Source organism: Ammospiza nelsoni, chromosome 22 (assembly GCF_027579445.1).
Source record: "Ammospiza nelsoni isolate bAmmNel1 chromosome 22, bAmmNel1.pri, whole genome shotgun sequence".
NCBI lineage: Eukaryota > Metazoa > Chordata > Aves > Passeriformes > Passerellidae > Ammospiza > Ammospiza nelsoni.
In genome coordinates this window covers 4,753,083-4,891,366 of record NC_080654.1, presented here as the reverse complement: position 1 = coordinate 4,891,366, position 138,284 = coordinate 4,753,083, and the positions used below count along the sequence as shown (strand labels likewise).

General features: G+C 45.7%; 9 protein-coding genes across 18 annotated transcripts in view; 6 read left to right on the top strand and 3 right to left on the bottom strand.

The window, feature by feature from the left end:
- Positions 1–7,550, top strand: part of DISP3 (dispatched RND transporter family member 3) — a 23,891-nt gene extending 16,341 nt beyond the window's left edge. Inside the window, exons 14-20 of the mRNA XM_059487594.1 lie at positions 203–375; positions 1,498–1,624; positions 2,656–2,801; positions 3,717–3,876; positions 4,862–4,975; positions 6,113–6,279; positions 7,188–7,550. Of these exons, the coding sequence (XP_059343577.1) occupies positions 203–375; positions 1,498–1,624; positions 2,656–2,801; positions 3,717–3,876; positions 4,862–4,975; positions 6,113–6,279; positions 7,188–7,550 (1,250 nt within the window). The remainder of the gene's footprint in view (positions 1–202; positions 376–1,497; positions 1,625–2,655; positions 2,802–3,716; positions 3,877–4,861; positions 4,976–6,112; positions 6,280–7,187) is intronic.
- Positions 7,551–35,270: 27,720 nt separating this feature from the next.
- On the bottom strand, positions 35,271–41,735 carry FBXO2 (F-box protein 2). Of its 6 annotated transcripts, none has more exons than XM_059487351.1 (6): positions 41,593–41,735; positions 39,440–39,764; positions 38,055–38,181; positions 37,868–37,963; positions 36,653–36,788; positions 35,271–35,811 (listed from the first exon to the last, which is right to left on the bottom strand). In XM_059487351.1, exons 2-6 carry the CDS (start codon positions 39,681–39,683, stop codon positions 35,677–35,679), a joined length of 738 nt encoding a protein of 245 aa, XP_059343334.1. In that variant the 5' UTR covers positions 39,684–39,764; positions 41,593–41,735; the 3' UTR covers positions 35,271–35,676. The 6 variants fall into 6 exon arrangements, 4 of the variants coding, with proteins under 4 accessions (XP_059343334.1, XP_059343335.1, XP_059343333.1 ...); XM_059487352.1 differs by lacking the exon at positions 41,593–41,735 and adding an exon at positions 41,359–41,375 and having other exon boundaries at positions 39,440–39,708; XM_059487350.1 differs by lacking the exon at positions 41,593–41,735 and having other exon boundaries at positions 36,642–36,788; positions 39,440–39,985.
- Positions 41,736–42,742: 1,007 nt separating this feature from the next.
- LOC132082904 (F-box only protein 44-like) lies at positions 42,743–46,798 on the top strand. Its single transcript, XM_059487353.1, has 6 exons — positions 42,743–42,756; positions 42,873–43,186; positions 43,803–43,929; positions 44,617–44,712; positions 45,051–45,186; positions 45,939–46,798. The coding sequence occupies exons 1-6, from the start codon at positions 42,743–42,745 to the stop codon at positions 46,083–46,085; spliced, it is 834 nt and encodes a 277-aa protein (XP_059343336.1). The 3' UTR covers positions 46,086–46,798.
- A 414-nt stretch (positions 46,799–47,212) lies between these two features.
- On the bottom strand, positions 47,213–53,793 carry MAD2L2 (mitotic arrest deficient 2 like 2). 4 transcript variants are annotated; one of them, XM_059487354.1, is made up of 9 exons: positions 53,641–53,793; positions 51,348–51,399; positions 51,002–51,120; positions 50,407–50,478; positions 49,490–49,590; positions 49,280–49,374; positions 49,104–49,177; positions 47,994–48,086; positions 47,213–47,692 (listed from the first exon to the last, which is right to left on the bottom strand). In XM_059487354.1, exons 2-9 carry the CDS (start codon positions 51,385–51,387, stop codon positions 47,651–47,653), a joined length of 636 nt encoding a protein of 211 aa, XP_059343337.1. In that variant the 5' UTR covers positions 51,388–51,399; positions 53,641–53,793; the 3' UTR covers positions 47,213–47,650. The 4 variants fall into 4 exon arrangements, with proteins under 4 accessions (XP_059343337.1, XP_059343338.1, XP_059343340.1 ...); XM_059487355.1 differs by lacking the exon at positions 53,641–53,793 and adding an exon at positions 53,434–53,472; XM_059487357.1 differs by lacking the exon at positions 53,641–53,793 and adding an exon at positions 53,365–53,409.
- An 8,870-nt stretch (positions 53,794–62,663) lies between these two features.
- Positions 62,664–70,287, top strand: DRAXIN (dorsal inhibitory axon guidance protein). Its single transcript, XM_059487558.1, has 6 exons — positions 62,664–63,110; positions 64,418–64,605; positions 64,989–65,100; positions 65,434–65,523; positions 65,792–65,881; positions 69,319–70,287. The coding sequence occupies exons 1-6, from the start codon at positions 62,666–62,668 to the stop codon at positions 69,429–69,431; spliced, it is 1,038 nt and encodes a 345-aa protein (XP_059343541.1). The 5' UTR covers positions 62,664–62,665; the 3' UTR covers positions 69,432–70,287.
- Positions 70,288–77,483: 7,196 nt separating this feature from the next.
- On the top strand, positions 77,484–86,879 carry AGTRAP (angiotensin II receptor associated protein). The gene is made up of 5 exons (XM_059487673.1): positions 77,484–77,602; positions 82,894–82,928; positions 83,128–83,239; positions 83,912–84,110; positions 86,130–86,879. Exons 1-5 carry the CDS (start codon positions 77,576–77,578, stop codon positions 86,234–86,236), a joined length of 480 nt encoding a protein of 159 aa, XP_059343656.1. The 5' UTR covers positions 77,484–77,575; the 3' UTR covers positions 86,237–86,879.
- Positions 86,880–93,082: 6,203 nt separating this feature from the next.
- Positions 93,083–108,054, top strand: C22H1orf167 (chromosome 22 C1orf167 homolog). The gene is made up of 18 exons (XM_059487722.1): positions 93,083–93,514; positions 94,064–94,107; positions 94,687–94,903; positions 95,080–95,255; positions 97,222–97,403; positions 97,708–97,891; positions 98,060–98,282; positions 98,858–99,015; positions 99,173–99,269; positions 99,764–99,897; positions 100,410–100,618; positions 101,307–101,451; positions 103,645–103,909; positions 104,470–104,578; positions 105,199–105,406; positions 106,151–106,286; positions 107,017–107,127; positions 107,836–108,054. Exons 1-18 carry the CDS (start codon positions 93,083–93,085, stop codon positions 107,893–107,895), a joined length of 3,090 nt encoding a protein of 1,029 aa, XP_059343705.1. The 3' UTR covers positions 107,896–108,054.
- A 1,139-nt stretch (positions 108,055–109,193) lies between these two features.
- Positions 109,194–120,141, bottom strand: MTHFR (methylenetetrahydrofolate reductase). 2 transcript variants are annotated; one of them, XM_059487389.1, is made up of 12 exons: positions 120,018–120,141; positions 117,118–117,369; positions 115,856–116,094; positions 115,457–115,567; positions 115,095–115,288; positions 114,404–114,654; positions 113,891–114,025; positions 112,883–113,063; positions 112,332–112,514; positions 110,978–111,079; positions 110,640–110,759; positions 109,194–110,052 (listed from the first exon to the last, which is right to left on the bottom strand). In XM_059487389.1, exons 2-12 carry the CDS (start codon positions 117,357–117,359, stop codon positions 109,855–109,857), a joined length of 1,956 nt encoding a protein of 651 aa, XP_059343372.1. In that variant the 5' UTR covers positions 117,360–117,369; positions 120,018–120,141; the 3' UTR covers positions 109,194–109,854. The 2 variants fall into 2 exon arrangements, with proteins under 2 accessions (XP_059343372.1, XP_059343373.1); XM_059487390.1 differs by lacking the exon at positions 120,018–120,141 and adding an exon at positions 116,927–117,013 and having other exon boundaries at positions 117,104–117,177.
- A 198-nt stretch (positions 120,142–120,339) lies between these two features.
- On the top strand, positions 120,340–137,824 carry CLCN6 (chloride voltage-gated channel 6). The gene is made up of 23 exons (XM_059487388.1): positions 120,340–120,435; positions 121,191–121,250; positions 122,273–122,338; positions 122,838–122,903; positions 123,561–123,627; positions 124,014–124,120; positions 124,348–124,474; positions 125,039–125,106; positions 125,203–125,261; positions 125,884–126,016; positions 126,402–126,515; positions 126,761–126,927; positions 127,784–127,910; positions 128,271–128,397; positions 128,619–128,772; positions 128,867–129,026; positions 129,152–129,258; positions 129,896–130,082; positions 130,507–130,664; positions 131,414–131,570; positions 132,241–132,348; positions 132,722–132,847; positions 134,775–137,824. The coding sequence occupies exons 1-23, from the start codon at positions 120,358–120,360 to the stop codon at positions 134,853–134,855; spliced, it is 2,604 nt and encodes an 867-aa protein (XP_059343371.1). The 5' UTR covers positions 120,340–120,357; the 3' UTR covers positions 134,856–137,824.
- The last annotated feature ends 460 nt before the right edge of the window (positions 137,825–138,284 follow it).

Below are 138,284 nucleotides of genomic sequence, written 5' to 3'. Positions count from 1 at the left end.
TCAGTTTTTCTGTTTGTTATTTTGCCTTTTATTAAAACTTTTTTGTTTCCAACACTGCAGCAGAAGCCATCCTGCTGATTATTGTGCCTCGAAAGGTAGCTGAGCTATCTTAGTGTGTTATAGACCTCCTGCAGCTCATTAGACCTAGCTCGAAGAAGTTACTATAACAACTAACCAACCTTTACTCTCTATTTGACTACAGCGCCCAAAGCAAAGCTGTCAGCCACATCTGGATTTAACCCCTGCATGAACACAGGCTGTGGGAAGCCAGCAGTGAGGCCACTGGTGGACACTGGAGCCATGGTGTTTGTGGTGTTTGGGATCAGAGGCGTGAACCGCACCAGGCGCCAGGACAACCACGTCCTCGGAGACATGGTACTCGTGGTGGTGTGCTTGTGTGCCCCAAAATACACCCAAAATACATGAAGGGAGGAATGATGAACCTGACTCCATGTTCTCAGAAGGCTAATTTATTATTTTATGATACTATGTTATATTAAAGAATAGAGAAAGGATACTTACGCAATGCTAAAAAGATAATAATGAAAATTCGTGACTCTTTCCAGAGGTCCAATACAGCTTGGCCCTGGTTGGCCAATGAATAAAAACAACTCACAGCAGAATGCAATGAAACAATCACCTGTGGGTAAACAATCTCCAAACACATTCCGCATGTGAGTACAACACAGGAGAAGCAAATGAGATAAGAATTGTTTCCCTTTTTTCTGAGGCTTCCCTTCGCCCAGAATTTTTCTCCTGGGAAGCTGAGATTTTTTCAGAGAATGTGAACGCCACACTCATGGTCTGGCCATGCTGTTGGGGCTGGCAAGTGAGGGGCAGGCTCTCTGGATGGTGTTTAGTTAATACCCACAGCCCCCAGGGTGGTCCAGCAGTCTGGACAGATGGAAGGGCAGGGGTTGTAGCATTGGGATGAGCCAGTACAGTTCTGTTTTAGCAAATTGACAGAATAACAGAGATCAGGAAGTTCTTATTGAAAAAACACTTCAGACTTTTCAGAAAATCCCTCTGAGTGCAATATATAGCCTTCTAATTTTGAGTCTAAACCTGGCTTTCTTGAGGATTTTTGAAACAAACCCATCTTGAGCGCGGTATAAAATCTCACTACAGATTCAAGACTGAGGGAACAGATATTTTTCTATAATATATATATCTCGTTATGAAGTATTAACAAAAAATAAAAATCATTTACTCTAGGGAAAGCCACTAAATGTGACAGCTTATCTGTGAGATCTCATACCTTGACACATGACAGTCATTCCCTAGAAAAATTACGCTTAGCTTGGCTGCTGCACTTCAGCTTTCTGCTGTTCTTCCTGCTCTGTGGTTTGGGGGTGCTGTGCAGAACCAGCCTTTTCCTGTTCCCTCTGCAGGGGCAGTGAGAAATGCAGGCAGAGGGGCAGGCAGGAAGCTGCAGTGCCAGTTGCTGTGTGCATGTCTCACGTGTGGTGCTCTTGTCATTGTGTCTCCTTGTGAAAGGGCAGTGTTATCTACGATGACAGCTTTGACCTCTTCAAAGAGATTGGCAACCTGTGCCGCCTCTGCAAAGCCATTGCCAGCAACTCTGAGCTGGTGAAGCCCGGAGGGGCTCAGTGCCTGCCCTCGGGTAGGTTAGACAACTCCTCTGCAGCCCTGCCTGTGCTTGCTTGGGGTCCTCAGCAGCAAACAGAAAGGGTGACTGCTTCTTGCTGTCTCCTTTTCTTCCCAAGGCAGCTTGACCCTTCTAGAACGTGTCATTGGTTGTGCTTTTTGGGGCAGAAAGAAAGAATGATGGTCTCTTTAATGCCAAAGAGGCTGGGTATATTTTTTGGGAGTTAATCCAGAAAGATAAGAAAAGAATTGCATTTTTGCTTTCTAGTCATATTCTTTCTAGTTCTTTCTAGTCATAGTCTCCTTTTCTTCCCAAGGCAGCTTGACCCTTCTAGAACGTGTCATTGGTTGTGCTTTTTGGGGCAGAAAGAAAAAAATAAAGAAAGATGGTCTCTTTAATGCCAAAGACACTGGGTATATTTTTGGGGAGTTAATCCAGAAAGATAACAACAGAATTGCATTTTTGCTTTCTAGTCATGGGTGTTGTTTGAGATACAATCTTTTTACTCAGTAAATATCCTCTCAGTAGCTCCTGAATAGCAATGATCTCACACCTGATCTCATTGCAGTGAGGTTACTCACTGTCCCTGTGGCTTGGCACACCTGACCAGTGACCAGTGACCATCTCTCCCAACTTCAGAGGTCACAAGCTCGTGGAGCTGAGCCTGGGAACTGTATATTGGCTTCAGGCTAAAAGCCAACTTCATGCCTGGAGCAAATCCCTGCCAGGCCAGGCAGACAGCCCCTCAGCACCTGCTCTTTGTGCTGCTTCCTGACAGCTGGGGACAAACAGCAGTGACACTGTCCTGTCCCATGCTGGTGACAGTGTCCTTTCAAGCTACAGCAGCTGGGAGCTGTGATGCTGAGACCTCAAGGGTTTTGGCAAACCAGAGTGGCAAGGGGAAGCAGCTGTGCACAAATGGGTCCTGTGATTCTCTTGGGGCTCTCATTTTGGGTTGTTAGTTGGGGTTTTTTTTCATCTCTTTGCTCCAATGTGCTTCCTTTCCCCGTTCTGCCCTCCATCTCTTGCTCTTTCTCTCTCTCCAGGTTACAGCATCTCCTCCTTTCTGCAGATGTTGCACCCAGAGTGCAAGAATATCCCTGAGCCCAACCTGCTGCCAGGACAGCTCTCTCATGGGGCAGTGGGGGTGAAGGATGGCAAGGTGCAGTGGATCTCCATGGCCTTTGAGTCGGTGAGCACGTGGGAACATTGTCATTCTGCTGACAGCTTCATCTTGTGGCTTCTGGGGCTTTAGCTCTGCTCCTTCTGCACTGGCCACTTCCATTTGCAGACATCATTTTGTGTTTATTAGGATTGTTGCAGACAGATGCCTGCACTCACTCACAGGTTGGTAGAAGTGGCTGCTCACACCACAATTAGCTCAGGCAAAAAGCTGGTGGCAGGTTTGCCCAAATGCCACTGCCAGTCCCAAATACCCCAAATGCAACGTATGTGGGTAGTATTATGCTCTCTAAACATAGCAGGGCTGAGATTAAATGGGTTTGGTGGAAGGCTACACCGAGGCTGCTTGGGGTGAAGGCTGAGTAGAAGCTTAGGTGGAAGTAGGACATAAAGAAAGTTATGGGGTGAGAGCTGTAATTTGTTGAGTCGAAATCAGCTGTCTTGGTTAGACTAACTTTCAGTTATTCTGCTCACTCTAATCTGCCTTGGATTCATTTGTACACCAGCCCTAAGGTGGTGGAGGTTAAGTGTGGAGGTTCAGGTTAAGGTGGTGGTAGAGGATTGGTAGGGCCACTTCCATTTGCAGACATAATTTAGTGTTTGTTAGCATTTGTTGCAGACAGATGCCTGCACTCACTCACAGGTTGGTAGAAGTGGCTGCTCACACCACAATTAGCTCAGGCAAAAAGCTGGTGGCAGATTTGCCCAAATGCCACTGCTATTCCTGCCTGATGCTGCCATTGAGCTGGTTGTTCTGCCCTTCCCCTTGCCATGCATTATATTAAAGAATACTATACTAAAGAATATAGAAGGGATACTTACAGAATGCTGAAAAGATAATAATGAAAACTTGTGACTCTTTCCAGAGTCCCCACACAGCCTGCCCAAAGAGCAGGCCATGAGTGATGTGTTTATCTTGTTACAGACAACCTACAAGGGGAAATCATCCTTCCAGACATATGCTGACTATCTGAAGTGGGAGACATTCCTGCAGCAGCAGCTCCAGCTCTTCCCAGAGGGCTCTGCTCTCCGGCACGGCTTCCAGACCTGTGAGCACTGGAAGCAGATTTTCATGGAGATTATAGGCAAGTGACTGCCGTGTTTCTGTCCCTGGGGAACCCATGCTCTCTGACACATCCTCACAGCACACCCCATCCCATAGGGTGGGCATGGGTTATATCTGCACTCCTTTGCCATTGCCAGGCAAACTCCTAAAGCCTGAATGTGCATTGTCAAAATTAGGCAAAGCCCAAGGAAATGGGTTAGGGAAGGGACTCAGCCCTGCTGATTCAAAATCCAATCACTCTCGGAGTCTCTGTGGTCAGGATGACCCCGAGATGTGTCAGAGAGTCTCTTTTCCCAGCCCAGCAGCTGAAAAAGGAGTCAGGATTCTTCTGTTCTGGTTTTCAAGATGATTGTTTATTTTTTGCTTATCTATTCCATTCTTTCTCTGACCTGCTGAGATCTGTCTGGCAGGTCGGTTTGTAGCACACTGACCACACTTGGGGTGCTGTTGGCTTTTTATACTAAGAACTACGTGTACTTTATTTACAATAATTTTCCAATACCTATCCCCTATGTTAGACACTCTGTCTCTACTCTAAACCAATACAAAAGTGCCACCATCACAGCAGAAGATGGAGGACAAGAACAAGAAGGAGATGACACACCCAGATTCCTCCATCTTGCCTCCTGAACCCCCATTCTATAAACCCCAAAATTCTACATTTTCACCTGGTGATAAATTCACTATCATTCTATTCAAACTCTTGTGGCTTGTAACTCCTTGCACAAAGTTGGTAATTGTTTCCATAGGTTAAAATGGAAGGCACAGGGGTCTTGGGCTCTGTGCCAAGGTCTCTGAGCCCCCTGGCAGGGGCTTGAGCCATCCAGGGCAGCCAGAGGGATGTCCTGGGTTCCAACAAATCACCTTCTTTCCACTTTCATTCTCCCCCTCCTGTCTTCCCCAGTGTGAGTCCCTGCCTGCCTTGTTGCCAGCAGGAGCATGGTGCCTTTGCCATGGCAGCTGTCACCTTCCAGGATTCATATCAGCTGGCTGTTTCCTTCCAGGAGTGCAGAGTGCCCTCTATGGCCTTGTCCTCTCGCTGGTCATCTGTGTGGCTGCTGTGGCAGTGTTCACCACACACATCCTCCTCCTGCTGCCAGTGCTGCTCAGCATCCTAGGTAAAAACACCAGTTCCAATGTGTCAGGCTTTGTTGGGAAGGATGAAAGTTTGACAAGAAAGTCTCACAGATATGTGTGCTTGGCAGAAAGATTTTTGAATGTAGAATCTGAGAATGAAATAGAGATAGAAGCAAGTTTTTATATAGAAGAAAAGAATTGCTGAGCCAGTCTTACTGGATAACCAAGGAGGCAAAGGGTGTGTTAGTTAGAAGGGGTTTTTATGGCTTAGAGCAAAGGATAAACCCACCCCAAACAAGGAGATGTTTTTACCAAGCAGAAAGACAGCACAGGCAAACAAGTCAGCAAATGTTGCAAGTAGAAAAAAGATCTCAGAATTTTCCACTGCAAGAAAACTGAAAAACAACTTCTGGCTTAAACTGCAATGTACTAACTTTTAGTGACTGGAGAACAGTAACATGAATATGGTAATTACAGTAGTTATGATGGGCTATAGATAATAATTAAGGTATAGATTGGTTCTGCTGTATTAAGATGCTCAGCAAAGAAAAGTATATAATGCATTGTAACCAGAATTAAAGGGTCTCCAGGCCTGTCTGCAGCTGGAGCTGACAGCTGTGGGCACAGCTCTGTCACCCATGACCCTGGGCTGCTGTAACCTCGTGGATACAATAAACTGCATTTTGGAGAGCTGCCTGGAGTCCCACATCCCTCATTTCAGCTCTTAGAAGGTTTTCACTTTTCCTGAAAGGGATGGACTGTGGCAGAGCTGATTCTCTGGTGATTTGAAGTGAATTGCTTGTATTCTGGGTAAACCCTTTTGGCATTCCAGGGGCCGGTCCTAGAGAACAGACTGGTTAAGTGAACAGAACAGAACAAACTCCCAACCTCATAGGGAAAGTAGATTTGTGTGTCTAATTCCCTGTGTGTTTTATCTACACAATAGATAGGACTCTCTGTCTAAGCCAGCTGGGCTGTGATTGGCCATTAATTAGAAACAGCCACATGAGACCAATCACAGATGCACCTGTTGCATTCCACAGCAGCAGATAATCAATGTTTACATTTTGTTCCTGAGGCCTCTCAACTTCTCAGGAGGGAAATCCCTAAGGAAAGGATTGTTCATAAAAATTGTCTGTGACACCTGTACATTACCTAACATCACCTTTCTCCCACAGGGGTTGTGTGCCTGGTGGTGACCATCATGTACTGGTGTGGCTGGGAGATGGGAGCTGTGGAAGCCATCTCCCTCTCCATCCTCGTGGGCTCCTCTGTTGATTACTGTGTGCACCTGGTGGAGGGATACCTGCTGGCAGGGGAGAACCTGCCTCTCCAGCAGGCTGAGGTGAGCTCTGTTCCTCCTACAGCTTTGCATTCATTCTTCCTGTGCCTCCCTGGCACTCAGCTGTGATGCAGGACACATGACAGGCAAGGGTCAGAGTGCAGTGTGCAGCTATGGCCCCTCAGTTTGGGAAGGATGTTGAGATGCTTGAGCACGTCCAGAGGAGGCAACGAGGCTGGTGAGGGGCTGGGAACACAAACCCTGTGTTTGAAGGAGATGGGGGTGTTTAGCCTGGAGAAAAGGAGGCTTAGAGGCAACCTTATCACTCTCTACACCTTCCTGAAGGGAAGCTGCAGACAGGTGGGGTTGGTCTCTGACAGAACCAGAGGACACAGCCTCCAGCTACATCAGGGAAGGTACAGGTTGGATATTAGGAAAAAATATTTCGCTAAAAGAATAATAAAGTACTGGAATGCTCTTCCCAGGGAGGTGGTAGAATCACCATCTCTGGAAGTGTTTAAAAAAAGACTGGACATGGCACTTGGTGCTATAGTCTAATTGAAGTGTTAGGGCATAGGTTGGACTCGATGATCTAAGAGGTCTCTTCCAACCTCATTATTCTCTGATTCTGTGATTGTAACCCTATGGCTCTTTGCATAGCACTGCACTAAATGTCTGAGTACAGACAGTCTGAGTACAGACTCAAGCAGCTTCTTTGTCCTGGACTGGCATTCTATCAGCTAAGCCACCTCTCCAGGATTTAGAGGTCCCTTCCAACCTCATTATTCTGTGATTCTGTGACTCTAACCCAATGCTCTTTGCAAAGTACTACACTAAATGTCTGAGCTGCACTCAAACAGCCTCTTTGTCCTGGACTGGGATTCTATCAGCTAAACCACCCTCTCAAACCGTAATATATCAATGAACCAACCCCCTGTGCGTGTCACACTAACGCTGCTCTCCCTCCCCAGGACCCCACGGCGTGCCGGCAGTGGAGGACAATGGAAGCCGTGCGCCGCGTTGGGGTGGCCATCGTCTCCAGCGCCACCACCACGCTGATTGCCACCGTCCCGCTGTTCTTCTGCATCATTGCCCCCTTTGCCAAGTTTGGGAAGATCGTGGCCCTCAACACGGCGGTGTCCATCCTGTACACGCTGACTGTGAGCACGGCCCTGCTGAGCACCATGGCGCCCGGCACCTTCACGCGCAGCAGCACCTCCTGCCTCAAGGCTCTGCTGGCCGTGCTCCTGGCTGGCCTGCTGGCTCTCTGCATCTGCCTTGCCCTGCTCAAGAGTGGGTTTAAGATCCCCCTCCCCAACGGGACAGCCCTCTAGACCCGATGGGACAGCCCTGTATGACCCAATGGGATGGCCCTCTAGACGCCAGGCCGAGAGAGCCGCGTCGCTCCTTTTCGTTTTTTCTTTTCTTTTTAAAGAATATTTTTTGTAAGGAAAACAAAGAGGAAAAAAAAAAAAGAGTCCCTTTTTTCATGAAGTTTTTCAATTGCAGATGCACTTTATTTTCTAATGAGTTTTGCTCAAAACTTGTATTTATTTTAGGTAGTGATGGATGGGTGATGGAAAGTGAGGGCTGCCCAGGGAATACCTCAGCCCGTGAAGAGGAGAGGAGGAGGTTTCCTTCTCTCAGTTTTCTTTCTGCTTTCTTTTTTTTTCTTTTCTTTTAATTTATTTTTATCAAACAGGGCTTTCTGGACCCACAAGGCTAAAATGGGAGAATTTGGGAAGGTCTTTCAAAAATCCTTCCCTCTGTCCTTCCCCTCCCTTGTCCAGAGTCAGAATTGCAAGGATGACTCTTGGGTGATGTCCTGCTCCCACACCAAGCCTGTGCCTCCTTATCTGAGCCTCCAAAACCAGCAGTGAGCTGTTGGACAGGCCTGGGGACAACATTATCTGGATCCCTTTGCCAGGCCCTGTATCCATGCCAGACCAGCAGTGAACTTGCTGCACTTTTGAGCGTCACTTTTGGATCCAAACCAGAGCTGTTGGGTGGCACCACCTGCAGTGGCCCTGTTTTCATGGTGGTGGGATACAAAGCATTCCCCTTCCTGCTGGGGGGACTTTGTGCTGGGATCTCATGTGTCTACCAGCAGCCATCAGGAAGCAGATGGTGCCCTCAGCAGCCTGCTCTCCTCTCCCTCATCCCAGTAGTGAGGTCAAGGCATTTCAATGCCCAGTCCCGCCATGTCACCTCACCAGTCACTGATCTGCTCTTCCTGGTGGAGAGAAAAGAGAGCCCTGGGTTCCCTGCAGAGCTCTTTGGTCACAGCAGTCAGCTCTTGGCTGAGGACAAGGCAGAGCCCATTCCTGGTGGTGTGCACAGCATCCTCTGTGGCAGCTCACAGAAACCCTCCTCAGTGGAGACCCACGGGCACCAGAGCTGCAGCTGCTGTCTGCTCTGAGCAGATGGTTGGTATTAAACTGAAATGAAATCACAAACTGCTGCCATTAACAAGTGCGTTTTAAGCATCACTGGTTCTCTCGTATTTTTAAAATTGAAATAGCTAAGTGTGCATTAATGCACAGCACATCTGATGCTTGGCAGGAGGGGAGGGTCAGGCCCACTGGGAGATGCATTAGCCATTATTTACAAGGGTGCCTGCAGAATAATGTGGCCAGGAAGCAGCCTAACTCAATTTCTTTGCAGATTTCATGTCCTGGTGGCTTTGTGTTCTCTTTTTAAGATGAAACTTCCAGGAAGTCCAACCCCATTGCCAGCCAGTTTGTGGGGCCTGCACTGCTGAGAGACTGAGCTGCTTCTCCTTGGCTCAGGGCATCCCTGCTTTGATCCCTGCCAGTCTTACACCTTCACATTGTCATCCCTGTGAAACTGGGTCAAATACTTGTTTCTAAAGTAGGTTCCCCAAGGTGTCCCCAAGCTGGAGAGAGGAGTTCTTATTGTTTCCAGTTGGACTCCGGAGTAATCCTGCTACAGGCAGTGAGGGTAGTGAGAATGTGAGTAGAGCAGAATGTGAGTGTCCTGGTTTCTCCTTGATATCCCATGGAGCTTCTGAGTTACCCCTTTCTGCAAAGTGCAAAATGTTTTCTTGGTACCTACCTCTAATCTGCACCAGCTCCTTCATAATGAACCCTGTGCCCATGAGTAAATGGTTCTGTCTTGTAGTTGCTGGGAATGCCCCAACAAAGTCAGGAATGGTGCATCTGACTCCATGTTCTCAGAAGGCTAATTTACTATTTTATTATACTATATTATATTAAAGAATACTATACTAACTATACTAAAGAATACAGAAAGGATGCTTACAGAAGGCTAAAAGATAATAATGAAAACTCGTGACTCTTTCCAGAGTCCTGACACAGCTTGGCCCCAAGTGGCCAATGAGTCAAAACAACTCACACCAGAATCCAATGTAACACTCACCTCTGGGTAAACAATCTCCAAACACATTCCACATGTGAGCACAACACAGGAGAAGCAAATGAGATAAGAATTGTTTTCCTTTTCTCTGAGGCTTCTCACCTTCCCAGGAGAAAAAATCCTGGGTGAAGGAATTTTTCAGAGAATGTGAATGCCACAGTTCTGGAAATGATTTTTGGCTATCCTCAAGCTGTGCTGCTCTGATGGATGCTGTGCACAGTTTAGCCCCATCCTTGCTCTGTAAGCCATGCTGTTCCCTGTGTCTGTGCTCCAGATTTAACTCCTGGTGGTGCCCTGAGCTCTCCTAAGTGGCAGTGACTGGAGAGGGCAGGAGTGTTTGTGATATCCATGGAGCCCCATGCAGCTGTGTGGCTGTGCAGGTGCTGCAGGGGATGGCAAGGTGTCCCTAGCACTGTGGGCAAGGATTCTCTGGCTTGTAGCTTGACTTGAACTTAGCAAATACTTCAAACCTCTTTTGGGTGATTAAAGCTGATGGATGTTTCCAGGTCAGCAGACAACAGAGTAAGAGAGTGACTTCCCTTCGAGGAAGTTCCTCCTTCTATAAGTATTAAGAAACCTTTCAAGGCCTTTGAGAAAAAGCACAGATGTGCTTTGAATCCTGTGAAGTTGAAAGCCTGTGTAAGCCCCTGGTATCCTACGTCTGTTCTCACTATAAAGAGGCTCCATAAACGCCCCACCTGCAGTGTTAATCTGGACATGCCATGCTGGGAACATCCATTCATGCCATGCTGGGAACATCCATTCAGCCACTGTGGGGAAGCAAAGATTAATTTTAAAGTAGAGGGAAACTTTGAGTGTTTCTTGGGTCTGCTCTGGCAGTGTCTCTGATCTGCAGGCAAAAATAACAAAGAGTTCTTGGCACCTGGCAGGGTCCATCCTGTATTCTGAAGCAGGTGGGGAAAAGGACAAGCTGTCATTGTCTCTCCTCCTCTCCAGCCAGCCCAAGCCCCCTCTGTGCAGAGGAACTGGTGGGCTCTAGCAGGAGCAGGGCATCACCTTGGCTTTTGCTGCCCAGAGTGAGACTGGGAATGCCATGGCTGGAACGATTCAGATGGAGCAGGGCAGACCAAGATAAGTGCAAATGATTCACAAAGGCATGCTGAGGAGATTGTGCCCCTCCAGGAGGGAAACTGAGGCAAGGAGAGGAGCAGGAACTTACAGCAGAGGTAGCAGGATGGCAGAAGAGTCTTAGAGGATCCCAGGTGATTTATGCTGTAAGGACTCACTGAATGTTGTAACCTGAGACCCTGATTAAACACAGCCATGACATTTAAGATCTAACTAGACATTTGTCCCATCACTGCTTCACCCTGCTCAGCTCTGTGCTCAGCATGGCTGGTGCTTTCTCCTCATGCACTGGAGTGACAGAGGCTTAAAACTGGAGCCCAGCCTTCTGCAAAATACTTACAACATCCTGGTCTCCCCAGGCATCCGTGGAGACAGCAAATGAGTGGCAGATGTAGACATGTCCATGTAGGCAGTGTCAACTTTGTGATTGCAGAATACTCATAAATTATGGAGGTAAGGAAAGGGATGGCTTTATCTGAGCAATGTGGAGGCAGAGCTGACAGCCCTGCTGGGAATTGGTGCTCCAAGGCAGATGCTCACAGCAATAAAAAGCAATGTTTCACCTATTTGATGCTGTTCCAGGAGCAGATGTTCACCTTAAAAGATTCCTCCCACATCTTTGCCTATCTTCTCTCCCTGATGACTCCTCTGTCTCACAGACCATCTCCTGAGCCCTGTTGTCTTGCTAAACAAGGTTCAGCCTTCACCATGGTTTATGCCTAAGGTGCTCACAGAATCTGGATTGAAAGTGGCTGGAAAAGTGTTGAGAGTTTCCTTAGGCAGAGGAAGGCAGGGAGTTAAACAGCTTCTCACAGAGCTTTCAGCCTGCCCTTCTGGAAGGTTACAAAAGGCTTTTTGTTCAACCCCATGACACAAATATATCCTCCCACACTGTCCACCAAGGAAGCTGTGCAGACTGATTTGCAGCCAGGCAGGACAAATTCAGTGTCTTGGTTACTTCCAACACCACTCCTCACCCCTGACAGCGTGTAAGCCATAGTTTACAGATATTTCAGAGGCTTCTGCTAAGTATATAGCCCTGGGATAGTACCCAGGGTCCCAGAGCTGGGCATCTTTCAATACCTGTCTCCATCCTGAGGTTTTGGCTTTTTCTTCTCTGCTGCTCCTTTGGGCAATTGCTGAAGGGAGGTGGGGGCAGTGACCATGGCTGGAGGAAGAACAACAATCAGATTTGGAGGAAAAGAAAGGCTTGGAGGCAGAAGCAGAACAAATGGGAGGGAGGATGGTTCAAAATGGGAGGAAAGATGGTTCAAAGTACAAGGCTTGAGCACCCCATGGACAGCAGGAGGGAGGGCACTGCCATTCCACCACGTTGTGTGCAGACCTTAGAGTGTCAGTTCCCAGAGTTGATGTAGCACAATTCCTGATGTATGCGTGTCACTTTTGTAAGTTGTCTCCTACCCTCACTATTTTCAGTGTTCCCTGATTTTTTGGAGACTGTTGTAAATAAAAAGATTTTGACATTCGCACGTTTGGGTCCCTCGCTCATCACCACATCACTGTTGATGCTGACAACCAGAGTGCACTGACAGCATCTGTGTTGTGCCAGGAATGCAGAGGGGATGAGGCCACAGAACCAGTTCCTGAAGTGCACAGGATTGTCTGCTCCTGCTGCTGAAGTTGGGCCTCTTGAAGCCAACTTATCACATCCAGGAGAGCTTGGAAAAGGCCGTGCAGGAACCCACACAGGTCTGCAAGAGGGCTGACCAGAACAAGAGCTTTAGCCATGGTTTGTGGAAGATTTTCACTCCTCCATTCCATGCTGTGTATGAAGATTGCCCTGAGCTGACTCCACGGGGATGGGGCTCACCTGCAGCACCGCAGTTCCCACAGCACACAGTGTCTGCCATGAACTTCTGGTGCAGGTTTTGTCCCTCTGTGCTGTGCTGCGGCACCAAAGGCTTGTCCTGCACCTGCCAGGAGCCCGCTGAGCTGATGCAGCAGTGGAAGAGCCCCTCAGTCCCTCATCTGGGTGTGCTCACACTTGTGATGGTGCTCACAGGGGTCTCAGGATGAGGGGAGAGATGAGGATTTGACTCCATGTCTCAGAAGGCTTGATTTATTATTTTATGATATATATTATATTAAAACTATACTAAAAGAATAGAAGAAAGGATTTCATCAGAAAAAGAAAGAATGAATAACAAAGGTTTGTGGCTTGGACAGAGAGTCTGAGCCAGCTGGCTGTGACTGGCCATTAATTAGAAACAACCACATGAGACCAATCACAGATGCACCTGTTGGTAAGCAACTTCTAAACCACATTTCAATAGATAATTATTGTTTACATTTCTTTCCTCAGGCTTTTCAGCCTTCTCAGGAGAAAAATCCTGGCAAAGGGATTTTTTCATAAAATATCATAATAACAGTATACTTCACTAATTGTGAAATGATTCCTGCAGCTCTAGGTGTGTTACACCCTAGAGTTCCCAATTCTAGTGTTACACCAGCATTCCCCACTCACCGACAGGACAAGCTCATTGCAGGTGATGGTGGCACCATTGTGTGCCCTGTATCACTGTGAAGGTGGTAGCAGTTCTTTTCCATGAAGAGCAGCAGCCTCTCACTTTTCCAGCAATCCCCAAAAGCCAGCAGTGTGCCTTTCTCAGGCTCCTTCACAGCAATGCAATTACCATTGCATGGAAACCACGGCTGCCCATGCTTTAACAGCATTGCAAATTGCACTCATAAATCCAGAGTGCAGCTAATTGTTGTTTTATGGAGTAGACGTTCTTTTGGGGGGGAAAAAAATCTGTAAACACTCTGATGCCCTGCTGAGCAGAGGGCTATTTATCTTGGGTGAGCAATGGCCTTCCAGAGCAATGTAAGATTTTCAAGGGCACTCGCATTCCCCTGATGTGCTTCTGGGCAAGTGTGATCTGCAAAAGGTGGTTCTTTTTTTTTAAATTGGGATTCCACCTGCTGATAGAGTAATGTGCCTTGTGATTACAGCGTGATTGCTTTTCCTGGAGACTCATCTGGCCTGGCTGAGATCAGGGCTCCCCTGTGCCACCCACTGCCCTTGTGGAGGGGAAGGGTGCAGCTGCTTTGAAGGATTGCACTCAAAGTGGAAGTGACTGGCAGGGGACAGAGGTGCCCAGATCACTGCGCAGGGGTGCTGGGAAGGATGAAACTTTGACAAGGAAGTCTCACAGGTATGTATGGTTAGCAGAAAGATTTTTAAATGTAGAGTCTGAAAAAGGAATAGAGATGGAAGCAAGTTTTGATACAGAAGAAAAGAATTGCTGAGCCAGTCTCACTGGATAACCAAGGAGGCAAAGGGTGTGTTGGTTAGAAGGGGTTTTTATGGCTTAGAGCAAAGGATAAACCCACCCCAAACAAGGAGATGTTTTTACCAAGCAGAAAGACAGCACAGGCAAACAAGTCAGCAAATGTGGCAAGTAGAAAAAAGATCTCAGAATTTTCCACTGCAAGAAAACTGAAAAACAACTTCTGGCTTAAACTGCAATGTACTAACTTTTAGTGACTGGAGAACAGTAACATGAATATGGTAATTACAGCAGTTATGATGGGCTATAGATAATAGTTAAGGTATAGATTGGTTCTGCTGATTAAGATGCTCAGCAAAGCAAAGTCTATAATGCATTGTAACCAAAAGAAAAGTATATAATGCATTTGTAACCAAAACCAAAGGGTCTCTGGGCCTGCCTGCAGCTGGAGCTGACAGCTGTGGGCACAGCTCTGTCACCCACGACCCTGGAATGCTGTGACATCTTGGATACAATAACCTGCATTTTGTAGAGCTGCCTGGGGTCCCACATCCCTCATTTCAGTTCTTACACAGAGGAACTGAGATGCTGGGCAGGCTCTGCTTTGTTTACCAGGACGCTGCTGGGTGGCATTTGTCACCATTAGGAGGTGCCATGAGAAGGTTTCTGCTCCTCATCTCTCATGAGCCTGTCCTGAAGATTGATGGAGAGCCAGAAATGAGCTGCTCTGGACACTTGGCCCAGAGCCCTGATCTTCAGTGCCTCACCCTGCACGTGGGCAAATCTGTGGTGAAGCAGCTCCCCCATTTGCTTGGGGGTTGTTCCCACTGCTGGGATGACCCCGGGTCAGGTTTCAGCTCCTTACATGCAGACCCCAACACTTGTGGGTCAGCCAAAACCAGTTCCTGCGGTGACAGTCCCACTCTCTGCTCTGTCACAATACAACACAAAATGAACACTCAAACACTGAGATGTCCATGGCAAAGAATGGACAAAAAAAAAAAAAGCACATTTATTTCCCAACCTTGATATTCATAGAATTCCAAAAGTGATCATGGGTTGGAGGGTGAAATTGCCACCTCTCCAACCACACTGGTCAAACCAACAGCCCATCAGTTCTCTCCTCCTCCAGAAAGGAATGCAAAACAATCGTTATTTACAAGAAAAGTGCGTGAGGAAATCCATTACCAAAATGCAAACATCAGAAGGTTCAGAAGAACTTCAGAAGAGCAGGGTGACACTGCTCCCCTGTCCTGTGCCAGTTCTGCATGCAAATGTAGCCTTTTAAAAAGGCAAATTGCTGAGCCCTTCTCTCTGTTCCTAATTGGATCTTCTATACTCAACCATCTTCATCTGTGGAAATGTGAGTTTTCAGCCCTTTTTTCTTATGCTAGTTTACTGCATTTTAATTTTGGTTTCAGTGTGTACTGACTTGGCAGGATATACAATTTGCCAGGAGGGAGAGAGTGGTAGGCTTTATAAATAAAAACCCTGCATCTGTTCCATCTCTCTTCACACCCAGGGGCTGATTTTTGTTGCACCAGGACAAACCTGGAAAGCTTTTCACTAAAATTTGGGGTAGCAGCAGCGAGGTGTGGGTGTAGCAGAGATGAAAATGAGTGCATGTAAATTGTCGAGGCTGTAGATCTTGGGGCTCTAAGGAGCCAATGTTTTGTGTATTTTAACAACTGTTTCTGCTGAATGTGCAGAGTGTAAACCTGCAATATAATAGGTGGAAAGGTTGTTTGTGGTGCATCTGTTTGGACTGGGCTTTGCTTTGCTCCAGGAGGCTGTAAGGTGACTTTGGAAGATGATGCGCTAATGCAGAATCCAGCAAATAACAGCTTTTTAAAGGTTATTTGGTAAGATATCTCTAAAAATAACACTTTCACTGGTTAGACCTATTTAAGGAGATGTCCTTACACTGCACTGGGCCACTGTAATTACAAGTAATAACTGTGCTTTGAGCCTTGCAAATGCTCTTTATAATCAAAATGCTTTTGTCCCTTCCTTGTAGTGCTGAAGTGGAGCATGTAAGGACAGGGAAGTTTTTCCTTCCAGTGCACGCAGGCAGCACTGGGAGCTGTGCTGAAAATGCAATTTTTGCCCAAATCCAGCTCCAGAAAAGGACTTGGATGCTGAGAGGAGCTTTGGTGTACCTGCCAAGGCTGGCATATGTCTGGTGCTGCAGTGAGTGTTGCTGTACAGCTGCTCTAAGATCTGATGCCGTGCCAAGTGGGAATCAGACTCTAAGCACATAATCTGCTTTATCAGGCTCTGTCACCAGGGGGATTCCTATTGTAGCACCACTTGTTTAAAGGGGAGAGGTGAGCACAAGCATTTTAAATGTAAGGCTTGAGCCAGGATTTCATGTAAACAATGTGCCTTTTCCCTTCAGCTTGTTTGTAGTGCCCACTGGGCTGGCAGCCCTGGCAGGGCTTGTGAAAAATGCGGATTTTATTATTGGCTTTTCAGAAATATTATTAATGAAATAAATAAATTAAATTAAATAAATAAATTAAATAAAATTAATATTATATGTATTATGTTAGAAAGTGATGCTGTATTAATTTTCTTAAGTAGTGTGTTGAATATAGTTTTAGGTTATAACATAATGTTAAAATAGAAACTATGCTATGTGAGATTTTTTTTAAAGAAAGGACTCGCACAGAGATAGCAGCCACAGGACACCTAAATCTTTCAGAGAAAATGAATTTATTGCACCATTATCAGAAGAAAGGAACTTGGTGAGAGTACCTCATTCCTCTTTTAAAAAAAGTATCTCAGCATAATTTCTATTTTAACATTATGTTATATCCTAAAACTATATTTAACACACTACTTAAAAAAAATTAACACAGCATAACTTTCTAACATAACACATATAATATTCATTTTAATATTTGTGAAAAACCAATCATAAAATACACACTTTTCACAAGAAAACAAAGAAATTGACTCACTGAATCAAGTCCTTCCCCAGGCTGCACGGTTTTGGCTGAGAAAGGAGAGGTTGGCCCTGTATCCTTGGGGGGATGCTGGGGTTTTTAGAATTTTTAGGGAGCAGGGTGGCCAGCAGCAGATTGGGGAAGGAATCTTGGCTCACCAATGAAAATTTTGCTCAGAATAACAGCTGGGATCAGTGACAGCTCAAAAGACCAAGCTCAGAACTGCAGGTCAAGAAACAGCAGCTGACATTACCATGGAAGCCCTGATAACATAATCCTCTGATAATTCCCACATAATACCAGCAGCTGAGGGAAGGGGAGAGCTTGGAAACCTGGATTTGCATTTGGTGTGGACTGACAAGAGAGAGGACAGCGTGTGCCAGGGGCTGGGGCACACAAACGTGAAGGTCTCTGAGCACAGGAGGTGGCTTTGCTAGGGATGCACACCTTAATGATTGTTTAATTACTGCTGGGTGTAACTTTTTCCCCACTCCAGAGGGAGCAGTGGGGTTTGTGCTCCTGTTCATGGCCTGAACTAACACTGCAAATGCCTGCTGGGAGAGGAGGAATTCTCTTGGAAGCTGGGGAGCTCCTCACTTGAAGACCTTGCGATGAGAGGGCTGTGTGCTCAGGCATCGCAGCTTTTCAGAAGTGGGGGTTTGTTGGGGTCTTTAGCTGGTCACAGTGACCCTGAGATGTGTTAGAAAGTCTCTTTTCCCAGCCTGGCGCTTGAAGAAGGAGTCAGGGCTCTTCATTTCTCAGTCTCAAGGCTGTTTATTGCATCTTATCTGTAAAATTCTTTCTCCTGCCCTGCCGAGGTCCATCCAGCAGGACAGTTCCAGGCACTCTGCCTGCCCCAGGGTGGTGTTATGTCTTTATACTAAAAACTTCAATATTTACAATAACTTCCCAATACCTATCACCTAGGTTAGACAGTGACTCTAAACCAATCTGTCAGTGCCAACATCCCAGCAGAAGATGGAGGCCAAGAAGAAGAAGGAGAAAGGCTGGACATGCCCAGTTCCCTCCATCTTGCCCCCTGAACCCCCATACCAGAAACCTAAAATCTACTTTTCCACCCTGTGATAACTTCACTATCATTCTACTTAATTTGTCATGGCTTGTTGATCTTCATACAAGGTTGGTAATTTGCTCCACGGGTCATAATCAAACCCAGAGGTGTTTTGGTCTCTGAGCCCCCTGGCAGGGTTCCTGGCCATCCTGGACAGGCAGAGGGATGTGCTGGGTCCTGACAGGGAGTTTGTGCAGAGCGCTGAAAATAATGCAAAAAAGTACAGCTTGGCTCTTACTGGATGTGCTGTTCCTCTGCCCCCACTTAAGAAAATATTGCCCTCCAAATTCAATCCTGTAGCCCATTATTCATGAGGTCATTACTCTTTAATTTAATCACCAAATGTCAGCTGAATCCCATTTATTCTGCCAGCCCGCTGGAGATTTACCTATTTATTTTACATTTCAAATGAATTGCTCGTTATTTTGTCATTCTGGGATTCTATTCTGTAATTTATTTCGTGAGCCCTGACAAGTTGAAAATGAACCCTGGTTCTCCCTTGTCTTGCATATTAATTGTCAGGTCCGTGGCTCAAGTGTTTGCTTACAGGACCAAGGGACCTGACCCTATATCCAGGGAGGAAGGGGAGCCAGGATTTGTAACCCCATAGATGCTGCTGGTGATTTAGCTGTGAGAAAAAGGAAATGCTTTTTCTCTTTCCTCCCTACCACACTTCTTGGGCCAATGTCAAAGGACAAGTTATCCTGTGCAACTTGCCCCTGAAATACATCAGAGCAAATCAGAGGTGTGTGGGTGTGTGGCTGAAGTCCTTGGAGAAAACTGTAAAAATAAATGTTGGAGAGAAAACAAAATTTGGGGTTATTATAAATACCAGGACAAGTTGCCCTGTGCAACTCGCCCCTGAAATACATCACAGCAAATAAGAGATGTGTGGTGCCCCTTACGGTGTGTGGTTGAAGTCCTTAGAGAAAGCTGTAAAAATAAATGTTGGAGAGAAAACAAAATTTGGGGTTATTATAAATACCAATCCTCCTTTAATGAGGCTGGGGTGAAATGGTCCTCAGTGAGGGATAGTGCATACAGCAGCTATTTCTAGCTGCAGATTTTGTTCTTTGCTCTTGTTTTTGGCTGTTGGAGGTGCTGCAGAAGACAGAGCAGTGCTCTGTTCCAGCCTGGTCCTGTGGTGTCCCTTCTGGTCTGGTTTTCTCTAATAGATTCAGGAATCCTGTCCAGAACTGAGCTCACATATCAGCTCCTTGCAGACAAATTGTGCTTGTGTATTTGACATATATATCATGGTATATACCATGATTACTGTGTGCAATCTCAGCCCCATCCAGCCTCTCTCACTTCCCTTTTGCAGAATGCACAATGTTATGGAAAACTGATTTCTGTCAAGTTGTGCTTGTGTGTTTGACATATATATCATGGTATACACCAGGATTGCTGTGTACAATCTCAGCCCCATCAGCCTCTTTCGCTTTCCTTTTGCAGAATGCACAATGTTATGGAAAACCGATTTTCTGTCAGGATTAGTTCCTTATCTGCCAATTGAGTGATCTGTGCTTTTTTCCAGTTGCCCTCTAAGCTGCTGGGACCTAAGGGCCCTGCAATTCACCCTTGTTATTATCCAGGTCTTCTGTGCTGGAGAGGAGACTTGTTAAGGAAATTCACACAAGGCCAGACACTGGCAAGCGCCAGAAAGAGAAAGAGGAGGAATTGGGAGAATATGAAGAGGCACTTCAATCTTCAGGCTCATTTCTTGGTGGGATATAAACTGAGAACCATCTCAGCTTGATTTGAGCAAATAGCTGAGAAAAAAAAGTAAAAATCTTCATTTTATGGTTTCCCCGTCGCTGACACAAATCCCAAGCACCTCATTGATTTTCTGCTTTGCCCAGCCTGAGATCAGTGACATTGCTCCTGTTTGCTGGGCTGAGTTTGTTGTGAGAGCTGTATGATGTAAAAACCTGGTTGATTCTTCTTCTGGGATCTTCTTGGGCACAGCATTTTCCCACCCTGCTCAGCCTGGGCAATCATGGACATGTTTTGGAAGTCAGCATTTACAGGACTGGGAAAAGCTTTCTTGCATCTGCCTCACTGTCTTGGTGAAGTAAGCCAGTAATTCTGTATTGTATCTGCTGAGAAATGTCTCAAAGAAGGCAGGAATGATGAATCTGAATCCATGTTCTCAGAAGGCTAATTTATCATTTTATGATACTATATTATATTAAAGAATACTATATTAAAATATACTACAGAATACAGAAAGAATACTTACAGAATGCTAAAAATATAATAATGAAAAACTCGTGACTCTTTCCAGAGTCCCAACACAGCTTGGCCCTGATTGGCCAAAGAGTGAACACAACTCACAGCAGAATGCAATGGAACAATCACCTGTGGATAAACAATCTCCAAACACATTCCACATGTGAGCACAACACAGGAGAAGCAAATGAGCTAAGAATTGTTTTCCTTTTTCTCTGAGGCTTTGCAGCTTCCCAGGAGAAAATCCTGGGCGAAGGGATTTTTCAGAAAAGTGAAAGTTGCTAACAGTGGGTTGTTGCCAGCTCTTTCACAGGAACTCTTTCTTCTAAGCAGATGGAAAACCCATAACCCCCTCTGCTGGCAGTTATCTCCCACTGAAATATCATTTCAAGCAAATACAAAATTCATTCACATCATCAGTGCGAAATGAAAAGGCAAGGGGTTTCCTTGGTTTTCCCATTAATAATAAACCTGCCCTCCGAGACAGCCTTAAATAAATCTCCCTGTGTGAAGGGGGATCATTGCCTGCTCTGCATGATGAGCCATGCTGGCTCAGCACCATCCTGCCCTGTTGTTCCTGCTGCTGTAGGGTTGCTGCTACTCCCTCCTGTCACATTTGTATTTTCTGGAAAAATCCCTTCACCCAGGATTTTCCCCTGGGAAGCTGCGAAGCCTCAGAGAAAAAGGAAAACAATTCTTATCTCATTTGCTTCTCCTGTGTTGTGCTCATGTGGAATGTGTTTGGAGATTGTTTACCCACAGGTGATTGTTCCATTGCATTCTGCTGTGAGTTGTTTTCACTCTTTGGCCAATCAGGGCCAAGCTGTGTTGGGACTCTGGAAAGAGTCCCAAGTTTTCATTATTATCTTTTTAGCATTCTGTAAGTATCCTTTCTGTATTCTTTAGTATAGTTGACTACACTATGCTTAATTATAATACAGTATCATAAAGTAATAAATTAGCCTTCTGAGAACATGGAGTCAGATTGATAATTCCTTCCTTCATTGGGGCACCCCACAAATACATTTCCCTCCCTGGGGCTGGCACTATTTCAGCCCTGCTGCTGACATTGGGAGTTTTGTGTGGCTGGGCCAGGCAGATGGTGCAGATGAGACTTCTGAAATAAATTTTTTTGTTGTTGTTGTTTCAATGAATAAAGTTCTGCTGATTTAACTCAGGGGTCTGAGGGCTGTGGGTCAGATTAATTTGTGCATTAGCTGAGGGATCTGACAGAGGAGCACCTGCATGGGACAAGCTGCAGGACAGTAAAACATTTCTCATCCATCTCCTCTGCACTGTGAAGAGTTTGGGATTGCAATGTAGGGTTCTTTTGAGAGAAACTTCTGTATCTTTGAGTTTATTTAAAATAACTTATTCCTGAGTATTATTTTGAGTATGCTGTGGCAGTGAGAAGAAAGCATCTTCCAAGTTTGTAAACAAGACACTGTGGAAACTGGATAATATCCTGAGCTGGCACTGCTTGGCTGTAAAACACTCTACTCTGACATGGCCAGGATTGTGAAGGAGGATGATGCATGTTTATAGCCCAGTTGTGTTGCTGACCTAGTAACTAGGAGGTTTGTTTAGTGGGGGATTTTTTGTTGTTGTTAAAGGATGGAATTGGTCCAGTTTGGGCTGTACAAAGCAGCTTTTTTAAGCTGGTCCTTCTGTGTGAGTTGAAAAAGTGTTGAAATTAAAAGAAGCCTTAATAAGGAGGAGATCTTGGAGACTTTATCCTAATTGTATGGATGCCTTCTGCATTAAAGCATTACCATAATGAAAATGTGTGTCAAAGGCTTTGCTGGAAAAGCCATTAAAACAGATTAGTGCTTCTATCTGCACTATAAAAAGGTCTTTTTAGCAGGTCTGCCCATAATTCCAGCTGTCACCAAATGAGAGACCCCTGAAGTGCCCTGTGAGCAGCTATTAAAACTGGACAAGACTCAGCCACACCATCTTGCTTTGATTTCAGTCCAAAAAGCGCTTTGACCTTTGGGCTGTCATTGCTGCGGAACATCTGCCTGGAGGAATTAATGAACCCCCATTAGATGAGGATAATTGTCCCCTCCCGGAGCCAGCTGGGGAGGAGGGTGAGGGCAGCACGGTGGGGTTGCTGTCACAAGGGGCTGTCCCTGGTCCCCTGACCTGTCCCCACCTCCCTGAATGCAAATGGGAGCTGGTCAGACAAAGGATGGTGTGACCCAGAGCCTGAGGGGGGAAAGATCCAGCAAAGCTGGGGAGAAGGAGCTTGCAGAAATCCAAATTTAGTCAGGGACACTGCTAAAGATGGAATGAAAAATTCTGGGGCAATAACAATCAGAACACAATATTTTCACTGGAACAACTTTGATGTGTATCCACATCCCCACCTCTAACAAATCTGTGTTTTGTAAAAATAAAATTCTTACTTGTGATGGTGTTCACTGGGGTCTGAGGATGAGGGAAGAGACGAGGATCTGACTCCATGTTTCAGAAGGCTGATTTATTATTTTATGATATATATTACATTAAAACTATACTAAAAGAATAGAAGAAAGGATTTCATCAGAAGGCTGGCTAAGAATAGAATAGGAAAGAATGAATAACAAAGGTTTGTGGCTTGTACTCTCTGTCCGAGCCAGCTGACTGTGATTGGCCAATTATTACAAACAACCCCATGAGACCAATCACAGATGCACCTGTTGCATTCCACAGCAGCAGATAATCAATGTTTGCATTTTGTTCCTGAGGCCTCCAGCTTCTCAGGAGGAAAAATCCTAAGGAAAGGATTTTCCATAAAAGATGTCTGCGACAGAACACGATCTTTTCACTGGAACAACTTTGATGTCTATCCACATCCTCACCTCTAACAAATTTGTGTTTTGTAAAAATAAAATCCTTACTCACCTCTGAGGCTTTGGCTTAGGTGAAGTTACATTTTCACAGGAAAAATAGGATGAAGAGGAATATCTTGCCTTGTTGGCCATGGTTTCTCCCTCATCCCAAATGAAATAATGGGGATTTAAGGAGAGATGCACAGGGCTGAAGGAGTTGGGGAGTATCTGGGGGACTAGAGGTAGAATATATATATATATATATATATATACACATATATATGTGTGTGTGTGTGTGTGTGCATGTATATATATGTGTGTGTGTCTATGTATGGATATGTATATATATGTGTATTTTATATATATATATATATATATATTAGCATCAATGCATTTGAGTTTCTGTCCTAGTAACAATGCAGACACACCAGTCCCCAGATCCTTGTTTTGATCATTTTGAGCTGGGAATATAAAAGGGATGCTCTTCCATATTCAAGAGATGCATCTGGAGAAGGAACAAAAGGGGAGAGAAAGTGCCAGATCCTTTAACTTTGAGAAACTTATTTTAAGGAGGCAGGGTGAAGGAAATTAACAATTTTTAAAATACAAGAAAGAGAGAGAGGGCAGGAAAATCATAATTTTAACCTGTAACTGCCCTCTGTGTTCCTTTCCTTTGCTGAAAGCCTCAGGTTGTGGGTCAGATAAAGGTATTTGGGATTATGTCTGTCTCTCCATCCTTTAACAGAGGTTTATGTCATCTGAAAAATACACATTGCAGTCCCAAGCAGATAGCCATGGCTTTTGATGGGTGAGGAGGGACAACTGTGCATCTGTGAACTTGTGATAATGGTGGCTGCTCTAGCAGTGACAGTACATTTTTCTTCAGTGGTTTGGTTGTACATATAACTTATAGTCCAGTTTTCTCCATCCAGATTTGTTGGGGAATTCTGGTTTTGTTTATCAGTTTTTTAATGACAGTGTAGGAGGGTGAGTAGCCACATGCAGCTGTGGAAGTGGCCACTTGGCAATTTCAGGGTTTGCAAGGGGTCAGGTTGTTTTAGCAGAGATGCAAATTACTGTTCCTGTGTTGAATCCTGAAGCAGGTGGAATCCTTCCTCGAGAGAAAATGCCAGGAAAAGTCACATCATGGCTTTACTGTTACTGCAGAGCACTGAGCAGTGGCTGCAAAGTGCTGCTGCATTTTATCTTCTCCCATTTACAGCCAGTTGACTGACCTGCACTGTCCAGGAACAGCCGTGGGATTAAAGCTTAATTAGCTGGTGGCAAGGGGGGCAGAGACAGGTGTCTCCTCCAAGCATGGCTGAAAGGCCCTTTTATGTGCCTTATGAATTATGTTAAAATCAATGCTTATGATCTGTTTGTGCTCCTTGGCACTGCCTGGCATTCTATACTTTTCTTTTGGTTCCAATACATTATATACTTTTCTTTGCTGAGCATCTTCATACAGTAGAACCAATCTATACCTTAACTATTCTCTATAGCCCCTCATAACTACTATAATTACCATATTCTTGTTACTATTCTCCAATCACTAGAAGTTAGTACATTACATCAAAAGTTATTTTAAGCTAGAAGTTGTTTTTCAGTTTTCTTGCAGTGGAAAATTCTGAGACCTTCTTTCCACTTGCAGCATTTGCTGACTTGTTTGCCTGTGCTCTCTTGGCAGAAAGATTTTTGAATGTAGAGTCTGATGAAGGAATAGAGATGGAAGCAAGTTTTGATAAAGAAGAAAAGAGTTGCTGAGCCAGTCTTACTGGATAACCAAGGAGGCAAAGGGTGTGTTAGTTAGAAGGGGTTTTTATGGCTTAGAGCAAAGGACAAACCCACCTCAAACAAGATTTTTTTACCAAGCAGAAAGATTCCACAGGCAAACAAGCCTGCCAATGTGGCAAGTAGGAAGGTGAGTTATTCCTTAAGCTCTTTTAACTTACTACTGTGCATTGTATGTAGTTAAATCACTTTTATTATCGCTTTTGAAAGAAGCCAAGCAACTCAAAGAACATCCTGCCATTAATCCTAAAGAATACCCAGAGGATTTTTCCATTCTGCACCTGAGCTTGGATTTACATGATGGATTCATTACACCTCATTGAGGGAAGGATGGTGCATTTTTAAGCACACTTATAAATATGTATTCATCTGATAGACTGGAGGAACTAATCTGGGTTTGAGAAGGTCCACAGTGATGAATTTACAAGCTCTTCCCTAATTGCCTCTAAGGGATGGGGTATGGATGGAAGAAAGGAGGAGCAGCTGGAGCTCCAGGGATTTTGTGCACATTAGTGATGCTTCAGAACTCAGCAGCTCAGTGGAAGCACCCAGTTTTCAGAGAGTGTGGAAAAAAACAGCCAAAGCACAGGAAAATGGGAATCAGGCTGATAACTTGGCACAGAGGCAATCCACACACACACAAGGGGTACGAATAATCTGAGTTTCCAAGGCTGTTCTCTTCCTTTCCTCAGCATCTCTGAGCAATGCCACCTTCTCTTAGAAAAGACAGGAACAAAACCACAGCCTGCTAAACAAGCCACACAATTAGCAGAAATTTGCTGTACTTCTGGGTCTTCTTGTCCTCATTTGTTTTTATTAGAGATTCTGCTGCTGGTAGGTGACAGCAGACTGACCATCATGTGAGAAAGAGCAGTTATACCTAAAAATACTCCAAATTTCTCCCACCATTACCCCCTTTTTGAAGGGGAGGAGATTTTGGCTCAGAGATCAGACTGATCCCTTTCCTCCTTGGAGCACATCCCTCTATCTTCCCTTTCCTCCTTGGAGCATGCACCTCTATCTTCATCACCTGAAAGCAGCAGAAGTTGGGGAAATCCTCTGGACAAGGGGCAGCTGCACCTCTGGTGCACTTCATGCTCCCTGCACAGACCCTCAGGATCATGCATTTAAAAATTTCATGCATTTAAAAGTTTCTGCAGAAACTACATCGCCCTTCCATTTGGTTTATTCTTTACATTTCTGCACCTCAGTCAAACCCAGATTTTATTCCCTTCCTGATTTCCCTGAGATGCTGGAGTTTCTAATTAACCAGAAAGGCTTTTTATTCCTTAAAACTCTCCAGTTATGAATAATTATACTAGCTCATAGATGAAAATTGTCTCTCTGCTTAAATTCTGTAATTCTTTGGGGGAACATGGGGGCAAAAAGGCAAGCATGAAGCAGTGGCCCTTAGGTCATTTGCAACTTATTAATTTCAAGCAGGGCTCTTAGCTAGCTTATTAACACTGACTACACTGCAGTGGAATTTAATGGCCAGGATATTAATTACCTAGCAGGCTCTCACGTATAGAAAATGGTTTATTTTTATTTTATGTTACAAAGCAGCTGCACCGATGGGGATCATTCAGCACTCTCAGGTCTGGGCTGTGCTGAACAAGTCTGGTTCTATCCAGGGTGACATGGGGATGCTCTGAGCCCTCAGCCTGGCAGCTCCACCCTTCACAAACGAAGCTGGAAAGGGCATAAACCACATTTGATATGTCTGTGACAAAGCCCTTTGCCCCTGGAATAGTTCCTCTTGAGAGGAACAGTGGATTTGTCTTTACAAACCAGCTGTGGGTCAGCTGGTAGATAAAACCAGCACTGGGAGAAAAAAGAAACCATGGGAAGGACTCCACTGATTGATGAATGGAAAAAGATATTTGCTTTTACAAATAAACTTTGGGTTTGCTGATAAATGAAAATAATTACATTGAAAGATGAAAGAAACAATGGTGTCGCCCTGATTTTTTAAGATTTTCTAAGCCTTCTGATGTTGACATTCTTGTAGTGAACTTTCTCACACACTTCCTGTAAATAACTCATTGTTTTGCATTCCTTTATAGAGGAGAAGAAAGTTGATGGACTGTTGGTTTGTCCAGTGTCATTGGAGAGGTGGCACTGTCACCCTCCAATGCACTGTCACTCTTAGAAAACTATAAATGTTAGAGTCAGAAAATAAACTTCCCTTTTTCTTCACCTTCAGAACAGCAGTGTGCACTTGTGTTCTTTCGTGTCCTATAGCAACACAATGGGGAAGAAAAACCCCTGAATTCCATAAAAATTAAAAATGAAAAGGGAGGGTTATACATTACAGGGAAATCTTTGGGATCAGGCATTTTGGGAAGTCCAAACCTCTCAAGTACCTCAGAAATGGGGAAAGAGAGAAGGGAAATGTGTCTGGGAAATTGGGATAAAAAGGAGGGTGAGTCCTCCAAAAATTGGAGAGACCCCAGGGGATGCCCCATGGCCTCTCCCTTGATTGGAATAAAGCCAAAGGACTCCTCTGCCTCCTTTTTGGACACAAACCTCTGGTATTTGTGGGTTAATTTTCCTAACAAAACCAAACTCCATATTGCTGAACTTCAACAACTCTGCAATGCAGAACTTGCTGCACAGGGAAAAAGAGGTTTTGTTTTTATTATTATTTCCTACCTTTTTTTTCCCCTCTCTAACAAGAAATAACTCACTTTTCAGCTGTTGGAGAAGGGAGTAATTGATCTAGAGCTTTGCAGTTTGCCTTCCGGAATGGTTTTATTCTTGATGTAGGAATAAAATTCTGTTAGGTCAAATACACAGCAATAAATACAAGAAGCACATTAACTTTAATATATTGGATTATTCCACTTGCTGGTGACAGGGAAAAAAACAAGATTTAATTCCCCTGGCAATGCAGGCAAAGAAAATCACTTTCCCTGCCCATGTTTTTTCTGTTAAGCCATTTTTGTCTGTCAGTGCTGGCGCTGCAGGCTTTGGTGGGGTTTAATTTTACTTTTTTATTTTAACCTGGTGTGAAAGTAGGAAGTATTTTCTCCAAGTAGATTGTTCACAAATTCTCTCCATGTCTCTCATTCTAGCTGTTGCAGGCTCCTTCCCTAATGAGCTGTGTGGAGCTCTTAGCACTGTCAGAAAAAGGGGATTTTCAGTGTTTTACCTTCACTCTGCCATAGGAGTGGGGCAGTGTTGTTCTCCTTTTTCCAGGTGTGCTGGTGTTGGTTTCTCTTCCTACTTTGAAGCTTCTCAGCTAAAACCAGGATTTGTTTTTCCATGCCAATTATTTTTGTGAAATGCCACACCTGCTGCACCTTTCCTTGTGTCCCACACCCCATTGATGTCTTAGGGCTCCCATGCAGTGGTGAATGTACATTAATGACTCCCAAGTGATGCTCCTTGCAGTGCTGAAGCCTTTTCAATCCTCGTGCTGAGTCTTCCCTCGTTTTTCTGGGAGAGCAGTGATATTCAAAACTTTTCCCACAGTCCTTGCCTTTTCACGGATTTCTGGTTTATATTGGAAAAATGGCAGATGAGGAGAGGCAGGAGTTACTTCTCTGCTTGTCATCATGGCAGACAGGTGGAAGATGGTTCTGCTATGGAGCAGGCAAATAGCAGAAAGACTGCAGCAGGGATTTTGGGTGAGAGAGGAAACATTTCAGCATGGTGGAGGAGTGTGACAAAGGATTTGCAAGGGTAAAGCCTTTCTAGACAGAAAACTTTGAAAAAAGACTGGAAAAATCTGTGTCAGGAGAGATGTTCAGATGGAAAGGGATCTGAGTTAGACAGGAGGAGGGGACTTGGAGCAGGCAAGCTTGGGTTGTAGAGTTGGAAGTTTGTGTGCTGGTTCCAAAGCATCTCCTGTGTGCAAGTCAGCAGGAGAGGCTGGGGAAAAGCAAGGAGGGAATGTCTGTGGGAACCCAGAGCATCCCTCTGTCTGTCCAGGATGGCCAGGACCCCTGCCAGGGGGCTCAGAGACCCTGGCACAGAGCCCAGGATGCCTGTGGGTTTGATCATGACCCGTGGAGCAAATTACCAACCTTAGATGAAAATCTGCAAGCCACAACAGTTTAAGGAGAATATTAGTGCAGTTATCACAGGGTGCAAAAGTAGGTTTTAGGGTTTCTGGTATGGGGGTTCAGGAGGCAAGATGGAGGGAACTGGGCATGTCCAGCCTTTCTCCTTCTTCTTCTTGGCCTCCATCTTCTGCTGTGATGGTGGCACTGACAGATTGGTTTAGAGTAGGAGCTCACTGTCTAACATAGGTGATAGGTACTGGGAATTAATTGTAAATATTGTATGTGTAGTTTTTAGTATAAACACATAACACCACCCTGGGGGCAGGCAGAGTGCCTCAGTCTGTCCTGCTGGATGGACCTCAGCAGGGCAGGAGAAAGAATTTTATAGATAAGAAACGATAAACAACCTTGAGACCGAGAAATGAAGAGCTCTGACTCCTTCAAGTGCCAGGCTGGGAAAAGAGACCTTCCAGCTTTTCTTGGGGTCACTCTGAGCAGCTAGAGACCCCGACAAGTGTCTGTGTGGGTAACTGAGTCTTTGTGGTGTTTTCATCTGTCCAGGCAGAGTTACCAATAAACCAATCTCCTGCACCAGCACACAGACTCTGTCTGATTGTATTTGTCTGAGAGAAGAAAGACTCCACGATAATCCTGCTGACAATTAATTGGCTTTTGTTCAGCAAGAGTGAGCAAGATCTCATCTTAATCTGTTTCATTATTCCTCCTTGTATAGCACAGACAACACAAGATTAGGTTTAATTTTCAAGCAAAATGCAAAGTCATTACTCATATCTGGATCAGGATTTTATCTGCTTCATTTTGCAGTGCTTGGTGTGTCAATATTAACAAGAGGAGCTGCATTATGTGTGGTGAGGTAGAAATATCACTGCTTGACTTCAGGACCTTCTGCAAGGATTGCAAGGAGCAGAGCTCTGATACCATCCTTTCTCTACTCTCAGCTCTTCAAAAAAATCTTCATGCTCAGGGAAACCTGAAGAGAGATAGATATAGATATAGATGTAGATGTATATATATTAAATAGATATAGATATAGATTACATAGGTATAGATATAGATATCGATATAGAGGTATAGATATAGATTATATACATATAGATAGATATAGATATATAGATAGATATAGATAAGATTATATACATATATAGATATAGATTGCATAGGTATAGATATAGATAGATTAGATAGATTAGATACATATAAATAGATTAGATAGATATAGATATAGATATACTTTTATAGATAGATATAGATGTTATAGATTATATAGATATAGATATAGATTTATAGATATATAGATATATAGATATAGATATATAGATGTAGATGTAGATATATTTTATAGATACAGATATAGGTATAGATATAGGTATAGATATAGATTTATAGATAGATTTATAGATATAGATATAGGTGGATATGTATATAGATGTAGATTTATAGATATAGATATAGAGATAGATTTATAGATAGATATAGATATAGAGATAGATTTATAGATAGATATAGATAAAATTATATAGATATATAGATATGGATTGTATAGGTATAGATATAGATTTACAGATAGATATAGATATAGATATAGATATAGATATAGATATAGATATATAGATATATAGAGATATAGATAGATGTAGATGTAGATGTAGATGTAGATGTAGATATCCCACTGCATTTCAGTGCTTCTGAGCGTGGTACATCTGCAGTGTGCTCTGTGGGAGGAATGTCTCTGCCAAAGCTTTCTCCTCTCCCTCTCAGTGCCCAGCCAATGTCACCCTGTTCTTCTAAGCCTTCTGATATCTACATTTTTGTAATGGAGTTCTCACACACTTTTATGTAAATAATGATTGGTTTTGCATCCTTTTCTGGAGGAGGAGAAATTTGATGGACTGTTGGTTTGACCAGTGTCATTGGAGGGGTGGCAATTGTCACCATGATATTTTATGAAAAATCCCTTTGCCAGGATTTTTTCTCCTGGGAAGCTGGGAAGCTTCAGCTTCTCCCCGTTGTGCTACTTTGGAATGAGATTTGGAGAATTGTTTATCCTAACATGTGAATTTTTTTTACTTAATGACCAATCCCAGTCCAGCTGTGTCAGACTCTGAGTCAGTCACGAGTTTTTATTATTTATTCTTTTCTAGCCTTCTGTCTGAATCCTTTCTCTATAGTTTAGTATAGTTTTAATATAGAATAGAATAGAATAGAATAGAATAGAATAGAATAGAATAGAATAGAATAGAATAGAATAGAACAAAATAGAATAGAATAGAACAAAATAGAATAGAATAGAATAGAATAGAATAGAATAGAATAGAATAGAATAGAATAGAATAGAATAGAATAGAATAGAATAGAATAGAATAGAATAGAATAGAAATCAGCCTTCTGAGAATGTGGAGTCAAATTCTCATCTCCCACCTCGTCCTGGGCACCCCAACAACACACCAGGCAATTTCATCCTCCAATCCAAGGTCACTTTTGGAATTCTATGTATATCAAGGTCAAGAAATAAACTTCCCTTTTTTACCTTGGAGGTTCCAGCATGCGTGTTGTTCTATTTTGAGTCCTATTGCAACAAGCCCCTGCTCCTGCTGCAGTGAGATGTGTTTCCCCAGCATCCATCAGCCCAAAGAGAGCTCTTGTGGCTTTATTGCAGCCTCTCTGGGAGCACTGATTGCACTGTGCTTAATGGCTCTGCACAGATCCAGCTCCAGATGAGTTGCTCTGAGTGCCTGCAGGGGAGGTCAGCCAAGGGCATGGGTGATGGATCTGGGACTCCTGCCTGCCTGGGCAGGGCTGCAGAGCTCTGCATGCAGAGGGGATGGGAGAACCTGGGCATGGTGAGACACAGACAGCCCTGCAGCCCTGTTGTATTTGTGGGGTGCCCCAGTGAAAGGAGGAATGATGAATCTGACTCCATGCTCTCAGGAGGCTGATTTATTATTCTATGACACTATATTATATTAAAGAATACTATATTAAAGAATACTATATTAAAGAATACTATACTAAAGAATACAGAAAGGATACTTACAGAAGGCTAAAAGATAATAATGAAAACTCCTGACTCTTTCCAGAGTCCCAACACAGCTTGGCCCCGATTGGCCAATAAATCAAAATAATTCACAGCAGAATCCAATGGAACAATCATCTGTGGGTAAACAATATCCAAACACATTCCATATGAGCACAACACAGGAGAAGCAAATGAGATAAGAATTGTTTTCCTTTTCTCTGAGGCTTCTCAGCTTCCCAGGAGAAAAATCCTGGCAAAGGGATTTTTCAGAAAATATGACAGTGACAAGACTCTTGTGGACTGCATTAAGGTTAGAATATACTCTGCAAGGAAAGGCACATTACTAATTTGAGTGATACTTCAGTGCTCTAGGATAGTGTTGAGCAACTTGTGCTGTTTCCACTTGAATTTGAAAGGCCTTGGTTTATGTCCAGGCAGTTTTCACTGCTCAGATTACTCATTGCAGTTTAAAAGGCTGCCTGCATCCAATAGAGGTGTGTTGTGTCTGCTGCCCAAGAGGCAGCAATCCTTCCAAAATGTGTACAGGTGTCCTGCATGGCAGGGATAAGCATTAGGGTCTGTGCAGCAAAGGCTGCACTGCAAACCAGGCCAGCAGGCACTGCAAGAGAATGAGAAGAAAACATTCACACTAAGCTGCAGCCAGAAAAAACAAGGTGCAGGGCTCAGGAGCAGACCCAAAGGCAGCATCCAGAGCAGTGTGATTAATTACATCTCTTGTGTGTGGCTCGGCATGGAGAGAGCCAGCAGTGGCTCCTGCTGCAGCCTGAGTGCCCTCTGCTGTCACCACCCAGGGACCCAGCTTGAGGAGTGATTTGCAGAAGATTTCACAACTTTTGTGAAATTTGTAAAGCCGGTGTGCTTATTACAGCGCCGGACGCATTTAAAGGATTGGTCCCCTTAAATGACATGAATACCTCTGGGAACTCCAGATCCTTTTTAATCTTCCTCCCTAATCCATATGCATGCAATTTCACAATAGGTTCATACATATTCATTCTACTGATTTCATGTTATATTTGCCGCTAGTTTTTTTTTTTTAATCAGAAAGAACTCCTGGGTCATCCTGCTCTGTCTCCTGCAGCCTCTCTGTGTCTGTTTCAAATTTCAAGGGGCTCTCCCTTGTCACTATAGGACACGAAATAACAAAATGCTGCTCTTTTCAAGGTAAAAAAGGACTCTTTAATTTCTGACTCCAACATTTATAGATTTCCAAAAGTGACAGTGGATTGGAGGGTGACAGTGCCACCTCTCCAATGGCACTGGACAAACCAACAGTCCATCAAATTTCTCCTCCTCCAGAAAAGAATGCAAAACAATAAGTTGTCTGTGAACCTTTGCTTCACACACTGCTGTGTGAGGAGCTCAGCTCTCCGAGCAATCCTTGTGCTCACCAGGGTCTGTGAGACTTCCCAGCTGAACTCACTGTAGCTGTTCTCTCTGCAATTCCAAAGTGTGTCCCCAGTGTGGCATTCACATTCTCTGAAAAATCCCTTCAACCCAGGATTTTTCTCCTGGGAAGCTGAGAAGCCTCAGAGAAAAGGAAAACAATTCTTATCTCATTTGCTTCTCCTGTGTTGTGCTCACGTGTGGAATGTGTTTGGAGATTGTTTACCCACAGGTGATTGTTTCATTGGATTCTGCTGGGAGTCGTTTTCACTCTTTGGCCAATCAGTGGGGACTTTGGAAAGAGTCACAAGTTTTCATTATTACCTTTTTAGCATTCTGTAAGTATCCTTTCTGTATTCTATAAAAGCTGCACTAAAGGCTAAGGGTGGGTAAAGCAGCACTGCATGGCAGTGTGTGCAGGGGTAAGGGAAGGGAAAGAATTACATTCTGAACAGATTTTGGTGCCTCCTGGGTCAGAACTGATGTTGAACTCACAGCAGGGCTACTGACAAATGACCTGGGAGGTGTGCAGCAGGGCTGGGCTCTGCAGAAGCCTTCCTGTACCTTCAATGAATTCCCACTATGTTTGAAATGCACTTGTGCTTGCTGTTACACTGCCCACTAAATGCTTCCCATGGGTGCAGGGTGCTGGGAAACAGAGCACATTCCTCTTTCAGGGACACCATGGAATTACACACAATGACTCCTGCTTTAGGAGAGAACTGGCTGACATGCTCCACATAAACAGAAGATGGATACTTGAGCACAGGGGACAAATACCCAGACCAAAGAGGAAATCCACACAGAATTGAGTCACTTTATTGTGTTTGCCTGGACTCTGAGGTGTGTGTGGCACCCAGGAGCAGCTGTGCAGAAAGCCTGAGGATGCAGCATGCACAGGGTCCAGGTGGGAGCCTCTTCCTTTGCCTGCAGGCAGCAGCAGCCACTACTTGTGTAAAGGGCACTTAAATGGCAGCCCAGGGAGGGAAGGCAGACACATGGACACAAAAATATACTTTCTTTAGGCAACACCAGCTCTGTTAGGGGATGCTCTTCTGAGTGGAATAACTAGCAGTGTCACCCTGTTCTTCTAAGTTCTTCTAAGCCTTCTGACATTTACATTTTTGTAATGAACTTTCTCACACACTTTTCTGTAGATAATTATTGTTTTGCATTCTTTTCTGAAGGAGGAGAAATTTGATGCACTGTTGGTTTGCCCATTGTCATTAGAGAGGTGGCCCTGTCATCCTCCAATCCACTGTCACACTTTTGAAAATCTATAAATGTTGGAGTCAGAAATTAAACACCCTTCTTTTTACCCTGGAGATTCCAGTGTGCGCGTAGTTTTATTTTGTGTCTTATAGTGACCCTAGCAGGGACAGTCTTGGTTCAGGAAAGCTTAGGGGTCTGTTCAGGATGGGGCACACAGCCCTGAGGGTTGTCAAGAAGCTCAAGTGGGAGGCTGGAGTGCTGTCTTGTCAGCAAGCACAGGGCAGAGGCAGATGTGTTTTCTTGCAGACATGGCCAGCAGAGGTGAAACGAGGCCAAGAGCTGTCTCTGTCCTGCCAGCAGAGTCACACTAGATGACCAGGAAGGGCTAAATGAGTTTATTTTCATTTGTTTCTGGACCCTATTTCAAATTTTTTCTAACCCAGTACTCTAAATTGTTGTAATCTCTTTCTCTGTCCACCAGCAATTCCTCTCAGATGCCATGTCTCTGAGGGAGCCAAATGAAGCCCCAGGGCTGGACATCAGACTTGTTTCTCTTCCCAACACTTCCCTTGATAAAAAGATACTGGGAACAGTGTAAGAGAAAAGGATTCAACCTCTCTTGCTTTGCATTATCACTAAAAATTAAACTAACAGTATTGACAGCCAAGCTAGAGCCTCTCTGTGGTAAACAATGGTATCTTTTTATAAATGGAAGAAGCCAAGGTTCTCACTGCAGGTCATGGAAACAGCTGAGCACAGGGCTCTGGGTTTCCCTGGTATGTTTTGAGACACAGGGTATGTGGTTTTCTTTATTCTTTTCTTTCCACTCTAACTTCCAGAAAATATACTTAAGGAATCCCTTCAAGTTAAGGAGTGCCCAAGTCAGGGGAGCAGGTAGGAGAGATGACTCAGGCTGGGTGCTAGGCATTAGAGACTAACAGAGGAGCTCTGCAGGGTTTTTAGGTGATCTCCTGTCTGTCAGAGAACACCAGTGCAAGTGGTGAGGTGCATTCCCAAATTCATTCACATTATTGCACAGCCCTCTTGAGGTGGTGGCTCCTGGCACCTTGCACACACATTCCTGTGCAGGAAGGCCGAACGCTCTACAGCCAGCAGCAGCACCATGCAGAAACCATCCAAAGGCAGGGTGATGGATGCCCTGAGGGAGGTGAACTGCAGCATGCAGGTCCTGCTGAGCAGGGCTATGGCTCCAGGGTCACACTGCTGCCGGTGACGCGGGCGCCGTACCAGCCCTGCCAGAACAGCGTGTCCTGCCCGCCGTGCTCAAAGCGCACAAAGCGCACCCCGGGCCCGTAGCTGCAGAACGTGTGAGAGATCTGTGGGACAAGGGACAAAATGGTTGTTAGGAAGTGTCAGACCACCACAAACCGATCATTGTTCAGTGCACAGAGCCCTCAGCCCCACTGGGCACAGGCAGACCTGGGTAACAGTGGGGGTATTTACAGTGGGAGAAGCTTTGATCCCATTGCTCACTCCCAGTTGGACATTGTGTGTCCAGTTCTGGCCCCCCAGTTTAGGAAAGACATTGAGATGCTTGATCACATCCAGACTGGAGAGGTCTGGGAACACAAACCCTGTGAGGAACCACTGAGGGAGCTGGGGGTGCTCAGCCTGGAGAAAAGGAGACTCAGGGGTGACCTTGTCACTCTCTACAACTCCTGAAAGGTGCCTGTGCTCAGCTGGGGTGGGCTCTGTCTCCAGACAAAGACAGAACCAGAGGACACAGCCTCAAGCTGCTTCAATGGAAATTTAGGTTGGATGTTAGGAAAAAGTTTTTCATGGAAATAGCAGTAAAGTTCTGGAATGGCTGCCTGGGGAGGTGGTCGAGTCCCCATCCCTGGGTGTGTTTAACAAAGCCTGGATGGGGCACTGGATGCCAAGGTTTAGTTGAGGAGTCAGGGAACACGTTGGACTCAATGATCTTGAAGGTCTCTTCCAGTCTGGTGATTCTGTGACATCTCCTGCACCTTACACCTGCTAGTGGTGACTCAGCAAGTTCCCTGTAAAGCAACCTCCCTTTTCCTTTTCCAATCACAGGGTCATGGCTCCAGAGAACACATGACAGAGCCTTCTCCTCCCCTTGGAAAATTCTGCTTTAAAATATTCCTGATTCATGTAGGTGGGGTGCCACCTGCTGAGCCCATACCTGTAACTCACCTCAGTCCAGCTGCCATCATTTCCCTCTGGGATGGTGACAGTGTCACTTTTGTACTCAGCCAGCACATCCTCATTCTCAGAGAGCAGCTTCACACACAGCTCATAGAGGCAGCCAGCATCACTACGTCCTGCATACCTGCAGGGAGAGCCCAAGGTGTTGGCATTACCTGTAAGAGCTCTGCAAAGGCTCCACCACGCTCACCAGGTCACTGCAGCCTTGCTTTGAGATGGAAATCTGCAATGGTTCTGAGCCCAGCCCATCACCTCCCCTCACTGACCACAGGAACCTGAGCTTGGGAGTTCATGTGCTCCAACAGTTTAAAGCCTGTGGGAGCTGCCTCTGAGCCCCTGTCCCACATCCAGTGTCCTGGGAGCTGAGGTTTTATGGCCAGATATATATATTTATTTCTATTATTTTTATATAATTTATATTATATATATATTTATAAAATTTTACATATATAATATAGTTATGTATTTATGTATATTTATATTTTAATATTTTATATCTATTTTACATATAGTTTTATGTATTCTAATATATTTTTATATATTTATATATAAAATGTATTTTTTATTTTTAAGTATTTTAATATACTTTAATCTATTTTTAATAATTTTTCTATTTATAGATTTATATATACCATATATATTTATTTATATAATTATATATATAATTTATATATATTTATATAATTTTACATATATATAATATAGTTATATATTTATGTGTATTTATATTTTTATATTTTTATATCTATTTTATATACAGTTTTATATTTTTAATATAGTTTTATATCTATTTTATATATATATAAAATGTATTTTTTATATTTTAACTATTTTATATTTTTATAATTTTTATATTTATAGATTTATATATTTATTCATTTATATAATTTTATATATATAATTTATATATATTTATATAATTTTACATATATATAATATAGTTATATATTTATGTGTATTTATGTTTTCATATCTATTTTATACATAGTTTTATATTTTTTATGTATAGTTTTATATATATTTTATGCCTTTATATATAATTTTTTTTTTATATTTTTAAATATTTGTAATATTTTTTATCTCTTTTTTATATTTCTTATTTATAGATTTAGATGGATAGATGGATAGATAGTCTATGCCCTCCCTCTCTTCTTTATCTTTCTTAACCCTTTGCCTGTCCTCGGAGCCTTCCTCAATACTTACCAGTCTCTTACCATGATTTTAGGCTGGCTTGTATCCATCAGCTCTTCCCAGTAGCCCTCAGCCCTAAGGTCAATCACCTGAGCCTTTCGACACCACCTGAAACACAAAATGCCAATTGGGGTCACATTCCCTCCTGGGAAAACCAAAAATGCCCCCCTTCCTGAGGGAGAGAAGAAAGCAGCCTTACTCATAAGATGTGACAAAGTATTTATGGACTTCTTCACTAGGAAATTCTTTTCCAAAGTCCCCTGGGAGCTCTTCAATTTTCCAGCCGTCACCTCCGTTCTCTACCTCTCCCCAGTGCTCCAAGCCTTCTGCAAATGGCAGAAAAGAGACTTGGATGAGTCCTGTGGATGTGGGGAACCTGACCATCTCCCACTAGAACCTTCCTCTGGCTTGTGAAAGTTTGATATTAGACACAGCACTGATTTTATATGTAGACTATGGAGATGTTTGTTAAATAGAAGTTAGGCAAAAACATTTAGTTTGACTAATCACACCTAACTTTAACATGCCCAAAAAGTGGCTGTGTATGTGTGGGTCTGAGAAAGTACTCCAGGGAAAGAATTTAGGTATTCTGAATAGTGTCACAGCACACAAGGACTCTAGGGACAGATGCTGATTGCTTTGTTTCCAGGTTTTCTAAAGCACTAAGTGGTATTTTCTGAAGCAGTAAGACCTTAAACATCAGGGTTTTCAAAAGGGAAACCTGGATGCTGGAAAAGCTTGCAGAAGGCCACTTGTAAACAAAACAGGGAAGCTGTGTTGGTGCTGCTTTGGTCTGTGATGTGTGAAATTGTTGCTGCTTGGGTTGTGAGGCTTGGTTACTGCTGTTTATTGCCAAGCAGCTTATAGCTCTAGCAAGTTAAGGTCACAGATTGAGAATGATGGCACACGGGGTGTGTGCCCAGTCTCTAACCTGGGCTGAGGTGAGGAGGGAAAAAGCATGATTGGCCTGAGCTGCTCCAAGGAGAGAAGCCTGAAGGGCTTGGTGAGCTGAGGGCAGACTCACCCCTGAGCTGGGAAAGGCTTCATCTCTCCTGTCATGGCTTGGCAAGGAGCAATGGAGAAACAAACGCCACAGCCATTGCTGTGTTGGATGGTTTCTACAAAGGACATCTCTGTGTCTCAAACATGATTTAGATCCTTGCAGAGGTTAGATAAAGTGAATGTTATGTAAAAGCCCTTTGCAAAGGCTGATTGTCAAGGGGTTTTGTGCTCATTAAATGATTTGGCTGCACAGATTGAGTGACTTGACTCTTGGCAAGGAGAAAATTCTGCAACCTGACAGGAACTAAGATATATTTTCAAAGACTAGACACACACAATTCTCAGTGACTGGTCATCTCTCTGACACCTTGAAGCTAGTTGTGATGTCTCTCAAGGGCTGATTATCAAGGGCCTTTGTTCTCATTAAATGATTTGGCTGCACAGATTGAGTGACTTGACTCTTGGCAAGGAGAAAATTCTGCAACCTGACAGCAACCAAGATCTATTTTCAAAGACTAGATAAACACAATTCTCAGTGACTGGTCACCTCTCTGACACCTTGGAGCTTGTGATGTCCCTCACCTTCACCACATGGGTTCTTGATGAGATTCCTCCTTTTCTTACTGAGGAAGTAGAAGCTTTGCCAGTTCTCCACATCTGACTCTGCTCTGGTGAGGCCTTCCTGCTGACACTTCAGGATCCACAGGGCAGCTCCATCCACCAGGTTCCTCCACTGGCAGCAGACCAGGCGGCACACCAGCACCAGCTCCACGGCGGAGAGGGAGGCCAGGATCCGGACCAGGACTGCCTCAGGGAGGGACTCCATCCCTGGGGCAGCTGGGCACAGCTGTCTGAGACAGGGTGGAAAGCAAGGGTGAGGGTTTCCCACCCTCAGCAATGCCAGACACTGATGCAGTGGAAAAAAAGGGGAAATTAATATGTTATCTGTCACAGACATATTTTATAAAAAATCCTTTTGTTAAGATCTTTTCTCCTGAGAAGCTTCAGAGGAAAAGAAAAACAACAATTATCTGCTGCTGTGGGATGCAACAGGTGCATCTCTGATTGGTCCATGCTGGTTGTTTCTAATTAATGGCCAATAACAGTCAGCTGGCTCAGACTCTCTGAGAGTCACGAGCTTTTGTTGTTCATTCTTTTCTATTTTTAGCTAGCCTTCTGATGAAATCCTTTCTTTTATTCTTTAGTATAGTTTTAGTATATCCTTTTCTTTTAATATAATATATATCATCAAATAATAAATCAGCCTTCTGAAATATGGAATGAAGATTCTCATTTCTTCCCTCATCCTAGGACCTTTGTGAACACCACCACAGTTATCTGAAGGCAGGATTTTTGATTCCTAGCCTCAAGGTCTCCTGTTCCTCATTACATTAATAGCCTGAAGCAGATTACTATTTGTATATACTAAGTAAAAGCCCTGAATTAAATCTGCCCACAAAATGTATGTATTTGACCACTGAGTTTGTTCATTTTCCAGGCTGGACTCAGTCCTTCCAGAATCTCTGCTGCTACAAAAATCAGCTTCCTAGTAATGATTTCTTCTGCAGAGGAAGGCACATGGGTGCTTGTTCTGCCTTTAAGAACATCCCTGATAACAAATGCTGCAAAGCAGTACTCAAATATCAGTGTTAAGCTTCTTGCCAGCCACCTTTGCAGTGGTTCATTCCATATCTGACATTCTTTTCCCTCAGATTGCTGGCACTTAATCAGGAGCCTGTATAAAGTAAAGGTCTGAGCATAACTGAAAATAACTCAGCTGGTATTCTCTAATATTCCAATGTCTATGGCCTCATTATTGGAGGAATAAAGTCAGAAGTGTTTGCTCTAACTCCATGTGCTAATTCTGAACTCCAAGCAGCTCTCTGCTGCCCTGAGGCCCAGGTGCAGGTGCTGCAGGACTGTGGCAAGATGAGTGTGCAGATTCAGAGCCCATGGCATCTGTGAGGCATGCACTGTGACACTGCTTTGATGTCAGCTGAGTCCTGGTGCTGGGAAACGGCTGAGATTGCAGCAAACTGCATGGATGCTGCCAAACTCCTCAGGAATGACTCATTAAACCTGGGAGAGCACAAAGAACAGAGGTGAAATACCCTGGCATGCAGCTAAACAAAATACAGCAGTGCCGAACCTGGTAAGGAAGGGAAGAAACTGGAAGCCACTGCTGTAGCAGCATCCTACATCTAGACGTTCAGATGTGTCCTCTATCTGCACTGCACCCAGCAGGGGCAAACTGTAATTTAAAACTCCCGGACAGCATTAGTGATTTCTTATTCTCCCCACACTTCCAACCCTCAACCACAGTCCCGACGGCCAAAACGTAATTTTTTAGAAGCAGGCGGGAGGGATCATGCTGGTTTCATCTCGTACAGGAATTTCAGAAGCCCCTCCTGCTCCCTGCGTGCTGATAGAGCACTGTTAGCCAGGCTTCCTCCCGCACTCAGGAGAGAGACAGAGGTGCCTTTTCTTTCCTTTTTCCTTACCTTTCCTTTTCTTTTTCCTTTCCTTTTTCCTATCCTTTCCTTTTTTCTTTTTCCTTTCCTTTTTTATTTTCCTTTTCCACCCCAGCTAAGCACCCAAACCGGCAAGACTTTACATTACGGACACGCTCCGGGCAGCGCGCATCCCCTGATGGGTTCGGGGCACTCGCGTGTCCCTCCTCTTTCCCCAGCCCGGGAAACCCGCGGAGGCTCAGGGGGGACACCGAGCGCTCTTACCTGAGCCGAAGGGGCCGCTCCGAGCTGGGCTACACCGAGCACGGCTCACGGGGCTGGGGCGCCGGTCAGAGAGAACCGGGACTGGGCAGAGAGAATGGGACCGGTCAGAGAGAACCAGGACGCGGCCCCGCCCTGTTCTGCCCGGGTCTGGTCAGAGAGAACCGGGACCGGTTAGAGAGAACGGGGACCTCCCCCGCGGCCCCGCCCTGTTCCGCCCAAACGTGGTTCCGCCCCGCCCCAAGCCGGCGGCCCCGCCCCAAAGCGGCCCCGCCCTAAAGCAGCTCCGCCCTAAAGCAGCTCCGCCCTAAAGCAGCCCCGCCCCAAAGCAGCCCCGCCCCAAAGCAGCCTCGCCCTAAAGCAGCTCTGCCCTAAAGCAGCCCCGCCCCAAAGCAGCCCCGCCCCAAAGCGGCCCCGCCAAAGCAGCCCCGCCCCAAAGCAGCTCCGCCCCAAAGCGGCCCCGCCCTAAAGCAGCTCTGCCCTAAAGCAGCTCCGCCCTAAAGCAGCCCCGCCCCAAAGCAGCTCTGCCCCAAAGCAGCCCCGCCCCAAAGCAGCTCCGCCCTAAAGCAGCTCCGCCCTAAAGCAGCTCCGCCCTAAAGCGGCTCCGCCCCAAAGCAGCCCCGCCCTAAAGCAGCTCCGCCCTAAAGCAGCTCCGCCCTAAAGCAGCCCCGCCCCAAAGCAGCTCCGCCCTAAAGCAGCCCCGCCCCAAAGCAGCCCCGCCCCAAAGCAGCCCCGCCCCAAAGCGTCTCCGCCCCAAAGCAGCCCCGCTCCAAAGCAGCCCCGCCCCAAAGCAGCCCCGCCCCAAAGCAGCCCCGCCCCAAAGCGGCTCCGCCCCAAAGCGGCTCCGCCCCAAAGCAGCCCCGCCCCAAAGCGGCTCCGCCCCAAAGCAGCCCCGCTCCAAAGCAGCCCCGCCCCAAAGCAGCCCCGCCCCAAAGCAGCCCCGCTCCAAAGCAGCCCCGCCCCAAAGCAGCCCCGCCCCAAAGCGGCTCCGCCCCAAAGCAGCCCCGCTCCAAAGCAGCCCCGCCCCAAAGCAGTCCCGCCCCAAAGCGGCTCCGCCCTAAAGCAGCTCCGCCCTAAAGCAGCCCCTCCCAAACGCGGCCCCGCCCCGGCGGCCCCGCCCCCTGGCCCCGCACATCCGCGTCCGGAGGCGCCGATGGGCGGAGCCAGGTGGGACCGAGCACCGGGGAGCGGGCCCGTGGGTGGCGGCGGGAGCGGGCCGGGGGCCGGGCGGGCTCTCCGCGGTGCTGTTACTCACGAGAGGAAACTGCCTTCCCCTCCGGCAGCTCGGCCCGTCGCGCCGCGGATCTGCCCTCGCCCTCCCGCGGGCCGCGGCCTGCCATGACCAGCATCGGGGACCTGCCCGAGGACGTGCTGGTGGAGCTGCTGTCGCTGCTGCCCGCCCGGGAGCTGCTCCGCACCTGCCGCCTGGTGTGCTCGCAGTGGCGCTACGTGGTGGACCTGAACACGCTGTGGAAGCGCAAGTGCCAGCGCGACGGGTTTTATCGTCAGAGCTACGACAGGATCATCTCGGACTGGAAGATCTTCTATATGCTCTGCCACATGAAGAAAAACTTACTCAAAAACCCTCGTGCTGAAGGTTGGTTTCGTTATTTATAATAAAGGACTGAGAGTTTCTGAGCAGTCTAAATGAGTCATGCCTCAACTTCTGCTTCTGCTGTGGGACTGTCCAGCTATTGGGTGTAGCTCTGCTAGGTCAGATTTATAGCTCAGCTCCTGCAGTAAAACTGCTGTAGATAGATACATAGATATGTATTTACCAATACTTTGTGGTTTTAGCCAGAAAAATCTGAAGTCATAAGACCCCAGTACAACAGGCAGTGACAATTAATTTGCACTGCAAGTACAATGTGGTAGTGAAACGATCAGGGATTGGGATTAAACATTTGGGCAGCTGGAGAACTTTTGTGAGCAGACTTGACTAATATAACTACAGTATTCCTACTTTATTGCTGCTGCTGATTTTCTGATGAGGTCAGAAATCTGCTGCCTGCTGTCCTGGATGCTGACAGCCACAAAAAGGTAATGGCACCATAATGACAGGAGTCACTTACAGCTGTAGGAAAAATACAGTGAATTTGAAAACATCAAGTAGCTTTCAAGTATTCTCCTGTTGCTGATTCTAACAAAAGCTGAGATGCTGCTGTTAGCTGAAGTGAGGTCCTAACCCTCACCTTGGACACCTGTGTTTTTAGAGAACTTCCAGCACTGGACAATTGATGCCAATGAAGGAGATAAGTGGAAAATTGAGGATCTGCCTGGAGCTCATGGAAGTCATATGTCAGACCCCAGAGTACAAAAATACTTTGTCACTTCATATGGGTAAGAACTGGATTCCAGTAATGTGGAACTGGGAAACCTGCTTCCTCCCACCTGCCTGAAAAGGCACCATGGTTAGAAGGCTGGTGGCAGGTCCTGAACCTTAGATCACCTGTGGGAAAAGGAAAAAGCTTCATAAACCCTTTATACCAATTAATCTAAAGAGGTGGGTCCTGCTGAGAGATTTGATCACAGCAGGTGATAAATTTCTCTGCCTAGCAGGAACTTCCTGTAATTTTTATAGTTAGGATAATCCACATGGGATCCCTGCTTCTCCTCTCCCAAAGGTGGTAGAGAAAGATTGATGGAGAAACTCAGTCAACTGTACTTACATGACAAGGTCAAAGCTCTGTAAGCTTCAGGAGTGGTGGGTGTGTCACACAAACAACTTGTAATAAAAGCTGTCACCAGAGGAGGATCAACAGCTTTTACAAGCACTAGGCACTGGTTTCCTGTTACCAGTACATCAATACAGAGACTCCTCTTAATCCAGCTTGTAGGTAACTATTCTTTTTATCTTGGGGTGAAGCTAATTCAGTTCATTTTCTTGTCAGGTTATGGATAAAGCAGGGTTTAGCCAGGTCAGCTTTGTGGGCCTTCAGGATCTGGGTGGGTATTAAAGCTGTCGGGGAAAGGACAGCAAGAGAGAAGTGTTCTGTACAACTGGGAGTATTTCTATGTCTGTTTCAGGCCATGCTTCAAGTCTCAAATCATTACCCTGGATAAAGAAGGCTACTGGAATCAGCTGATGGATGAGATACGGCCTGAAATTACAGTCAAGGACTGGTGAGTGGAAGCCCTGAAAATTAGAATTTCTAGCATTGGTCTAGAGGTAAGCTAGGCTTCTGGAGCTTTTCATGCCATAAAATCAGTTCTTTATTCTTTGGGAGTTATTAAGTGAAGAAGAAGCTAAATCTAAATTTACTTAATGGACTACACGGTGGCAGTCCTGTGAAGGGTGGGATAGCTGTAACTTCCACAACTTCTCTATAGCTATGGGGATGACACTCCTTTACTCCTTTTCCTCTGCAGACAGGGATCCCCTTGGAGACTGCTTTTGACAAATAAAGGCCACTGAATGCTGTGTATACAGCCCTGCTCCTTGATTCCTCCTGCCCCTCCAGGTACGCTGCCAGGTTTGACTGCGGGTGCCGCTACGAGCTCACCGTGAGGCTGCTCTCCAAGGACTGGATCTGCCTGCAGGAATTCCATCCTGAGCCAGTGGTCATTGAGCAGTGGAGTGATGCCCAGTGGAGAGAGGTGAGCAGCAGCCAGGGTGGCTGGAGCTTTACTGCAGTCTTGTGACACTGGTGTGTTGCAAGTCTTACTTGGCCGAAAGTGCCAGTGGACTTTCTCTGCTCTTCAGCCTCCTCTGCTCTTGCTGTTGATGATGCTGAAGAAGCAGTGGTGTCCTGAATGAGACAGCTAATATTTTTAGGTGCCCAGCATTTTCTATAGAGTATCCTGTGGGCTTCTGTGTTGTTTTAATGCAGTCTTTTTATTGTTTCTTGGTTTTATGTAAGATTCTGTTGAAATAATTAAATAACAAGAGCAGATTTCAGGGCTTTTTTGATCAAAAAACTGCTATTTAAAAATAGCCAAGTATTGCAGACTTAACTTTACTTAAACTGTTACAGGTGTTTACCTGGCTTGATTTGCTGTACATTCTGCATTAGATGTTACTTAGAGATGCACTTAAAAATCAAGCTTAATGTTAGTGTTACAGTTTGACGCTGGCACAATGTCAGTGCTCTGAAATTAAGGTTTATCTTTTATAGATGGGATAGCTTAGTTAGCTTAGCACAGATAGGATTTTGGGGAGAAGACTGAGTGAGAAAAACTTCTTTCCTCCTCCTGCCACCCCCTCCTCCCCCAAAAAAACAGGGTTTCAATGAAAGCTATCTAGGCTCAAGAAGAGCTCACTCTAAGACTCGCACACTGTAGTTTTCTGAGCTTCTAGGTGAATGCTGATTTATTTAGGCAAATTAAGAGGAATTCTCTTTTCTGTGCAGATTTCCCACACCTTCCAGAATTACCCAGCAGGAGTTCGTCACATCTGGTTCCAGCACGGAGGCCAGGACACCCAGTACTGGGCAGGCTGGTATGGGGTGCGTGTGACAAACAGCAGCATCACCATTGGGCCCCCCAGCTCACTGTGAGGCACTCTGGAAGGGTTTGCTTTTACCTCAGGACTGGAACCAAGTGGCCTCAGGTGCACTGTCTGCCTGTTCTGTCTGGGTGTGTCCTAGCTTTGTCTTGCAGTTCATATTCACAGTAGAATTCAGCAGGCCCAGCCTTTTGGGAGGGTGTTCTGTCTTCATCTTCCATTCTCTTCTACCATGGATGCTACTCCAGTTACTGGTGCCCTTCCAGAGAAGAACTGGGACAATTAAATATGAGATCTATCTTTTCTAGTTAATACATTATTATGCTAACACACAGAGACTTAAAGACACTTTCATGTTTATGGAATATAGGAAAGATAAGGCTAAAATGCTTAATTTCAGATTATAAATGGTATCTACAAGGACTCTGCCACAGCTTGTCTTGTATGGTATTTTCTCTCCTGTTTCAGTGTTAAGATTTATGATCTGCATTAGACCTTTCATAGCATCAGGAAACTGTCACCCCTTGTCCCTAAGTGCTGTGTCACTGGTAGTGAATTCCTTACCCTTTCTCTAAGTGTGTATGATCAAAATGATCCAAAACAGTTGCTTGGTGTTTGAATAAACAGGTAGAGAAAGAGGAGGTAAGAAGTCCCTTCAGGCAGCTGCCTAACAACACAAGTGCCTTTTGATTGTGCTGGGCTTTTCCCACATCACCTTTGGTTTATACTGAGCAGTGTAACCCAATATAAAATGTTAAAGCAGTGCCCAGACTTATCTATAATGTTCCTACACTTGTTGCTTGGAGGAAGCAGGAGGTGCTGGACAGGCTAGCATACTAAATTCTCTGACAGACAAGCTCAGCTTGTTTCAACTGTGTCTCCCACCCTTATATACCCAGAGCTGATGTAAAGAACATGTTCCATCTCCTCTGACAGGTGTAGCATTTTAAGTGCTTTCCTTGCTTATTCTCAGGTGGAGTAGGATACTTGGCAGGTGTCCTTGCTGGACAGACAAATTCCACATTGCTAATGCCACCTCTGAGTGAGAGGGGAGAGACCAAGGTTGTACAGCCTTTCATAGGAACTGACAGAGTCCACATACAGGCCAGAAAAGAAAATAAAAATACTTCTTTGCTGAAGAAGGGAGACTGGTTTTGACAGAACTCAGCCCAGTTCAACTGGGGTAAAACTTGTTATTTATTGAAGACTGCTTGGGATGGTCACAGTGAACAGACACTACATAAGGCCTCACTCCCCCTTAGCACAAGTGTTGCTCTCGTGGACTGTGTGACAGCTCCTAGCTGTCTGTTACTGCCTGTGTGCAATGGAGCTGCCCTTTCCAGGTGAGAACTGGACTGGTAATAAAGCACTGACTCCCCAGGGATGCACTGTATCAACACCTGTGCTCTCACACAAGTCAGGATGGGAGCAGGCTCTGGCTCCCCATTCCAAGTCAGTTCTTTATACAGTGGTAAGAGCACTTGAAATAAAGAGGCAGCAGCTGCTCTACATTCACCCAGAAGGCCAGCTGAAGAGATGGTTATCAAGATACAGTTTGTGACAGATCTTACTCCACTGGAAGATCAGATGAAGCTTGAAGGCAAGGAAGATTTGAAATCAGGTGCCTTTGTGAGCTCGCTCTTCTACGTAGAGCTGCATCTGGAAAGAGAAATAAGGAACAGTCCTGTTGGTACACAGGTAGGTGAATGGGGAAAAAAAAGTCTGCAACAGGCTGAATAGTAAGTGCTCATACCTTCCCCCATAACCAAGTTTCCTATTTTACTATGAGGAGTCTTGCCCTGCTTTGATTACTGGCACAGACATCTGCAAGACTAAGCTACAGCTCAGCAGTATGTTTTAAAGTTGTTACACCACAGAAAACTGCAGAGCTGATGTCAGAGCACTCACAGTTCAGAACCACAGCAGGTTCAGCACCTCTTGGTCAGCATGCCCTGCTCACCTTTAAGATGTCAGATGTCATGGTTTTCAGGGGAATGAGCCGGGGGTCGTGCATGTGCACGTCCTGCTCGTCAGCGAGGATCCAGGGGAAATCCTGGGGGCAGGAACACAAGGAGGTGTCACTGGCAGAACCCAGCAGTGCTGGAAGGGGAGCTCCTCCTCAGCACTTAAGTTGAAAGAGGGACAAGAGTGGCTGAGGGAAGGAACAGGTAATTCAAACCTTCCCCAACAACAAAACTTAACATTTACACACTTGTCCCTGATGCTCAGCATAATTGTCTTCAGTTACAGCATCAAACTGTGAGGTGAACCCACTGCATTTACTGCAAAGGTGACATCTCACTTCTTTAAAAGATACACTCTCTGCTGTCCTGAGCTACCATGCCCACTTCATTGCACCATGATTTGACTGCAACTCCAGAATGCTTAGGGCATGGGTTTCCATCCTGCCCTGCAAGTCTAAAGGTGGGTCTACTACACCACAAGTTTCCATTACTAAGCAGTGCAGAACAGACTTTCATTTTGAAACAATTTTATACTTTGCTAGCTTTATTTGTTGTGCCTTAGGACAGCTAAAATAACTTGACTCAGGAAAAAAGTTTCCCTGTGTCTAAGCAAAGATTCTTTGAAAATAATCTTCCTTTAGAAAGTGTAAGATACCGTGTATTTGTGCCCCCAAACCTACTCATTACTTTAACCTTAGTCTTTCTTGCTCTTTATACAAAAGTGGATGGTGGGTGAGGGCTGCTTTTCCGCTTGATTTAATTAAAGCACTTATTCTACATGCCTGAGTATTTCTAAGTGTCTGAGCAAGCAGGGGACAGTGAGCATTGTTACAATCTATTTCAAGACTTGAAGCTGTATTGTTACAATCTATTTCAATTGAAGTTGTCTGCAGTGGTGGCTGTGTGTGGAAAATGTGTTGTCAGCTCACCAGCATTTACAATTTCACCTCATTTCAAGTACAGTTATGATGTGCCTCATGTGACACCAACCTACATGTTCAAAATATCTCTCAGCCTTAACCTTAAAGATGCCAAAAACTCTGCAGTGCCCAGTCTTTGCTGTGCAGCTTCTCACACACAATCAGGTGCCCAAGGATATCACTCACCTTTATCACCTGGATCTTTTCCATGTTGCGTGTGGCCGCCTCCCGTGTGTGAACCAGAACTGTGAAAGTGCAACCTAAAGGAAGTGTCAGGTTCCAGCTCAGGGCACAGCTCCCAGAGGATCAGCCAAGCCAAGCAATGCCAGGCATGAGGCTGTCTGCATCCAGGTGACATTTACCTGGGGGGTTGTTGTCCAGCACAGCATCACACACGCTGATTTTCAGGATGAAGGCACGCAGTAACTGCTCCACGTGGGACAGCAGGGACTCAGAACTGTGGAGGAAACAGAACTTGTTACTGGCATGCAGCAAAGGCCTGAAGTTGCTCCCAGAATGTCTCCCAGGGCTGGGTGTTGGATGCCAGGGGCAAACAGGAGTGGAAAGCTCACCTAATGGAAAGAAGAGGGGGCTGGGTGATCTCAAAGACAAATCTCTCCACGGGGTGGTGCTCTTTATCCAGAATTACAACCACGACTTTCTCCACATCGTTCTGCAAGAACCAAGACAGAAAAATCCCTCAATACGAGCTGTCTGCTGCCCACAGTGTGCTTTACATTCTTTGATGCAGTGGAGTACACTCAGTTGTTTGGGCTCAGCACAAGCCCTTATCCAAAACCTGACTTCAGATTATTCTTAGCAATCAGAAAAAAAAAAATGCTTTTGCCAAGCCATTTCTTGCTGGGTGTTAAGCTGCCAGCTTGTGGCTAAGGCTGAGGGAGATGAAGTGTGCTAAATTGTATGTTCCTCTAGGTCCTGTTTTGGAACAAAGGAGGAAATGCACAGCCTGATTGACAGTGATGGAGTTAAGACCATTGTCCAAACAGAGCAGCTTTGTACAACCCCAATTTAGAACAGACCTAATTCTATTTTCTGCATGTGCATTAAAATTTTCTGTAAGAGCAAGGCATACAAAACCTGCCAGCAGCCTCCTGGAATGTTTCATTGGTCACACTCTTCTCTCACAAAACCTGGAGTCCAGGCCTACCTTTGCTTCCTGATTCTCAGCAAAGCATTCAAACTGTTCTGCCACAACAGGTGCTTCAACTCAGATGGATTGTAAAGCAGAATGCTGGGTAATATAACTGGAAATATACAGACATGTGTCCTTGTGTGCTATATGAGACAAGGCAGGGTCTTGTCAGGAAAGTTATGATGTTTTTAGTTTTGTTAGGAGCTTTTATCAGCTAGTATATTGTGTACGGTAAATTTGTAAACAAATGTTGCAGTTAAGATAATATTTATGTTCTCTCACTTTCTATTAAATCCACTTGCAGTACTTTTGCCCAGGTCCCCAGTCTGAGCTCACCTTCTCCAGCAGAGGCTTCACACAGTGCAGCGTGTCCTGGATGTACTGGTTCAGCTCAGGGTGGCAGGACATCTGCAGCAAACACAGGAAGAGTCAGAGCTGTGTTGGACATGAGCCAGGACAATGCTAAAATGTAAGATTTAAACAGAAGCACCAGTGTGTACAAGGAACTCAAGTCATGCTCCAAATAGTGCTGGAAAATGCTGAGTTGCCCATTCAAAGCAGCAATTCTTTCAGGGAAGGGTTAACCAGCTGGGGCAGATCACTGCACCCATGCAGTTGTTGTGTATCTGGAATGGATACCCAGAACAGCTTGTTGGGAATAGCATATTCCAACCAGCCCTAATTCCTAGTGAACATCGTCCTGTTACCTCACTGCACAGAGCTGGGGCAGCCTTCACTACTGTTATCTACGACCTGCTTGTCCCATGAGCACTTTTTATATCCTCTCTTATGACAGAAACTAAGCTCTCCTCAAAAATAAATCCATTAAACAATCACTTTGCAAAGTGTAAGTTTTTTTGTGCTGAGTGTTGATTGATCCTTGCTATTTTGCTTGTCCACGTGGCTGTCAGCTTCCAGGAAAATCTCCTACCTGGACAGGTACATTGTATTTTTTCCTCTTCTGAAAGATCCCAATAGGGTAAACTTCTCTGACATACAAGATGAGGTGAACAGCCACTTCCAGGAATTCTGAAAGAACATCTGCAACAACTGAAAAACAGAAGTAAAGGATGCTGGAATAGGGTGTGGGAAAGTAGAGCAATACCAGAGACTCAGGGGACCTTTTTTACAGGTTATTTTTTTCTGCATAAATTTCATATGCCTCCTCTCAGCTGCAGAAAATTTAGGGACAGAGCAATCCTACAACACTCTCCCAAGCTCAGTACCCAAGAGGAGCCTCACAAGGACACCAGGTGCAGCTTGGTACAACACATTACCTTGCCCAAAGTTAAGGTCCTGCCGTGTGAGAGTGGTCATCTTCCCCAGACCCTGGAAATAAGCACAAAAGGAATGGTTATCCTCTGGCTCCTGTATTGTTCATCTAGTCAGATCATGGAGCTAAACCCTATAAACCCAGCACATCCTCAGGGATTACCAGCAGTGCACAAACCAGTGCTCCCAGCTCAGGATGAGAAATTATCCATAATTTAATTCCTGGGGTTTTCAGTCTCCCTTTCTGGCACACAGGAAAGTTCAGACAAATACTTTTTAGTAACACAAGAAACATTGTTCTTTTAAAGCTTCATAGTACTTGCCTTTTGTAAGCCCTATCTCTTACTGTAACACAAGTACTTCTTGGGGTTTTGGGTTTATTCTAACACCACCACCAACCATTTCTTGTCCAAGCTTGGGGCTACATCTTCTACTGACACACCATCAACAACTTCTGAGTTTCTCTCTCCAGTTCCAAGGAACCCAAACCCTGCAGAGCTGCATAATTAAGTCAACTTTGTGACACAGGATTATGGAATTCCTCAGGATAAGGATCATGGAGTTCAACTCCCTGCTCCTCACAGGACCACCAAAAACTAAACTAGGTGATTTAGAGCATCATCCAGCTGCTCCTTGAACTCTCACAGGCTTGGGCTGTGACTGCATCCCTTGGGCTGGGATTCTGAAATTTGTGAGCAACAAAGGGCAGCACATTATTGTGACAAACTGACAATCAAACAGCAGATGCTGAAGTTCAGCCTCCCAACAGCTTTCCCTGCATAGGAGCTGACTCCATGCCTTACATAATTTATGTCACATTGTGTACATAATTATCTATTAGAAACTTTATTTTGTTTAATTATTTTGTCTCTTCAAGCCAACAAATTGTAACCACTAACAGCAGCACCATTCATGAACTGCAGAGATCTTTAAATGCCTCTGGAGCACTCTGGCTCCACCAGTAACTCAAGTGTTCTACAAAGACTTTTGACAAAGCACAGATGTTCCAATAAGCTCTACAGACATTCATTTTCAAGCTGTTTCAGCTGCAATAAAATGTTTTCAGACCTACAAAGAATTGGTTCAACTTGCACAAAATAGGGAGCTACTTTCAGCCCCAGTTTTTAAAACAGAGTTATACCCCTATATACAAGGACTTGCTGGAATATTAGTGATCTGCTACACTAAATACAATTAAGATAGTTAAGAATCTCTCTGGCACCCCAGCCACAGTGGCTCTCAAATTAGTGCAAAAGATCTACAGAGTATCATAAACAATCTGTGTTTTTAGAGGTTCAGCCACAGGACACCTGAATCTTTCAGAGAAAGAGAATTTATTGCTCCCTTATCAGAAGAAACGAACTTCTTCCTGCCTCATTCAGCCCTGAAGATGCTGTCAGGATTCAAAGGAAGAAGCTGACCCTGCCCAGACAGAATCCTGTGTTTGAATGGAATTTCTGCATCATGGATGAGGTGTATGAATATGCAACAGGCTGTTGCTTTTAAGGGTTAATCCTCTGTTAACGTGGTTCCTTTTTTGGGCTTATTTTGCCCAGAAAAAGGTACCTGGACTGTCCATAACACTTTGTTCCTATTATCTCATATCATCCTAAATCCTAATTGTCCAACTTTTTACTACTCTACTTATATTACTATTTTTATACCCATTTTATTACTATTAAACTTTTAAAATTTTAAAAACAAGTGATTGGCGGTTTTCAAACCCTGCCAGCGGCAGGGCCACCCTCCATATCCCAGGCTGGTACCAACTCCATCCAACCTTGGACATTCCGGGGATGGGGAATATCATGTAAGTATAACCCAGCGCCCTCCCCGTGCCTATCACGGGAGCTCCGCACCAGCCCAGAGCAGCGCGCACAGGCCGACCCAGCAGCCCGGACGCTCCCGGGCCCGGGCTCCGGTCACTATCGCTGCCGAGCCCGGGCTCCCCTCACCCGAGCTCCCGTTACCGCCGAGCCCGAGCTCCCCTCACCCGGGCTCCCGTCACCGCCGCTCCCTCACCCACTCCGGTGTCTCAACCGCGCTAGCAGAAAGGAGGGCGGACGGAGACAGCGCCCCGGTCTCACCCACCGCACGGCACCGCCTTTCCTCAGCCTGGGAACCGAGCCTGGCAACCGCCCGTCCGCCGCTGCTCCCTCCCGAAACGGGGCTCCTCGCGCGGCTCCACTGCCGCCCAGCACCCCGCCTCAGCACGGCCACCTTCCCCCGCGTGTCCCCGTGTCCGCCCGGTGCTGCTCTCCGCCCCGCTGTCCCCCTCCCGCTGTTCCCGCTCCGTACCGGGCCCGCCGCCCCTCACGGCGCCCAGCGCGGGAAGCGGCGGCGGCAGCGCCTGCGGATGACGCCATGGCGGGGGCGGCAGCAGCGCCCCCCGGCGGGCGGGAGGAGCGGGCGCGGGCCGGTCCCGCTGCCCCGCGGGGTCCCGGCACCGCCACAGCTCCCCGGGCACGGCGGGGCCGGGGCTCGGTGCAGGGAGCAAGGCACGCTCAGCCACCAGCGGCTCTCCCTCCCCGGGACCTTAACGCGGGGAAAGCCCGCGGGAGAGCGCAGCCCGCCGCACCGCGCAGGTGAGCGGGGCTCACCGGCTCCCCGCCTCCCCGGGCTGCCACGCCTTTGTCTCCGGTCTTTGTCTGTCCCGTCCGTGCCCGGGGCAGGGAGCGCTGCTGCCACCAGCGCCCTGCGCTGTCGCACCCACCTCCTCCGTAGCACTCTGCCCCGGCATGGCCCGCACTCCTCCTGTGCCCCCCGCACGCCCAGAGCCCCTCCGCCCCTCGCAGCCCCACCTCCTCCCGCACCGTGCACCCCAGTCCCCCGGGATTCTCCATGTCCCCGATTCCTCTCCACATTCCCCCACTGCCTTCCCCCTGTCTCCTCCTCCTCTTCCTCCTCCTCCTCCTCCTCTCCTTTCGGGTTTGAACACCCCCTGCCCCCCGCAGACCTGCCTCCCCTCCGCCGCTCGCACAGCTCTGCCCTGCCCTGCCCTGCCCGCCAGGCTCTCCGGACCGGCACCTCCGGACAGGTAAGCAGCGCTGCCCGCGCCGGTGGATGCTCCGCCGAGCTGAATCCCCTCCGCTATCTCAGGGGCTGGGGAGGAGTGGGGAGCACCTTCCCACTTTCCGTGCGCCCCGGAGCAGACAAAGACACGGGGGCTGGCGGGGATGCCCGGTCCTGCCTCCGCCGGGATGCGCGGAGCTCCGGTTACGGCGGCATCGCTCCGCTCGGACAGCGCCGGGGCCGGGGCGCGGTGCCTTCGGCCGGACCTATTGTCATCCGTGCTGGGGAGCGCGCTCCGGACTTTGCGGGTTTTACCACACGGGTCGGCTCCGTGCCCGGTTGCCTCGCAGGGATGGGTGCGCGGTTCGGGCTCTGGGACACGCGTCCCACCGCCCCGCTGTGGGTCACTCCTGCCAGATTCCTCCCCACATCACTCTGGGAGGCAAAGTCTCCTCGGACAGAGGCACCGTCCCTCTTTCAGGGCTTGAGCCCCTCGCACACACCCCAAAGGAACGTCCCGGCTCCGAGCCAGCGATGCCGAGGGGAGATCCAAGCTTTTCCCACCGAGTCATTGTGTTTACAGAGCCCCCGCGTACCCGCGGCTTGCTGTCTGTTCTTCCTCTGTTGAGAAAAGTGAGGTCTCGTTTCTAAATTAAATCAACTTGGCATCAGTTAATGGCTTATTGCAACTAGTAATTAATCACGCAGAATTTAAGTGGCGCTTATCCAATTCGCACCTGAAGTTTTCTGTCAGCTGGAGGGTTTAGTGGAAGTGGTTTTGTATTGCCGTGTCCTCTCCCTTGAGGAAGGAGGCATTAATTCTATATACATGGTTCAAAGTGAGAATGTCATGCAAGGAGGGATGTTGAAAGGACAGGGATGTGTCTCTGTCTGTTTTGCCAGTCGAGACACTTCCCTGTCTCCCTCTCAGCAAAGATCAGGGCAAATCTGCCCCATTCTTCCCTCTAACACCAGCGAGTACTTTCCAGCTGGGTGAGCAGTGACCTCTCCTATTGATTGTGTCCCATTTGTCGCCTGGCATTGGGCACAAAACCGAACAGTCTTCTCTGCCATGCTGACAGCAAACAACCCTATCTTGGGTGTGAATCTGAGGCTCACTGCTGTTTTAGTCTCTTTATTGGGTAGAGCAGGCTGTGTTTGATGGCAGGTCGCCTGTGATGCTGTGATGAAGTCCCAGAGGGAAGCAGAGCAGAGGGTTCTGCATATTCATTCACGGGCCCCCCTTGCCCTTCAAGGCAGTGGCTTGCTGGGCTGACCAGTCCCTGGCAGATGTTGTGCTGGGAAGCTCTCAGGGCAGCAGACAGAGTGGCTCAGCTGTGCCTAGGGGCATGTATTGACTCGAAGGGGTCCAGTGTCAGCCAAAACCGGGGTGCTGGAGCTCAGCAGGGATTCGGGCAGCTCACAAGCCTGGGCTGCAGCACAGGGAGCTCCCTGGGCTGTGCTGTGAGAACAGATGAGTTCTGTGCTCACCAGGATAGCAGAGCACAGGCTGTCAGTGGAGATGATGGGTGAGGGGAGTCCCAGCTCCAGCCCTGCAACTAATGGTGAGTGAATCAAGTTTCAAGTGGTCACTGGATACAGGGAGAGGCTTTGTGAAGGCACAGGGGTAGCTACAGCTACTTCTTAATGCCTTGCAAGCCTGAACCCTTATTTATTTATCTATTTCCCTTACTAATACATGAACCCTACAAAGACAATGAATTCTGGGCTTTGTTGTAACATGTGTTTGTTTATAGCAATTTAGGAAAGGCAGCTCCTTACAATCCTTATGTCCTGTCTCTCCTGCCACTAATGCAATTGGTATGTTACTGAATTTGGCCCTTTCTATTCTGGAGTGCCAAAGTGAGAGAAAACAGCACAGGTAAAGGAACCAGGTGTTTCAAAGGGCAAAGTGGAGGGGGTGCTCAGGTAGCCTGAATATCTGCAGAGAGGAAATGTCTTGCATCACAGTCAGGAGGGACAAAGAAACTTTGGGGTCCAGTAAGTATGAAAGGCAAGATAGGGAGGAATGGTGATGATGGAAGCAAGAAACCTAAAAAGCAGGGCAGCTCTGAAAAGGAACACAAAAGGACTGAAGATCTGTGAGCAGGGAGCTGCTCTGTCATCCCAAGGATGTCTGGGACAACTGCAAAAACAATTCTTTACAAATTCTTTACAATTCTTGTGTGCAGGAGATGTTGGAAAGAATAAAAATCTTAGTACTTTTGTCCTGGAAATGAAAAGAGAAGGGCAAATATTACCTGCCTGCTTTGGGAGACCCCACAAAGCTGGGATTGAGCTTTTAGAAATGGGAAAGTCTCTTGGCAGATTGTCTGTGAACCTTCCCAGCGTTTGCCTCCAGAAAGAGAAAAACAGATGGAAAGAGACCCAGCAGGGAAGTCAAATCTCATTTATCTGCACAATGCCATCCTCATGGCTCCAGCCAGCTCTCTGCATGTCAGCCACCACAGAGCCCACCCCATCCATTCTGCTCCAGGCCTTCTCAAGCCCATCCATCACCCCATGGCTCCTCATTTGCAGGGAGCCTGGCACACAGAGCTGGGTTTATTGTCTGCCATCCCTGCCACACAGGCACACACACACAACACCCATGCAGATGCCCACACATTTTGTGTGTTGCTGCAGATTGGGGTTGTCTGGAGTCCAGGAAATCTTTACACATGTCTGCCAAAGTCTGAGCTTATCAGAGCCAAAAACAAATCTAGCCCAGCACACGTGCTTGGGTCCAGCTTGGTTCAGCCCTTGAGCATAATAAATGCATCAAAGATCTTGACAGTCTCTCAGTTCAAGGGTTTTGTTGCCCTTGGGTGTGACATGAAGAAATGTGCAAAGTTAAGGCTAGGACTGTCAGATGTCATGTTTTAAGCGAGACACGTGAATGGATGTAGATGATCTAATGTTCCTGTTTTGTCAAATCCAAACCGAATACACCAGGAACGTTTTCAGAGTCTATTTCAGAGCCAAGGTGACACAACTGTATTTATAGCAGAAAAACATGAGAGAATTTCCATGTACCTGCTCAATCCTTGCAGGATTATGAGCAGAGAGCAGAAAAACAGCAATTATATTAGTGAGTCCAGAGAAGACTTCCCACAGGGAAAATTATCCAAGATGCAACCCCCCACCCCCCCTCAATTTCACTTAGGGGGCTGTAAACATCCACTGATGTCTTAACCCAAAATGGATCAGAAATTGTGGCTGGAAAACAGCACTGTAACTCACTGCCCAGCCCTGAGTCCACACTCTGGGCAGCTCTTTGCTGTACTTGTGTTCATGTGAGAGGCAGATTTGCTGTCTGAGGTGCTTTGTAATCTCGAGGATCTAAAAGGCAGTGCAGGAAGAGGGGTGGAGCAATAAAGATGTAGGTCTGGTGTTGTGAAGAACCACAGGGGCAGCTTAACGTGGCAAATACTCCATCTATTTCCCTTACTAATATATGAACCCTAAGAAGACAATGAATTCTGGGCTTGTTGAAATTGTGTGTTTGTTTATAGCAATTTAGAAAAGGCAGCTCCTTACAAGGCCAGACTTCTTTCTGCCTGGTGTGTGTCTCAGGCAGAATTTCATCCTTTGCAGGCTGCATCAGCAGGGTGAGAACCTTGCTGTCATCAATGAGCCCAGGGCTAGCATGGAATTTTTTTGTGGACTGTGGTCCTGCTAGAAAAGAGGGTGAAGTTTATTTTGGTGTTCAACTTGTATGGCATTCACATTCTCTGAAAAAATCCCTTCACCCAGGGTTTTTCTCCTGGGAAGTTAAGAAGCCTCAGAGAAAAGGAAAACAATTCTTATCTCATTTGCTTCTCCTGTGTTTTGCTCCTTTGGAATGTGTTTGGAGATTGTTTACCCACAGGTGATTGTTTCATTGCATTCTGCTGTGAGTTATTTTCACTCTTTGGCCAATCAGGGCCAAGCTGTGTTGGGGCTCTGGAAAGAGTCCCAAGTTTTCATTATTATCTTTTTAGCCTTCTGTAAGTATCCATTCTGTATTCTTTAGTATAGTATAGTATAGCATAGTATAGTATAGTATAGTATAGTATAGTATAGTATAGTATAGTATAGTATAGTATAGTATAGTATAGTATAGTATAGTATAGTATACTAAAGGATGTATATACTATATTCTTCAATATAATAGAGTATCATAAAACAATAAATTAGCCTTCTGAGAACATAGAGCCAAATTCATCATTGCTGCCTTCATCTGAACATTCCCAGCAAATACAAAAAACCTGAGCACTGAGAACTAGGGATGCTGTTGTGTTATCTAGCTGTCTTTTGTAAGTGTGAATTCTACAGGGTAAGAAAAATGAAGGAGGTATGAAGAGTTTTCTGGAATTAAAGGTAGATCAGGACATGGAAACAAGTGGTTAGGAGAAGGCTGGGACTGCTTTGCCTCTAGCACAGCAGTGTTGTATTATCCCAAAACTTGTCCGTGCACAGGTTTGGTGTAGCAAACAGCTCAGATTTCCCTGACAACAGCATAGAACAGGTTGTCAGCTAATGCAGGTACATTATTAATGCAAGATTCCCAGTGACAGTACCACAGTGACATTAACCTGCCAGTGCAGAGATGAGGCAATCTGTGTTCCTACCTGCATTTTCACCCTGGCTTGTGCCAACAAGACAGCTGGGCTGCTTAAATAAACACCCCCTGTGCTTTGAAGCAGACTTTCTGTTTAAGTGCCCTGCAGCATTTAGCTGCCTCCCAGCTCCCACTGAAAATCAGAATGTGTCTGTCAGATTCCCCATCAAAGGGACACGTCTGTGAGAGTGAGATTGGAGACACCCTTGCGTTCTCTTTGCACTTGTTCTCTCCTCTTGGTATTTTGCCTACAGATGAAAAGGTAAGATGCTCTTTATAGCTCTTTGAGTTGTTCTGAGTGATGTCTTAATCCAGCTGGTTCTTAAAGAGAAAATCCTAGGAAAAAAAGCAAAGACCGCATGGTCTGGGGAAAAAAAGCAAATGGCCCCATGCAGAGCTGTGTGTTGGTATTTGTTCTAGCAGTTTGGAAGAAGATCTTAAAATTTTTAAAATAGATTTAGCTGTCAGTCTGGTTTTCCTTTGTTCTAGGTAGCTGCCAATAAAATAGCATTTCTAGTGTTATGCCTTTGCAAGTGTGCTTCCCAGTGCCTCCTAAATCAGTCCTCAAGGAACAGTTTATTGTCTTTTATGGCCAGTAGAAATACCTGCTTTTTGAAAACTGCATGAAAAGAAGGCCCCTGTGCTGCCTGCCTCTCTGCAGAACTGAAAACACATTCCCAGGCTATGAACAGCAGCAGAGAGGAATCCTGGAAAGGCAGGATTGGCTGGGGAGTGCATGAGCAGGGTTTATTCAATTAACAGGATGAAGGCATCCCTCTCTTAACTCCAGGATGCTGCTGTGATGGCAAAGTTTTCACTGACTCAAAATTCTCCATATCTGTCTCTCAGGCTGAAAGAAAAGGGGAAAGGAAGAGCCCAAGCTACTCCTAGTGTATCTTTTGTCAGGTCCACAAAAACTGGAGTCAGAATTGGCCTGAAAGAAAAAAAAATTACCTGGTGCCCTTCACAGGTTGCAGTGGCTGGTGTCATGGTTTGACACTGGCCAAACTCCAGGCACACACAAAAGTTGTTTGTTCACCCTCTTATGCTATAGTTGGGCAGAAGAGAGGGGAAAAAAATTAACAAATTTAATTGAGATTGAGATAAGGGCTGGCAGGAAAATACTCTAAGGGCAAAACAGGTTCAAATTTAAGGTATAAGTTAAATTTATTATTAACAGAGTCAGGGGAGGATAATGAGAAGTAAAAGAAACCTTTAAAACACCTTTTCCCCTCCCCAGCCCTTCCCTCTTTTCCCCAACAGCACAGGCAGACAGGGCAGGGGGGTTTTGGTCAGTTTATCACTCAAGGTCTTGTTCTGTTCACTCAGGGAGAGGAATCTCCTCTGCTCTGCCTTGGGTTCCCTCCTGCAGGCAAGAACCACCCCAGAACTGCTGTGGTGTGGGTCACTCATCCACAGGGTGCACTCCTCAAAGGACAGGCTGCTCTAGCTTGGGAGCAGGGCCCCAAACTCTCTGTCTCTATCTCTATATCTCTATATCTCTATCTCTATCTCTATCTCTATCTCTATCTCTATCTCTATCTCTATCTCTATCTCTATCTCTATCTCTGGAAGCAGGGGCCCTCTCTCTGTTTGGGTCTCCTGCTGGATCCCAGCTTTCTCTGCCATCCCCCCTCTCCACCATGAGCACTTTTCCCAGGGCTGTGAGTGGATCTCTGCGTGCCCCATGGATTTCATGCATCACAAGGACACAGTTTGTTTTACCAGGCTCATCACCACAGCTTGCAGAGGAATCTCTGCTCCGAATGCCTGGAGCACCTGTTGGGAAAATTAATCCACAAACACCAGAGGTTTATGTCCAAAAAGGAGGCAGAGGAGTCCCTTTCTGGCTTTATTCCAATAAAGGGAGAGGCCATGGGGCATTCCCCTGGGGTCTCTCCAATTTTTGGAGCACCCAGCCTCCTTTTCATCCCAATTTCCCAGCCACATTTCCCTTCTCTCTTTCCCCATTTCTGAGGTACTTGAGAGGTTCAGACTTCCCAAAATGCCTGATTCCAAAGATTTCCCTCTAATGTACAACCCTCCCTTTTAATTTTTAATTTTTATGGAATTCAGGGGTTCTTCTTCCCCATTGCTTCTTTCATCTTTCCATGTCTAATTTCATTTATCAGCAAACTGAAATTTTATTTGTAAAAGCAAATATCTTTTTCTATTCATCAACCAGTGGAATCCTTCCCATTTCTTTTACCTCCCAGTGCCAGTTTTATCTACCAGCAGCCCCACAGCTGGTTTGCAAAGACAATTCCATTATTCCTCTCCCACCTCCTTCCCTTCCCTTTGGCTCTGTTGGACATGGCGATGCTTCTAGCAGCTTCTTACCCCTGTGGCCCCCTCCCTGCTACCAAAAACCAGGCTGTGCCAAATCAACAGGCTGGCCAAGCAGCAAATCACCTGGAGGAGGGAGTATGAGCCCCTGTGATTAAGCAGCAAAGTGGTTCTTCTGGTGAACAGATGGAAAACAGGTGCAGCATGAAGACTGAGATGGGGTTGAGTGGAAAGCTGTGGCTGTAACTCTGTCAGAGTTCCTCAAACATTAGCACTGGCCTGGTTTTGTGGCAGCCAGAATCCCAGGGAACTCTGGTTTTAAGCATGTCTTCATGCTGTCTAGAGAGAGAGGGACAGTCTGGAAAAGCTGCACTAGAAATGCTGCAAATTCCTTCCCCCATTTTGTGGAAAAGGACAGGGGAGAATGACTGAATAACTTAATTAGAGAATGCTCTGACTTGCACAGAGCACGAAGCCACAACGTCCCAAAGCCATGTCTTGTGACACAAACAAAAGGATGAAAGAAGACCCTCAAAGACATGGCAGTGAAGCAGAATGAATGAGAACAGTCTGCAGCCACTGTGCTGGTGGACTCAGTGAAACTTGGTCTCGATGTTCTTGGGACTCAAATTCCCCTTCCAGTGACAGCCTTGCCTGGTGACCTGTGCAGGACCAAGGAAGGAGAGTGGGACAAGCTCAGGAAACCTCAGCCTGCCTTTGCCCTTTGGTGCTTTAGAACAGCATCCCCTGCTCTGCTGACAGCCTTTTTATTTCCCTGCCATGCCATGGGGTATCAGCACAAAATCTCCAGTGTTTTTTTCTTTCTTTGACCAATTTCCACCACCCTGAAGCTGCGTGCAAGCACGTGTGGAAGTCTCTTGTCTTGAGCTGCTCAGGGCTGTTAGTGGTCCTGCGTGGCCACCATCTGCCTCCAGTTCTGTTCATTTTGACATCTCCATTGCAAGAAAACCAGCTGTGAGGAGGGGCCGGTGCCCCCAGCCCAGGATGCCAGCCTGGCAGCTGGTATTGTGCCAGGCTTCCGAGCTGTGGGCAGCAGCCAGCCCCCCCAGCCCCTCAGATGGTGGCTGTGAATAGCAGGGTAGGGGGGCTGGTGGGGAATCAAAGGCAAGTGTCCTGCTGATTGATGACCTCATTTGCACATGAAACTGGGACCTCTCAGCCCTGCAGGCCCTGCACATGTGTCTCAGCTGCTCTAACCAGGGACAAGAGGAGATAAGCAAAGAGGGAATAACTTGCTTCCACCTCAGGACACCATAATGGTTTTTATCTAAGTGTCACCATAATGGTTTTTATCTAAGTGTCCTAGGACTGAATCTTGATGGTCTTTACAGTTCCTAAGTGTTGGTTGCTTTTTTTTACCCCCCTTTTTTTAATTGCAGGTGAGCCAGAGCACCCACGATTATGGAGACTTCTTCCACCTTCTCTTCTTTCCTTTTCCTGTGCGTGCTGCTTCTTTCAGACATCAGCCTTGCAATCTCCCTGAACCCTGGCACAAAGCTCAAAAATGCCCCAGGGAGCAACCACCACCTCCAAAACCAAGAGATGTGGCTGCAGCAGCCCAGAACTGGGCGCCACCACAGGCAAGGCTTGGCCAAGAAGGAGAAGATGCCTTCAAGAGGGCAGCTGGCTGGGGAAGAGAGCCTCAGGATGGGCAGTGGAGCTTCAGCTGTGGAAGAGCTGGGGGCAGAGGGACAGCCAGCAGCCCTGAAGCAGAATAAGGATGTTTTCCTGGGGTTCGAATCGTATCCTGAGAGGGAAAACCAGTCGCCAGGCTCTGAGAAAGGAAAGAAGCAGAACCGAGAGCATCGTCGGCACAGCCGCAGGGACAGGCTCAAACATCACCGAGGTATTGGAGCCCCAAGGGGAGCTGGTGGCACTGGGAATGAGCATCTCCAAGAGGAGGCAGCTGTGGGGGAGCCACATGTGTGTGTGCAGGGTGTGGAGTGTGTGTGTTTGCCTGCTCTGGGGGGAAATGTGCCAAACAAAAGAGGCGCAAGAAAAAAGGGGAACTGCAGAAGCAGAATTTAGTGCTGGCTGCAATTTTGTGAAAATGACCTAGTTTTTCTAACATGGGGAGCTCTGAGAGACCCTAAGACTTGAGGGACTGTTTTAGGGTGGTCTGTTTTGTTTTTATTTTCCTTTTTAGCAAGTGGTCCAAATTAGGAACAAATATGTCTGAGCCATGCTCAATCTCTCCATTGACTTCAAAACAATAATGAGAATTAGAAAAAACACAACCCCCTTATTTTGTTTTGAAGAGCAGTTTCTTCTCACCAGAGCTTGTACCCTTCTATGTTTATGCTGAACAACAACAACAACAACAAAAATTCAGATTTTGCATATGTGAAATTGCAGTGATAACTTTAAAATGTTGCTTGATTTTGACTGGGACTGCTTTCCTTTGCAGGTCAGGTTGCGGGTGGGTGTTTCTGTGGTAAACCTTGAGTTCTGTTAAAACGAGGCAATTTGTGTCAATCTACACTGTGTGACAAGCTGGGTGTCACGTCCTTGGGTTCCATCCTTCACTCCTCCCTGCCTCAGTAAGAAGAGCTCTATTGTTTTTTTCAGAGGGCTGACTAAACAGCTTGTGTTAGCAATATGAAAGAACATGCAACAAAACTGGTTTGAAGCAATATTTGCAGACTACAAACAGGGCTTATTTCTTGAGGTTAACTTAAGGTCTGTATTTAAATTAATACTTATGAAGAAGATGGACATATCTGTGAAGGTAATTTCAAGGTAGGTAAGTCCTGGCTTGAGCTACATTGAAATAACTCACTACTAAAATCAAATAAGAATGTATTCACAGGTATTTGCAATAGCTTAATCCATTGGTTTAAAAATGGTTAAACAGGTACATTTTGTACTTCTGAGACCACAAAAAAACATGTTTTTCTTCTTAAACAAGAGACATCTTGAGGGAGGTGTGATTTTGTATGTCTTAAGCTTGTAAAAATCAAGCTGCATATACTCTGGAGCTGATTTATCACTGTAACAGCTTATTACTCTGTTATACTGTGGTTAAAATAGCAGCTCAGGATCATGGAAGAGTGGTTGGCAACTGGATGAAACATGAATTCTTTTGATTCAAATTTGTCACTCAGAGAAAAGGGATGAGAAAGGTAATGCCACTGTACCTGTTGCCCTCTGCAGGGAAGACTGCTGGTGCTGGGCCAAGCTCCCTGTACAAGAAACCCAAAAGCTCTGAAGAACAGTTTCAAAATCTTCAGGCAGAGGAAGCTCCAAGTCTGACTCCCAGCCCACTGCTCACTGCTGCACTGGACACAGCTGTTTCCACAGAGGAGCCTCCTGTTCTTCCAGCCACCTCGCCACGGTCACAGGTAAGGAGACAGCTGGGAGCTGTTCTGTACCTCCAAGCCTTGCCTCTCCCTCAGCTATCCAGATCCACTGAGTTTCAAGGACCACAGAGACAGTAGAAGCACTTGACTGAAGTGCCAGCACGTCCCAGTGCATGTTGCTCACCTTTTGTTGTCACACAGAAGCAGTGGAAACTTCCCTCTTGCCCTCAGCCTCAACGAGGGAAAGGATTTTGCTTTTGAAAATGAGATGCCAGGAATCCCCAGTGGATAAGACAGGAGTGGAGGAGGGGAGAGGCAATAAAGACTTTTTAATGTAAAAGCACCATGAAAATTTGCAAAGACTTCAGTGTCTCTACAGAAGTGCAATCCATTGTCTATCTGGTTTATTTTTTTGTGGTTTGCAGGCTCGCCTCAGGCAAGATGGGGATGTGATGCCCACCTTGGATATGGCACTCTTTGACTGGACTGATTATGAGGATCTCAAACCAGAAATGTGGCCATCTGCTAAAAAGAAAGGTGCTAAACCTCCCTTCCTCTTTCCCAAAAGTCATCCTGTAAGACTTGTCTATGGTTGTATTCATAGATGTGCTGAAGAACAGGAGATCACAGAGGTGGGGGAAGAGAGAAGCAGCATAATGCTGATTGAGTTTTGTGTTTAGTTTCAGAATGCTTCTCATCTTGGATATTTGGAGGGCAGAATAAAAATTATAAATGGGGAGAGGAATAGACTATGAAGGTTTAGAGTTCAAACTCTAAATTTGAGGCTGTTTTTACCCTGGAAAAATATCTTCTCCAAAATGAAAACACTAGCGCAAAATTTTCTATCAGAATCTTTTTTTTTTTACACAGAAAAACGCCGCAGTAAGAGCCCCAACAGTGGAAATGAAACCACAACAGCTGAAGGAGAGCCATGTGATCACCACCTTGACTGCCCCCCAGGTCAGCATCAGCCTGGCAGAGCCATTTCTCCAAACGTGGGGTGTTTGAAATCCAGCTCAGGTTTTCAGACATGCATTCCAATCTCTACTAGTGATAGGAAGTGGTGTGCAAGGGAAGAGCAGAGGCTCTCTAGGTGTGTGGTGGGGACCAGATAATGTCTGTACAATGTCATGGGTGTTTATTTGTAAAATAAGGCTGTCATGGGTGTCAGTAGCCCTGCAGGTAAGGGCACACCTGAGCTGTGCTGACCCCTGCTCCTGTGTTGCAGGCTCTTGCTGTGACCTACGTGAACACCTCTGCAAGCCACACAATCGAGGCCTTAACAACAAGTGCTATGATGACTGTATGTGCACTGAAGGTGAGTGCAGCTCTTTGCTCCCTGTCTTGCTTTAAAAGACAGCTGTCTGCCAGGGAAGGCAGGAACCTCCCTTGGAATGGAAAATGTGAACCCCTTCCCTCCAAATTATTATAGCTTTGAAATTACAGGGCTTTCTGGCAAAGATATGAGGAAAGGAATAACAGTTCTTTAATATCTATCTATCTATCTATCTATCTATCTATCTATCTATCTATCTATCTATCTATCTATCTATCTTTTTATCTTTTTATCTTTATATCTATAGCTGTAGCAGGCACAGGGCCTGCAAGGCCTCCATGGAGTTCAGCAGCCTAAGACAGAAAATGCCAAGTCATGATGACTGGACCTAAGCCCCTTTTTCCACCTTTAGACCCTTGCTTATCTCTCTTAAGACTATAAGTTACTTTCCTTTTGACCCTTACTGTTGGACAATTTCTAAAACTCTTGTACTCTATATAAAGAGCTACTTTTGCCCAGCTTGGGAGAAGAGCTGTTCCTGAGACTTTCACAGAGGCTGCAAATAAATCCATCCCCATGGAACTTCACACAGACTTCTCCTCTGTCTCCTTGTGTCTGCCTAAGGCACTTAGCAAGCTAAAGAGCTGAAATCACAGAATGAGCTGATAATCACAGAGCTGAGCTTGCTAAGGTAGCCTGGAGCTGGGAATTGCCTGGGAGCCCAGGGAAGCTGTGCTGAACAAGGCTGTGGTGGTGTTCACAGGGGTCCCAGGACGAGGGAAGAGATGAGGATCTGACTCCATGTTTCAGAAGGTTGATTTATTATTTTATGATATACATTATATTAAAGGAAAATTATATATTAAAATTATACTAAAAGAATAGAGAAAGGATTCATCAGAAGGCTAGAAAGGGATAGAAAGGAATGATAAAATCTTGTGATTGACCAGAGAGCCCAAGACAGCTGGACTGTGATTGACCATTAATTAAAAACAACTACATGAGACCAATCAAAGATGCACCTGTTGCATTCCACAGCAGCAGATAATTATTGTTTACATTTCATTTCTGAGGCCTCTCAGCTTCTCAGGAGAAAAGATCCTAACAAAAGGATTTTTCATAAAACCTGTCTGTGACACAAGGCTGCACTATGTGGAGCAGCAATGGCCAGCTGGGGATACCCTTGTGCCTAACATGACTTCCACAAGTTAATTTCAACTGAGCTTGTAGCAATTTAGTAGATTTAGTAGAGTCTGGGACAGACTCAAGCTTCTGTTTCTCAAAACTATTTCTGAAGCATCCACATCAGCCTTTACCAGGCAGGTGCATTATGAAAGTGTTAAAAGGCACTCACTCTTCTAGTCTGAACATGTTCAGGATCAGCTCCAGGCACTGAGTCTTGCCTGCCAGAAAAACTGTTTGCCAAGCTTTGTGACCTGCATTAGGTACCTAGTGATTTGACCAGGCTGTTTGCCTACTTTTCACCCAGTTCAATGGGCAGCTTTCCTGGAGTTGCAATGTTAAATGATAGTCTTCACCCTGGGTGTGTTGTGTAACACCACAAGGTCCAAATCAGAGATGACATTCTGATAGATTAGCCTAGAAACAGAATTGTGTTTCTGCAATCCTTAATGAAGCTGCCCCAGGCCCTGCTTTGTCCTTAAGCTAGTTATCAGTTGATAGGAAATATGCATCCTGTGTAGCATAAAAAAGATCCCCAGAGAGTGGAGATCCAGGTAAGACAGACAAGAGGCTTAGATAAGAGTAGAGCTCTGATCTTGCATGCTCCCCTTTTAGGAGGCCAGTTTGCCCTGGGGTGATTGGTAATGAGGGGCACAAACCCAGCTTTTTAAGGAAGCTGGTCTCAATGTAGCCCAGGGACATAATTCCCAAGGACTGCTGTGTGACATCATCTGGATCTCCAGTGTACAACCAAGGAAAGTTTTGAGCTGTCTCATTACAAAAGCTAGAAATCCTCTGCTGCCTGCCCTAGAAGTGAAAAGAGCTGCAGTTTCTAGAATGATCAAATCAGCTCCTGGCAAGCCCAGTGACAAGATCCTGCACTACTGAAAAGCAGGGTTTTCATGAGAATTATTTCCCCAAAGGCTATCCACCCTGTTTGGCCCAACTAGTTACACATTCTGGTGTAACACAGTCAGACAAGAAACAGCATAAAATCAACCTCTTGGAGGCAGAAACCAAATAGTTACCACGACCAGAGGCTCACATTACCTTCCACTGCCATGGGAGAATATGTACTCATGGTTTTTACAAATAAATTCCTTTTTTCCCCTTCATACTCACCCATGCTATATTAGCTAGCTTCCTTCAGACCGTGCACATTGAGCATCTAAAACAGAGAAATTAAAGGAGATGAGCAGTGGGTTTTGGATCAGACCTCCCAGTAATAACACTTCAAAGCCTCTTCCCTTCTCTCTTGAAGCTTCAGAGAAATAAATAGCAAGGGGAGGTCCCTAGTCATTGCTGCTGCACATTAAGTCTGTAGTAATTTCCCAGTGGAGAGATTACTTAGACAGTAATGGGAAGTAATAGGAGGAAACCAAGCAGGGCTTCCATAAAATCACTGGAAACAATTGGAATAATTCATTGGCATTTCAAGAATCCAGGGAAACCTGACTGAACAATGAATCCCAAACCAGAACAGTGAGCCAAACAGAATGGCAGTGCCCAGAGAGCAATAGGCCTTGAATGTGAGGCATTTCTCTCCCACCCTATTTGACACAGCACCAGGACTGTCCCCAGTGCAGCAGTATCTGAGGCAGAGAAATAGTTGGTGTTACTGCTGTAGTGAGCCCTGGTCCCTCCTCACTTCTGCACATTGTGAAAAATGCCAATCACTTGGTTTTAGAATTTTAAAAGTGCAATAGTAATAAAATGGTTATAAAAATAGCAATATAATTAGAGTAATAAAAATTTGAACAATTGGGATTATGACAATACGAGACAATAAAAACAAAGAGTTACAGACAGTCTGGGTACCTCTTTCTGGGCAAAATAAGCCCAAAAAAGGACCCACACTAACAGAGGATTAACCCTTAAAAGCAACAGCCTGTTGCACATTCATACAGCTCATACATGATGCATAAATTCCATCAAACACAGGATTCTGTCTGGGCAGTGTCAGCTTCTTCCTCTGAATCCTGACGGGGTCTTCAGGGCTGAGCAAGGCAGGAAGAAGTTTGTTCTGATAAGGGAGCAATAAATTCTTTCTCTGAAAGATTTAGGTGTCCTGTGGCTGCTGTCTTGGTGGGAGTATCTCACCCCTGTCTTTAAAAAAAGTATCTTACATAGCATAGTTTCTATTTTAACATTTTGTTATAACCCAAAACTATATTTAACACACTACTTAAGAAAATTAACACAGCATAACTTTCTAACACAACACATATAACATTCACTTTAATATTTGCAAAAAGCCAGTGATAAATTACACATTTTTGACAACGTCTTTTCCATAGGGCTGCGCTGTTACGCCAAATTCCACCGGAACCGGAGAGTGACCCGGAGGAAGGGGCGCTGTGTGGAGCCCGACTCAGCCAACGGAGAGCAGGGATCTTTCATTAATGTTTAGGAGGGTGGGACTCCTGCCTGCATGGTCAGGAGCTGGGCTCAAACTCTTTATACCTAGCAGTGGGAATTAGGGGGAAAAGCTGAGCAAATGAGGGAAGCTGCAGGCTCTGAACGTGCCAGGTCCCAGCTAGACTGAAATTGGTGTTCATTATAAATACAGTGGCATCAGCCTTTTCCACAGCAGGACTGCACTCCCTGTCCCTCCCTTCAGCACATTCCTGCCACTGAATTGAGTCCCCCCCCTCCTAGTTAGTGAGCAATGATCATTACTCCCATTCTGATGGTCCTGGCAGGGAAAGGTTCTGCAGTTTCATCTTCTCTCAAGACAGGCAAGATGTGGAAGATCCTTCAGGGCCAAGGAGATATGAGCTTAAGCTTTACCCCTTAATTATTGCTTGGGAATAAAGGTAGACAGATCCTCCTTAAGGACTGGAAGTTCCTAGAGGAGAGGAAATTTGTAGCATCCAGGTGGAATCAAAGATGGGAGATTGATCAGCTGCCTGCCCAGGTGAGAGAGGGCCCTCTGGCAGACCTCTTGCTCTCTCCTTTTTTCACTGCTCCAGACATATTCCTTAGCTGTTCCACACTACCACTGCATCCTGGGACCAGTCATCTTTGGGACCATCCAATCCCGCTCCATCCCTCCCTTCTTGCTTTCAGAGAACCACCTGGTTTCTGCAAGGATGTGGCAACACATCCCAGCCTGTAGCTCTCACTCATTTTTCTATCCTGCCAGGTCTGTTATTTTTAATTACTATTTTTAGGAGCTTTCTGGGGAAGTGATAGTTTTCCTAGTGAGCCAAAAATAATTTTTTTGGTAACAAGAGATAGGGACAGGCTGTTCCATTGTAGTAAAACCTGTGACATGTTGCATGTGTGTTTCTGTGATATGTAAATAAAGATATGATGGATATCCTTTGTGCAACTCTTCTGCTTTTTGACTGCACCCAAGGATGTGGAGGAGGCAGAAAAGCCTATAGGGAAGTTGGTCAGCAGGTAACACTGATGACTTGAGGTAATCACACAGAACAATTGTGCCACTGGTAGAAAAATTTCTCCGCCCAAGGTTGCCTGTACTCTCACTCAAATTGGAGATAATTGTTTCTACCTAGTGTAGCCAGCCAGATGTTTTAAACTTCTTTATATTAATACCTAATTGCTGGCTTCAGTGGAGCAATAAAGGCTTTGTGTGTTAATTTGGAGTAGTGGTAGCTGGTAAAATGTTCTTTTTTACTGCTAACATCCCAATACCCTGACTTCTGCAGGGAGGCAGCTATGGAGCTTTTTATATCCCAGAGCCTGGAGATGGATAGCACTTTCTTTAGGAACAGAAATATTAATTGTGGTGCTGTGGGCAGAATCCTCTTTACACAGCTTCCCTAAACCCCCTATGTTCCATTTAGTTATTCAAAACTCCAATTTGCAATCTTGTTTATGCTACAGTGCCACTTTGCATTGTGTATTCACTCAAAGACTGTGAGAGTTACACTTTACATCTATAATTTGAGTGCCCACTCATAGCCACGGAGAAACGCTGTGAATGTCACAATGTCACTTCTGACCTGTGCACACCTGCTAAAGGAGGAATTTGTATGGGAGCACTTAGGCAAAACCTACCACAGAGCTGGATGCAGCTGTTTCAATTTCTGTTTACAGCATGACAGTCTCAGCACAAAAGAAATAAAGAAAGGTGATTTGCCTTCAGCTCGATGCCACAGCAGCAAGAATTCAGTTTATTAACCCAGGGAGAGCAATGCAGCCCCTCCTTCAGCCCAGATGTGAATAGTGGGTGGTGCTGCCTGAGCCATTGTCAGTGGAAGCATAAAGGGAAAAAAGGCTCCTAATTGATCACATTCAATTGCAGAGCTCTCAGCCTCTGGTCTGTGTGACACTGATGAGAACCACATGCACAGGCACTATCAAAACCAGGTTTGATATCACACTGCTTTTTAGTGTGGGAGCCAAGGTCTGGGGGGAACAGTGCAGCTGAAAGCAAGAAGGAAATTTTGCAGGGGTCTTTATCTTTGGTGATGAGGTATTCCTTGCCTCTTACACTGCAAATGGGATCCTTGTAGGATCATGGACAGTGTTTTAGGCAAGACTGTTGCATATCATGAAATACAAGCAAGTCTGAATTTTGTCAGAGCTTTTAGACTCTAAAAGGAGACTTAATCCTTCAGCCCTTGCTTTTTCAGCCTTCAGTCTGCTATTAACTCTGAATATAAAGAAAACATTATTCTTAATTGGTGGGATTAGTTAAGGTCAGTGAAAATTCAGTTAACTATTATCAGTCAAGTTTACTGATACAATTTACAGATTACTGGATTGATTGCTCACATTGGGTTTTCAGAAGAAGAGCCTGTGACCAAGTGTCATTGCTGCTGAGTCAAGCTGTGGTGTGGCAGAGGTGGAGCAGGGAGGGTGAGCAGTGGTACAGCACATGCTGCACAGCCACAGCAGTGTGAAAAGAATCAGCATGAAATATGGGTCAGCCAGATCAACTCCTGACCTCACAATTGCAGTGCAAAGGAAAGCTGTTGAGAAAATAACGTGCAAAGGTGTGGAATGCAAGAGCAGCCTGTGATATAAAACCCCAGGGCAGCATTTGCCCAAGCCCAACCCACTTGTGAGCTCAGCAAAGCTCTTAGTGCCACTCTGTGCTGTCTCACAGGCATGACAGCAGCTGCAGAGCATCACCATCATGGGTTACTTTTAGCAGCTTTCCCCTTTCTCCCCAGTATCTCATAGTCACAGTGCTGTCAGTAACAGTTTTGCCTTTGGGGGCATTAGGTCTGAACAAGAGAGAGACACAAATGTCAAGCAAGGCTTGATTTAGATGTTCTTCTCAACTGATTGTTTAAGAAACTCAAATTAAGAATTCACACAAGCTCAGCTTCTCTGCTGCCCCCAGAGAATTTAAGTCAGAGCTCTTGCAAGATTGTCTATTGTCTTGAAAGGACTTTGGACCAGCCCCAAACCAGCCAGAGCAGGACTCTGTGCAATAATTTCTAAAGTTAATCACAGAGCATGCATGCAAGAAAGGTGAGTGACACAGTCCCACCCAAAGTCCTGTTCTACAGCTACTGCTGTTAGTGGCCTCTGAGTCCAAGGGTTATGCATCACCTTAAACTGCTCTCCAAGGCTGAGAATGATTAAACATGGAAAAGAGAGAACAGCATGCTGATTTGACATAATCATTTCAGCAGCCGCCTGCTCTACAATGCTGTTGAATCTCAGGGATGTTGCTGGTAGTTGCCAAAATTATGACTGCAAGACAGGCAAGGAGTGGAAGCACAAATTAAAACACTTGGGAATCGTTCTGTCTCAGGTCTGTAATAGTCTGCATTCATTTTTGCTTGGAGGTGTTTTATTGAAACTCTTTCTCTTCCCTCCCTCCCTCCCCCAGTAATCACCTTGTTGTAAATCCACAGTGTGTGAAAGTGCTTCAATTTGAAACCCATGCTGCACCAAATTGTTCACATCCATGCCAGTCATTCTCTGCTACATGAAGCCTGGAAAAAACATTGCTTTCATATTTTTTATCAAAAGAACCCGAGGGCTGTTGTTTTCTTGGAATGTTCTGAGTGAGCATATGCACTCCATAAAACCACTTCTGGTGTGTCAGTTCATTTTCTGGAGTGCCAGTGAACCTTGAAGAGTGGTCTGTTAATGATATCTCAAAGCTTTAGTTAGATTTTAGAAAATCAGAGGAGCAGCTCGTTGCTGCTGAGATGGGAAGGATTTCCAAGTGCATTTGTCAGGACACCACATTAATGTGACCCTCTCCACTCCCCAGATCACCTTGCCAGTGAAATTGCAGTGAAATTGCAGGAGGAGGCTTTCCATCAGCATTACAAAGTGCCTTCAGTTTCCCCTCCAATCCAGATAATGATTCTGTTTGCTGATTTCCCACTGGGATTTAAAAGGGAGTTTGTAGAGCCAGGCAACTTCTATATGCCCTTCCTCACTGCTTATTCAGAAAGGCTCTGTGGCTGATATATATAAATTTGTGCTGAGGTGGTGCCTTCACTGCTCTCAGCTCCATAGCCAGGGGCAAAACTCAGAGACACTGGTGTCAGCTGCAGCCTTCAGTTGTCTTCAGACTGAACCCCTAGAGAGGGGAAGGAGGGCAGAACTATGAGGGGGGAGCTTGTGTGCACCTCCAAGGACCAGCAGGAGCAATTGTATTAACCCTGTGGAATTACCCCTATGGAATTGCTATCATAGGGTACAGTGTCCTGAAAATGCCAAGGAAAGCATTTGTGCCTTATTAGCCTCACTTTTATGCTATCAGGAGGGGATCCAGGCTTTTACTCAGTCTGCACAAGGCAAACCAATAGATTTTTTAAAACACCAGATTTTGCATAAAGCAGCTAATTGCTGGGTATTGGTTGCAGTGAGCTGAACTCACTTGGAGCAGTCTTCTAGTCACAAAAATCTCTGTATCCAGTCTCCTGGGTAACCTGCTTCTCCCTGCAGGCCTTCTTTAACTTGCTGCTTATCTTCCTCACCATGTTGTGTTGCTTTATCAAACCTGGGGAAGGGAAGAGACACAGTGGGTTACACAGAGAGGCAATTTACAAGGTACACCAGCACAAAGTAGAAATAAAAAACAAGCAACCCCCAGATCAGACAGGTGTGAGAGACATATAAATGCATAATGTCAGTCATAGCTCTCATTGTTTCATATCCATGAGATAATTCCTAAGTCCCTTGAGCCCATGACAAGCAAGCCCAGGATATAATAAGCAGGGATGAATTAGCTGCCTGATACATTGATGAACAAAATGAAATAAAGTGCTTTTATTGTACAAGGGGAAATGCTTTGCATTAAACAGAGGATACATCAATTCAAATTATGGCTCATGCTGCATAAATGATAATGAGACTGTCTCAGGCTGAGTGAGAATGCTGAAGGGACCAGAGACACCCACATTGTCACTATAGGACACAAAATAAAATGACATGGACAAACAAGGTAAAAAAGAGAGAAGTTTAATTTCTGACTCCAACATTTATAGATTTCCAAAAGTGACAGTGGGTTGGAGGGTGACAGTGTCACCTCTCCAATGACACTGGACAAACCAACAGCCCATCAAATTTCTCCTCCTCCAGAAAAGAATGCAAAACAATGAGTTATTTACATGAAGTGCGTGAGAAAGTTCATTACAATAATATAAACATCAGAAGGCTTAGAAAATCTGAAAATAAACAGGGTGACACCCACATGATGCTGCATCCTAACAGTGCTTATCATTCACCTGGGATAATGGGATTTATCTTGATAACAAACAGCTCTCCTTTGATAGATTCCTGTCTTGGCAGAAGGGCATCCTAGTGCACTTCACACACAGCTCTGAGCCAGCAATATGGCTGTTCAGTCTCTCTGTCTTTCCCCCCATCCCAAGTGTCCTATATCTGTGTTATTTACATTGAAATCCAGTCATTCCTTGACTGTGGTATTATGTGGGTCCCCAGGATGAAGGAGGAATTGAGAATCTGACTCCATGTTCTTAGAAGACTAATTTATTATTTTATGATCTTATATTAAAGAATACTATACTAAAACTATACTAAAAATAAAGAAAGGATATTTACAGAAGGCTACAAAGAATGATAATGAAAACTCTGCTTCCAGAGTCCTGACACAGCTGGACCATGATTGGTCATTAAGTTCAAACAATTCACATGAAACTAATGGAACAACCACCTGTTGGATAAACAATCTCCAAACACATTCCAAAGCAGCAAAACACAGGAGAAGCAATCGGATAATTATTATTTTCATTTTTCTCTGAGGCTTCTCAGCTTCCCAGCAGAAGAATCTTGGGCAAAGGGATTTTTCAGAAAATATGACAGTGACACTTGACATTACTGGAACCACAAGCATTGATCTCATTTGATACCACGACTTCTGTAGATAAAGACAGAACTTCCCTGCAAGACACAATAATGGAGGTGAAGGCACAGCTCATGTGTCATGTGGCAATAGATGAGTTATATTTCAATCTTTCATTTGAAAGTGACATATTCAGAGATTCCTGAGGGAACTTCACAGCCTTTTTGGGTTTTTTTACTGTTGTTCTGAGCTATGCAGCCAGTCAGTTTTATTTTGATGCTTCCTAGCATTTTCTAGGTAATTTCATTTTGGCATTTAATGCTTTGCCTTGGGAAATCTTGAAGTGTGCTGCTGTAAGCAGTCAATAGCACTCAGGGCACGGTCAAGGACAGGCTGGATTGCACTACATTTGTGGCTTGTTTGAGAATGTCTGACAGCAAGTTCAGCACTGCACAATTCTCACTGCTTGAACTGGAAATGAGGCTGAGGGGTGACTCATGCATTTCCACATCCAACTTCTGCAATGAACCTCTGACCCAGCTACTTTCTTAGAGGCCCCATCTTTTCTCTAAGAGGGAATAATGACAAGAAAGGAACTAACCTTGTAAGACATTGCAGCCTTACACTGCAGACAGCACGCATTAGGCAAGGATGGGAGGGTTTGAGAAATGTCATCCTGACCTCTGGGTTCTGCTGTTTCATTTGCTAGACCTGCAGAGAAGGCTGCTGGTATGAACTGGACAGGAAATGGTTATAGCTGAACTGTGTGGGGTTGAATTGGTCACTTATCAACTTCCCTAGCTCTGAAATGAAAACAGGTCTCTTTCGGAATAAGAAATGAAGAACTTGTTATTTGTACCAGGTTTTTAGGCAAAGGGTTCAGTCATCTTGTTCTAGGGAAAAATCCAGGGCCAAAGGAAGCAACTAAGTACCTGCCAGCCATGTTAGCTACCTGGTTCAACCCCTGAGACTGACCTTAACTGGACTTAGCTGTTGAGTGACATAGCTGAGCACAGTTAGCACCTTAAAATAACCTTTTTATTGGTGTCTATCAACAGTTTCTTTGTCACTCCTTACACTTTGGCCACACCACTGACATATGCACAAAAATTCTCTTCCTGCAGAAAGCTGTTAAGTCCTTTGCACACATTAGCTTACCCAGACACTGATTACAATCAAAGTATAATGTCCAACCTTGTCTCACTGCATTGCATGTGCAAACAGATGGAAGAGTTTGGCTGGGTTTTTGGAGCCAACAAACTGATCTGTGCACACTTTGGCTGGGTGTTTGCAGCCAAGAAACTGATATATGCATATTTTTAACTTAATGGTGGCTTTTGAAACAAAATCACAGGATTGTTAGGGTTGGAAGGGGCCTCTGGAGATCATCTAGTCCAGGTCCCTGCCACTGGGTCATCTGGAGCAGGTGACACAGGAACGTGTCCAGCTGTGTTTCAGTTGTGTTTGGAATGTCTCCAGAGAGACTCCATGCCCTTCTAGGGCAGCCTGTCCCAGTGCTCGGCCACCCTCAACGTAAAGAAGTTCTTTCTCATGTTTAGCTGGAACTTCTGGTGTTTTAGTTTATGCCCACCATCCTGTGACTGGGTACCACAGAGAAGAGTCTGGCACTATCCTCATGGCACCCACCTTCGAGGCATTAATGAGATTAGAAGCTGTGAGGTTCACATCAGTCAGGCAGAGCAGCCGGGCTGCCTCCTCTGCTGGAGCACCTCTAACCAGCTGCAACTCAGCGAACCCCAGCAAGGGTCCCCTGTGTAGCCACATTTCTCTTCACAGAGAAAAGCAAGGCACAATTCTTCCCAAGAAAATTTCTGGGTTCCACATTCTCTGAACCTCAGAGAAAGGAAAAACAATTCTTATCATTTGCTGTGCCTGTGCTTGTGCCAAAGTAGAACGCAATATGGAGCTTGTTTACCCAAAGTGCCGGTGTTCTGTTTCCTTGGCCTGTCAGGGGGTGTGTGTGTCGGGACTGTCGGCTGACAGTCACGAGATTGAGTGCAGTGGAGTGCTTGGCAGATTCAGTTTAGATGTAATGTAATACAGTATAAAATAATATAGTATAATAAAGTAATTAATTAGCCTTCTGATAAGATGGAGTCAGATGCATCATTCTCCCCTCATGGGGGGTTCCATACAAATTCCATACCCCGGTGCGCCCCAGAGCCGCCGCGCACCGCCCGCCGTGTCCGGGCCGGGGCCGGGCGGGGCCGGGGGCGGTGTCCCGGCTCCTCCCGCCCTTCTCCGTCCCCGAGCCCGGCCCTGCCGGCGGTCCCGGGGCTGCTGCCATGGAGCTACCGGCCGTCAGCCTCAAGGTAGGGGCTTCCCCTGCCCCGGGGCTCGGGAGCGGGGCCGGGGGAGCGGGAGGGCGGCTGGGGGCGGCTGCGGCGGGCTGAGCCCCCCGGGCGCTCGATCGGATCGGATCGGCCCTCCCTGTACCCTGCTCCTCTCGCATGTTCTCCGGCCGAGTGCCTGCTCCAGATCCTGGCTGAGGCCCTGCTGGAGCTGTAGAGCCCTCCGAAGGGGAAAAACCGAGCCCTCTGAGGAGGAAAACCAGAGCCCTCTGAGGAGGAAAACCGGAGCCCTCTGAGGGGGAAAAACCGGAGCCCTCCGAGGAGGAAAACCAGAGCCCTGCGAGGGGGAAAACGGAGCCCTCTGAGGAGGAAAACCAGAGCCCTCTGAGGGGGAAAACCGGAGCCCTCTGAGGGGGAAGAACTGAAGTTTCTGCTTTTTTTTATCACGTGGGCAAAGGCTGCAGAAGTTCTGAAGGCCATGAATCTGAGTCAGGGGGAGGTTTAGGTTGGCTGTCAGGAAAATGTTTTCTCCACAGGGTGATCAGACAGCATCGAGCCTGTCTGAGTTCAAGGAGCATTTAGACAATGCTGTCAAGCAGAGGCTGGAATTCTTGGGGTGTCCTGTGCAGGGCCTGGAGTTGGTAACCCTGATGGGTCCCTTCCAACTCAGTGTATTCTATGATTCTTGATTAAACCTACCAGGTGATGACTCCAAAGTTTGCCCCTACTTCAGGGATATTGCTGAAGTCATTAACTAGTGTCCATGGAGGTTTCTGGATCAGCTGACTAGAGCTAAGCCAAGATAAACACTGCACAAGATCCTGAGGAGACAAAGCTTTTGCTTGTCAGGCAAAGTGTCTTAGAAAAATAAGCCCACTTACTTGAGGCTTATCATCTCATACATAACTGCAATTGCTTCTCTGCTGGGTAGGGCAGGCTCCACCTCTGGGCACTTTGGAAATTTCGGTGAATATCTGATAGCCACAGAAAGGAAATATAAGAGACCTAAACAGTAACATAGCATTTTTCACTTTTGGAAGAAGCACTTCTTGCTTCTGGCCAGTGGATGTTAAAATCACACTGTTAGCTTTTGATGTTGTTTGATTCAGATGTCTTCTGTGCTACCAGACATGTGACATTTTCCTCTATTTTTTTTTGTCTTTCACATTTTCAGAGCCCTGAGATTTCTAGGTGTTTGTGTCCTTTCCCAGCTTCACTGCTTTGTGATTTTATTTAATACAGCTTGGTTTGGATGCTTTCTTTGGTTAAAGGTTTCCCTAGTGACTGAAAGCATCACAGATCACATCAGGGCTTTTTTTGCTGATTTGTTAAGCTGTGAGCAGTGGCCTTGGACCAGGCTGCCTATGGGTTGGATGGGAGAATAGTATTATCTCAGCTTTATTATTAATTCAGCTTTGTACAGGACAGCTTTCATGTGGCTGTATTAAAGAAAAGATTGGTGTTCATATAATGATGAATACCCCTCTTACTAGTTCACCAAGAAAAGCAACTTCCCTCATTAGAGGCAAGTAAGCAAATGGATTTTTCAAGGCCCAGCTTGTGGATGGATTATATTACATTCTGGAAACTAGCTGATACTTTGCTCTGACAAGTTTGGACTGCTGTGTGATTCCCAGGGCACTAGGAAGATTAAAAGATCTTGCTTTGTTTTTTAACTTGATTTGATTATTTTTTCCCATGCTAAAACAACAGTGAAAACTAAAGACATTTAATTTAAAAGTTTGCCAACACGAAATACGTGTTCTGCCATGGGAAATGGAGATAGGTGAGCTGAAAACCACAGACTTTTCAATGAATGAGTCACAAAGACTACAAAACTAAAATGTTGCCTTTCTTCCTTGTTTCAGACAACCATTCCCCAATCTCTTGCTAGATAAGTGTGAGCTTGTCCTGGGCAAACTGTTTTCAGCATTAAGAAATTCCTTGTTGTCAAGTCTGCCACTTCTGCTCTGAGCTGCAAAGACAGGAATTGGGAGTTAATAGTTGTACCTACACTTTATTCTGTTCCTGAGTTAGGGCCTGACTCCCTGTAAAATACCACAAAAGTGGGGAAGATTCTTACTCAGAAGGGGCCTGGAAATATCACACACTGCTACTATTCATTGGCATGATCTGCTTACTGGTTCTGTGAGACTGTAAAGATGAGCCTTGTGATAGAAGTGGTTCCAAGAAAGCTGCATGACTGAGCTGTGTTTGTGCCAGAATGTAGCAGTACCTTAGCCTTGGGGTAGCTCTGAGCTCCTTGCAGAGCTGTAAAATTAAGGTGGCAGGCTTTGCCCTGCAGTGGGTGGGGAATGCTCATTGAACAGGTTCTATGGCTCAGTTCTAACAGCCATGCCCGGCAAAACACGGGGGAAGCAGCACAGCCATGCTTTGCCATGACAGCTTGACACCAGTGATTATTGAAATAATCATGCAGAGCCTCGAAATGCAACGTTTGACTTTGATCAAGCCTGGACAATGCCCTACCATTCATGTGCCTGGAAACATACATTTTGTGCTTAGGCATTTTTAAATGCTCAGTCACAGAAGCAAGGAATAATAGAGATGTCTGCAAGGCATGTGATTAAACCTCCTACTCAAAGCAAGGCAAACTGCAAAGTTAGATCAAATAGCTCAAGTCAAAAATCAGCTGAGTTTTAAAATAAGAACAGAGCCATGTCAGCCCCATTGGACAGCCTGTCCCACTGCTTAAGCACTCTCATTATTATCACTCTGTTGTAATAATGAGGAGCATCCTCACAGGTGGCCACTCAGATACTTATTTTGGTTTTGTGTGTTCTCTGGTGAATGTCACTCACAGAGTAGGTGAGCTCACTGGAAAATAGAAATTTAGATACAACAAGAAAATAATTGTAATTTAGAACTGTTTCATATTTAACTTGGTCAAAATGCAATCTTGTGCTGAAGCATGTTTAAAGGAGTTCCTGTTCCAAAGAGTTTCCCATCTAATGAGACCCTGGCAGACCTAGGCTCTTTTTATGCTTGGCAATTAGTTCCATCTCATGCTGGGATTTGCAGAGGAGGTGGGAATTCTCCTGAGTTCTCCCCAGTTTCCAATGGGGTGCTTTTAATTACACAGCCATCCCTTTTCCCAGAAGAGATGGAGACAAAGGACCCACCTTTCTTATTTTCTGCTCTCACCACTAGTTCATCAATAACTTTGGAGTTATTTTCTCAAAAGAAGAAATGTATGTCTGTCTTAGCTACAGACTTAAGTCCTTGGATAGATGGAAACATTTTAAATTCTTCTGCTGTTTTATCAGGAGACTGCCTGCAAATTAACTAATCTCAAATAGTAATTTGTAGTTTTTCATTAACACTATATTTTCTATGTTAAAGCATACCAACACCACCAGCCAATTCCATACTGTGCTGAAGAACTGTCAGGTAAATTGGACTAATAACTAAAAAGGGAATATCTTGGTTTTATTTCAGCAGTCATTCACAGTATCAGCCCTTTATGCTGATGATTAAACATACTTCATAATTTAGTAACTGCAGTATTGATCTAGACAGCTTTAAAAAAACCCACCCTGCCTAATCATGTTAACTGGTGAGCTTTGAGGGGTCTTGAGGGTATGTAACATGCAATTAAATACTACCTAATTAAGAATTTTCCTGATGTTGTGATAGTCTCTTGAGTAAATGCTATTTGCATGTCTCCATTCTCATACCCAGGAATATCTTGTATTTTACTGATTAGCAGTTTTTCCAGTGTGTCTGTGGTACAATTTGGGAGAAGGGGAAGCACAAGGGGTGCTGAAGCATTTTGTAAGCTTTCATGAACAAGTAAAGAAATTAATCAGTAAAAATCTGTCTAAGCAGTGTTGGAAGTTACAGCAAAGTCTGTGAGTGCTCAGCAGCTGTGATGGGGCAGTGCAGTGAAGGAAGAGCAGGAAATCATTTGCATTGTGGTGTCCTGGCAGAGCAGTGTGAGCCCAGCAGCTGGGCCACCCCTGTGCTGTCCTGACTGTGCTGCACTTATGTCACAGCTTCACAGCTTCACTCTCTTCTCCAGCAACTAGTTTTGTTTTCAGTTAGAGCACAGAGAGATGTTAGATCTTAAATTTTTGTTGTTTCGCAATGCTCCTATCTGCATACAGCTTTCCTATGTCCACTGAGTAACTTAGGCTTTTGTTGTGTACTCATTTCCCAATTTTCTTTTTTTTTCCTTTGGTGGCAGGGAGTGTGCTTGAGAGGGGTTTTGGTAATGTGGGTTTGGTTTTTTTAATACCAAGGGCAGCAGAAATGCCAATTTGAAGCCTTTCTCTCAGCTAAGAAAAAATGAAAGTGCACCTGTATCCCATGGATCCTCTGATATGTCCAGGCTTCAGCCTCTCTTTGGTGAGGCTGTTAATAGAGCCTGTCTTCCAAATTCCTGCTTTCACAAATGTTTAGAGAGCAAATATGAGTGATCTCCCTTTGCTGGAGTGACCAGCAGGCTGTAGATGGAGAAAAAGCCTGAAGTGATATATTTTTGTTCCTATTTTTTCTCTGAATAAACATGTAGGGTATGTTTCCTTGGTTACAAAAATGGCAAGTGGTGGTGAAGAGAATCCTTGTAGCACTTATTACAGTATGATCCCTTTTTTCTTGGATTTGTTCCATTACATACAAGGACCAGGATCATTAAGGACACCTGCAAAGTACAGAATTTGTGACAGCATTACCTTACTGCTGCTCAGGGCACTGTTGGCAGTGGGACCTTGTGGCTTCAGTGGGAGAGAAAAGCTGTGTGCTCTGGCAGGATCAGGTTCCCAGAGTGCTGGAAGAAGCCTTCAGGTCTGTTTATACTGCAGTGAGATTGAACAGACTGGAAGGAGGTAAAAGAAGGATTTGCTGAGGACTGGAGGGAAATTCTTGGAGCTGCAGGCATGGCTGTCTATGGGTCTTTTGGTGATGGGATGCCAGACTGGTCATGTATAAACTGTGCTAGCACAGTGTTAATCAGATTGCCTGGCTTTCTGTGCAAACCCTTCTGGAGTTCCAAAATTAATAACCCATTTGGAAAAGGCTAAGTGGTCCCTGAATCAGATGTTGACAGAGATGACAAGAAGAGTGAATGACTGCACTGTAGCACCACAGGACATACTCAGCAACAGATGTGCAGAAAAATAGCTTTGTCTTCACTGTCCCAATTGCTTCACCATCTTTCTGCACTGGTTCATGGGTCCAAGCCACTCTTGCACCCATCCCTTGGGAACAAGATGGTGCCATTTCATGTTGATCCTCCCAGATTTCTCCCAACATGCTAACCTGTCTTCCTGTTTGTTGTTCTTTTTTCATAGGCTATCATTCTGGTACATTGGCTGCTCACAGTGTGGTGAGTGATTAGTGTCTGGCCTGGGGGAGAAGAGGGTATTCCTTCCAACCGGGAATGGCATATTCCCTGGGAATCAGCAATCCCTGTTTGCAAGAAAATCCTAAATCTGAGTGAGGTGTTTGTATGGGAACAGGGAAGAATCCAAACTGTTGCAGGCTTATTGTGAATGTGAGCTGGATTTTTTTGTCTCATTTGGCAGGGGATGCATGAATTACATGTTGCCTGTCTCCTATGCCTGGGGAAATTTCAGTGTCCTTGCAGTGGGGATCTGGGCCATTGTGCAGCGAGATTCCCTTGATGCCATAACGATGGTGAGTGTAAAAGTGCTGCTGGAAGAGGGTGGAGGGCAGAGTCCTTGAGCTGGTGATGATTTTCAGCTGTTCCCAATACAGAAGCTCCCTGTTTGGGTGGGTTTGTTTTTTTTTTTTTTTAAGAGTTCATAAATCTATGAACTCTGTAAACCATGATGAGAAGCATTCACTGTCAATTATTTTTCTTTTCAGAGATGAGACATACTTGATTCTTCCTTTTTTTTCATAACCTGCTGTTGTGACTTGTAATGCTAGATGAGGACTCACAGTGTTTAATATGCTTCAGTTGGAGGGGCTCTGTAAAACCCTTTTCTGAGCATTGAATAGATTGGCATACAAAAATAAACAATTCTAGAGAGAAGATATTGTATCATGATATATAAGATATATATATAATCATATATCTCATGATTATATAACAATATCAATTCTAGAGAGAAGATATTGTATCATAATATATTATGAGAAGATATCTGAGAGGAGAAGGCATGAAATACAAGATCATTCACCTAGGAGTATGTGTCTGCCTGGGGCAGTACCAAGAGTGCTGTGTGACACTGGGGTGAAGGATGATTGTGCAACACAGATCTTGCAGGAAGCAGATACTGGCTGTTACTGTCGGTGGTTAAACCCTTGCTCTGTTCGTGTCCCATTCTCTGTCCTTGTTTCCAGTTCTTGACTGGCCTGCTGCTCACAGTCCTCACAGACATCATTCACATCTCTATCTTCTACCCTTCCCACGACTACCTCAGTGATGCCAAGCGGTTCAGTGTGGGCATGGCCATCTTCAGCCTCCTCCTCAAACCCCTGTCCTGCTACCTGGTGTATCGGATGTATCGGGAGCGTGGAGGAGAGTACACCTTGAACATAGGTAGGAGCTGCTTCTGCTTCCATGTCAGTGTGGGCCCCCTCCTCAGGGCTGCCTGGCCCTCTCAGCCTGAGCTCTGTGCAACTGGATTCTGCCCTCACTCCAGGCAGACAGTGCTTGCTCTGTCTTGCTCATGTTTGTCATCCCATTTTGTCCTTCTGGTGTGTCTTTGGACTTAAATTTATGTTCTTCCTCTCTTCCCTTGCAGAACTGAAGATTTTGACATTTTGCCCACAATGGTGTTGAGAGTCTTTTCCTCTCTTCCTCCTCCTGCATTTGTGTGTTTGTTGGAAACTCTTGGGTGTCCTTTCTTTGTCAACCCTTTTTTTTTCCTTCTGGGGGAAAGCAGAGGTAGTATTTCTTCTGGCTGGATTATGAACAAGAGGGAAATAAAGCTGGATTTCTAACTCCATGTGGGCCTCACATGTCCTATTTACCTTGATTGCTTTGGACTTTGTTCCTCACATGGAAAATGGCACTAATGTGCACACATTTACCTGATGTGGGTTAGCTTGGAGACATTTAATTTTTCCCCTGGTTGTATTTGAAAATGATAATGTGGAAGATTTGTCAGAGAGGATGGGCTATGGTTAAATGTTCTGAGTCTTGGTCAGCTTTGCCAAGCATTCCTGGTAGTAATTCATGCCTGGGCAGCTGCCAGGGATTGATTGTTTGCCAGGGATTGTTGTTTGAATTCATGCTGGCAAAACCTGCAGCCTGTCACAGTTCTGTTTGTCATCCTGAGAAGTTTGTGCCAGACAAAAGGTGGTGTACCTGCATTACAGTGTCTGGAAGCTTTGGTGGTAGCAAAGATCACACCCCTGTGAAAAGAGGGGGAAACCTGCAGGGGAGGAGAAGCCATGGAAAGAAACCATGAGTGATATTTGCACTTCTCTGCTAGTGGAGTGTGGATGTCATCTCTGCCAGCTACCTGTGAAAATGTAGATGGATATGTCTTATGTCTCCTGGGTCAGGAGGCATGTGAGTCACCTGCAGTGCCTTTTTTGTGTCAGTTTTTATTAGCTGCTCACTGTGCTTGTCATAGGGATTCAATATGTGTATACAAAGTATTGGAATCGTTGAGGAGTTCATCTCTGCTTGGGATTTGGCAGCACTTTTCAACCACACTATGCCAAACTGAGTCTCCTCTCAGGCACAGGTGGGAATTAAGACACTTTGTAGTTTCATATCCTCTCCTGAACTGTCTTTCTTACAAGATTTTCAGTACTGTGTGTTGCTTTGTGGTGAATGTGCTTAACAAATTTCCTCTTATTTTCCTGCTATCTGGCATTTTCTTTTGAACCCACCAGTGTTGAAATTTTCCTGGCCATTTCTGTCCTGTTTTCCTTCTACATTACGTCCCTTTTTGTTGCCTGGAAGCATCCTTGCTGCTTAGAACAAACCTCTCATAGTCCGGTGGCTGTCTGTGATTCAGGTTGCCTTCTCCCCATGGCAAATGCCCATAGATTAAGATCTGTCCATGGATATTCTCTGCCTCCTCTTTCCCTGCTCATCCCCTGGACAGTAACATGAATTTTGCACAGGTAAATTGTTCATGGTGGAGTTAGAAGCACTGTTGGACTCAAATTTGAGGTAATTTGACCACAATTGAGCATAGCTGCATTGTTGGGAAGAGTGGTTCAGGGATGTAGCATTCCTTTAAATCTGTGCTGTCAGCTAGCCACAGCTCCAGCAGCTTCTGGCTCTATTCATTTTTCCCTGAGGTCTCATACACTTAATCTTGCTGAAATGCACTGTTACAGGAACCTGTTGTGCTGCTATGGGGTGTTGTGGGTTTTGCTTTCCACACATCCATGTGGCTGCTAAGAGAGCTGTTCTCAAGGAAAGAACAGGCATGTTGGAAGGATGACTTTTCTTACCTCCTGTTCAGTGAGGATCACAGACCACAGGTGCTGGGGGAGCTGGTAAAATGTGTGCTCCTGAGCTGTTTGTTTCTCCTAGAGCATTCAGTTCTTGTGCTTTTGCCTTTGTGCCAAGCTTGTTCTCTTCCATCTCTTTCAGGTGTCAGCAGTGCAGGCCGGGACAGCAGCAGCTACGAGCCCATTGATCAGCCAGAGGCTCCTCCACAGTGGCCTTCCTCAAGCAAGGCAGCCCAGCCACCCTACTGAGCACCCTGCAGCCAGCACTGACACTGCCCTTGCCCAGCCAGGCCTTCCTCTTCCCACTGAGCAGCACCTGCTACTGGGAAAATAAGAGAAGAGCTGATATTTCTTTTGCCTGCCTAAAGGTTGGGTGGTGCAGTAAGTCCAGAAGATCTTGGAGGTGTCATGTTAAGCACTGTGTAATCCCAATACTCTCTTCCCTCCCCCTAAATCCTCTGTACATGTGATGGATGCACCTCCTACAGTCTTCCACTGTGCTTCCTCTTCTTTATAAGAGAACCACTCAAAGCACTCCTGGACAAGCAATCTTTAAAAGGCTCATGGACTGCCCTAAAGCAACACAGTTTAGCCTGATTTTATGCAATATATTTCCAGGAAACACCTGGGAGTTCCCAAGAGCTGTTTTTGATGGCATTATTTAACTTCTTGTGCTCCCAGGATCTGGTATTGGGTTTTATTAACTGATGCTTTTATGCAAGTTGAATGTCCTTCAGGATACTTAAAGTGACTGTTGAATGTAGATTACAGATCCTTTGTGCCTTGAATTGTCCTTTTGCCTTCAGCTGATTGTCTTAACAGAAGTTGAAATGTTACATTTTTCTAAGAAAACTATAAAATGAACGCAGTTTTCCTGTGTTAGAAAAAGTTACACTGGTCACTTATGTCTCATTTGAAAATGTAGCTTTTCCTGAGGGCTTGGGACTGTAGCCAGGCAATCTGGGAGGGTCATTATAGGGGAAGGTCTACAGGGCTCTGATGGCTTTTAGCCTAAGCTTTACTCTAAGAAGTAAAAAATTCTGCATATAATTTTGTGGGTGGGAAGATGAGCAAGTAAAATGATTGAGGAAAGATGGACTTACACTGTAGATGATCTGTCCTGCTGTGGCTTTCAGGTAAGATTCTAAAAAAAGAAAACCAAACAAACAAAACCCCAGAAGCACTCAAACAACCACATTTCAACAGGATTCATTTACAGAAGAAAATTAGTATGTTTGTCAGAATTCTAGTGTTAGGAAGATAGGTATTTTTCTGAAGAAGTTCATTGTCAAATTTTATATCTGTTATATTACAACTGCATTTCTCCTGACAAGACCTTCTCCTTTGTTGATGCTTCAGTAAACGAGACCCCTGCTGACTTTGCTGTAAGCTCCAGAAACGTGCCATTTTGTATTTTTAAAACCAAGCAGTTTTCACCCAATTTCCTTCACTTCAAACATAAGCAGATGCTTCTGCTCCTCTGCTGCACAAGCACTACATTGATCTCTTGGTGTACCTGAACCAAGCACATGGTAAATGCCATAAAAGTGTTGTACATTCTTTTTTCAGACTTTACATATAATAGGGGACAAGACTAGGAATTGGTCTGTTCTTGTGATTAGATGGCAAAGAAGGAAAGAGTAGGCAGAAATTGTTGCGGCTTGTGGAGTTCCAGAGCCTTTATGTGAATGGGTTTTTTCATCTCTTTAGAACTGTACAATGACAGCACTGAATAAGACATTTAAATGCCTTTTTTACCTAGATCCATGGACCAAAGGCAAAATCACTGCTTTTAATACTGTGGGGTTTGGGTGTTGGCACAATCAGTTATATCTAGGGAGGCCTTCCCAGATGTTATACATTGGAAATTCCCATCTAGCTGACCTGCCATGCATTTTTCTGTGGGAAATTTGGTACATTTGGGAGCTCCAAGAAGCAGAGCAAGGCACGAGTAACACTGATCTTACAGTGCCTCGAGGATACCTGTTTTGGGCAGTAAATCAGAGGTGATGATAAAAACAAACCCCTCACGAGTAACACTGATCTTACAGTGCCTCAAGGATACCTATTTTGGGCAGTAAATCAGAGGTGATGATAAAAACAGACCCCTCTCCTGGCTGAGGAGGAAGAGAGTGTTTGTATCTGGTTCAGGAGGGCGTGAGGGGATTCACGGGACTGCTGTGCCAGAGCATGGCCTTGCTGCCTCTCAGGGGGTCTCAGTGAGATCTCCTCACCCACACAGCTGCGATGCTCCATTCAGCTGGTTTCGCTTTGTTGTTTTAAACCCTCAGGTCCTGCTGTGCCCGGCATTTTGGCGGTGAGCAGGCAGCTCCCATCATTAAGCCTAGCCCGCCAAAGGCAGGTGCCTCCCTCAGCGCTGGCGGGTTCGGGTGGGGAAGGAGGGAGAAGAGGAAGCCATGGCGGTGTCCTGAGGCACTGCCCGGGACAGGCACGGCTCCCGCAGGTGCTTCTCTCAGCGCTGGCGGGTTCGGGGTCCGCTGTCCTGAAGCCCTGCCCGGGACAGGCACGGCTCCCGCCCGGCATGAGCCCCCCTCTCCCCGGCCGGGCCCCGGCTTTAATTAGCCATGGCCAAGAGCGGCTTTCCCCGGCCATCTGTAGCCCCGGTGACCGACCTAATCGGGGGGATAAGCTGCTTATGGAGCCGCAGCTGCAGCGGGCGCTGAGGGGGCCGAGGGTGGCTGTGGCCGCGAAGGAGGTGCCGGCTCAGACGCTCAGTGGGGTCGGTCCCCGGGGCCCAGCAGTGCTGCCGGTGCCTCTCGGAGTGGGTAAGTGGAGCCTCGGCTGTGGGTGAGGAATTTCTAACTCCCATTACTGCCTCTTGGGTGCTTGGATGGCAGCGCTGCGGAGGGAGGACTACCCGTGTGTGTGCTTGTTTGTTGCGGTGTGATGTCATGGTTTGCTTCAGATACCCCGGGTTTCTCCCTGAAGATTCTTTCCCCAGGTGCATCCATCACCTCTCCTTCTCCCTCCCTTGCCCCCTGTCAATCCTGTCATTCCAGAAGGGAATCGAGTGATTGGCAGAATTCAAAAGATGCCCTCTACCCCTAGAGAGACATTAAGCTATCCAGGTGTCCTTTGTCCCTTCAGACCTCCTCCATGTACCTGGTTGGTGGCTCCCTACCCTTCCCTGCCCCTCTCCCCAGGGTTAAAGGAGCAGCAACCACGGGCTCAGGGAGTTCTGTTGGAGCTGGTGCTGCATTCAGAGGCCTGTGGGCCAGAATAAAGCTCTGGATCCAAACCCTCCATCAGAACCGACTCCTTTCCTTCACCATCGCCTCAAAGCTTCTCCACCAGAGGTAAACCTGAGGAGCAGACCCTGTCATGGGGAAAAGCTCCATCCCGCAGCCATTGGAGCTCCTTGCATGCCTGGAATTGCCTCCAAGCACCCAGCTGCAGCACCCAGCTGGCGAAAGGTGTCTCTGGGGTGAAACACCACACATCCAGCAGCCAAAGGTGTCTCTGGGGTGAAACACCACACATCCAGCCAGCTGAAGGTGTCTCTGGGGTGAAACACCACACATCCAGCAGCCAAAGGTGTCTCTGGGGTGAAACACCACAGTTGCCGCTTTTTGGTTCAGACAAGCTCAGGCACATCCCATCTGGCTGTATTGGTAATATTCCAATACTTGTTGGTCTCACAGGCATCATGTGGCAGCAGCGATGTTTGGTTTGGTTTGTAATGCTGAGAAGTGTTTGGAAAAAACCTGCTTTCTAAGGCAGCTAAAGTGTGAGCTCAGAGTAATCACGGGCCCTTACTTGGAATATGAAATGGATCAGTCTTGATCTGCAGGGATCGGGAATAAGCGCTGTGTGTGCAGTGCAAATGTGTTTATTAAGGGTCTGGCATTGTTACTGTATTGCTGAAATGGTATTTGCTTAAAAGAGCTTGATTTACTTTTCATTAACTGTGCTATTTATTTTGTTTTGCCTGTAACAACAGAAATAACTTGACCATCTTTATTTTTTGCTTAATTGAATTTGTTTTAGGTTTTAATGTGTTAGTGTGTATGTTGTAAGCCTGCATTAAATGTTTTAGTTGGAATCATAAAAACTAACATAAAATCCATTGGTCATGGATTTTGCAGTTCATAAAATGTGCAGTTTGCCTTGAGTATCTTTTGGCCTCAGAAGAAGTTTTAAAAAAGATCTTGATAAGATCTTGTTGTGACTGAGATTAACCCTACTGCTTTAAAGTTGTTATGTTAAAGATCTGAGTAGCAATATCAGAAGGCAGACAAATGTGATTTTGAAAGGATACTATTTCTTCCAGATCTCAATGACACTGAAATTGGGAATGAGTGAGGTGAAGGACACCACCTGAAATAACCATGGTGATGTGGTGAGAACCTGGTGCCTAGCACAAAAAATTGAAATGAAGAGCTAAAAAAAAAATCACAAGTTATCAAGAAAATAGATTATTATCAAGAAAATAGATTATGTCCAGATTCTTGAGCATAAGGTAGTCCAGAGCCAGGTTTTGGGTGTTCACAGAGCAAAATAACACTGAAAAACGTGGTGGATTTATGTCCTTTTGCAATTTAAATCCTTTGTAACACCTTTTTGTGATACACTGCTTGTTGATTGGATATTTCTGGGATGCACTGAGTGCTTCTGTGGAACACCAGTGCATTTTGTGGTTATACTTCATGCAGTGATAGGCACCCCAAGGAAGGCAGCTGTGCTTTGTCTGTTCACTCTGTAGTTGCCAACTTCAACTGGTCTGGAGGAAATAATGGGATCTTTCCGTGGTGGCACCCTCGGTGATGGATGAAAGGCAGTAACAGCAGTTCCCAGCGATAATTGCAGCACTGCCTGACTGTCTCCTGCTGCTTTAGAAACTGTGTTTGCTCCCCAGATTGTGGTGATTACTGAAGGAGTTTGCATGTGAGAGGGAAAAATGAGCTGTTACAAACAGGGGCAACTGAGCCTCCAATGTTCCTTCAGAAGAGAATGAGATAAACACAGCTTAGAAACAGTGCAATTTGGCAGGAGGCTTTCTGGGATTAGAGTGTGTTTGAAAAAGACAATGGGCATTGATTTCGTTGCTGTCTCTTCTGAGATTGACTAGGGGGCTTTAAGATGATAGAGATGTGTGTGTCTTTACAGAATACCATTTTCATTTTTAAAAAGAGAGGTGGAAAAGAATGGTGGTTAGAATGACAGTGATTGACAACTTGCTTTTAAAATCTGAGGGAATGGAACCACAGTCCTCTCAAATTGCACTTGCCTGTTAGCAGCAACTTAAGAATCCATTTTCAGCATGAATGTTATATGTATAACCATCAGACTTAGTGGCTAGACTGCACAGTAGGTCTCCCAGCTATGCTGTAAATCTTCCAGATTAGGGGACAGTGTGGATTTTATGAATATGTAAAACATGGTTTCATCCTTTAGTGTAGGCAAAAAGAAATAAGTCTGTGTAGCCTTGAGCTTGGGGTAATTCAGCCTTGCTAGTAACAGACTCCTTCTGGTGTATAATGCTGGAAGTCTTTGTTTTCCAGGTTTTTTGTGGAGAACTGAATCTGTCCTTTTCATTCATTCGTGCTCTGCCAGATACGATTGTCTGCTGAAAAACAGGAAGAGAGCAGTGTCCATAACACTTTGAGGACTGAGGCTGGTGGATCAGAGACAAGAAATTCACAAGGAAAGTACCCAAAGGCTTTGGCAAACTAGGCAAGATGACATAGGAAATACTCACAGTCCTTTGCTTATATTTCTTCTTGTTTTTCTTCAGAGCACAGAAACATTGAGAAGAACGTGAATTTCAGTCTGTATTTGGGCACTAGAGGTCGAGTAGACATTTCTCATCCCTGGCCTGAGTCAGATGGGAGGAGATGCCGGTCTGAAGACAGACTAATCTCTCCTGCCCTTCTCAGCCCTTCCTGGACACTGCCAGCCAGTTCTGCAGCTCCTGCTTGCTGCAGCAGCATAATCTGTGCTCCAGGCTGCAGCAGCACAGCTCTAAGTGTGTAGTTCATAGTCCTCATCTTGCTTTGTCAGTCCTCCCTGCTTTGCATCTCCCCCAGAGGCACTTTCACCTTGAGCCTTGTGTTTTGGGAGGGAGAAGGAGTGAGAGTATTGACTTTTCAGGAAGCCAAGGCAGCTGGTAGCTGCTCCATACCCACTGTTCACCATCACTATTCAGAAAGAAGGAACAAGAATTGTGACTCTCTGGTGGAAAGCCAACAGCATCAGCCTTCTGCTGCTTCCTGTATGAATCCTGTGAGCCCTTTAGTGGCCAATGCACATTTGTCATCTCATGCTGCAGATTCCCCTCTTAGGCATGAATTAGTGGTGGGTCCTTCTTTATGGAGCTCAGGTGAAAGTGTGAACACTTGTCACAGTTCAGCCCTGACCCTGGGGAATCTTGATGTATCTAATCTGGAGTCTTTTCAGTCTCTTTTGGAATCCTCACAGATTCCTGCTAGCTTGTGCTGTTCAGTCCAGAGGCTGGAGCAAGAAAGTGCTTTGATGGGGATTCGGGGTTCCCTCCCTCTGGAGTCTGAGTCTTCTCCAGTCCTTGGCCATTCCTGCTTTGCTCCTGATGATTTAGGTCCCAGTATCCTGACCATGGGAGAGCAGCTAGCTGCAGTAAGAACCAGTGCTGCTCAGGCAAGATTGAAATGGAGTGTCCCATTTGCTAAAGACTGGAGCCTTAGTGCAGTGAGAAGAGACTTCAGTGCTGCTGAGCCTCTCTCTGGCTCTTACAGATACAGATACATTGGCTCTAACACATGGAGAACCAAAATTTCAGGTGGTATTCAACCACAAACCCTTGCTTCTGGAGGGGGCTCTGGCAGGCTAGTGGGTACAGAAGCAGATTCCTCCTTCAATTGCTCCCCTTTGTTCAGATGCCAGTCCCTGGTAAAGCCATCTCTGGAGACTGGTAGTCTTTATGCTCACAAAAAAAGTCATTCTCTTGGAAAGGTTGTTAAAGGAGAACAGACATCTTATGGGGGGTCTCCATGTGCTGAGTCTTGGAAGAAAAACCTTTCAGCCAGTCTGGATCCAGAGGGTCTGCAGGTGTTACTGGAGACAGATTTGGGGGGAGCTCAGAGGAATGTTTGTGTAGCCATGTGTGGGACTCCTACAGAAGTGTGTGTGAGCATCACTTCTCATCCTGGAGATAAAGAGTTTAGACCAGGCCAGCAGCTTAGTGCTAAATCTGTAGAAGTCAACAACTCTGATGTTAAGTGCAGCAAAGAGTCAGAAGAGGTGTCTCACTCCAGATCACCAGCAGGCAGAAGAACAGCTGCAGTGGGCAGCAGCCAGTCCAATCCTTTGGGAACACCAGCTGAAGAAGGCTTTAATGAACATTCTGATGTAGATTGTGTGAACATGAGCAGAGAAGGAAGGAGAAACAAATACTCCTGCCAAAGCAGCCGGTGGAATTTGGAAGCTGATGGGCCTCTTGAGCAGCCTGAAGAATGTTCTGTAGAAAGGAATGCCAAAGAACCATGGTGCTGTGAAGAAGGGAGCCAGACACAGAGAACTGTGCCCAGAGAGGTGAGGGTGTGGTCACTGTGAAGCATCTCTGTCCACAGGTATTACTTGTGCTTGTTTCTGCTGCTTGCTAGAGGTGCAGAGTTGAGGTACAAGTGATGGGGATGCTTGTCCTATCATTTTTTCTTGTCACTGAATAGCCACAATCTCATCTCTTACAGTCCTTCTTCATCCCAACATATGCATCTTTCCATCTCACATGTTTCTTCTTAAAGACCAGCTTGTCAACCTGGTTCTTTTGGGAATGTAAACACCTGTTTATATTCCCTGATCTGCATGCTGAAGGAAAGCATTAAACTGGATTTTACTCTGTGCATTGTTGCAGGGCCCTGAGATTTCAGGCTTTTTGTACCTTTTTATGTCTGAAGTACATAAGAATATTCACAGAGCAATGGTGTGGGAGCAGTGTCCAAGGCATCCCACATAATACATGATCTTGAGGCAGTCCTGCTCTGGTCTCCATCCAAAATGATGTGTGCCACAAAGACAGATTCTTCAATAGAGTGGAGCAGTGTGAATAATTGTGAATTACTGTCTCTTGTCTGTTTGCAGATCTCAGAGAGCAGCTTCTGGTCATTGAAGGTGAATGAGCAAAGGTAAAAGGACTCTGTGTTTAAGTGTGAGTGTGCTGGTAGTTAACTGAGGAGCACTTCTGGAAACTGGTTAAGGAGCCATGTCCCTAGGAACATTTGGGATTGGGACTTAGCCTACATTAATCTACTGTGGTTGGCTGAGGGGCTGCATCCACTTCTTTTCAAAGGGTTGTCATTTAGAATGCAGCATGACCTGAAATATAATTTCTGTATCTTTTCAATGCTGTCTTCTAAATTCAGCCTTAGTTGTTGCTTGAAATGAGGAAGTGTTGGTATCATCAGTGCTACTTTTCAATGCAGCAAATTCTGATGTGCTCCCTACACAATTAGAGAAGATCAAGAGCTAGACTTATCCATGAGATGGAATTCAAATTTGTGGATAAGACATGAATGAGGTTGCTACCTGTTTAGCAACAGTGATTCCTTAATTTGGTGTGAGATTGCATGTTTTCCATTCTTTAGAGGGAATTATTTGAAATAACCTCTTTACAACTCGATGGCTGAACTCTGATTGCCACCTCCTGGCTGGTTTGACTTTCCTTTCTGTGTAACAGGAACTCACCTCTGTTTTTCATTTTTAAGTTTCTGGCACTTGTGTGACAAACAAATCCTAGCAAGGTGTTTCCAAGCCTGGAGGAGATACATCCTTTGGAAGAGGGCAGCCACACAGCTCCACAGACACCAGCTGCTTCAGAAGGGCTTTGGTGCTCTGCAGGGGATTGTGCACCAAAGGAGGACACAATTGGAGGTGGCCCAGCAGAGACATGCTTCAGCTGTGCTAGCTGCCAGCTTCCAGAGGGTGAGCACTGCCTGGGGATGGTGGTGCCATGAACTTTTTGCTGTGCAGTCAGAGAAGGCACAGATCCTGTTTGGATAGGGAGGAGGAAGGGGTACCCTGTGTGAAATTCTGTGATGGAGACCCTGGGACCAATACTCTGTCTGCAGTTTGTTCTGATCATGTGGTTTCTTCTTCAGTGGAAGGAAGCTATGGCAAAACAGAGCCAGAAGAAAGCTCTGCAGCCTGAGCCTTACTCCTACACCCAAAGTCCATCAGCAGGGATTTTTGGAGTAGGAAGATTGGCCACTATGACAACCCCAGCTCAGCATCAGCTTCCAGCAGGATACTCAAAGGAAATGGAGCAGGCTCATAGGTAAGCAGAGAGTATTCTCTTTCTGTTTTCTTGGACAAAGGAAGGGTTACAAACACAGGGCAATTTTTTTCTCAAATGATGGCAGACTTGTTTCCGTGTCCTTGGATGTATTGCTGTGGATAAACTGCAAGAATCAGCAGTTTAATGTTAAAAACTAAACAGTCCTATTTCAGAGCTTCTGTGTACCGGTGTTTGCAGTCTGAGTGTCTGACAGAAATACTCCTGTACTAATTCTTTGCTTCAGCTATCCCCTGCATATGTGATACAGGAGTAAATGAGGTTGGAGTGAGGCAATGCTACAGTCTCTAGCAGTAGTTTGGCAGAAGAGGTGTCAAAAGAAAAGCCTTTTGTTGAGGCTTCTAATTCTGAAGGCAAAAGAACAAGTTGAGACAAAAAGAGAGAGGATAGCCCTGGATTCTGTTCTGTCAGTGCCTCTTTGGACAGCTGGATGTTAAGGATGTTTGTGGCTCTTTCAGGATGGAGGGAGAGCTGTGGACACAGCTTCGTCGCAGGCAGAGAGGAGATGAGTTCTGCTGGGGAGTTGAAGCAATCAGAGACATGAGGAGGCTGGCTGGTAAGCACACATTCCACAGCCTTGGACAGCTTGGAGGTGTTCACTGTTTCTCCAGTTCTTGTGCTTTGTGTCTGGTTGTTGCTTTGAGCTCTTTCAGAATGTGATTCTGCAAGTATGTTGTATTTGTGGGGTTTAGATGATGGAAGGAACGATGAATCTGACTCCATGTTCTCAGAAGGCTAATTTATTATTTTATGATACTATATTATATAAAAGAATACTATACTAAACTATACTAAAGAATACAGAAAGGATAGAGACAGAAGGTTAAAAGAATGAAAACTCGTGACTCCTTCCAGAGTCCTGACACAGCTTGGCTATGATTTGCCATTAAGTCAAAACAATTTACAGCAGAAACCAATGAAAAAATCACCTGTTGGATAAAGAATCTCCAAACCCATTCCAAAGCAGCAAAACACAGGAGAAGCAAATCAGATAATTATTGTTTTCCTTTTTCTCTGAGACTTCTCAGCTTCCCAGGAGCAAAATCCTGGGCAAGGGGATTTTTCAGAAAATATAACAGTGGCACAAGTAGCTGGGACCAGTATGTGTGATGGTGGAGGATGGCCACTCACCATGCCATACAAATTTTGCCTCATTCCTTGTATGAATTCAGCTGCAGCATGTGTTGCTCCAGCAATGTGAGCTGCCTTCCTTAAGTGTCCTTCCTCTGGCAGCTTGGATTTAAGCCAGGGAGTGTTTGCTGTGTGACACGAAGTTGTTTGAAGTTCTTCTGCTGTTTCTCTTCCTGTCAATCTCTTCCTGCCCTGTGACACAGCAGCTTTCAGACTGTGGCGCCTGCAGAAGGAGTTGCTGAGCAAAGAGGAAGCCAGGCTTTTGGAAGCCCGTGCTCTGCTGGAGAAGAAGAAGCTACAAAACATTTTCTGGATGTGGCATTCCCAAAGCTTGGAAATGAAAAAGATTCTAACACTGACAACTCAAATCCAAAGAAATTTGGTCTCCTGGTGAGTTGGTGAGATCTGGTTTTCATGTGAAAAATCTGTTGTTTGTGAAAGTCCATGGAATAACAGAGCCAACCCAACAGTAATATTTGTTCCATCTTAAAGTCATCTATCCTTTTGTTTCAGGATTTAATAAAGATGAAAGTCGGGGTAGAAACATAAAAAGAAACTGCTGTGGCCAGAGATGTTAGACTTGCCTCCCGTGCACTGCCAAAACATTTTTGTCCTGACTTTTGATGTTCTCAAGGACCAAACCAAAGAGCAGCCACTGTGCTGCTGTGCTCTAAGCATGACAGTGGCTATTTACTGAAATAAACAAAAAAAAGCTCAGGGGTCAGCTTGTGTCTGTCTTTCCTGAACTAAACCTAGTCTCAAGAAGACACATAATCTTGTTTAAGTGTTTTTCAGCATTTGCCTTTGGCATTCTCAGGTGCTTCAGTACATGGAAGGAGACTGCTGAGCAGAAGGCACTTGACAGGTGCAACCTGGCCCATCTCAGAGCAGTATCACTGAGGAAGCACTTCCAGCAGTGGGTTGGGATGCTGCAGGTCAGAGGAGGTGATAAGCAGGCAGTGCTGAACCTCTTCCTCCTGCAGTGGAGGCAACATTATGGTGAGCAGCTTGGGGGCTGTGCAGAATCCAAACTTTAAAGGTGTTTAAGCTCCTTCCTCCTCTTGTACACTGAAAACAGCCTGAAAACTCCGGGGCTCAGATGATACAGGGTGTGAGCAAACCAGGGTGGGCAGAGGACTGGTTCTGGGTGTGTCAGTGAAGCTACCAGGGAGGTTTGTTGCTCTGCATCATAAACCAAACATAAACTCTTAAACCTTGCTGAAAAGAAGCAATTTGAGGGTTGGGCTGGGCTGAGTTGGAATGCCTTGAGACAATCTCTTGTTCCTTTATGTAACTGGTTAAGGAGCAGTTGTGAGCTCAGCAACTGACAAGAATGTGACAAAGAGGCATGAATGTCAGATATGGACGGGAGAGAAACAGTTTCTGGAGAAAACAGTCTATTCTTTTGATGACTTCTGCCAAAAACTGAAGCTGCAGAGAGTATATCTGCTGTGGAAAACAAGGCTGTGTGAGCATCACAAGGCTGAGTGAGTGCAGAACCACCAGTCCCTGGAGCCCTGCCCACAGTAGTGTCCACTTGATTTTCTGAACCTTTTGCCAGAGCCCCTTTTACCCTGTCTATTGTCCATCATGTCTGTGCTAGTCACCCCCTCTGGTGTTCTTTCACTTCACTGTCTCAGTATCTTCTGTCTCAGTTCTTTCTCTCAGGCTTTGGAGCAGTGTAAACTCAGAAAAGCTCTGAAATTATGGCACCAAAAGTATCTCATGCTGAAGACAATTGAACAAAATTCTAAGCACTTGCACAGAGCTGTCTATGAGGAACCTCTTGCCATGCTGTTTTCTGAGGACCTCTCAACATCATCTGGCTTTGACAGCAGTGCACCAGCTACTCTGACCTCTCAAAGCTCATTGGAAAAGGTGAGAAGGTCTTGGTACACCTAAACTGCTCTGAGGTATTAAATTGCTGGGATGATTCAGGGGAAATTTCTGCTTCAACATGGTATTGTCATCAGCAAACTGTGCTTAAAATTTAGTGCTGAATCTGTGGGGTCTTCAAGCTGAAATGAAATCTAAAGGTAAAGTCAATGCTCTCTGTGCCTTTTCTGGTTCATCAATTAGAGATGTGGGAAGCTGAGCTAGTGAGTTTCCCTTGTACAGTTGTTTCTGTTTGTGGCTGCAGTGTGGAAGGGATGAGATATAAAGAGCTTCCTCACTGGGACAGTGCACATGCTCATTTCCCCTTTTCTCAATATAGAAATACATGTATTTCTGGATTCAGTATGGAAATTATTAGTATAGAAATAACTTTCCCACAACTTACATGTTTGCTCTCCAGAGTGTCATGGCTAGCCTAGAATTCCTTTGGATGCATTTTGGATTTGCCTGAATCCTTGATAAGAAAAGGAATAAATGCCATGGTCAGAGCTGTTAGCTGGGTTCTTCCACTGTGAGGACACTCACCTCACAGCATGTTCCTCCCTTCATACCTGCAGGAATGCAGTCTAAGTGACAGCAGCCAGCATGGCTTCTCCTCCCCTGTGGCTGCTGAGGATGTCACACCTGTGTCATGTCACAGTTCTTTCCTTCAATTCCACCAGTGCACAGAGCTGCCAGCTGAGCTGTGCCTGCAGAGCTCCTTCCCTGCATCTGGGTGAGTTGGAGACTGGTTTTTTGGGATGCTGGTAGGAGTAACCCTTGTTTGAACAGGCTGAATTCCTTCCTTCTGGATAATCCCTCATGTCATGTCACACCATCCTTCCAGGGGATCTTCTTTTTTTCCTTCCTCACCCAACACTTTTGTCTTGCAGAAGAAATTGGTTTGTGGGAAATCAGTTCCAGTCTTCAGTGCTGCAGAGTCCAGATAATAATTCCCAGCCTCTCTCCAGTTACTCTGCATGGGAAGAGGTAAGGCTAGAAAGTGTGTAAAATGTAAATATACGAGTGTTTTTGCATATTCAAATTTAGCAAAGAACCTTTGGGTTTCAATATCAGCATATGGAAGGTCTCACTGCTATTTTGTTCTCTCTCAAACAGAAGATTTGGGAGATTGAGGCTTTTCTCAGGGTAACTCTTCCCTCCCAGCTGAGTGGAAGTAGGGCAGGTGTCATGGAGTTAGAAAGGATGTGTTAGACCCTCATGTCTGGCTGCTCATGTGGGGCATGTCAGGGATTTAAAAAGGATGTGTTAGACCCTCATGTCTGGCTGCTCATGTGGGGCATGTCAGGGGTTTAAAAAGGATGTGTTAGACCCTCGTGTCTGGCTGTTCATGTGGGGTGGATGGGTGAGGGATGGAGCTGGGGAATCACACAAGTGACAGTGGCAGGGAGACACAGCTGAGCTGTGTGGAGTAACTGATATAACGGCAGTTCAAGGCCCTTTTTTGCCTTTCTGGATTACAGGATTACACCTCTGACAACTCAGTGAGGCAGCAAGCAGAGCAGCACTGCCTGCAGAGGTGCTTCATGGTCTGGTCAGCTCAAACTCAACACCATGTCAAGGCCCAGCAGCACTGCAGGCGTGTTCAGCTGTCTCGGTAGGGATCATGCTTTCCAGAAGTTTCCTAAAGCTCTCTGTTTTGAAAGCTTTACATTTGCTTTAATTTAAAAAAAAAGGAAAAAATTCTTCTTCTAGCTATTTTATTTTGTCTTCAGTGGGAATTTTGCAGTCCATTATTTTGGGGTTTTTCCAGCTTCAAAATGACTATGTAGGAACACAGTAATTTCTGGTTTGATGGAATGCCTCACAAATTAGAGGAAGCCCAGCTCTGCTGATAACAAGTCCTGGTAACTTCCTATCCACTGAACTGGCCTTGCTCTCTACTGATTCCAAAGCTGAGGAGCACAACAGGCTTGGCACAGCCAGGGCAGAAACAGTTTGTCCTGTCCATCATTTCCCCTGATGTTTAATGGTGAAAGGATATTTACAGGTCAGATGTGTTTCCAAAACTCCCTCGTGTGTATGTTTGTTGTTAAATTTTCCATTACAAAGGTGTGTATCTCTGTGAGATGTTCCTACAATCAGTGCAGCAACCTTTGTCCTTCTCAGAGCCTTTCTCAGCTGGCACCACTGGGTCATGGAAAATAAGAACCAAGAAGCAGCAGCAGCCCTAAAACATGGAGTTTATTGTGTCCAGATGGCTTTCAGCCTGTGGAGAAGGAGACTGGCCCAGAAAGTGGAAGCTGACCGGAGATTCAGGTGTCATGCTCACCAGATGACTGCTGATGCTCTGTGGCATTGGCACTCCTGCTGGCAAAGTGAGTGACCCCATCCCACTGCCTCACTTGACTCTAGAGAAGAGAGCAGCTCTGGGAATAGTTGGGATGGAGAAAGTCACACTTTTGGCTGGAATTCTGTGCCCTGCTCCTCTGGAAAAGCACATACCAGGAGTTAGTAGGTGCATTGTCACTGCATTCTGTCAGTAGGACGTGACCTACTGTTCTGTTGTGCTTTATATTAAGGAAGATGCTCCTTTGACACTCCTACCTGCACAAAAGGGTGTTCAAGCAGTGTATTTTAGCAGCTGGGGAGTTAAATGGGCTTCCATGCAGCATTCCAAGTTTGAACATGTCTCCTCAGACCAAGCAGTCAGGTTGGGAACAGGGTGTATCTTAACAATCCTGATCCCTCAAGGAATTCCATATGCTCTAAGTACTTGCCCTGTGCCAGGGAAGAAAAACTCCCAATTTTTAATGGAAAACTGCCTTGCAGATAAGAGTGGAAGTAATCTATGCTCTCTTGCAGGGAAAATTTGAAAGAAGGTCTGACTGCCTTGCAGACAAAAAACTACAAGGTGAATTGAAAAGTCTCTTTAGCTGCTAAAGAGAGGACAGGAAATCTTAGCGAGTTTGGTCCCATTTGGTGTTTGCAGGAGATGTATTTTTGCTCTTATTTCTCTGGAGAAGCAGTCCCTGGGCTCACTCAGGAAGGTGTGCTCTCTCACAGGGAAGCGTGCTCTGAGAGAACTGCAGCAGCAATGGGCCTGGCACAGCTGCCAGGAGAAGAAGAGGCTGGTCCTGCACGCATGGAATTACCAAACAAGGAAGCAGAAATATGCTGTTTTGTTCTGGGAACGTTTCCTCCTGCACAGGTTTGTTTCTTGCTCTTTGAGAACATTTCCAAGGGAAGCTCTGCATGAAGAGCAATTTATGTAGTGGTATCCACTTATGTAGTAGTATCCAATTTATGTAGTATTATCCTGCCTTTGAAAGTGTGGATAGCTCATGTATAAATGGAGCTTCTGTAGCAGCACTTCTCTGAGAATGTCTCTATTAAGGGGTCTCTTACCTAAAGCCTCACAGCCCACCTCATTTTTCCCATTCAAAAATTATTTTCCTTCCAGAACTTGTATTCAGTCTTAGTTATGCAGGGTGGTATTTGTGCACTAAGCAAGGGAGAGATGCAAACAAATTTGTGCAGTTTAAACTTTGAAAGCCTTATTTGCACCTCAGTATTTGCTGAAAGGAATAGTGGGCAGAGAGCGTGCAGAGATCTGATGTTTACAAAGTTAGTCTTTTAGGATTCTGACACAGTGGGTTGATTTTATTTTAATGTGAAAAATTGAGATTGATTTGTTCCTGCAGCAAAGCAGTGTAAAGCTTGTGGAGGGAGAACCATGATATTCAACTCATCTTGGTGTTATTACAATATAGGTGAAGCTGTAGTCTATCTTTGAGTCTTATGTTATGTTGACAGATCCCAAAACCACAAGAATTTAAAATTTTTCTCTCTTAACTGTGTTCAGTGGTCTTCTTATTTGAAACAGTTTTGTTTGTAGTTTATGTTGTATGAGGCCAGAGCCTGCCTGAAGTGCAGAGAAGTGTCCAGCTGTAGTAAACCAGGAAATAATTCAGGAGGATAAGAATGAATAAGATTATTTATGCCAAGGGTTCATTTTAAGGTATGAGAAGTGCAAGTTTGGCCCTATAAGTTTTTCTTTTGAATTGCAGGTTCAGACTGAGAGGACACAAAGATCTGCAGAGGAAAGGGCAACTAAAATCCCACTAAAACTTTGGTGGCTGTGATGTTTAGACCCTGCACTTACCCCTCCTAATTGCATTTTCCTCTGCAAATCTATCTGTGTGGCTCCCTCATGGGAATTGTTTTTAGGATAAGCCCTTAATGTTGCTCCTTCCTGTTGAGTGTGTCTCCACCATTAATCTTTTCCTTCTGAGTCTCCTTTGATGAGAGTGCTTCTAATTTCTCACTTGGATGAGCTCTCTCTTTTGAGGGGGCATTTTTTGTGCTGGGATAACCTGGAACAGCTTCTCTTGATCTTCCAGAAAGCCTTCCAGGCACAGAATATTCACCCCTCTGCCCTATGGTGCAATGGGGTGATTTTATAATGAAGGTCCAAATGGAACAAGGAACCAAAAAGATAAACCAGAATTAAAAGCAGATTGCATTCTCTGCTTGCAGAGGAAGACTGGCCTCCTGTGCATCAGCCTGTGAGATACAGAGATTTTTGTGGGTGCAGATTTACAGTGCTGATTATAGTAACTCCTGAAGTTGTTGATTTTTTGGAATAAAATTGTTTTTGCAAAGATTCTAGTTGTACATCCCACATGCACAGGGCTTTAGTTTGTGACAGCCAAGAAACAAAATTTGAATCTTGACAGCAAGTGGCTGTCATAAATGCTGCAAGCAGGCTTCAGGAATCTGCTGGGTTCCATGCTGAAGGAAATTTTAACAGTTTTACTCTCATCCTATAATGGAAAAATGAAAAAGCCTTCATCCATCACCATCTTTCTGGTCAGCTGGTAACACAGAGATAGACTGAAGACTGGCTAATTAATTTTTATTTTTTTTAGTGTGTGTGGGGGACCAAGTATGTGCACTGGCAAGGCAGCCTTGGAAAGGAATTTGTTTTGTAGGCAAAGAAAAAGCACAGTATAAGTTTGGATTCAGTTTGCAGAGGCCTTTGAATAGGAGGAAATGCTAAAATGGCCAGAGGGAAGCAGAGTCTCTTGAGTAGGTGACAGGCAACAGTGCTGGGAACTTGAAGTAAAATGAGGGCAGGTTTTCAGCAGGAAGATATTTGAAGAGTGTGAACTTGCAGCTCCCAGAGATGAGGCACTGGAAAAGCACATAGCATAGAGGTCAATGCATAAATCTTGATTACAGCAGTAACAGGAACAGGCTTTTTTCTTGTTGAATGCTCTTTGGCTTGCTTTGGCCATGTATGTGGGATACTGCAGGGCAGGTGACAGGGTGAAATTTGGTCTGAGATGGAATTGTTACTTTAGGCATCTGCTTCCTTTCTGTGCTTGGAACTGTTTTTCAGGTGCCTTGTCACTTGGGCCCAGGCCACTGCATGTCACCTAAGGCAGCGTGAAGCCCTCTCTTATTTTAAAAGAGTCAGAGAGCACCAACTGCTGGTTGGGAGCTTTATTAAGTGGAGGGACAAACTCTGGAGAGCTGAACAGGTGCCAGGAGGGAGAAAGCACAAGTGGCAGGAGCTCTCTCCAGGTAAAGCCTGTCACCGCTGGCGAGTGGCTGCGAGAGGACAGCGAGCCCTGCGCCTGGGATCTGTGACCACTGTCAAACAAGTAAGAGAAGATAAAGCTCCCTAAGTATGGGAAGATAAAGGTCCCTAAGAGACAGCTATTATTAACTTAGTGAGTCATGAGGCACTGAGGTAGTGTGACAAGGCTTGCATAAAAACCTGGTTTGATTTGTGGTGACTGCTTAGTCCCTGCTGTGAGATTCTTCACTGACTGTGCACACAACTTCATCACCATAATCTGGCACTGATTGCAGCAACCATATGGAGCACAGCAATAAGGAAAGGGGACATTTTGACCAGAGAGATGAGAGCACTCCTTCCTCTCTGCTCAAAGATAAGATGGGATAATCACTGTCCCTGCAGAGCAGAGTGAGTTGCCAGAGATACAGCTTTTTTCAAAAGACTCACAGCTAGCAAACTACAAAGAAGTCCATTGATTTGGAAGGGCTGAGTCAGTCCTGCTGGGATCTCATCTGTGCAGTTTCCAGCCTGGGGTCTAGCACATTAAGGTGCCTGCAGAGCTGTGAGCCTGTCTCTGGGCTGTGTGAGTGCTGTGTGCATTGTGTTTACTCTTGGCTGCAGCTGTGTTATTTCTCTTTGCAGGCCTGCAACTACTGGACCAGAGCAGCTGCCTTTTCCCAGTGCTTACGGCAGCGCAGCACCCTCATAGGTGTCAGGAAAAGCAGAAAGATGGCTCTCTCTTGGCCCACCAGTAAGATTCTCCCTCCTCTCTTCCTTTCACAGACCCATGTGGGGAGTGTGAGGGAAAGGGGATTGGTGTTTACCAGCTTAATGACTGGGATTCTGTGACCATGTTCACAGGGGTCCGAGGATGAGGGAAGAGATGAGGATCTCACTCCATGTTTCAGAAGGCTTGATTTATTATTTTATTACATATATTATATTAAAACTATACTAAAAGAATAGAAGAAAGGATTTCATCAGAAGGCTAGATAAGAATAGGAAAAGAAAGAATGATAACAAAGGCTTGTGGCTCAGACTCTCTGTCCGAGCCAGCTGTGATTGGCCATTAATTAGAAACAACCCCATCAGACCAATCACAGATGCACCTGCTGCATTCCACATCAGCAGATAAGCAATGTTTATATTTTGTGCCTGAGGCTTCTCAGCTTCTCAGGAGAAAAAATCCTAAGGAAGGATTTTTCAGAAAATATCATGGCTACAGGATTCCTCTGTGGAGCAGGAGCTCATAGCAATCAAACTCAGTTGATTTCTTCTGTGTTCAGGAGTTGAAGGACTAAGGGCTCATGGCAGCTCTGATGTCTCCCTCTCCAAGGTTAGCCCCTGTGTGATTCCTCTTTTGTTTCCTAGAAAGCAGAAGAGGCAGAGAACAAGATTCAGCACCAACTGGACATTTTCCCAGTGCCATTCAGCGCTGGCTGGTGATCTACAGGAGCCAAAACAGGGCTGAGAGGTTGCTGGAGAGACCTGATGTGGTAGAACCCTCTCATGCTCATGCAAGGATCCAGGAGAACACAGCAGGGGTGGACTTGGAAGAGTGGGCTAAGAAGTGGCTTGGGTAAGTGGAGTGCAGGGCTCTGGGCTTCCTCTTGCTGATACTGAGACAAACTTTAAGGAATTAGGGATTTTAGAGGAGATGAGGTTTTAGTTAGAGATAATCAAAATAAATGGGTAGGCCTTGATGAAGTTGAGAGTTAGTAGTTAACTAATAATTGATTGCTTGTCAACATAATGTTTGGTTAGCTGGGTTTATAATGAAGAATATAGAAACTGATAAATAGCTTTTAGGGACATCAGACAATTGTGGCCTCCTCTGCTCTGAAACCAATTGAAGATGGGAATGGGAGTTCTACCAAGGTTTCATTTGTCATATTTGCATTGAAAAGGTAGAAAGGTCAGAACGAAGGAAGACTTCATTTACTTCCTCATTTTGGGACCCCTCCCCATGAAAGGGACCACCGACCCATTTCAAGGAACAAACTATGCATGGTTAATAGTGTTTGAACTAATTACCATACGAAGCAGGGAATGAGATGTACCAAAGTTATGAATATGCATTTGTATTTTGAGTGTTCAATACTTGTATAGATAAAAGGACTCTGTAATCACCTGTAAATTGAGATGTGTATTTGGGAGCTATCCCACAATAAACACACACTTTCTAACTTTAAACTGTTAGAGAGTCTTTGTCACAGTTGGATATCGGTACTAGATCAATATCCATATTTTTAATAAATCAATACCATCAGGGAAGGGCTCCCCAGTATGGCTGGTAAAGCTGATTTGCTTCTTTTGCCTGCAGGAGGAGATACCTGAAGAAGTGGCATCACACAGTGGTACTGCACCGGTGCCAGCACGACAGGAAACTGCTCTGCCTGGCAAGGGGGTGGCACCAGTGGAGGGAAGCCAGCAGGGTGGTGATGCTGGCTCAGGTGCTGGTGAGTGTCTGGTGCCACTGGGGTGGCAGTGATGGGTGTTGCTGGGCAAGCCTGCTCTGCCTGTAGCCTCCCATACATCCTGGGAGATGAGACCTGGGGGTTTAACAAATACCAGTAGGCAACAAAAATCCTGGTTTACTGCTGTGGCTGGTTTTTCCATTGTTCTTTTTGGAATGTCAGCTTGACAGACTGGCATATCCACAGATTTAGTTGTGCTTTGCCCTTACAGATGGGAAGCTGAAACAGGACTTGTCTAGATTGAATGTAGACTGTGCAAAACTTCACAGCAGTTATTATGATCTTTGTCCTCATCTGTGCTCCTGATACATCCCACTGGTGCCCACAGTTTATGAAGAGCTGTCATTTGGCATTTCCCCTTCTGTTCATAGCCATGTTCTGCCAGGTTCCTGGGCATTAGCTGTGTGAGCTGTGCTCTGGCCTGCCCAGGTAACAGGATGATGCCTGTGTAGTGTGAGCAAATCCATAGTCACACTAACTGGGGCACAATGGTGCATTGTCCTCTCCCCAGGGTTACTGGAACTTACCCACATTGTGCTGGAGAGAGCAGCTCAGCAAGAGTTCTGTTATTAGTCCTCTCTGTTTGTTACCAGTGCAAAGTCTTTTAAGAGGGACTCAGGAAAGCAGCTGGAGCAAGGTGGGACTGGAGGGAAGTGAGGTCATTTGCCTGCCAGAGCCCAGTTAATCTGTGTGCTGCCTCTTTTCCTGGCAGCACCAGCAGCAGCTGATGGAAAAGGCCTGGAGGGTGTGGAGACAAAGATACTTGCAAAGCTGTGTGGTGCAGAATCTTCTGGAGCAGGAAGCCAGGAGCCTCCTGTCTCAGGTAAGCATTTATGCCTTCTTCAATTCAGTGGACCTCAGTGATACAAAAAGCACCCCAAAGGGACAACTGGTGTTCCTTCCCTGTGTCTCTCTCCCTGCACAATGCACTTGCTTGGGGAGAAGTTGAATACATCAGGGAATTGGACTAGCCAGTAAAAAAGCTTCCAGCTTTACATGGGTTCATCTATGGGTGTTTTTCAAAGCTTTGTGTCAGGAGTCAATTTCCCTGACATGTGCCCCCCTCCCTGCTGTTATTAGTGGTGTTAATCCCCTAATCCCCTGCCTCTTGAGACCCCACTCAGGGAGGAAAGAGGCTCCACATTGGTGCAGGAGGACTGTGCTGACTTGCACCCAGGGGCAAGCAAATCACTATGAATTTATGAATTTGAGCGAGCAGGCAAAGCCTTAGAACTCATATCCAGTTGCTCCTCTGCCTGCATCCCAAAGATTCATGCAGGATTAGGGCCTCCTTTAAGGAGACAGGAGCAGGTACTGAAATTAGAGGGCATTGGTCTTTCTTCTGTCACATTGATTTGTACTCTGCACGCCCCATATTGGCTCCAGGAGAGACAGGGAAGGGTTTTGAGTGAAGGGTAAGGCAGCTGGCAGAGCCATTGCTAGGAAAGCTGTGTTTCGGGGTTTCTGTAAGAATGGCTGCAGCCCCTCAAGGGTGACCCGAGTGTTTGATTTGTACACTTTGCTCTTTCAGGCCTTTGGGAGGTGGTGGCAGCTCACAGCATTCCAGTGTAAGGACAAAGGATCCCGCTGAATGCAGGGGCCTGCCTGCAGCTGCTGCTCCATTCAGGACACGTGGAGGATCCAGCTCCTGTCACAACAAAGAGGTGGTCCTGTGCTGCCAAAAAAGAACTCTCTGTTCTTACAATAAAAGCAGTGCTGCCAGCCAGAAGGATGACAGCCAAAGAACAACCAGGATTGTACCTAGTGAAAGGTCCTCTTTAAAGGACTTGTATCTTACCTCCTTAGCAACACAAACAGAGAAGTTACTTACAGTTGTGAGGTTGCATTCTCTTCTTCTCAGGACCATGCTGTTGCTGGAGTTCTGATTAAAGAGCAAAAAAACCTTCTAGGCTTTCCTTTTACTCAGTGTTTTTTCCCTGTTCAGGAGCTTGGTGTCAAGGGGGGAATATGCAAATACAGCCTTAGAGACGAGCAGGAGTTTGTGAGTGCTGAATCCTTTTGATTTCAAAGTCTGGCTTGGGTAGGTGCAAACACAGCTCTTTATTTTTAGATTTGGCTTTCCCCCTGGAGGTGGGGGGCAGATTTCCACATGGCTCCCACCTCCTCCCCCTGTCTAGGTCCATCAGCTCTTCATTAAGCCTTTCAGTGGGTGGCCAACCTCCTGACTGCTTCCTGCTGCTTCATTTCTGTGCTGAATGGGCAAGGTATGAAGAAACCTGCTGGGAACAGCTGAGCACCAAAAGCTTTGCCGAGGCCAGACAGGCGTGTCTGATCCCCAGCCTTCCCATTACTTGCCTCTATGATTGATGCCTTGTAATTACCCTGGATATATGAGCCTGCTCTCAGACAGCTGTAACAAGAGGGTCTGAACAATCTGGAAAAGGCTTTTCTTCCTTGCTTGTTTGAAAGAGATGCTCACAGCATGGCAGGGATCTTGAAATCCCACTGGGAACTGCTCCAAGGTAGTTTTCCTAGCCCGTGGCAGCTTTGCAGGATTGTTAAGTACACAAAGCAGCCGCAGTAGCTTCCCCAACCCCTTATTCCAACGCCTTGGGGCCTGAGGCTGTTAAGAGGCATTAGGTCAGGAAAGATAAGCTTAGCTCAGGAAAGATAAACTATCTTTTCCTGAAAAGAATACCTGAGTTTGCAGGATTGAGCTCAATAGTGTAGCTGGTTACTTTTGGTAAATTCGAGGATTTACACTTTCTCCACTCTCCCATGGAACTTGGGCCATACCAAGGACATGCACTGAAAGTGAAGGCAGAACTGCCCTAGAAACAATTGATTTTCTTAAAGCTTTCCCTTTTGCCAGGTGATTAATTAGCAAACAACATGAGTCTCTGCTATAGAACATGGCCTAATAAAAGATACATTTGTATGCATGTATTTTATTGTATGTAATCTAGGAAATAGTATGATTCCTACTTAGTCTTATCCAAATGGAAATTCCCATAGTCCTATTAAAAAGAAAACAGGAAATACAATACAAAGAGAAAAGTTAGGAAGAAAATTGAACCTTCTTCTGGAGTGAGTGCAAAAGTGCCTGATGATCAACTGTGAAATATATTTTAAGAGTGCAATATAAAAGCAATTTGACCTTCTTTTCCAGGCTTTTAACTGTTGATATAATCCCCTTGCACAGGTACAGCTGACAGGAGTGTTTCTGTTCCCCTGCCAGCATTTCTGGCACAGGAAAGTTACCAGAGGGGAAAGTTACCAGAATCTGGTGTTCTTCAGTTACTGTAATTAGCTTAACCATGATTAGCAGCTCTTCATCCTGCAGACCCCAGCCTTTGGGCTTAGTCTGGAGCCTCGGCTCAGAGGTTCAGGCAGTTCTGGCTTTCTGGCTAGTGTTTAGTGAGAATGGCTCAGGCAGCCTTTGTGTGGGAACAGAGGAGCACAAAGTGTGGGTAGATGAGAGCACCACCCTGCTCACGGTGTGGGAGTGTGTTCATTGTCACACAGGAGCTGCTGCATTCCCCGAAGTCAGTGGATGGAAGGAGGAAGTAAGAGATTAGGAGAAGAATTTTCACTGCTGAGTTGGAGAGTTCAACAGCTCAAAGGTATCCTCCACGACCTGCCAGAGGCAGTTTTCTAGTGGGAAGTCATTGTCCACCAGGTTGACCAAGTAATAATTGTCATGGATGTACTGGATGATCATGCGGGAGGGAGATTCCTCTTCATAGAGCTTGGCCCACTGCTCGATCCACAGTGCAAAGGCCTCATCCTGCCACAGGAACAACAAACGTGGGCAGCTGTGAGACATCTTCATGTTACTTAATTTAGGTACACATCACTGGCCAGACTGTGGCTTGTTTCTTCACAGTAAAAATGCTCAGAGCTGAGCAAGGAGCTTTTGCTTTCCAGTCAGGAGCAAGTGCTCAGAGCTGAGACACACTGCAGTACAATGGATGGCTCAGTGCTGCCCCTGTATGTGCAAGAGGGGAGGAAGAGCCACTGGCCACTTTCTTTTCCAGTTTGGTAACTGCTGATAGAATCCCCTTGCATAGGCACAGCTGACAGGAGAGTTTCTGTTCCCCTGCCAGCATTTCTGGCACAGGAAAATTACCAGAGGGGAAAATTATCAGAATTTACAGTACAGTAACAGTAGCAGCTCTCAGTCCCCGTTTATTGGGTGCTTTGTGTCTGGCAGCAGCTCTTGCTGGAGCTGAGGGAGCAGGAGGAGCAAGACCTCAGCAAGCCAATATAGCAACAGCCCTCAACTGGAGGGAGGAGTGCCAGAAACTAAAACTAAATCAGACACTGAATTTCCAGGGCATCACAGCAATGTATGCAACAGAAGGCAGGACTCACCTTCCAGGAGAGGAAGCTCACAGGATCCACTACAGTGGGCTGGATGATCTCCCTGCCTGGGAAGATGCCCCAGGTGACAGCATTGGGTTGCAGATCTGGAGCATTGGTGATATTCTCACCCTGACAAAGGAAGGAAAACCTTTCTGAAGCAACTGCTGGAGAAGGGACTGAGTTAGTTGGAAAAAGTGTATTTACCCTCTCCTTGTTTAGGGACCAGCTGCTGCACACCACAGCTGAAGTGCTTTACTTTCCCTTCACCAGCCTCATGTCTGAGTATTTGGTATTTGTGTCTCACCCAGGGTGGTGAAAGGAAAGTGTCCTGTGAACAGTGGCCTTACCTTGACATTGACAATATGGTAGTTCACTCTCAACTCGTACTTCCTCAGCACTTTGAGCAGTGCCCTGACAATTTCACTGGAGGTGAAGAACTCTAGGTATGCCTGCAGGGAGGGATGGAGAAAGGGGAAGAGAATCAGAACCTTAAATCACAACAGAACTGGACACACACAGGTAAACAATGACATTTGTAGAGTCTGGGGATGTATGTTCATCCCCAGAAACACATACTGATTTACTCTTGCTTGAGCCTCTACAGTAAGTGAATAGGGGAAAAATAACTGGGGAGAGCAGAGGGAACAGCCCAGAACAGTGCACTGAAGAAAGCTACATGCTGCCTGTTTTGCATCCAGGTAAGTCCAGGAGCAGGAACAAACTCCAGTGTTACCACAACTGCTGCATGAGGAAGCTTGGAAGAAGCCTGAGCTTAATCTTCATTTTCCAGCAGTGTCTGGCTAAGGCAGCCCAGCCTGGTGAGAGCAGAACTCTGGGGTCTCAGCTGGCCTCTCCCAAGCACCACCACTCCCTGTCCTCATCTTTTGTTCCCAATTCTCCCTGTGTGCTTATATAACCAAAGTCTGTGCTTGGCTGCTCCCAACAACTGCATCCCCTCCCCCCATTTCCTGGCAATTGCGGGAGATGATGGATTTCCCTCACCTCAGGGGAATTTCTTCCTTTGAAAACATAAATGCATTTGCCATCTGCTGGTCTCTGGTTTTACTGGTTTGCATCCCTTTTGAACAAGGATGCTTTGTCTTCCATTTGGAGCTACTTGCCTGGCATTTACCTTGATGGGATATTCCTGTCACAGCCCTTCTAGGGCCTGAAATGCCTGACAGGGGGAGGCAGGCATGACTGCAGGCCAGGGAAGAACATGACCAGTCTAAACAGCACAGTGCATGGGCTGGGGGCAACTCTGGAGACCTCTGACATACAGAAGGACAGAGGAAATTTTTAAATATCTATTTATCACCATAAGATGCTGGGTGGTAGAGATACTACCTCATTGATTCCCATTGTGTGAAAAATCTGGGTGCTTTGTGCATCACTGCATCAGATGCAGGGGGCAGGCACATATGTATATATATAAAATGTCACAGCCTGCTCTAGAAATAAGTTACCAATCATTACTTGCTAAGAATAAAACCATGAAACTCTACAGATGTTCTACAGAAGTGGGGGGAAATAGCCATAGAAATGGCATTATGGCTTTTAAGACACCAAAGGAGTTTGCCTTATCTCACCAAGAATGCAATAAGGTGCAGAAAGATTATGTGGATGTAAGGATGGGAGCTCCCAGCCTAACAGAGACCAAAGCAGTGAAACTCTTTTGCCTAGCCCAGAGAAATACAGTACCTTTTGGAAAACATAACCTCCACTGGGCCCCCAGCCCACAATGGGGTCTGTGGATGGTTTGCCATTGATGTTTGGCTGGGAGTTGATGGTCAGGATTCCTCGTCTGTTGACCTTCTCCAGCTGGTCCTTCAGGAGGTTGGTTTCAGTAGCAAGAGGGTCGTCATTCCAAGGCATACACGTGACCTGCCACGAGGAGAAAGGATGGTTCACAATGGATGTAACAACCCTTGGATTTCCATCTGGGTGTTGAGGTAACTCAGCAGTGCCTTAACAGTCTCAAACACGGCTGCTTCAGGAGAGAACTCCCAGGTTTGGTTCAAGGTTAGGATATGCACAACTCTAAGAATGCTGAACTCAATCAATACTGGTCCTGTATACTCTTTTATGCTGAGCTTTAGCTCTGGCTGCTGGACCCCCTTCAACCACTGTACCAGGAAATCCTTTTGGATAGAGAAGTGCTAATTCTTTAGAAAAACAATGTGGCACCAAGAACAAGAGGAAATATGCATTATTGTTTGTGGCCCACTGACCATCCCTTCCTGGCCTCTCACCTTGTACCCATTCTTGTTGGGTTCTCCAGTGATGTAACATGTGAACACCTCAAAGACACTTTCCTCACTAGTCAGTTCTTCTCCCCACATCTTCAGAAGCTCCTCACGGGGAGACTTGCTCTTCAGATAGAAAAGGTAATAGTCCTTCAGTTCCCCAAAAGCTGGAGAGGAGGAGTTACCCCTGGAAGGGAAGAGGACCTGAAGTTACTGAGGAAAATGAGCTGGTTTGGTGATGCAGGAAGAGAGCCAAGCAGCAAGAGAAGTACACAACAAAACCCACCTTGACACAAAAAGTCCCAAAATCTTGGTGCTATTCATCTCACCTCACTCAAATCCAAGCAACAGGGGACCACTTGGTAAAGCTACCTCAGGTGTGCCCAGGACATCAGGGGCTTTCCTACCACAGTTCTGCCTTACTGCACCTTGTGGAAACCCAGGGCACTGGGAATATTTCTGTGTCTGCTCTGGGGTGACTGACTCTGACCCTCATTCATGGAGAAAGTTTCATAAACTCCAGACTGGACTACAATCCACTAGGGTGTGAAATAGATTATAGAGAGTAGTGTAGGTCTATCACTTGGTGAGAAATTGAGGTTTTGGGATTTTTAGTGTGTTGTGGGTGGCAGCAAGATGGAGGGCACAGGGTGTTGTCCTGGGTTTCTTCTCCATGCTTCTTCTTCTTCCTTCTCCATGGGTTTGGGTGGCATTTTGTAATTGGCAGAAAAGTCCCCATTGCAGCTCTTTGGGATCAGTTATTGGGTGAAAAGGGAAAATAATCCAGGTGTCAGCTCTTAATTGGACAGTTTAGTCTGAAAAGCCCTTGTACCAACAGATCGTTGGCCATTTTGTGCCTTCTAATGAAAAGCTGCCCAACTCACAGCAGTGAGACTGTTTTACTGATAAGAAATAATAAACACCTGAGTGTGAACATGAACTGCTGTCTCAGTGCCTTCAGTCCAGACCCAGAGAAACCCACAACTGGGACCTCCAGAGCAGGTGCCAGCTTACCATCGGCCATTGGGGAAGTCATCCCACTCCTGGGTTCTGTAGATGTAGCTCTTTGGCCTGGAGGCCCAGAAGATTGGCCTGACATCCTCCACTCTCCTCTTGGGGTGAGCACTGACTGCCCAGGGCAGAGGCCGCCTGCAGGGGATGAGCAGATGTTAACACAGCTCCTCTGCTGACTATATGAAAAATATATACTAAAACTATACTAAAGAAAGAGAAAGGAGACATCAGAAGCTTCAACAAGAATAATAATAAAAACCCATGACAGACTCAGAGTCCAGCACAGCTGGCTGTGATTGGCCGTTAATTAAAAACAATTCACATGGAACCAATCAAAGATGCACCTGCTGGTAAGCAACCTCCAAACAATCAGATAATTACTGTTTACATTTCTTTTCTAAGGCTTCTCAGAAGAAAAATCCTGGTGAAGGGATTTTGTACCTTCAGTAGACGGGAGGGATGGACAGACGGACAGACAAGTGGAACTAACAGAATCCAAGGCATTCTGCTCACCTGGGGTCCTCATTCCATATGCCCAGGCGCTTCAGCACCTCGGTGGTGGCCACCTCACGGTTGAGGGTGTAGAAGTGGAGCCCGTGCACCATCCCACTGTCCAGCAGCTCCCGGCACATGGACACTGCCAGCTCCACCCCGTAGTTCCTGATAGCTGCATCGTTGTCCTTGATGGGCTCAATCACATCCTTGATTTCCTGGGGCACTTCCAGCTTGGAGAGCTTCACCAGCTGGCGCAGGGAGTGGTAGCCCTGGATGAGAATGCAGATTATCATTTTTCCAAGAGCCTTTTTTGCCATCCCACTAACAGAGGTACTTCTTGATTTTTGTGGCAGGAGATTTAGAACTGGGGCTTCTGGAATCAACTCCCAGGCCTCATCTCTAGGATGGTAACACAGTCACTTTAGGTATTTGTCCCCACACTCTTGCCTGAGCCCAGATACTCAGGACTTGCAGGCCATTATCCTTTACATCCCTTTTTGCCATATGGGCACAACAAACCTTTTCAGCTTGTTATTAGCAGCCCAAGAGTTTAATTTGGCCTACCACCAACACATTTATTACATTCAGCAGTCTCTCTTCCCTAAAATTTTGTGGAGGACATTTACAGACCTCTCTCAGGCCCCAACCTACAAATACCTAACATCCTAAATCCTTATTCCCTCCCTAAATCCAAATTACTGGATTTCACCTGTATAGGGAAGATGCCAGGAATAATGGGGCAGGTAATGCCAATGGCTTGACAATCCTTCATGAACTTGAGAAAGGTTTCTGGTCGGAAGAAAAGCTGTGTAATGATGAAATCTGCTCCTGCATAGACTTTCTCCTTCAGGTGCCTCAGGTCTGCCTCATAGCTCTCTGCTTCAGGATGACCCTTGGGGTAGCCTTTGGAGAGAAGGGAGAAAAAAAAAAGAAAAATGGTGGTCAGGACAACATGCAGAAATTAGGAAGTATCCAATCTGATTGTACTGTCACAGCTCAGGTCCAGGGAGGGACTGCTGAGCTGATTTCCCTGTCTCAGACCCTGCACAGTCTGCAATAGAAGGCATTTACCTGCCACACAGATGTCGAAGTAATCATCAAATTCATTGCGAATGTGCTTAACCAGATCAACAGCGTAGTTGAAACCATCCACTTCTTCCTCCCATTCCTCACCAGCAGGATCTGAAAAGAGAACAAATCCACAGGTCTGTTTGCTGAACTCAGATCTGGTAGTTCTGTAAAAATCTGGTACCAAAAGGAAGACAGGTGAACTCCCAAATCTGCAGTTTTACCTATGGACTGGTTTTGTCTGCCCTCGAGCTGGAGGCACTGCTAACAAAGGGCTCAGGTAAAACAGTCTCAGCATTTAATTCCTGCAGAAGGAGCCCCCAAATATTTTTTTGGTTTTACTCTGGAATTGGACACAGCAGCACAACCTCTGCACTAACATCCCAGGACAGAAGGATTCACCTCCACGCAGGGCCATGATGTTCTTCAGCCCGAGCCTCTTGGCCTTCTGCAGGTGCCCTGTGATGTCATCCTTGCTCTGGTTGCAGCAGGTCATGTGCAGGATGGTCTCCAGGCCACAGTAGTTCACTGCAGTGTAAGCAATAATCATGGAAGAGGTCTCCTTGTCAGATCCTGGGTCCCCTGCAGGGTGCCACGTCACATCAATGAAGAGGGGACCACCTGCTCCCATGTGGTCAAACCTGTGGGGTTTAAAGCTGAGTTAGCCTACAGCAGACAGCCAAATCCCCTCCCTGTGCCTTGAGTATCCTGCTCACTAGAATGCCAGCAGCAGGCAGAGAGAGCTTGGATGATAGCAACAGGATAGACCACTAAAGTGTTGCACCAAGAGTTTAGCAAGTGGCTGATGTAAATAAGGAAAGCCATCCTTACAATTTCATAGAAGAGGCAATGGAGGTGTTCTCTGTACAACAGACTCTCTCCCTGCATGCTCTGATAGACTGACACAGCTTCTGACAGACAGCAATGCAAGTCCCTTTCCTTTTGAGACAGAAGACTATGCTGCAGCCCCCTCTGTTGCCAGCTTGAACTGTAGAGGCCACAGGGCTTCCCCAACTTGTCTCTCGCCTGCCCCAAGGTGCAACAGGCCCTTCTGTTCAACATATGGCAATTATAAAAAGAATTATGAAATACTCTTTTCTCCACCAGGTACATCCATGGTGGCTCCTGGGGCTCCAGAATAACTCCTAGCTCTGCTGTGACCTATCAGCTTTCATTTAGCACACAGATGTGGATACCTGTGTCAGAGGCTAAAACTGTAACACAGAGGCACAAACCATGGTGGCTGGATGAATATTGAAAGGAAATGGGAATGTGTTTCAGAGATTTTGGAACTCTGTCCATCAAGACAGAGTTCCAAAATCTCTGAAACAGATTTCTGCTTTTACTAGGTCCTTTTCTGCCCCAGCACTGTGGTTCAGACCCAGAACGTGACATTGGGCTTACTCCATCTTCCCAGGGCATGGGAGTGGGGAAACAACCTGGCCCCTCAGCAATCCCACCGTGACACTTAACTCTTCAGGGCCTCCAAGGAAGACACGTTACTTGGTGTCCATTACCCTCCTCAGCAGGAAAGCACAGCCCCACTACCTGCTTCGTCACCTGGAAGGGGAGACAGAGCATGGAGCAGAGCCTGCCTCTGTTAGTCAGCTACTTCCCTGCCCTCCACCACAGGCACCTCCCCTCTCGTACCCTGCAGCACTCGCCTGGAGATGAGATTGACGGCAGCATTGGCCGTGCGTGGAGGGAAGAACTCGAGGGAGAACCACTTGTCGCCCGCGTCCTGCCGGCGGCGCATCTTGTCCCGCAGCCGCTCGTGCCGCTCGGCGTCCAGCACGGGCGTGGAGCAGCGCGAGCTGTCCTTGGAGCTCTCGCTGCCGCTGGAGCTGCCGCCATCCGACCTGGAGCTGGAGCTGCCGCTGCAGCTCTGCTGGGTCTCATTAACCATGGTGGGAGCTCTGCAGAAGGGAGCACAAAGAGGATGGTCGGTACGTGGGTGTCTGCACTGCTGGGGTGAGCAGCAGGAGACTGAAGAAGCCGAGACCCAACATCCACCACCTTTCACTGTAAGCCGTAGTGGGAAATCTGGTGAAAACACAGGAAAAAGCATGTTTAGATAGTGCTGATAGTGATTGTAGCCTTGGGCTGGGCATGCATAGGAATGTGCTCCCTGTTGAAGGAGTGACAAAACTCTCCTTTGTCCCCTTAAAGAGGAAATAAGCCCAGAAGTTTCTCTCCTCAATCAGAAAAGACACCTCATAGACCTGGGGGACTTCACCTCAAACTTAAGGATAGCCAGCTGGACAGGAGCCAAAAGTTCCACCTGAGCAATTTACTAGAAAAAGAAGAGAAAGAAACAAATGGCTTTTGTGAGGTGTTTTACCAGGAGCAAGAACCTCTTGCACCTGTCTCAAGTTTTTCTCTGTCAAGAGTTTGTTACTTTGCCTTTTATTAAACCTTTATGTTTCCAACACTACCACAGAAGCCATCCTGCTGATTTTATGCCTTCTAAGGCAGCTGAGCTATCTTGGGTGTGAAACAGATCTCCAAGAGCTTATGAGACCTGCCTTGAGGAGACCCCTATTTCAGGCATGCCGGCAGATATTTTTTATTGTCTACTGCAGCTGCTTCTTGGACTGTTTCCATCCTGTTTGTGCCCAAAAGGCAGCACTGCTTTACATGTAGGTAGGAAAGTCAGTGCTAATGGGGCAGGTACTCAAGACTGCACAAACTATTGCTGTGTCAGAAACAAAGCACAGAATCCCTTCTGAACAGGCCATCCCCACAAACTGTCCTTTGCTTTCTTTGCTGGTTTCACACCTGCATTTCCAAGCATTAGCCTTCTCCACAGACAACTGTCCCCTATGCCAGTCCCACTGCCCACACTCAACTCTTCACCAGACACGCTGTTCCCTTTGTCAACAATTGTGGCTGCTTGGAAACAAGGCCAGCAGGGACCATCCTCATCTCCCTGTCTTGCAACAAGATCAGCTGTGCTTGCTTGGTGTTACAGAAAGCAAAACAGCACTGCAAGTCAGTGGTACAAGTAGGTTTAGGATCCCCAACTCCACTCAGCTCTGCAAAATGTCCCATCCTGTGCCTTTAAAATGAGGTAGGGATTACAGTTATGGAAGAGCTACCACAATATTTGGATCTGTGTTATTTGCTTTAGTACCTGCCAAAACTTAAAATTCTCACTGGGAAGCAGCATGTTGTCCAAGTATGACACAACTTTGGAGAGTGTTTTGGGGGAAGCAGTTGCGTGAACCATCACACTCTCAGTCCTTATCATCAGGTCTGTGGGTTTAGTTCAGCCAAGAAGACTTTGAACTCATCTTCTACTGTTTACACCGGAGCTGCCAATCAAGCAAAACCCTTTGAGAGAAAGTCTGCTTTTATCACCTGAGGAACCTGTCCAGCTGGCAGCAGATGTGAGAAAGAAGCGCAGGCTTTCTGTTCCAAGCTCTCTTGTGTACCAACACAGCAGCTGCAGTAAAAATCAACACCACAGACCTACTGACAAGTGAAGCAAACCCAACTGGGTGCACAGTCACAGCCCTGACGAGGCTCAGAGGACTCTGAGCATGCATTAATCTGGGAGAATTATCCCCAAGCACACATTAGTGATCGAGCTAGCAGCTCACAATCACATGCTGTCAGCTCCCAACATCGCATTTCCAGCAAGCATGGCACAGCCCTGCAGGCAAATCAAAGGAGCTTTGTTTTCCGATTTGAGATTTTAACACCCATCACATGGAAAAAGGGTTCAGGTCTCTATAAAATGAGATTGGCTGTTGAGCAAAGCTCCTTATCTTACTAGCAATAACAAATCATGAAGACATGACAAAGGCTCACTTAGATTGTCTACAGGCAACAGCTTCCTTACCATGATATGCATCACAGATTTGCTGGCAGATACTTCTAGTTATTGCTAAGAGAAAAAAAATAAGCCTAAACAACAAGAACAGCAGCAAAGCAAGACAATTTTTAACACCTGTCAACACCCCTGCTCCTGTCTTTGTCACACTGCAGAGCTCAAAGATCCGTGGCTCAGCACACTTCTGATGCTCACCACGGATGCACCTACTGTGTTTTTATGATGTTGGTATTCCAACTCCTTCCAGCCCTGAGCTGAAACCAACACACAGAGCATGGAATCTGTGTTCCAACTCCTTCCAGCCCTGAGCTGACACCGACACACAGAGTGTGCAGTCTGCATTCCCCTAAGCTCAGTTTTACCCTCCAGACTGAACTCGGCTGCAGCAGATGCATTTTTCTCACAGGTGCACGGCGCTGCTCCAGGGCCACGGCATCAGGCTGAGGCCAGGCGGGCACCCGGGGCTGCATCCACCGCCCGAACAGCTGAGGGGCCACGGGACAGCCAAGGCGGAAAGGCCGGAGGGAGCCCGGCAGCCGGGGAAAGAGGCGAGGAGCAGCACATGCGATCCCGAGTGCTGGGGAAGGGGCCGGAGCCAGGCAGGTCACTGCAGCCCGATCGCCCCTTCACCTCAGCTCACCCCGCCAGCAGCACGGCCCGGCCGGAGCAGCCAGCAGTTAGATGGGCAGTGGGGCAGCGATGGAACCCCCGCTCCCGGGCCCCGCTCACCTGCGGCCGCTGTCGGGCGCTGCCCGCGCCGCTCGCCCGCCGCACTTTAAAGGCGGCCGCGGCCGGGCGCGTCACGTGTGGGCCCGCGGCTGCCCTCACCCGACATGGCGCCGCGGGCCGGGGCGGGGCTGAGGGCCGGACGGGGCCTGGGGGTGCGGCCAGAGCGGCCCGACGGGGCGGGAGCGGCGGGGCTGAGGGAGGGAACGCTGTCGGCAAGGGACGGGGCGCGGCCGTGCGCAGGCGAGGCCGATCGGGGCTGAGGGGAGCGGCCATGCTGAGCGGGCGGGGCCGGCGCGCCGGGTGACGCGCGGGGCGGGCGGGGCGCGGTCGGCGGCGGAAGATGGCGCGGTGCGGGTGCGGGGCCGGGCTGTGCTGCTGCTGCTGCGGCGAGCGGGAGAGCCGCACCCCCGAGGAGCTGGTACGGCCGCCGTCCCGCCCTGCCCTGCCCCAGCTGCTCCCCGATTCCCCCCCCGGACCCGTGCGTGCTGGCGGAGCCCCATCACCCCCGGTCTCGGCCCGGCCCCGCCCGGCTTGGGCAGCGCCTGGGGGTGGGCGGGCAGGCGGGGAGCGGTGCTGGAGTGCGGGCCCCACGCCTCAGGGCCCGGTGTCGCCAGCTCAGGGTGCTGCTCCTGGGCCAGTCTCTGATCCGATTCTCGTCCCGGTGCCACAGCCCATTCCCGCCCGTTCTGCTGCCGGGCCTGGTGCTTCCCCGCCTGTGCCGGAGCCCCGCGCTGTCCGCTTCCCTACCCGACCCCGCATTCTTTGTCTGGGCCTCGCGTCCCAGCGCCTGGAGCCGCTGCCCCTCGCAGCCCTAACGGGGAGTGGTCCTGGCAGCGCTCTCTCTGTCTCTGGCACTGCAGAGTGCTCTCTGCAAAATTGTTGCCCTGTGCTCCCCTGTACCCCGTTGCTGTGAATGAAACGGGATGTGGGTTAGAACTTTACTCCCGGGAGCTCCTGTATAGAAATAATGTGTGTTTGGCTGAGGGACAAGCTGTAAGGTAAGACCCTTTAGCGTTACCACAATGTAAGTGGTGGTTTGGTAATCCACACTCTCAATTTATAAGCAGCAATGGTATAGGGATTCTGCAGTTTGGCTTTGCTACCAGTGTTCATGAACAGCTGTGGGTGCATTCGTTCCCTTCATGATTTTCATTTCCTGCATTTGTTTTGCAGACGATCCTAGGAGAAACTCGTGAAGAGGAGGATGAGATCCTTCCACGCAAAGACTATGAGGTGGGGAATTTACTAATCTGATATTAATGTGATAAGAGCTGCAGACAGGTTTTGATCTGTTTGAGTTTGTAATGGGGTAGATGCTCAGTATGGATCATTTGGTTGCATTGGCATCAGCAGAAATACTGAGAATTGCTGTGCTTGCAAAGATCTGTTCCTCATCTTTGTATGTTTCTGGGATAAAGCTCTGTGAGTAGGTTGAATATTTGCTCTCAAGTCAGACTCTTGCTGAGAAAACTCATTTTCAGAGCCGGGTGCATTTTCCCACGTCTTCAGTGTGAGATTTATAGGCTCTGGTGGCCTTGTTTTCTGGTGACTATAGAAAGTATCTGTAGATACATAGTCACAGTTGCCTTTCTGCTGTCTGTGTTGTCATGCTGGCTCACAGCAGATCTTCCCATACATCAGATTCTGCTGCTTACAGGAGGCTTTTGCTTTTTGCATCACTGTCTGGTGGCCCTGAAGTATTTAGAACAGCTGCTGTCAGTATGGGTGTCACCAGCCCAGCCTGTTACAGCTTGGCCTGAAAAGGTGAAGATGTGCATAGAACTAGTGGAGCTTTGTGAATGTGAGTGTGAAACTTCTTGCTGTGATAAACTGAAGAATTTATATGGTTCATCTGCACAGGAGTTCCTAGCTAGTGTTCTTGTTCCAGTGAGAGGGTGAATATAAAGATCCAGTGTTATCCCCTGCACTGTCAAAGTGGAGACACATAAAGAAGTCAAAAATTGTACAATGTGACTTCTCCAATATAAAGATGTATAAATCAGTTGTACTTCTGTTTGTTTCACTGTCTCTCTCAGCTTGAGCAGTGAAATTGTTCTTTCTCTTTGTGATTTTCAGGGTCTGACTGATCTAAATATTTAAATTGTTTCCAGGAGTATTTTCTCCTCCTGTTGTTTGCAGAATCTACTGTGGGGGTAGCAATGACTTCTGTAGTATTTAATAAGGTCTTCTAGACATAATTTTTTTTCACAACCTGTTGCAGCTGATTCTCCTGAATTGACCTTTTTGCATTTCAGAGCTTGGATTATGATCGCTGTATCAATGACCCGTACTTGGAAATTTTGGAAAGCATGGACAACAAGGTAGGACCTTGTTCTTTTATAAGCTAAAACTGTGGAAATTGTCCAGAGCAACTGTGGATTGGAAGTGTTCAAAAGCTTTTTGTATGTGGCATTGACCAGCCTGGAAGGAGAAGGTGTGCCTGTCCATGGCAGGGGGGTGGAATGAGATGAGCTTTAAAGTCCCTTCCAACCCAGATCAGCAGGAAATTTGATGGGTTTTTTCCTTATTTATGACTGAAATTCTACATGTTCTCCTGGTTTCTCTATTGCAGAAAAAAAAAAAAAAAAAAAAAAAGGAGATTATAGCTCCCAGCATCTCTTGTGATCCTCAGTTTTAAAGTGAGCAAGATGTTGAGTCTTTCAGTTCCTTATTTTCAATTTGCTGTTGTCACAACACAATCTTCTGTTCGTTTATCCCTCTGGCTGTTGAGCTGTGGAGCCTAAACCCACCTTCCAGAAAATCCCTGTTTCTGTGTTGCTTTTATTTTACTTTTTTTTTTTTAATCCTCTTTCCAAACAGAAAGCCCAGAGATATGAAGCAGTGAAGTGGGTGCTGGTTTTTGCTATTGGAGTCTGTACAGGACTGGTAAGTATCATGCTGTTTGGGAAATGAGGAAAATTCAGGAGACTAAGCAGGAATCATTTAGAAGCCAATGGCTAAGGAGTAAAATTAAGAGGAACCATTCTCTTTCATGGTGACTAGAATTTAGTAGATGGAATTGTCTTCTGGGAACTATAGCATGTTGTTATTGGCTGTTTTTCAGGAAGCCTTTTTTTTCTTTCACAACTTGCTGGGTTTTCTTTGTAAAGTAGTCTGGCAAATCCTTTAATTCTGCATGCAGGAAAACTTTTCCAAAGCAAACAACTTAGTAAAAAAGGATGACAGTTAATGGCTGAAATGTGAAAATCAGCTCAGCTGACTGTATACCTCAATTAAATACCAGTTTTCTTCTGTAGCCTTAAGTATGTTGAGGGTGTTAAAAATGGTGCCAGATTAGTACTTTAATGGGAAATAATCAGGTGCAGAAGTGAATCTCTTCAGGAATAATGCTAGGATGGCTCTGTCCCAGTGAGAGAGAGGGAAGAAATCTGAGTTTTCAAAGCTGCTTTACTCTAAATTATGCCTTTGTCTTCTTCATTTTCTCTTCTCCCCTGTGTACATATTTCTGGTAGGACTAACTAGAGGGTGGTCTTAATTTGTATGTAGAAATTACTGATGGAGATTCTGTCTTCTTTTTCCCAGGTGGGCCTCTTTGTAGATTTCTTCGTGAGACTCTTTACCCAGCTCAAGTTTCAGGTGGTACAAAGCTGTATCTTTTGCCTTGGACCTTGCTAGACTCAAGTGACCTTTTCCTTTCTGTTCCCATGTTTTGCTCAGAACAGCTGAACTTTCACAATTTTGCCATTGGGCATGTTGTTCATAATTAGGCAAGTTTTCAACTTGCTTATGTAATTCAGCCCTTGAAACCAAGAAGCGTTTCCAGTGTCGGGTACATAAGCAGAGACTGAAAGAATGAGTAGTTTCCCTTCTTCCTAATTCAGTGCTGAGCTTTGAAAACGAAGCCTGGCTTCCTGACAGGATTAGGCTGGATTAGGAAGCGCAGGCTTGGTTTTTGAGGCCAGTGGGAGGCTCAGGTATTACCAAGTGGTTGTGTGTTGGTGTGGGGAATGTTGTTTTCCTTGACCATCCCTGCAGCGGTGGAGGAGTGCACTGAGAAAGGCTGCCTTGCCCTGTCCTTGTTGGAGCTGCTGGGGTTCAACCTGACCTTTGTTTTCCTTGCCAGTCTTCTGGTCCTGATCCAAGTAAGCCTTTGGTCCATTGCTGCTCCTTACACAACCTTCCTTTCCTCTCACACATGTCCTTGATATGAAATATCCTTGCTAGAAACATTTTCTGCCCCAAAGCATCAAATTACCTTCACAGTTCTATTTCATTTAGCTAAGCAGGGTCTCTTGGTCCCTTGCTCGCTGATAAAAGTTGGCCAGGTACGAAATCAGTGCACCATAGTGCCAGTGTTTCTTTTCTGCAGCCTGTAGCAGCTGGGTCAGGAATTCCTGAAATTAAGTGCTACCTCAATGGAGTGAAGGTTCCCGGGGTTGTGCGCCTGCGGACCGTGCTGTGCAAAGCTACAGGAGTGCTCTTCAGCGTGGCAGGAGGTAAGGAGGGCTCTGCTGTGCTGTGCTTGTTGGGTGAAGGAGTCACTGAAGGGGAAAAAAATGTTTTCTCTGCTTCTATAGGGCACAGAAGGCCCTGCCTTTCCAGTAAAATCATTCTGGTGATTTGGAGCAGAGTCATGAGTCCTGAGTGCATTTAGAGAGTAGAGAATAAACAGAAGGATCAGGACTATGAGGGGAAACAGGTGATTTTCTGAGTGGGCTAATGACATGTGACTCTTTGGGGCAGAATCCAAGAAAAGAGACCTGAGAATGTTCCAGGAGCAGCCTGAGGGCAGAAGAGCAGAAAAACCTGGAGAGTTCAGAGTCCTTGTACAGTTGTTTTTCAGTTATTTCACCCACTTAGAGTGCAGAATTTGTGCAAGTCTTTGCATTTGGGGTTGTTGAGTGAGCAGGAGGTCAGCACCTCCCTGTGAGGAGCTCCAGGCTTGGCACAGAGAGATGTGCCATGGCATGGGAGTGCTGAGCTGATCTCTTCTGACTTTGTCAGCAAGGGAGGGTGGCAGTGGGGAAAGTGCATTCCCTCAATAAACTCTGTTTTTCCAGGTCTTTTTGTCGGGAAGGAGGGGCCCATGATTCACAGTGGTGCTGTTGTGGGTGCAGGCTTGCCACAGGTTAGTGCTGGCCTGAGCCACGCTCCTGGTCACGCCACTGTTTTGTAAGAGTAAGTTCCCATCTCCTGTGTTTCTAAATCTTTACTTTGTTTGTAGTTCCAGAGCATCTCTTTGAGGAAGATCCAATTTAACTTTCCCTATTTCTGCAGTGACAGGTACTGTACCCAGGATGTGGAGGAGGGGACAGGAGGATGAGTGAGCTGACTTCCTTGGGAGAAGGGTGGTGGGCTGGGGTGAACCACTCAGTTGTTTTATCAGTTTCTTTCTAGAGTCCTGCAGTTTCATTCTGCAGCAAGACAACACCAGGGTGTCACTCTTCCAAGCTGCTCTGGTCTTCCTGTTCATAGATGTTCTCTTGTGCTGCTCAGCAGATCTCTACCCATCTCAAACCTTTAATGTGGGTGGTTGAAGGCTCACCCCTTATGATTAGCATATACTACAGAGAAGGCTACTTCTCTGAATGTGAACAAATTCTTGCCCTTTTGTTTCTGTAATTGTTTCAAGTGATGCTGGAGTCCATGGTTTGGGATGGTTCCTCACATACTGGGCAGTTGTGTAGTAGCAGAATTCTGCTCTGTGTTTGTGCTCTACAGAAAGAGCACAATGCTGCAGCTTAATGAGCAAATGGTGGTGTCTGCCATGGCCAGCTTTTGTCCCAACTCTCATCCTGAATCTCTGGGATATTCCATAAATGGGGATGATCCCTTATTTTGCAGAACCTAAGCATCTCCAGAGCTCTAATTTGCTAAACTGAGGTTGTTTTTCTCTTCATTTCAGGGATAAAAGGGATTTTGTATCTGCTGGAGCAGCTGCAGGGGTTGCAGCTGCCTTTGGAGCACCAATTGGAGGCACTCTTTTTAGTTTGGAGGAAGGTTCCTCCTTCTGGAACCAGGGACTTACATGGAAAGTGGTGAGTGGTGATTGTGACTCTTTCTGTGTGCCTTGAGAAGAGGGCTCCCCTTGGTAGGGCTTATCCATGAGGACATTCTGATTATCCTGCCTCTTCCTGAACTGTCTTTGCAGGAGGAAGGTTGCCTGATCTATCATTAGTCCAGAACTACTACAGATCAAGGGCAGAGATGAGCCTGGTGTTATCTGGAACTGTGGGACAGCTCTAGGCAGCAGCTTTAGTGTACCTGGCAGAGTGGGCTTTTGTGCCTGGGCTCTCTGCAGTCTGATCCCTCCACAGTCAGTTCCTTTGCCCAAGTAGAGGTCTCAAGGAAGAGCTGACTGTACCAATCTTAATTTTGGGAACCTTTGCTTCCCCCTTCCCCTTTTTTTTTTTTGTTCCACAGCTTTTCTGTTCCATGGCTGCCACTTTCACCTTGAATTTTTTCCGCTCTGGGATTCAGTTTGGAAGCTGGGGGTCTTTCCAGCTCCCTGGGCTGCTGAACTTTGGGGAGTTTAAGGTAAGATTTACTCTTATTTCCCCACTCTCCAGTCTCTTCTTAGCCCTGTGCTTCTGTCTGTTAGTTTGGAGGTTTTTTTTTGACACATGCTTGTATTTCAAGGCCCTTTATGTTTAGCTGCAATACATTGATAATTGTCACCCTTTGATTTTAGCTACTCAAAGTCTTTAGGTGTGGAGACAGAAATGTTGGTGGGAAATTCCAGCAACTACTGTAATCCTTTTTTTGTACACTTTTCTGCACAGTGCTCTGAGTCTGATAAGAAATGCCACCTCTGGACAGCTGTGGACCTGGGCTTCTTCATTCTGATGGGGATTGTGGGAGGCCTTCTTGGAGCCACCTTTAACTGCCTGAACAAGAGGCTTGCCAAGTACCGCATGCGCAATGTGCACCCCAAGCCAAAGCTGGTCAGGTATGTGTGCCCTCTCCAGTTTGTGCAGGCATCTCTGCTCCCAGAGCAAAAGCATCAGTCTAGAAGACCCTTTGAGTAGGATTGGAGCAAATCTCAGCCTGGTTGTTTTAAAAATCACTAAATGAATCCTCCATAGAACTTAGAAGTGAACACCAGAAAGCAAATGTTACAGTCCCTGTAATTTTTGATGACTTTGGTGGTACAGAGAGAATTGCAATCCTTCTTATAAGGGCAGTGGAGGAAGCTCTTTGTCATAAAGGCTGAACAAACCAGAGCTTTGTCTCCATGCAGGATTTTTTTGTGTCCTTGTCAAAATTGATGTGGATGAAATAGCTGATCTCACTCTTTAAAATCATATTGATTAATTAAATTCACAATATGTGTGTTGTTTAGAGAGGGAACTTCTGTGTTATTCTGAAAGTAGCTGTTGGTTTGCTCTGGACAGCTCCTCAACACAAAGCCCAGGTTTAAAGAGGAAAACAAGTGTATTTCAGCAGTTAGAAAAGAGATTGAGAGACTGTGCATCATCCTGCCCAGTCCTATCTATGCTTTTACCCTGTAAGGATGTACAGAACATTGTTTCCATATGAACAGCCTCATTACTGAACCCTGGGGCTTTTCATGTGTGACTGCTGTGTTCTCTGGGCTTCTTTTTGGGGCAACCAGTTAAAAAGGGGAGCTAAGGCAATCCCTGGGAACCAAGTCAAAATTCAACTTGATTTGCAGTGTCCCTTGTTCTGATGCTAAGCTGTGGTGACTGTTGCTTCTTGCAGCTTTATCAAATCATCTGCAGAACTGGGACTAGGTTACAGTGCTGAGTGTGGCTTCAGTGCATGGTCTCTGTTGTGTCTTTCAGAGTCTTGGAGAGCTTGCTTGTGTCATTGACCACCACTGTCATGGTCTTTGTGGCCTCCATGGTTCTGGGGGAATGCCGGCAGATATCTTCCAGCAGGCACGGCGGCAATGACAGCCTGAGCCTGCAGGTGAGGGGTTCTTATGTGAATATTATATTCCCTGTCATGTTGTTCACCCTGCAGAGAAGCACAGGCATGCAGTGAGCTTTTGACAGCATGCAGTACATAATAGAGCTGCAGTGAGAGCCCATGGAGGGTTGCAGGAGCTGTGGGTAATAATGAAACCTACACTGTGCTTTTGTACAAACAACTCAGGCTCTGAGTCAAGGAGCACATTGATGTTGTAGGCCCCATTTCTGCTATTGATGTTTGGTTTGAACTTCCCAAAGCATGGCTAACAGTAACAGAAGTGTTATTTCCATTCTCCCCAAAGGCTAATGCAGGAGACAGTGAATTTTAACTCTTTGTGTCTTTTGTGTTCTGCATTAGGATATATCAGAGGATGTCAATTCAAGCATCAAAACTTTTTTTTGCCCAAATGAAACCTACAATGACATGGCCACGCTCTTCTTCAACCCTCAGGAGTCAGCTATCCTGCAGCTCTTCCACCAGGATGGTAAGTAGTTACAAGACTGCCTCATCCCACACTTAAGCTTCAGAGCTTCATCTTAGCTGGAGCAGCACCACAAGGCTATCAGCATCTTCAGGCCTTCATGGCTCTGGAGGACTGCTAGTAAAACTGGTGAAAGTCTCTTTGATGGGAAGAAAAACCTGTTTTTCCTCTCTTTTCACTTACTCATTGTCTGCACGTGTGTCATGATTCTTCTTGTGTTGCAGGTACTTTCAGCCCAGTCACCCTATCCCTGTTCTTCCTTCTCTATTTCTTACTCTCCTGCTGGACATATGGGATCTCTGTGCCCAGTGGTCTGTTTGTACCATCACTGCTTTGTGGGGCTGCCTTCGGACGCCTGGTCGCCAACCTCCTCAAAAGGTGCATCAAGTGTGCGTGTGAGGGACATGCTGCAGGTGCACCATGAGCTCTCAGGCAGGTCTTTCTAATCTGAGGGCTCTGTGCTTTGCTCTAGTTACATTGGTCTGGATCACATCTACTCAGGAACCTTTGCACTGATTGGGGCAGCAGCATTCCTGGGAGGAGTGGTGCGCATGACCATCAGCCTGACTGTCATCCTCATTGAGTCCACCAATGAGATCACCTATGGGCTCCCCATAATGATCACCCTCATGGTGAGTGCAGGACCAGCAGTTCTGGCTTTTTGCAGAATGCTTGGCTGTGAATCTTTTTTACTTTCAGGGCTGTCATAAGTTGCACTTGGAACAGCGACTCAGTAGACCTCGTGTTTGCTATGCAGGTAGCCAAGTGGACAGGAGACTTTTTCAACAAAGGCATCTATGACATCCATGTGAACTTGAGAGGAGTGCCTCTTCTGGAGTGGGAAACCGGGATGGAAATGGATAAGTAAGGCTGCTCCTCTTGGCCAGGCTGTGGGTTAAGAGTTTGTGGTGGGGATTCTTGCTCAGAAATGCGTTAATGCAGGGGGCTGATGTTTCATCTTCAACCAACTTGGTTGCTCTGAGGAGCTGCTGTGAAAGGAGTTGTGCACCAGGCCTGCAGCAGGAAAGAGATGCTGAAGCCCTTTCTGAGGGGATGGATGGATGGATGGATGGATGGATGGATGGATGGATGGATGGATGGATGGATGGATGGATGGAAGGAAGGAAGGAAATCTGCAGGGTGGGTTTGGGAAGTTCAGCAAATGCTTTGTGAAAACATTCCATTGGACTTCTTGTGGAACGTCATCCTCTTCCCACCTGTTGTGTCTTCCCAGTAGTGTTTAGAAACTTTATTTGTAAGTTAGAACATTCTACCTTTCCTTTCATTGATACAATGTTATGTTATAAAAAGAATAATTAAAAAATCAGGTGTACCATCACTGCCGATACCACATTGAAGGTGAGCACACAGGTAAAAGGAGCCAGCAGAGTTTAACTGCAGCAGACTCCTTCAGGACCTTGTTTAAGGACTGGTTTGTTCATCACCAGCCTTCTGTCACTGATGTGATTCATGCAGCAGTCTTGGATTTCTGTTTCTTCAGGCTACAAGCCAGTGACATCATGGAGCCCAACCTGACATACGTGTACCCCCACACCCGGATCCAGTCCCTTGTCAGCATCCTGCGCACCACTGTCCACCATGCCTTCCCTGTGGTGACAGAGAACAGGGGCAATGAGAGGGAGTTCATGAAGGGAAATCAGCTGATCAGTAACAACATCAAATTCAAGGTAAAAGCTTGCTTGTTTGATAGGTTGAAGAGTAGAGAGCTTTGTTTTGCGTTCAGAATGGCCTTGCTTTAGCTATTTAAGGTTTGGGGCAGAATTTGGGTCAGAGATAAGCACCTACTGCAATAGGAAATTTTTAAGAGCTCCATTTCATTCTATTGTCTGGGTTATGGTAGAGACAAAAGAGTGGTCTGCATTCCTAGAGGCAAAAGTTAAGAGGAAGAAGTAATCTGTGTAGCACAGACATGGAAACATTTGAATTTGTTACCAAATTGCGCAGTCCTGTTGGCTATTCTTGTAAGTCCTGCAGCAGCAGTGAATGAACATGTTATGTAGTGGCACAAAGCAATGATTAGTAGTTCATAGTCACTCTTGGATAACTGTTGGCTTGCTTAGTGAGTGTCTGAAAACTGTTTGTTGTATGCAGAAATCCAGCATCCTCACCCGGGCTGGAGAGCAGCGCAAGCGGAGCCAGTCCATGAAGTCGTACCCTTCGAGTGAGCTGCGTAACATGTGCGATGAGCACATAGCAACAGAGGAGCCTCCTGAAAAAGAGGATCTGCTGCAACAGATGCTGGAGAGAAGGTGAGGTCCTGGTGGGCACAAATGTACAGAAGTATGGTTTTTCCATATGTTGAGGTGTGTTGTAAAGAATGTTTCATATGTCAGTGGAAACAGTATCCGTGTTTTAGAGGTGATTTGTCAGGTCTCAGGAACCAGTACTATGTCTCACACCTGTGACCAAGTCCCAAGCAAGTGGGTTATGTCCAGCTTCTTAAATTTACTTCAAACACTTACACAGACATATTTGCTTGAGGATAAAGTATCTGGGAAGATTTCTGTAGAAATCAATGTCCTCTTATCTGCAAAAATGTGATAGCTCTGGAGAGCTCCCTTATCCCAGCTAATGACCTGGTGCTGTGATACTGATCCCACCTTTCTGGTAACTGGGCTGAGTCACCAGGCTTATGTTGCTGTTACTCCCAAGTAGAAGCCCAGTCTAGTGAATAATTTTCTACATGAGAGATTGTGACTTTCATGAATGGCATCCTGACCCAAATATTTTGCCAGATGCTTCAGCTTTTATTAGAATCTGAGTAATTTGGAACTGAAAATTGCTTTAATAGCAAGTCATGTGAAATTGAGTTAGGAGACTGTCCCACATAATGGCTCTTGACCTCTCTCCCCTCTATTTTTTTTTTTCTGAAGTGTTGCTTGTCCCTAACAAGAGTCCCTGAAATATTCAGGGGAAGGTTGCAAAGAGCTGAAACAGCTGCTCTTTAGGGAGCTGGGCTATGTGAACCTTGTAACACATGGTGTTAAATCCATCACAGATACACTCCTTACCCCAATCTGTACCCTGACCAGTCTCCCAGTGAGGAGTGGACCATGGAGGAACGCTTCAGACCCCTGACCTTCCATGGCTTGATCCTGCGCTCACAGCTGGTCACCCTCCTTGACAGGGGGGTTTGCTACTCTGAGAGCCAGTCGGTGAGTCCTCCTCTTCAGAAATGGCAGCAGACACATCCCTGCCTTCTCAGGAGGTTGGGAACAATCTTCATGGGCTGCCAAAAAGAATATATCTACTTTTACACTTTAAGGAATGCATGTGTGTTTTTAAAGTTGCAGACGGGTAATGTGAATTCTCCCTTGCAGCTCTTAAAGGAAGTTGAAAATATCCCCAGGGAAAGGATAGCCACTGTTAAAAAAAAATTCATCCAACAGACCTGTTTGTTGCATAAAGCTGTGGAGAATATATGATATGAATATAAGGCATAAAGATATGCAGAACTGGAGAACAGAGGGCAGATATTAAATGCAAATAGAGCATCCAGCAGTATATACTTCGTGTTTCACTGCTGTGTGTTGAGGTCCTAGCAGAAAAATGTCAGCTGTGTCACTGAGATCAGGCCCAGCTCCCACAAGACTGGTTTCCTGCTGTCCTCCAGTGTCAGGTATAGATTTGTCAGAGGTTGGGTAGCTGTTCTCTCTCAGCTGAAGGCCTGCATAGGTTTGGGTAACAGCACCTCTGCAGAATGTGGGTGTGGGAGGAGAAGGAGATCTGGGGGAGCAATTAGGAGGCATGGTTTGCTGTGCTTGCAGCCCCTGTGTAATCTGGAATGGTGACACCTGGGCTCAGTGGGGTTTATTTTGATTGCAGAGTGCAAGTCAGCCTCGTCTGTCCCACGCAGAGATGTTGGAGGATTATCCCCACTACCCAGATATCCATGATCTGGACCTCACATTGCTGAACCCTCGTATGATAGTGGTAAGATAAGCACTGCAGTGTGACAATCCCTCCTCAGATATATTTACAACTGTCCAAAGCCTTTAAAAAACATTGAGGACATGTTTTAATATATTCTTTGGTGCAGTGACTAACATCCTGTGCTCCTCAAGCACTCAGCCTTCTCTGCATGTGGAAACCCCCTGCTATGAGGTACCAGCATCCATTGGTGCCTGTCCAGTTTAATTTCTCAACAAACCAAATGTCATATTTGTGCAGAAATAGAAGATGACCACAGTCAAATACTCTGTCCAGGCATCAGTGCCATGGAGGATTTGTAGGAGCTGCATGTTAGTGATTCCCAGAGACATTGAAAATGCCTCTTGTAAATAACATGATTGCTTTTCTTTCTTAGGATGTCACCCCATACATGAACCCATCACCCTTTACTGTCTCTCCAAATACTCATGTGTCACAAGTCTTCAACCTGTTCAGGACAATGGGACTCAGGCATTTACCAGTTGTGAATGCAGTTGGAGAGGTGAGTCCTTGGCTTGGCCTAGCTGAGCAAGGAACCCACAGTGTTTGTGTAATATTTTCCATCTCTGGGACAATAAAGATCTCTTTTAACATCAAACAGAAATGCTTTAAAGAGATCAGAATAGGATTTTTTTTAGGGCCCTGAATGCTTGATTACTGTGATTTTGTTGGCATCTTTTCTGTCCTAACCTGTTTCTCCTTTACCTGCAAGGAGCAGGACGTGAATCTCCTGTCTCAGGTGTGCAGCCTGTAGAAGCTGTCCCATTTTTCTGTCTGTTGAAAGGCCCTGAGCTCATCAGAGGCCACTAATTTGCCTTTCACAGCTTTATTTAAGAGCAAAAATTCCTTTTATGTTGGTGCAAGAGGTTTTTCTGTAGGAAGGGAGTTGTATTCTGTTTCTGCTCACAGGAGCAGCAAAGCAAAGGAGTGCTCAAATTGTGTGTGCTTGACTCACTGTCCCTTTGCCATCTACAGTGCTCAGAAACAGTCAGTAGATGTCAGCAACCTCCTATAACCACTGTGAGAAGCTGTTTCCCCTAAGCTGACCTGGTCTGTGTGAGGCAGCACTGCTTTTTGTGCCTCAAGGTTCCCACAGTTACTCTGCAGGGCCTGTGAGTTGCAAAGGAGATGTTAACTTATTCCATTTTAGTACAAGAGCAGCCTAGTTCTAAACTCTTTCCATGTGTAAAATCAGATGTTTCACCAGCTGAAATGTGTGTTTTGACTTTATCCACAGCAGGCTGGGAGAGGGTCCCTCTTGTCACCTGCCAGTGTGCCTTAGCTAGTCTTGACCAATTCTCTGTTTTGGTCTTTAGAGCTTCCTTGAATGTACCTGACAGGAGCTATCTGAAGTCATGCCATGTGGAATACCAGAAATGTCTTGAATGAAGCCCTGAAAGACAGCTTTGTTATTTCCAATTGCAGTTTTTACTTCCCAGAGGATTTTACATCCTTATGCTGTCTGACATGGAAAGGATTTCCCTTCCTAGGCACAGGGTCCTACTGGTGCCAGACACCACAGCAGGGGTCAAGATGTTTGTTTGAGTGTTGTTTTTTGGTTGTAAGTTGTTTGTTTGGGTACAGTTAAATCAGCATTCTTGCCTGAAGAGTAAGTGCTGGTAGAGGGAGGAATGTGATTTCTGTGAATTTCAACTTGAATCTGCTCTAACTCAGCTTTGGTCAAGAACTGCTCTCAGGTTTCCTCTTTTTGGGGTGTTGAAAAGAATGACCACTTGTGAAAAATGCCAATCATTTGTTGTTAAAATTTTTGAAGTTTAATAGTAATAAAATGGTTATAAAAAATAGTAATACAATTAGAATAATAATAATTTGGACAAATTGAATTAGGACAATATGAGACAATAAATACAAAGAGTTACAGACAGTCTGGGTACCTCTTTCTGGGCAAAATAAGCCCAAAAAAGGACCCACACTAACAGAGGATTAACCCTTAAAAGCAACAGCCTGTTGCATATTCATACACCTCATCCATGATGCATAAATTCCACTCAAACACAGGATTCTGTCTGGGCAGTGTCAACTTCTTCCGCTGAATCCTGACAGTGCCTTTGAGGCAGGAAGAAGTTCGTTTCTCCTGATAATGGGGCAACAAATTCTCTTTCTCTGAAAGATTCAGGTGTCCTGTGGCTGCTGTCTCACTGCAAGTCCTTTCTTTAAAAAAAGTATCCTACATAGCATAGTTCCTATTTTGACATTTTTTATAACCTAAAATTATATTTAACACACTACTTAAGAGAATTAATACAGCATAACTTTCTAACACAACACATATAATATTCATTTGAATATTTGTAAAAAGCCAATCATAAAATACATGCATTTTTCACACACTTTATTATGGATGTCTTTCAGTGGCACATCTCTGACGCAAACTTGTATCTTTTCTTCTTCTTTCCTTCCTGTTCAAGGTGGTTGGGATAATCACTCGGCACAACCTGACCCACGAATTCCTGCAGGCCAGACTGAGGCAGCACTATCAGACCATTTGATGCCCCTGCCCTTCTGTCAGTGTGGTTCCTCCCTCTCCAAGCTGGCACACATGCTCGCATCCTGCTTGGACCACACAAGGCCCAAGACCTCCCGTTTGGCTTCTCACGTGCATATCAAGCCTGGGGAACTGGAAAACATTTTGCTAGCCAGAGAATTAGAGGAGCTGCCTGAGCCCAGAGCTGTTGATTGGCCTCAGGCACTTGGTTTGACAACTCTTGATCCAGGTGTTTTCTTCCCCTGTCCCCCAGTTATCTCCTTCTGTCAGATGTTGTCCTGACACCACTGTGTGTTCTGACATTTTGTTTTGGGGTTTTCTGAAGAGCTGGAAAAAAGAACCATTTCCCTCCACTGTGTCCTGAGCAAAGAACTGCAGTGTCTTTCCCTTCCTCCTGTGTGACTCCCTTTTCTTCTTCCTCCCTTGTTCCTGCAACTGTTGCCTTATTTGTGTGAGAAGGGAGTTACTGTCACCACTGAGAGGAGATACTGAAGTTTGCAGATATCAGATAGCAGCTGCTCTAGAGGATGGTTTCTTGCAAAAGCAATTTTAAAAAATCCAGCGTTTTGGAAATGCACCTGTCTTTGCAAGTGTTCCCCTTTGCCCATATTTTTTCACTCTGGTTTCATTTGTTCTTTATTTCTCTCCTTCTTTCATGGGGAAATGTTTCTGCTGTGATGTTTTTGACAGCAGATGACTTTTGAGAGCAGCTCAGCAGATTTGAAGTTCAAAATGGTTACACTAGGTTTATAAATATTTAATACATTTGTGAACATCTCAGAGAAAGGAGATCTCTTCCCTGTTAGCTGTTGCTGTTATCTCCCTGTAAGAGACTCTTCTAAGATGCTTGGTGGCACTCCACTTTGACATTTCTTGGGGTTTGTAGGCACTTTGTCCCTGCACTGCTCAAACAGTGAGAGCCTGGGGCACCTTTCCAGCTGGAGTCAGAGACCAGGGAACTCTACATCCTGAGAGCATGGAGAAGTGTTGCTTTGTGGAAGTGTTGCTTTGTGGAAGGAAATAGAGCTGATGGTCTCTGGGCTTGCTTGAATTATCTGTGTGTCATGAGAGGAGTTGCTGTAGTTCCAGGCTGCCATAAGGAGGGATGGTGGTGACTAAGGCAGGATCTCCTGCAGGTGTTAAGTGGGGCTGTCTGTGCTCTATAAATGCTTGGGATAATGTTTGCAACAATCTGTAAGGGTGAAATCAGCCCTCAGGAGCCAGTTGCAGCCAGTTGAGTGCTTTAGCAGGTACCATCCTGGCCAGCACCTGTATTGTTCCAGCAGGCACCTGCCCTGCTGAGTTCTGTGTGCAGATAACCCTCAGTGGGAAGCCAGTGCTGTGCCTCAGGGACTGCAGAGCTGATTGGCTTGATAAAGCACAGAGCATTCTCTCAGCCAAGATACATGGGGAATGTATTCCAGAAAAGCTTCTACACAGCCCCTGAGCTCTGCAGTTAACCCTTTGTCTGCCATAAGGAGCTGCCTGGGTGGGAACTGGGACAGAAGGCAGACTTTGTTGATTTTCTGTATTTCCTTGGAGCATAGGAGTGGGCATCAGGTTCTACCCTTGATTTGTGAGTTCTTTCCCTGTAAGTGGAGTGAGGATGTTTGTTCTGTCTGGATAGGATCTGCAGGTGTTGTCTGAAATGCCTGTGTTCCCTGAGCTCTGCTCCTACACTGAGCTGTCCCTGCAAACTTCCAGCACCCATTTGCACTCCCTGAAGCTGGGCTGTAGGTTTGAAATATGCTTTTGTTAGGCTACCTGATTTCATTCAAAGGATCTGGGTCATTAGGAATCACAGGAATCTTGGTTTTGTGGGATTTCAGATCACTTAGGTGGGATTGGCAATCCTGTACTGTTAGAACACCTGTCAAGAATGTCCTGTCTCCCCATGACAAATGTTGAGTGTGTGTGGAAGGGAAGGTTCCTTCTCTTCCTGCACATGAAGGCTCCTTGGGTTATTTGCCTTGAGCTGGTCCTGTTTTATTTCTGTGCACAAATGGCAGGGTGTTTTGCTGCAGGATGAATTTGTCATTGCTGCTGAGGCAAGAGTTGGGCAATCCAGACAAATCAGGCTGGAGAATCTTACCACGGTTTTTCTGGGCACCAGATGCTTCCCCATGACAAGGCACTTTGCCTTCAACCTGTTGGCAGCACTGTCTGCTCTGCCTGGGCATCTTATTCAAATGTTTCAGCTGAAAAACACCCTTTCATTCTTTCAGTAAAGACATTTTCAGTGAGGATGGTGGGTGACCCCTGTCAGCTGCTTTAAAGGGAAATTTCAGTGTGCAATACAGTACAATTACTGTTCTGTAGCCTGCAGAAAAGGAATGACAAGTTCACCTGACATTTGGAGATGCAGTATTTCCCTTCTGATGAGGACTGATGCCAAGGGGTTTGTGTTGAATCAGTCTTCTCACACTTCAGTTACTTAAATCCTTTCTTACAACACTCACTGCTTCTACCCTGGCTCTAGTTGCTAAGTGATTTACTGAGGAACTTATTCTAACATAGGTGCCAGGAACATTTTAACAGAGCAACACTAAGGGAAAAATAACCCAGAACTGGGTTAGTTCTGATGGCAAGGTTAGGGGGTTAGTCTGGGGCCTTCCTCCTTGCCTTGTGGTTTCCTGTGCAGTGTTAATTATGCAGTTTTGAATTATTAATTACTGTGAACCATTCCAATGGTATCAACTTACCTTTCCATTTGGTTTTTGTTTTGCACTGTTTTTTTGTTATGAAATTATGTAAGCTAATTCCATGGTGTGTGTATATAAATTGTATTTTTTTTATAATTTGTATGAATATATTTTTATTTGAACAATGGCACTTGGGAAGTATTCATGTAGCTGTAACATGTCTGAGAGTAAAATGTTTGTGTGTCTCCTTCAGCACTTTCAAGGCCTTTTGATGTTTCTAGTATTGTTTTATTTTTGCCCTTTATGATAATAAAAGCAGTAGAACATGGCAGCATCCAAGAGCATGATTTGAGGTAGTTGAGTTGTTGGTATTTATGAGCTGTCTGGATTTAGCAGTTTGTACAGAAGGTGCTCTTAAGAGAGGAATGGCTGTGATCCATCATCTTGTGACCACTGCAGTTCCACATTCTCACCTCAGCTCTTTCAAAGGAGGGAATTTGATAAGGATAAATTGTGCCCATTGTGCTGCTTTTCTTACCTGAGAACTCACCTTCCTCCCAGTAAGTTAATGAAGGAGGTTTAAACTACAGTGTGTCACCTCTTGTTTTACACTTGGCTTCTCCAGGGTATGAAGGATCTTAAAATATTCAAGATGAAATTATTTAGTTTATGCTTATCTTTCCTGCTTTGTCCTGCTGTCTGCCTTACAGAAAAGAATTAGTGACAATTTTTGAGCTTTCATTTAATTTTGGTTTACAGGCCAAAAATGTAAGTAGAGTCTTTGAGCTCTG

Coding starts and splice junctions, on each gene's coding strand:
- DRAXIN (XM_059487558.1), top strand. CDS start 62,666: ATGGAGACTTCTTCCACCTTCTCTTCTTTCCTTTTCCTGTGCGTGCTG. Junction 63,111..64,417: donor CAGGCTCAAACATCACCGAG/GTATTGGAGCCC, acceptor TGCCCTCTGCAG/GGAAGACTGCTGGTGCTGGG. Junction 65,524..65,791: donor CCACCTTGACTGCCCCCCAG/GTCAGCATCAGC, acceptor CCTGTGTTGCAG/GCTCTTGCTGTGACCTACGT.
- FBXO2 (XM_059487348.1), bottom strand. CDS start 39,815: ATGTCTGTGACAGATAACATATTAATTTCCCCTTTTTTTCCACTGCAT. Junction 38,182..39,439: donor CAAGAACCCATGTGGTGAAG/GTGAGGGACATC, acceptor TGCCATTTGCAG/AAGGCTTGGAGCACTGGGGA. Junction 35,812..36,652: donor ATGATGGCAGCTGGACTGAG/GTGAGTTACAGG, acceptor CTTGTCCCACAG/ATCTCTCACACGTTCTGCAG.
- CLCN6 (XM_059487388.1), top strand. CDS start 120,358: ATGGCGCGGTGCGGGTGCGGGGCCGGGCTGTGCTGCTGCTGCTGCGGC. Junction 128,398..128,618: donor GCAGCTCTTCCACCAGGATG/GTAAGTAGTTAC, acceptor CTTGTGTTGCAG/GTACTTTCAGCCCAGTCACC. Junction 130,665..131,413: donor CAACAGATGCTGGAGAGAAG/GTGAGGTCCTGG, acceptor AATCCATCACAG/ATACACTCCTTACCCCAATC.
- LOC132082904 (XM_059487353.1), top strand. Junction 44,713..45,050: donor GAAATTACAGTCAAGGACTG/GTGAGTGGAAGC, acceptor CTGCCCCTCCAG/GTACGCTGCCAGGTTTGACT. Junction 45,187..45,938: donor GTGATGCCCAGTGGAGAGAG/GTGAGCAGCAGC, acceptor TTTTCTGTGCAG/ATTTCCCACACCTTCCAGAA.
- MTHFR (XM_059487389.1), bottom strand. CDS start 117,359: ATGGTTAATGAGACCCAGCAGAGCTGCAGCGGCAGCTCCAGCTCCAGG. Junction 115,568..115,855: donor CATCATGGCCCTGCGTGGAG/GTGAATCCTTCT, acceptor TTCTCTTTTCAG/ATCCTGCTGGTGAGGAATGG. Junction 111,080..112,331: donor GAGGTTATGTTTTCCAAAAG/GTACTGTATTTC, acceptor CCCTCCCTGCAG/GCATACCTAGAGTTCTTCAC.
- AGTRAP (XM_059487673.1), top strand. CDS start 77,576: ATGGAGCTACCGGCCGTCAGCCTCAAG. Junction 83,240..83,911: donor CCCTTGATGCCATAACGATG/GTGAGTGTAAAA, acceptor CCTTGTTTCCAG/TTCTTGACTGGCCTGCTGCT. Junction 84,111..86,129: donor AGAGTACACCTTGAACATAG/GTAGGAGCTGCT, acceptor CATCTCTTTCAG/GTGTCAGCAGTGCAGGCCGG.
- C22H1orf167 (XM_059487722.1), top strand. CDS start 93,083: ATGTGTGGGACTCCTACAGAAGTGTGTGTGAGCATCACTTCTCATCCT. Junction 93,515..94,063: donor AGAGAACTGTGCCCAGAGAG/GTGAGGGTGTGG, acceptor GTCTGTTTGCAG/ATCTCAGAGAGCAGCTTCTG. Junction 99,016..99,172: donor AGCTCCTTCCCTGCATCTGG/GTGAGTTGGAGA, acceptor TTTGTCTTGCAG/AAGAAATTGGTTTGTGGGAA.
- MAD2L2 (XM_059487354.1), bottom strand. CDS start 51,387: ATGACCACTCTCACACGGCAGGACCTTAACTTTGGGCAAG. Junction 49,591..50,406: donor TGAAGCCTCTGCTGGAGAAG/GTGAGCTCAGAC, acceptor TGGTTCTTGCAG/AACGATGTGGAGAAAGTCGT. Junction 48,087..49,103: donor AAAAGATCCAGGTGATAAAG/GTGAGTGATATC, acceptor TCCTGCCCCCAG/GATTTCCCCTGGATCCTCGC.